This window comes from Aotus nancymaae, unplaced genomic scaffold (genome assembly GCF_030222135.1).
Source record: "Aotus nancymaae isolate 86718 unplaced genomic scaffold, 86718_ANA_hifiasm-v0.15.2.pri h1tg000018l, whole genome shotgun sequence".
Lineage (NCBI taxonomy): Eukaryota > Metazoa > Chordata > Mammalia > Primates > Aotidae > Aotus > Aotus nancymaae.
Window position 1 is genome coordinate 9,444,214 of NW_026988430.1, and position 121,896 is coordinate 9,566,109.

At 42.0% G+C, this 121,896-nt stretch overlaps 2 protein-coding genes across 3 annotated transcripts; both read right to left on the reverse strand.

The window, feature by feature from the left end:
- Nucleotides 1–10,868: 10,868 nt before the first annotated feature.
- On the reverse strand, nucleotides 10,869–120,350 carry ULK2 (unc-51 like autophagy activating kinase 2). Of its 2 annotated transcripts, XM_064378260.1 has the most exons (28): nucleotides 119,749–120,350; nucleotides 117,870–117,962; nucleotides 116,512–116,553; nucleotides 103,612–103,644; nucleotides 103,237–103,273; nucleotides 97,369–97,542; nucleotides 95,957–96,030; nucleotides 94,286–94,387; nucleotides 92,855–92,913; nucleotides 90,091–90,173; nucleotides 74,516–74,563; nucleotides 73,788–73,876; nucleotides 61,468–61,639; nucleotides 54,417–54,477; nucleotides 45,275–45,412; nucleotides 41,456–41,601; nucleotides 39,033–39,113; nucleotides 37,285–37,571; nucleotides 36,413–36,600; nucleotides 35,928–36,031; nucleotides 26,644–26,793; nucleotides 24,278–24,486; nucleotides 22,140–22,318; nucleotides 21,251–21,369; nucleotides 20,794–20,951; nucleotides 17,704–17,839; nucleotides 16,435–16,533; nucleotides 10,869–11,110 (listed from the first exon to the last, which is right to left on the reverse strand). In XM_064378260.1, the coding sequence occupies exons 1-27, from the start codon at nucleotides 119,836–119,838 to the stop codon at nucleotides 16,475–16,477; spliced, it is 3,111 nt and encodes a 1,036-aa protein (XP_064234330.1). In that variant the 5' UTR covers nucleotides 119,839–120,350; the 3' UTR covers nucleotides 10,869–11,110; nucleotides 16,435–16,474. The 2 variants fall into 2 exon arrangements, with proteins under 2 accessions (XP_064234330.1, XP_064234329.1); XM_064378259.1 differs by lacking the exon at nucleotides 10,869–11,110 and having other exon boundaries at nucleotides 14,868–16,533; nucleotides 119,749–119,857.
- LOC135275689 (prothymosin alpha-like) lies at nucleotides 68,439–69,521 on the reverse strand. The gene has a single exon (XM_064378027.1). It carries the CDS (start codon nucleotides 68,777–68,779, stop codon nucleotides 68,468–68,470), a length of 312 nt encoding a protein of 103 aa, XP_064234097.1. The 5' UTR covers nucleotides 68,780–69,521; the 3' UTR covers nucleotides 68,439–68,467.
- Nucleotides 120,351–121,896: the final 1,546 nt, after the last annotated feature.

The window sequence follows — 121,896 nt, forward strand, 5'->3', positions numbered from 1 at the left end:
AATAGTTCCCGGGCTCCTGTTCTGTGCCCAGCCCTAGGAGAGAAAACCCAGAGTCAGTTCTCAGCGAGCTTCCAGTGGAGTGGCAGATGCCTAAAGGCGGGGAACTGGGCAAGGGGCCCCCAAGCTCCACAGAGGGCTGGAGAAGGCAGAAGGCAAGCCCAGAGCTGTGGGGGGCCAGGAAGCTTTGAGGGGTGGGGAGGTGGAGGGGGCTCTGGGTGCTGGGCAGCCAGGTGTCTCAAGGGAAGAGCAAGCACAAAGGCATGGCCTGACCAGGTCTGTTCACGGAGCCCCGAGAGAGTGTGGCAGGTGGGGCGGAGCTGGGTCGCCCTGAGTGCAGGGTGGAGGTGCTTGGACTCTGTTCCGGGGCGGCAGCAAGGAGCACAGAGTAAAGTTCAGGTGGATGGTGTTAATTGACCTCTCCTGCAAATGACAAGCACGAAGAGAAGGCGCTGTTTCCGCCCGTGGGGAGGAGCCATGCCCCCTGCTTCTATGCAGGTGTAGGAGTGAGCTCGTGGCCTGGGGCCCAAGAAGTGAGGGTGTGTCTGTCTCCCTTCCTCTCCCTCTGCCCTCCCCACCCTCTGCTTGTCTCTGCACATCTGCCTCATTCCTCTTGCCTGCTGGAGGAGAATCAGGAAGGAGACAGGGAGTGTCCATGGGCTCCCATGCCTGGGCTCAGTGAGCGCAGGCCACGCACTCATAGCCACACACCCACAGCCCTGGCCCCGAGGCCCGCTTGCCACCAAAAACGAGCATCTCGACATGTGGCCTGATGCCTTCCTCCTGCGCAGATCCGTGGGCCTCACTCCCTGCTCCCTGTCATTGCCAGATTTCCCTGCACCCCGCTCCTTGGCTGCCCTGCCCCCCACCCCACCCCTCAGTCCTGCTGGGCCCTCTGGAAAGCACAGTCCTCCTCCTCCCTGCCTGAATCCCAAATCTGTTTGCCCAAAGGACCAGGACAGCTTCCCTGTGGCCCTCCTTCCCATGGGTGCTGCCTTCCTCCAGGCCCCTCATGCCTCAAGACCTGGGGTAGAGTGGGCCCCTGCAGCACCCCCCACCCACCCCTGCACCCAGGCCACAGGTCAATGCTTTTCTCCTTCACAGATCCCAGCTCCTCGGAAGCTCACACGGTGGCCCGAGGCCCCTCCTCTCTCCCTCTCCCTCCAGGAGGCCTGCTGTGCCCTGCTCACTGAAATGCTCAGCCCCAGGCCGTCAGCTTCTGATCTCATCTGCACAGACCTTTTCTTCCACGCGCCTTCGACTCGCACTGTCAAGGACCCACTGTGAGTGACGAGCTTGACATTGACAGCCATGGTCATGAGAAAGGTGCTCTCTCATAACTGACGGTGCCTATCTGCGACCAGCAGCATCAGAGTTAGAACTAAGAGACAAACGCTGGCAAACAAGTGCCTTCTTTTTCCATGTAGATCTATTTTTTTTTTCATTTCGTTTGTAGTAAAAATACATAAAATAAATTCACCATTTTCAAGCGGAGAGCTCAGTGGTGTTAGGCACATTTCCATGGTGTGCAGCCACCACCTCCATCTTCCCCAAACTGAAACTCTGTGTCCATTAAACAAACCCCCCATAGCCTCCAGAAACCACCCTTCTCCTCTGTGTCTATGAATCCGACTCAGTGCCTCATGTAAGTGGAATCGTACAAAGTGTGTCCTTCTGCGTCTGGCTTATTTCACTCAGTGCAACATCCTCAAGGCACATCCCACTTTGCAGCACATCAGGATTTCCTTCCTTTTTTTTTTTTTTTGAGACGGAGTTTCGCTCTTGTTACCCAGGCTGGAGTGCAATGGCGCGATCTCGGCTCACCGCAACCTCCGCCTCCTGGGTTCAGGCAATTCTCCTGCCTCAGCCTCCTGAGTAGCTGGGATTACAGGCACGCGCCACCGTGCCCAGCTAATCTTTTGTATTTTTAGTAGAGACGGGGTTTCACCATGTTGGCCAGGCTAGTCTCAAACTCCTGACCTCGGGTGATCCACCTGCCTCAGCCTCCCAAAGTGCTGGGATTACAGGCGTGAGCCACCTTTTCCGGGTGCTTCGCCCAGCGGGCTGCTGCAGCTGCAGGTGCTGTGGGTGGGCAGGAGGCCCTGTAGGCTTCTCAGCTCCCCACCTTGCTCCTCTTCCTCTTCCCCCTCCTCCTCCTCGGCCTCAGTGAGCCCTGGCTCCACGAAGATCACAGAGGGAAGGCAGGCAAAGGGACCAGGACCAAAAGCTTTCCTGCCTGCACAAGTCTCAGATGGTTTCCTCTGAGGTCAGAGGCTTGCTTGCTCACACATCAGCTTTTGACAGCCTCCTACACCCTCTGTCCCGAAGGACCACTGCCCTGGTCTCCCTTTGATGGAGGAGACACCATCTCTGCAGATGGCTCATGTTCCTCTGCTGCCCTTAGCCTCTCACAGACACCCCCCAGTTTCCTACCAAGGACGCCTTACCCCAAGCCCTGGAGCAGCCATGTTGGGCGGGACCCCCAGCTCTCCCTGCCAGGTCCCCAGCCCACACCGTCCCCTCGGCACTGCCGCACATCCTTTGAGCTACAAAGTGGGAGCAGCTGGCCAGAAGTAAACTGTTGACCATTTGATTTTTCAGGCAGCAGACACCCACTTAGCACGTCCCCCAAGCTTCAGAAGATACATAGAAAAGCTCTCCCAAAGGTGCCAGCAAAGAGGGGTGCTAGTAGCCTCGGCCCTCCGTCGGAGGGAGACACTCAAAGCAGTCTCACGTAGCACTCCTCGAAAGCAGGGCCAGGGAAGGAGAGCCAGCGCAAGGGCAGCACTGAGTCGGGTCCTGGCTGTTTCCCGGGGGTGCCTGAGCAGCGGTCTGGCTGGTTTCCCTGGCAGCAGTGCACACGGAGGACTCAGCACTACTCTGCTGCTGGCAGGTTGGGCTTTAGCAAAATCAGCCTGCTGGGCCCACAGGGAGCCTGCAGCCCCATCACCACAGCAGGCTTATCATGAGTTCACGGTGCAAGCGCCAGGGTGGCCAAGGACAGAGGCTGGCTGATCTTCACTGGACAAATCATCCTGTCCACCTGGTTTGTCCTGTGCGCCCTCTGGTGGGGGGTGACACAGAATACAGTACTGTTTGCTCACTGCCTGGGTTATCACCAGTCTCTTCTTCAGATCTCCTCTGCTCCAGTTTTCCGGTCTTACTTCTCCTAAGCCCCAGATCAATCAGCAAACCATGCACCACCGCCCACGTGCCTGTGTCTATCCTTCCCCCAACCTCTCCTCTCTATACAAAGGCTATGCCAGGCACACTGCTGGAAGCACTGCCCCCCTTGCAGAGAGGGTCTCTTAGCATGTGACCCAGCTTCACCAATCCAACAGGCTGACACTGGACCTTAAAAGAGCCAAGACGTGGGGACCACAGGGGTTTTCTCTCTGACACCAGTTGCGGTTGTCACAAGATCAAATTCCAGTCGGGCGCGGTGGCTCACGCCTGTAATCCCAGCACTTTGGGAGGCTGAGGTGGGCAGATCACCTGAGGTCAGGAGTTTGAGACCAGCCTGACCAATATGGTGAAACTCCATCTTTAAAAAAATAATAATTAATTTAAAAAAAAGATCAAATTCCCCAAGAGGCAGCGGCCACAGCGTCAGCGATGCAATGACGTCCTCTGCCCACTCCACTTGTGCAGCTTCGTGTCTGGTCTCTTTCCCCGAGTTCTCCAGGCCTCCCCCAAAATTTTACAAATAGCCTATAAAAATATAATGAGTTATTTTCTGCTTAAATCAGAGTTGTTCCTATGTTCCCGTTTGTGGTAAGCCACACAAATGGCCATAGGAATTCCTCCCATGCTGGCGTGCACACAGCTTTACAACGTGCCTCTGCCATAAACCCTACCAACGGGGTATTTCTCCACCTCCTGATTCTAGACTTGGCCATGCGGTTTGCTTCTGGCCAGGGGACATTAGCAACTGTTAGGCACGCAGAGACATGTAGGGTGCTGGTCCTTTGTCCTGGGACCTGCTCTCTCACTGCCATGGGATATCACCATTTAAACAAGGCTGAGCTGGCTGCCAGAGGGTGGCAGCCAGGAGGCCAAGTCATCTTCGATGCCCCAGCTAAACATCGTGCAAGTCTACAAACCCAAGTGAAGCTGTCTTAGACCCCTGAGCACCAGCCATGTTGACTCAGACCAGAACTGCATAAGTGGCCCAAAAGCATGATGAGAAGTAATACATGCTTAGTATTTTAAGCCACGAAGTTTTGGAGTGGTTTGTTATACAGCAAAAATTAACTCATACACTTTCTAGCAACTGAGAAAGCTGATAGATAGATACTCACATCCTATTAATCTCCAAGGCATTTTAGCTCCTACTCATCTGTTGAAACCATCCGTCATTCTCACGTGAGTAAGTTTCATCCGGTCTCCCTGCATCCATTTTGTGCCCCTCTAATCTTTTCCGCAACCTGCCAATCTGATTAGTCCACATCCCCTGCTTAAAAATGGCTGCAAGGCCAGGTACAGTGGTTCACGCCTGTAATTCCAGCACTTTGGGAGGCCGAGGCAGGTGGGTCACTTGAGGTCAGGAGTTCAAGATCAGCCTGGCCAACATGGTAAAACCCCATCTCTACTAAAAATGCAAAAAAATTAGCTGGGCATGGTGGTGCATGCCCGTAATCCCAGCTACTGGTGAAGCTGAGGCAGGAGAATTGCCTGAACTCAGGAGGCAGAGGTTGCAGTGAGCTGAGATCCTGCCATTGCACTCCAGCCTGGGCCACTGAGCCAGACTCTGTCTCAAAAAAAAAAAAAGGCTGCAAGCTCCTCAACATACCTCTCCCTCTCCCTCTTCCCACCCAGACTCTCTGACCTGCAGCCACACAGTGACTGTGCTGACAGCCTGTGTTCTCACATAGACACAGACATGCTTACAGCTGTACCTATGCAGATCCATCTGCTTCATTTACACCTGGAGATGGGCTGTAAGAACATGAGCTCTGCAGGAAGCCTGCCTGAGTTAGAATCCTGGCTCAGGCACTCACCACCTATGAGAAATTAAGCAAGTAGCTTCAGTTTCCTCATGGGCAGAATGTGGGTTCACATAAAATGCTTAGAACTGTGAGTGGCACAGGGCAGACATGCAGTGTCTGTCAGCCATGATGATTATTTTCCACAAACATCAAATAGATGTTGAGGACCTACTACCCCCAGGTACTGTCCTAGAAGCTAGGGACACAATGAGACAGTACAGTTCCTGGCTGTAGAGAGCTGACGTTTTAGTGAGCTGATAAGAATAATAAACAAATAAAAATACACACAAGATAATTTCTGAAAGTGATGACTGCTCTGCAGAAAGCAAACCTGCTGGCCTTGCACGTGCGGGCCCCTCCCTCACAACCCGCCCCTCTCCGCCAGCTTCATGCTCCCTTCTGTCCTGACCTCCTAGGCTGGTCCGGTTCTCCTACCACAAGTCCGCATAACAATATCACCCACCTCTCTTCTGTGGCATTACTCACAACTGTCATGTGGTTTTTGTTTTTTTTAATGGAACGAGAGCAGTCCTCTTGCAGGAGTCACGTGTCTACAGAGTGTTCCCCATGAGGGCAGGCCACACCCTCGCGTTCTCTGCTGTGTCCTAGCGCGGCACCAACTTACAGCAGGTGCTGCACAAACAGCTTCGAGGGCATGAATGACACAGGGAAAAAGACCCGACTTAAAGCCAAACATCACAATTTCTCGTAATGTGTCCATTTATTTGTCTGGCATAGGAAACAACCAGGGGAGGGAACTCCTACCCTAGACCCTGCACCACACCACAGCCCTGTAGCCTTCTCCTGGCAGCAGGCCTCATTTTTTTTTTTTTTGAGACGGAGTTTCGCTCTTGTTACCCAGGCTGGAGTGCAGTGGCCCAATCTCAGCTTAATGCAACCTCTGCCTCCTAGGTTCAAGCGATTCTCCTGCCTCAGCCTCCCAAGTAGCTGGGGTTACAGGCACATGCCACCACGCCCAGCTAATTTTTGTATTTTTAGTACAGATGAGGTTTCACCATGTTGGCCAGGCTAGTCTCAAACTCCTGTCCTCGGGTGATCCACCTGCCTCAGCCTCCCAAAGTGCTGGGATTACAGGCATGAGCCACCATGCCCAGCCAGACTTCTAAGTTGCAGGCCTTCACCTCTAAATCCAGCACTGAGCAAACTTGGAATTTTTTTATTCTATGTGTTCATCGGCCTGAGGCTTTACCTTTCTTACCCACTAAAGCCCATCTAGAGCAGTCCTCCACACGGGGGCACCCCTGCCCTGCCAAGAAGAGGCAGGCCCCAGGAGGGACATGCGACGAGGGCGGCCCTTCCCTTCCGGGGATGGCCCTGAGTTCTGCGGGTCCAAGTTTCCTGCGGGGCAAGCTCGCTCCCCATCCTCCTCTCAAGGCAAGGGCTGATCTGACCAGCCCCAAGAGGGGATGAAGGAATCTTTGGGGCAAGACAGCAGAGTTTCCTTGGGGAAAGGGGACTTGAGGACTCACCTCACTACTTCCCTTAAGAAGGGAGATGGGCTTCCAGAGAGCTGGGGGTCCCCATCCTCCAGTGACAACGGGGCACCAAGGGAGCAGCTCCCACATTGTCTCTGTTTGTGTCTTTTCTGAGGTTTTCCTCGGACTCTCAAAGGGGTCCCTGATGGCGACTTCTTGGGAAGAAGTTACCCCACTGTCCCTTCTCCCCTTCCCATGCAAGACACTGTCTTTTCTCAGGGAGCAGCATGAGAAGCCTCACTGCCTGGGGGCAGGCGCCCTCTGCTGGTTGAGGGCAGGACCCTGGTCTGGCTCAGCCCATGGGGCGCTGCCGGCAATGGGGCTGGTTGTGGAGACAGATGGGGCTGGACAGGTGTGGGGGGCCTGACCTAAGCCCCTTCTCCATGGGCAGAGAAGGCACTGAGGTGAGGACATGAGTCCCAGGGGTGGGGCCCGACAGTGCGTGGCTGTGGGGGTCCAGAGGCACATGACCTCAAAAGAGATTGTTTCAATGCAGACAAGCAAGGGCTAGAATATACATTTCGTATTTTAAAAACATAGAGGACAGAACTAAAATACTTATAGAGGATCGGCCCCATGTTTCTTTGTCAGCTCCACAGCAAGGAACCAGAACTTGGTTGCAAAAATCAATATGCCCATGTAGCCCTGCTGAGAGTCAGGGCAACGGCTCGAGGTCCGGCTCCCTGGCACTGTCAAGGAATGGACACTAATGTTACCACTTAAGAACTCCAGGCAGCTGTTTCTAGGCACAGGGGAGTCAAACTCCAGCACGGCAGGGTGAGCCTTGCTTTGCTTACAGCCACCATTTATTGAGCACGTGCTAAATGCCAGGCACTGTGCAAAGAGGATTTTCCCCACACAAACAGAATTAGAAGGTAGTAGTCCTTTTATCTTCTCTAAAGGATGGGAAGGTGACTTGTCCAAATAACACACAGCAAGATTAAAAGTAAAACACCTCGGCCAGGCATGGTGGCTCACGCCTATAATCCAAGCACTTTGGAAGCCAAGGCGGGTGGATCACCTGAGGTCAGGAGTTCAAGACCAGCCTGACCAACGCGGTGAAACCCCATTTAAAAATAAAAATAAAAATAAACATAAATAAAAATAAAAACACCTCATTTCTCAAAGAAGCAGAAAAACAAAATTGTTCTCCAAAAATATTCCAAAGCTGCCAATGGAGACAAATTTGCATGCCCTAAACTAACAGTAACAGTTTATTAAAAGCCGGACGCAGTTGGTCACGATTGTAATCCCAGCACTTGGGGAGGCCAAGGTGGGCAGATCCCCTGAGGTCAGGAGTTCAAGATCAGCCTGGCCAATATTTGCAGCAAAACCTCGTCTCTACCAAAAATACAAAAATTAGCTGGGCTTGGTGGTACAAGGCCTGTAATCCCAACTACTGGTGAAGCTGAGGCCGGAGAATTGCTTGAACCCAGGAGGCGGAGGTTGCAGTGAGTCAAGATTGAGCCACTGCACTTCAGCCTGGGCAACAGAGACTCTGTCTCAAAAAAAAAAAAAGAGAAAAGAAAATTCCAGAAATAGAGAATTCCTAAGTTTTAGTTGCACACCATTCTGAGCAGTATGATGTAGTCTCCTGCGATCCTACCTGGGACACAAATCATTCCCTTTGTCTGGCATGTCCATGTCACATATGTGATCCACCCCATATTATGTGACTGTCTAGGGGGAAAACAGCATGCATATATGCTTTGGCACTTTCCAAGATTTCAGACATCCACTGGGAAGTCTTGGAGTATAACTGCATGAAAATAAAAGAAACAAATGAAAAATTCCAGAAAAAACAATCCTAAGTTTTAAGTTGCACTTAAGTTTAAGGTGGGACTCCTGCAGTTGTGACAGAGACCATATGGTCTTCGAAACCTAAAACATTTGTATTTTTCTGTACAGAAAAAGCTTGCCAACCCCTGGTCTACACAACTGGTATCTTGGACTATCCTGCCCCAGACTCTCTCTGTAACAATCCATACAATGTTTCTGTGACCATGTAAAAGGAAACTGTGACCTTTACCAATAAGCTACTTATTTTGCACAAGTTACTTTTGTAATAAACATCCTGTTTCTGAAACAGAGCTGTTTTCATGTCTGTTTTGAATACGACACACTGCTGGCTCCTTTGTTATTAACGATATATTCTTGAGATCAGCTTTTCTATGAAATGTTATTTTAGCACATCTTCCGTGGAAAGGAGGGTTTATGTCTCCAAAATACAGACGTGGCAGAGGAAGCAGCATGTGACTGCCAACGAGGAGAAACAACAGAGCAGGTCCAGAGGCCTCCCGCAGCCTTTCAGCCTCACTCTGCTCGTCCTGCTGCGGGACACACCAGCCTCAGGCAGGAACTGCCATGTACACTTTCCATGGCATTTAACTGTCACAGGAAACCTGAGAGGCATGTTCTGTTTCTACCTCTGCTTTACAGACAAGAACCGGGAAGCCCAGGGAGCTGGGCGTCTCACCCAGGCCAGTGTCGACGTACACGGGAGGCAAGCCAGGGCATGTGGCAAGGCCCCCACAGGACACCAGGGCCTCTCGAACTCACTACCTTTCAGGCCCCTCTGCTGCTCACCATTGGTGGGTGGGGCTGTCAGGAGCAAAAGGAATTTCTAAATTTTCTCCTAACATTTTCTGCCACTTTAACCTTGCTTCATCTGTTGAATTTACTGCAAATCTTTCCCAGTCTTTTAGTTTTCCTACACTTAAAAGACCTTGTTTGTTAAAAATTACATAATTAGGCTGGGCACAATGGCTTATTCCTGTAATTCCAGCACTTTAGGAGGCAAGAAGATTGAGATCAGCGTGGCCAACACGGTGAAACCCTGTCTCTACTAAAAATACAAATGAACTTAGCCAGGCGTGGTGGTGCACACCTGTAATCCCAGTTACTTGGGAGGTGTAGGTGGGAGAATACCTTGAACCCAGGAAGCAGAGGTTGCAGTGAGCCGAGATTGTGCCACTGCACTCCAGCCTGGGTAACAGAGCGAGACTCTGTCTCCAAAAAAAAAAAAAAAATTAGTTATATATGCTCATGGTGAAAAATATCAGCATTATGAAATACAAAATTAAATGTCTCCTGTAATCCCAGCACTTTGGGAGGCTGAGGCGCGTGGATCACCTAAGGCCAGGAGTTTGAGACCAGCCTGGCCAACATGTTGAAATCCTGTCCCTACTAAAAATATAAAAATTCGCCAGGCATGGTGGCTGATGCCTGTAGTCCCAGCTACTTGGGAGGCTGAGGCAAGAGAATCGCTTGAACCCAGGAGGTGGAGGGTGCAGTGAGCTGAGATTGCACCACTGCACTCCAGCCTGGGTGACTGAACAAGACTCCCTCTCAAACAAACAAAGTCTCACTCACCCTCTAAAATAATTCCCATTTCCCAGGTCTATCAGAAACTACCGATAGGGAAGGAAAACTTGTTTTTCCATTGGGCAGCCACAGATACAACTTCATCATCCTATAAACACTTAAACTGTATTCAAACCTTTTGTGCACATTTTCATCATATTGTAGAAAACTTCTCCCCGGGAGATAGGTGTCTGGGGGTGCTGTTTTCTTTCTCAGAATGTAAAAGGGATTTATGAAAACAAAACTGTTCATGCTCAAAATATTCTGGGTTTCCACTAGAAACTAAATCCATCTTCCAACCACAAGGCATTCTGAATCAAATCAGCAGCCTGTACTCTTTCTGCTCCTTAGGGAAATTCCTAAATCACCCATCTCTGGTTTAGCTCCAAAGTGTATCACCTCACCTTCATCTTTACTGAAATTCTCCAGAGGAAGCAGAGCAATAGCCTCTAGCCAGGGCCCCTCAGACGCCTTGGCTGTAGGTTTCCCAACACTTCTTCCTGAAAGGAATCCATGTGCCAGACAGGAAGTCACTTTTTTGCCCATGAGGCTTGGGAAAGGCCTTCCAGAGATCCGGCCAGGCTCAGCCACTATCTTCTTGCCCAGCCTCTCCTTGTAGTAGTTGGTGGGGGCGCCCATGTGAACAAGGGCCCTCATGTGGACTGAGATGGGAACAATAGGACAGGAAGGTAGGAGAAGGCAGCAACTGGGTGGCCTCGGTGGCTGGAAACGGGGTTCTACACAACGTTCTCCTCCTGCGTGAGCCAAAGGCGACCGGCACTGAACGCTATGCTGGGCCAGCCAAGGTGAGAACAGGAGTGCACGCGGCCTCGGCAGGGCGGCCTCTAAAGGGCATTCCTGGATAAAGGCGCTATGTCTATTGCCATCTATGAAGGAACTGTCCCAGGAGGCAGCAGGGCCTGTGAAGGGGGAGGGTCCTGCCCCTTCCCACTGAAACAATTCCCTGCTGCTCAATCTCACTGTCACATGCAAAAACAAGCAAGCAAACAGGAAAACTTCCAAGTGGGGTGACCAAATGCTTGAGTTTATTAACATGTCTCCGAAGTCCTTTTTACTGGGAGTTTCAGGGTGGCCTCTGAAATCCACTGCTCTTGAGCTCCAACTCCAGGCCCCATGGGGTTGCACCAAGTCACTTCACCTCACCTGTTTCTTGAAATTTTGCTGCCTTCCACTAGGCAGGATATGGGTCCAGCAGGAGACATTGGAGCACCAAATGGCAAAAGCTCTTCCTTCCTTCCCCTCTTCCTGTACATCAGAAAGAATGCATTAGAAAGACTAGGAGTGAGCCTCTGGGCTTTCTTTCTAAGGGTGAGACAGTGTGGGCCTCCTGAGGGGAGCTGGGTCCTCCTGCCCCCAGTGCTCCATGCCTGGCCTCCTGCTCCCACTGTGATCCAGCTGTGGGGCTTTTCCTTGGGGAAACCAAGTTTGCTTTTTCCATCTGTAAAAGGAGGCAAGTAAAGGTTGGTATGAAGATTAAATGAATTAACAATGATCAGACTGACACGAACATTCCACTTAAACAGCCGAATTGACTTAAAAGGGCAACATAGATGTCTGAGGCCGGAGTGGCTGGTGGGCAAGCTGGAGGAAGCAACTTCTATGCAAGAACTGCATCCTTTCAGAAGCTCCAGCCAGAGCGCATGTGGTTCAACTGAGCCCTGAAGGCAGGCCTTGCGCCGTCCCACCTCCCCCCGCCACCCGCCCATCTCCATGGAACAAATTGTTCTCCACCCCCTCCCAAAACAAAACTAGAGCAGTGAAGAGCCACAGTGATGACCACTACAACAGATACAGCATTGCTGAGCCCTTCCATGTGCCAGATGCTGGGCAAATACATTGATGTTCATTAACTTACTTCTCACCTCAACTCTGAGACATGCACTCTTCCCCCACTGACAGATATGGAGGAGGAGTACAACTTGCCAAAGAACACACAAGAAGTGCACGTGGTGGAGCTGGAGTTTGAAACCAGTGGACCACTAAGCTACTCTGCCAAATTTAGTTGCAGAAACCCCAGAAGAGGCATAGAACACAGTTTCCAATAAACAAGAGCTCAAGTGGGCACTTCCTAATGATAGAAGCTAACTGTTCAAGAGCACGACTATCTTGGGACAGGAGGTCCTGCTGCACAGAGCCCAGGGAGGCCTGCCCTGCACAGAGAGCATGTGCAGACCTAAGGAGAGCCTCTAGGCCTAAGGACAGCCACACTCTATGAAAAAAGGAGAAACCTACAGATTGATTCCACCTGTTCAGAGCACCAGGCACGCCTTCACTCAGGACCACATGTGCCCTGGCGCTCCACAGGGCTGGGCCCTGGCTCTGTGGCCATCTCTGCACAGCCTCTGCTGGGCCACTCTATGTGAGGTCACACTGGCACCAGGATCTCAGCCTCTGCTCCTTTCCCTAGTAGAGTCTGATCCCTGAATTCACTTTGATCTGTTACCAGTTCGCCTTCACCTCTTGCACAAAGGCTGTGATTTCTCGGGGCGAGTTGTCAGTTTTCCTGTTTGCAGTGTTTCTCTAGGTGGACTGTTTCTGATGTGGTTTCCTCTGATGCAGGTGAGGGATGCAGGTTTCCTCTGATGCATCATCTTGACTTCTCCCCCAATAAAAGAATTCTCACAGGGCTTTGCTAAATATAAGACTTCAGAGGGACCCAAGAGCTTGCTTGGCTCGGCTGCAGATTCTAGGTTCCAGGACCCAGAAGAAAGTGGTCCGAGGCCGTCTAGAAATAGGCACAGATGCTTTCAGGATGTACGTAACCATACCAAGTTCGCTGAGCAATAGCTACTCCCTGCCAAGTAATCCTCGAGAAATACTGATCAACCTTGCTTTATTCCAGAAAGAATTTAAGACTGCTTGTGGAAACTACAAGCAGGGAGCACAGTTAAAAGTGTGAAGTCCTCCTCCAAAGCCTGTGCTAACCACTAATATCAACAAAAGGATTTTGCCCGGGTGCAGTGGCTTACGCCTGTAATCCCAGCACTTTCGGAGGCTGAGGCTGGTGGATGATCTGAGGTCAGGAGTTCATGACCAACATGATGAAATCCCGTCTCTACTAAAAACACAAAAAATTAGCTAGGCATGGTGGTGCATGCCTGTAATCCCAGCTACTAAGGCGAGTGAGGCAGGAGAATCACTTCAACCAGGGAGGCGAAGGTTGCAGTGAGTCAAGATCCGCCATTGCACTCCAGCCTGGGCAAGAGAGTGAGACTCCGTCTCAAAAACAAACAAACAAAAAGTAATGATTTATTTTATTTTTATTTATTTATTTTTTGAGACAGAGTCTCACTTTCGTTGCCCAGGCTGGAGTGCAATGACACGATCTCAGCTCACAGCAACCTCCACCTCCCAGGTTCAAGTGATTCTCCTGCCTCAGCCTCATGACTAGCTGGGATTACAGGCATGCACCACCACACCAGGCTAATTTTTTGTATTTTTAGTAGAGATAGGGTTTCTCCATGTTGGTCAGGCTGGTCTTGAACTCCCAACCTCAGGTAATTTGCCCACCTTGGCCTTCCAAAGTGCTGGGATTACAGATGTGACCCACCGTGCCCAGCCAAATAATAAGGATTTTTCAGATATCTGAGTTCAGGCCCTCATGTCCACTGTGTCCAACTCAACTTCTCCTCATTACTGTGCAGACCAAGTCATCCGGGCCCTAAAAATCCCCTCAAGCTCCTAGATGGGACTCTAGTGAGGACAGAACTGCTGCTCTGGTAATTCCTCTTGGTGGAGACAAGGGAACATGGGACTTTGGGCAGTAAGTTACTTATCAGTCTTCACTAGAGGTTATTTCTCTCAACTAAAGTTATCAAAATTGGGTGTTATAATTTTTAAACTTGATATTCCCAGACAAGTGCCAGGAGAGAAGCTGTTGCAAATGGCTAGCTGAGTGGAGAGGAGAAAGTCTCAGCAGAGCAGAGAGCTGGAGGGAGGGATGGATGCCATCCTTCTTTGGACTGAAGCAATCACAGGATGGCTGCAGAGAGCACCCCTGGCATGCAGAAGGGACATGGGGACTCAGGCACTCTAAGATGCATGGGTTTGGGGTACCCACTCCAGGCCTCATGTCCACTGTGTCCAACTCAACTTCCTCCTTATTACTGTGAAGACTGAGGCAGCCCGACCCTAACAGTCCCCTCCACCCCGGCTTCTAGTCCCCACTCCAGCGAGGGAGAACAACTGTCGCTCTGCTTACTTCACTCAGTGGAAGGAGGGGACAGGGACTATAGGAAACTATCCAGGGCACAGGCCTCCAAGTCCAGTGGAGCATACAGTTAAAGCAAATCCTTACAGTAGGAATAGCCAGTCAGGAATTTTCCAGGTTATGGCTTGAATACAGGTGTCAACCCATCAATGTGTGAAGTGGTATATTTCCAGTCTAAGAAACACGATATGAAATTAAAAAATACTCAGGGAAACATAAAGCATTTGTTTATTATTGCTATACTCAAGGCAAAATCTCTTACAACTAGCCTTGATAATGGAAGTATAACCAGAACCATTACTTACGAATTTACAGTTTATGCTTTTCTGCTGTTGAGATTTCACTCTTTCACACACACCATCTACCCCAAGACCTTTATTATACAAGAACAAGAAGAATTAACTTGAAAGTCACAAAGCATGGCTTGACTGCATGCTTAGTTCCTGACTTTAGGCCAATCATTTCCCCTCTCTGAACCTGTTTCAACCTGTGTTAAAAAAGAAATGGAAGAGGGAGAGGAAAGGACAGAATAAACCTACAACTGAGATAACACAGGTGATAACTGAGAGAACATGAATGAAATTTCACTGTGAACAAAAAATATTATACACAAAAACGTATCACTAATAACAATTAGGGCTGGGGAGGTGGAACAGCTATGTTCCCAGAAGCCTGCATGACAGTCACCAAAATCTAAATCCTGGGGCAGGACAAAGGATATTCATGACCAAGTCTCTAAACTCACTAACCAAGTATCCAGCTCAACAAGCTACTTAATATGTACCAACTACAGCCTAGAAACACTTTGTCAGTTTTATTTGACCTGAATATACATTTGTACAGGCAATAATAAAAAGGCGATTACACAACAATTCAGTGAGTTTTACCTAGCTTCAAGAATAATGCATGCAGTTACAAATGAGAGGTAGAAACACTGTATTAAAGACCTAAAATACAAACGTCATATAAATAAATGTTCAAATTAACTACTGGAATTTCATACAGATAAATAAGGTAAAAATTACATTACTTTGTCAAAGTAAAGGAAAATCATGTTTGTTTTTATCAGTACATTAAAATTAGATTAATGCCAAAGAGCTCTGTGCAATTTGTCAAAGAGTTCAGATTATTTTACATAAAGGGACTAAAATAAAAGGATTAAAATTGATTAATGGTTTATTCAAGTATTCAAGCAGGTAAGTAAAAGAAACCAAATAATACACAAGGCAGGAACCATTCCTGGAGGGATATTAAGTTAACTGCCTCATTCTCCATGACTAACTATTTGGTCAACTGTCAGGATTAACATGAAAAATACACATTAGGCTGAAGAGAGCTGCCCATTTTCCTAGGAGAAAACGAACTTCATTTTCCACTCACTTCATGTAGGAACGCCACACCACTAACAACCCTTTAGGTCACCAACTTTGTTTTGGCCCTAGTCAAATTCTCAAGACTATCTCTTGATCCATGATTTTTTTTCTAATACTGCCCAAATAAACCTAGCTTTTAACAAACCTAAGGTCACAGGCATCAATGTACATTCTGCATGCACGATAAAAAAATGGAACCAAGAGCTAATAACCAGCAACTCAAAACATTACTGAGAAAATCTGTAGGTGTAGACGAGGAAGTAAAAAAAAAAAAATGGCAAAGGTTCACATGAGTACAAGTTTAACCACTTAAAAGTTCACTGGAGATTACATGTGAACTCTGGAAGGGGTGTATGTATACAATCAAGTAAAATATTTTAAACAAGTCCATTGTGCCTCAGTTAAATTACAAAATCCAATATACAGTTGTTTTAATAAATTAGTGCAATATGAAAGATTTTGGAAGATTAACACGTCCATATTAGATCCAATTGAAGATTTCAAAATTTCTTCCAAGATCCATGTTTCACTTCTTCTTAAGCTATTTCTTCCTGAGCTGTTTAAAGATGCATGCTCAGATTTAAACAAACTTACTCCACATAACAAACTGCCTGGATGAGGGGTGAATACTTTTACCTTTATACCTCAGCAAACACATGGAATTTCACACACTGCTCTGATGAACTGAGTGAGGAGCACTCACTTTGTTTCACTTTTAATTATCTTTAAGAATAACTGTACCAATTATCCTAGTTCTAAGGTACATTTATTCAACGAGTCCAAACTGGGAGCCCAACACTTGCTTTCACAGAAAAAAAGGGAAAGGGTGACTTCTCCGATAAGGCAGATTTCCTACAAATATGTAGTTTTTGGATTGTTTTTCCTTTTTGAAATCACTGCTTGTTCTTTGGTAGTCACCAGTTAAGAAGCTACAGTCTCCTGGGGATGGGGTGACAGAACCCAAGCTGTAATCCCAAAGGCATCACCTCATGTTCCCACCACCGGTCCACGGGATGAACCTGCTGCTCACACGGTTGCGGTGCTATGGCAGAGCGCCGACAGTCTTCTCTCAATACTACATTTATCTAGAAATAAAATAACAAAAATGAAGAACTAATGAAAAAAATCACTAACTATATTGTCATCTCTATTCTATCTTTGCCCCAAAGTTAACGGTTCTGAATGAGTTTTCCTCTTTCTGCTTGGTAATAGTTTAGATATAACTTCTGTCTTAGTGCTGCACAGTAGTAAAATTCAGGTAAGCACATCGGCTAGCTTGCTATGTAACTTGCTTGCTTATAATTGCAAATAATATTAGAATTGCCATCCTTCTGTGGCTACTCAAAATGTAGCATGACCACATACACTCCAAGAGGTCTACCACCTCCACCTAAAAAACCAGATTACTGGGCTTGTATGTGCTAAGTAATAACATCCTGGTATCCATCAATCTCCATTCTGCTATCTATGCCAAATCTGCAGTACACAGAAGTTTCACAGGACTCTTCAGTCACTAAGAGTCCTTAAAATAGTTGCATTTAATAATAAAGTCCTCCTACATATACAAACATACACTCACCAATAAAGTAATGCAGTGTAGAAATCTAAAGATGAATTATGCAGTCACCAGTACTTTTCAGGCATCACCGCTAATCCTCACAACAACCCTGCAAGGCAGGCACTGCTGTACCTATGTATGTATCCATCTACGTATGCATCTATCTAGCTATGTATCCATGTATCTACCTATCTACCTACCTACCTACCTACCTACCTACCTACCTACCTACCTACCTGGGACGGAGTCTTGCTATGTTGCCCAGGCTGGATGCAGAGGCACGATCTCAGCTCACTGCAATCTCCAACTCCTAAAAGCCAACAAACAATCCTACTGCCTCAGCCTCCCGAGTAGCAGGGCTTACAGGTATGTGCCATGACGCCCAGCTAATTTTTGTATTTTTATTAGAGACGGGGTTCCCCCATGTTGCCCAGGCTGGTCTCAAACTCTTGACCTCAAGTGATCTGCCCACCTTGGCCTCCCAAAGTGCTGTGATTACAGGCATGAGCCACTGCGCCTGGCCCTATTCCCATCTTATGAAAAAGAAGGTGAGGCCACACAAAAGCTCAGTGATTTGCTCAAGGCTGGAAAGCCAAAATTCAAACCCAGGCAGGATTCCAAACTCCAAGCTCTTTGTACTATGCCTGTGGTGGACAAACTGCAGTCAATAAATACACTACTTTGTAAGTCAACTTACATTTATGTACATTTTCAATATCTGCAGGGTCCTGTAGAATCTTAGTTAGGCCTTCCAAAAGAAGGGCTGCCTTATGATAGCGATACACAATATCTTCGGTCTGCTGAAACATCTCATCCAGGGCTGCAGACTGAACCTGGAACCAGTCAACAAAAAACACAATTCTCTCAATTTTTCCAAGAAAATACAAATCCATTTGGGCAACGCAGCTTTAAATGGAATCACCTAAAATTAACACATTTTGGTAAAGTGATATAGTCTACAAAACTACATAAAATTCAAAGATTCTTTGGGATGAGCAATACATAAAAGCAACTTGATGGCCGGGCGCGGTGGCTCAAGCCTGTAATCCCAGCACTTTGGGAGGCCGAGGCGGGTGGATCACGAGGTCGAGAGATCGAGACCATCCTGGTCAACATTGTGAAACCCCGTCTCTATTAATACAAAAAAATTAGCTGGGCACGGTGGCGCGTGCCTGTAATCCCAGCTACTCAGGAGGCTGAGGCAGGAGAATTGCCTGAACCCAGGAGGCGGAGGTTGCGGTGAGCCGAGATCGCGCCATTGCACTCCAGCCTGGGTAACAAGAGCGAGACTCCGTCTCAAAAAAAAAAAAAAAAAAAAGCAACTTGATAAAGTCATTCTGCTTTCAAACACAGCCTTCTGGTATTCAGAGGTATGCCTCATAAAATTTATACTAGAACCCTTTTAAACTGGCTCTTTTATGACTTCACTAAAAAGTTGATTTTAAGCATAAACTTTCACACAAGGGTAACACGAAATTTCATTAAAGCAGATTTTGTTACAATAATATAATTAAATGATGCTAATAGTCACTTACTGGCTTTACTGGCTTCTTTTTCTAGTCAAATAATTTTTTGGTATAGTCATTCATTCATTAAAATATACTTACTGAGCACCTACTAAGTGCCAGGCACTGTGCCTACAATGAATGAGAGCTCGCAGTCTGGAGGAGGGAGATACAGTCTTGCAAAAAATGCAATTCTAATTCCGAGGGACACATGGTATTACAGGAGGAAGCACTGGATGGTAATGATACATAGGGATGCCTCTCACCCACATTATGGAAGGACTAGATGATTATGGAAAGCTTCCAGGAGGTGCTGTTTCCGCTGAATCATAAAGCAACAACAGCAGAAATTAATTAGGTGAGGAAAAATGTGGGAAGGGGCTCTCCAGAAAGAGAGGATGGTAGCATATTCACAGGGGTCTCTCCATTGACATTCTGGTTTTCTCTTTAATCATTAAATATCAGAACTCTCAGTAATCAGTATCCTAATTTACTTGTTAATATGCTCTTTTTTTGTTTTTAATTTTTAAAACTTATTTATGCATTCTTACAGAGATGGGGTCTCACTCTGTTGCCTAAACTAATCTCGAACTCCTGGGCTTAAGCAATCCTATTGCCGTAGCTGCCCAAGTAGCTGGGACTACAGGCACATGCCACTGCACCGAGCTATACTCTGCCAATCAAAAAAATTATTTCAAGCAGCTAACAATAAAGCAAATAAAATGATACAGAAAATCGGAGTCAGGACAAGGAAAAAGAAATAACTAAACATGTGTTAATGCCGCTAAGCTCATTAAGCAGCCGTGACGAATGAAGAATTTATTAAGTTACCCGGCTCTTTATTCTGAGAAGGAAAAACAGCATTATAATTCCTTATGGAGGACATTTTTCTGGCACAAAATTCTAAAATTAATTTATTACATGAAGTCTCACCTCAGCATACAGTGATGCAGTGCATACTATTCATGTGAATAGTTTACAGATTATATTTTGTCAAGAATTTCTATTCCAAAGTTGTTTTCCTATGGTTATTTTAATAAATTTCAAAATAAGGCCACAAATGTAATATAACAGCACAGTTCAAAACAGACAAATGGAAAATAGAAAGAGGGATCTGTTATGTTCATGTGGTAGAAATACAATTGGCAGGCTGGGTGCAGTGGCACACGCCTGTAATCCCAGCACTTTGGGAGGCTGAAGCGGGTGGATCACCTGAGGTCAATAGTTCAAGACCAGCCTGGCCAATATGCTGAAATCCCATCTCTATGAAAAATACAAAACTTAGCCAGGTATGGTGGCAGGTGCCTGTAATCCCAGCTACTTAGGAGGCTGAGGCAGGAGAATCACTTGAACCTGGGAAGCAGAGCTTGCAGTGAGCTGAGATCACGCTGCTGCACTTCAGCCTGGACAACAGAACAAAACTCCATCTCAAAAAATAAAAAGAAAAAAAAAGAAAAGAAATATGATTGGCTAATACATTTTCCCCATTTTACTTTTTTAACAGCCTCTATTTTTATCTAAACTTCAGAGCAATTTTTCCCCAAGAGAAAAAAAATGATTTCCATTATAACCAGAAAATTGGAAAAGCAGGCTTTACTTTGTGTCTATTCTTCAGTAAAATCAGTAAGTGGGACCTGAGCACATGAATTTGTGTGGATTGATTAATAAAGCAGTTTTTTCTAAGATTGTTATCAAGCCAAAGTTTCTTCAACAATAGAAAATGCAGAAACAGATCCTACTAATGCTTTTAGATGCATACTACAAAAAGATTAGATCAGCTGTGCGAGATGGCTCACACCTATAATCCCAGCACTTTGGGAGCCCGAGATGGGTAGATCACCCGAGGCCAGGAGTTTGAGACCACTTGACCAACATGGCAAAATTCGATCTCTACTAAAAATGCAAAAATTAGCCAGGTGTGGTGGTGGGTGCCTGTAATCCCAGCTACTCAGGAGGCTGCGGCAGGAGAATCCTTTGAACCTGGAAGGCGAAGATTGCAGTGAGCAGAGATTGCACCAGTGCATTCCATCCTGGGCAACAGAGCAAGACTCCGTCTCAAAAAAAAAAAAAAAAAAAAATCCTGCTAAGCAGTCCAGGGGAAAAAAAGAAAAAAGATTAGATCATGCCTAATGCCAGTAGTGTTTAATAAGAGATGTGATAAATGGATTTGTAATTACATCAAATACATTCAATCTTTTAAAAGGACAGATGTCAGATATTAAATTAAAAAGATACTTAAAGATAAGTAGTACTATACAATATTAAACCTTAGAAAGGGTTACCATTTCTACAGCACAATTATAGATGAGTTTCTCTGCAGTTACACTGTTGATTTCATCAATAAATCTCTGTTTGTCAGAGAAGAATCGATTCAGCTTTTCTGTAAGTTTCTTGCACATGGTGATGCAGAATTTATATCGTTCGTTCAGATTTTTGACAACTGAAAAAAAGTTGAGATGGGAACTAATTTTAATTTTCCTCTAGAAATAAAGATGCAATGATATGTATCTTTCCTGCTGATATATAGGGAAGGTGGCCCTAAGTGATCATTCAAAAAAAAGGACCAGAAATTCTTTCATGTTATCTCTTTCAATGTGAAAAGTTTGAGAGTAATGCACTTCTCGCTTCTATCAATTAAATTGTGAAAAGCTAATAACCTAGCATCTTTTCTCTTTGAGAATATTGAAATATAACAATGAGTACTCATCAGAAACTCTCGCATGCTGTCTTCTCCCATACCTTGTTTCACAGCTGTGGATGGGCTCAGTTTCCCGGACTTGATCTGGGCTTTGGCAAGATGCAGAGAAGCTGCAAGCAGCTGTGCTGCTTTCATGTACAACACCAGCTGCTCCACTCTCCTGCACCCAGAAGACAGTAGCAGAGGGTTATCTTGTGAACTAACATAAGATGTGGCACTCTACACATCAGGTCACCATTAAAACTGCCTATCTATAAAGGAAAAGCACCTTCCTTGATTTCTTTCTTTTCTTTTTTTTTTTTTTTTATGAGACAGAGTCTCGCTCTGTCCCCCAGGCTGAAGTGCAATGGCTTCATCTTGGCTTACTGCAGCCTCTACTTCCTGGGCTCAAGGGATCCTGCCGCCTCAGCCTCCCGGATATTAATAGCTGGGACCACAAGGGTACACCACCCTGTCGGCTAATTTTTGTATTTTTTGTAGAGACAGGGAGGGATTCATCATATTTCCCAGGCTGGTCCCAAACCCACAGGCTCAAGCAATCCTGCACCCCGCCGCCATCAAAGTGCTGGAATTACATATAGGCATGAGCCACTGTGACCAGCCCTCCTTAATTTCTTAATGCACAAGTAAACTCTCCAGGGAGAAGGCATTGTGAAAGATGTGTATACTTTGAAAACAAGGAATACACTCAGATAAAAATCAATACAATCTCTTTACATAAAAGATTTTCAACAGTATAATTTACAAGGAAAGGCTTCATAATCTCCAGGTCTTGGCTCACATAGTGAAATCTAGCACAATGAAATAACTGAGATTCCTAGCTTTTAATAACGAGATATGATCTTCAGTGGAGGACAATATTGACAACTTAGATACAAGTTTAGAGAAAGCATGAAAACTCTGGAAATGAATGACAGAGGTGGCACTCACCCCCAGTCTTTGCTCAGCTGACTGATCTGGTCCACCACCACACTCTCTTGGATCTGGTACAAGGACACAGCAGATGTGCACAGCTCAGGGTTTCCTCCCCTCATGGCTGTCAGGTCCAGCACACACTCAGTGAACATCAGCATCACATTCAGATGGCGTAAGGTATCTGTGTGTTCCCGCTGAAGCAAAGTTAATTTGTCTTAGAAAATTTCAGATTAAAAATAGGTACATATTCATTTCTGTACATAAACCATGGCCACTGATAATGTTTTCTATACTTATGAGTATCAAAATGACCAAAGGAGATTGAAATTTTTTAATTTCAGAAAGCTGGTAAGAAAATGAACACTGAAACCACATGTGTTTGTGTATATGTATCAGAGTACCCACATAAGTAAACTCTAAAAATGGGTCACTGTGGTTGCACCAGAAAAAGAAAAGCTGAATGATTAAATCAATATACATGAGACAAAAACGTGACAAGTTAGACACCAAGATTATAAAGATACTACATGTGCTAAATCATACCTCTTGATACTGTGAATTCTACTGACTTCTTATAATTTCAGAGTAGCTTTATTTAATTTCTGGTGTTTTTTCAGTTAACGGTGATTACTAATACCAAAGCTCTAAATTTCTATAACCTTTTCAGTTAGTTAAAGAGGAGAGTGTGGGTAGACATAACAGCACTCAGAGAGCTTTCATTTAAAAACGGGTATTCTGGATTGGGCACAGTGGCTCATGCCTGTAATTCCAGCACTTTGGAAGGCTGAGGCAGGTGGATCACCCGAGGTCAGGAGTTCAAGACTAGCCTGGCCCACATGGCGAAACCCCATCTCTACTAAAAATACAAAACTTAGCTGGGTGTGCTGGCACGCGCCAATAGTCCCAGCTATTTGGGAAGCTGAGGCAGGAGAATCACTTGAACCCTGGAGGCATGGGTTGCAGTGAGCCGAGGTTGTGCCACTGCATTCCAGCCTGGGTGACAGAGCAAGACGCCATCTCAAAAAAAAAAAGGGTATTCTAGACTTAATGTTATTTTGAGATCTGTTTTTAGTTATAAATGTATCCTGAAATCCAAATAAGCCTAAACGTTTCCTACTCTTTTATAGTTAAAGAAAGAAGAGAATCATTTTCCTAGCGACAGGAGAATAAGCCAATCGACTTCTAAAAGTCTCTCTGCTCTGTGACAGCATATTGGACTATTGTTTCAGTACTGGAACATGTACTAGAATGTAATACATGTCTAACTTGACAGAGACTGAAAAAACTCAGAATTGTTTTTTCCGATTTTAAATTGGATTAGATATATTTTCAAAATTACTACTAAAACTACAAAATGACTACTAAAGTTTTGCGGCCAATATTTTATAACTTTTATGTGAAATGTTTAATTATCATTCACACAGAATAGAAATATGAGAGGTCCTTCAAGGAGATAGAATCTGCTCTGTATTCAGTGTAGAGAGCTGACCATTTTAATTTAAACCTCAGGCTGTCGTCACTGTATCCAGACAGTGGACACACTGCTCCAGTGAGAGCTGTACTAGAGTCGCATCTGCAGAACTGAATGGGCACAGCTTTCAAACCATAAAACTAACTTTTCTTGTTCTGTCTAGATGGTGCTCGGCATGCTGCAGATTACGTACATGTTTTTCCCTGTAGAAGGGGCACCATCGAGGCAAAGTACTGATCTACAAACATGAGCATCTAGTCTGTTTGGCAGATGCCATGTATATTTCTGCATTAATGACTCATCTAGCATTATGAATTATTATTTTTTAAACCTGAGTTTAAATGTGTTATTTTTATCTTGTGAAGAAAAGCAAAGTTTGAGAATTAAGTTACATTTTTAAGACAGATCATGCTTTAAAATCATGTAACTAGTAAATAAAACTTGAATTAAAAACGAAAAACATAAAATCTATGTGTTTCTTCCTATAAACCAAAGCTTACTATGGATGACTGTCACTGTCAACACTAATCTAAAAAGACATCAGCAATACTTTTCAAATAGAAAAGGCACGTTAAAGAGAACATAACTTCATAACTACTTAATGTATTTTGTTCTTGTCATCACTAGAATGTTCTCATATTGAATTAACATTACATTCACACCACTACAGTCTCTTCTATACCTCCATCAGGGTCTCCTCCGGCAGTTCAGGAGCTTCAAAGGTGATGAGCCCCTCTAGGCTGGGAGGTGAAGCACCGTAAGGCACATATCTCAGGCTGGGAGCTGCCTCTGCTCCTGGAGGGGAAGTGCCGAAGCCCAGGCCAGGCGGGGACCCCACGCACACACAGCCACTCGCAGAACACAGAGAGCCCCCCGAGTTGCTGGAGCCCACTACAAGGAAACAGAGGATACACGGAAGTGTCCAGAGTTAAGGCTTTCATACACACTCCTACTCTTATTTACTGAACAAACCTGCTGAGGTGATAAAGGAAATGTTAAAAGAAACTCACTGAACCCCTATGTACTATTTGAGGATATTAATAGTTTCTACTTATCCATGTTCAATGTTATTCCTTATCTATATATTTTATATTAGGCATCATCACAGCTAGCTTTTTATACTGTTTTAAACAAATTTAGACTATATTCATTTCTCCTTGCTGCTCCACAGGGCCTCATAATTATAAAACTCAATGGATGCATAGTGGTTCATTAAGTTAATATATATTATATAATGTTTATCTGGAGTCATTTATACTATTTCTGATTTTATTCAGATTACAAAAAGCACTATAATGAAATGCAGACAGTTGTTCCTTCTTTTAAATAATTTCTTTGTGATAAATAGTCCAAAGTGGTATAAGAAGGAATGGAATTAGCATAGAAATTAATACACATTTTTACAGCTCTTCCTAAGAACTGCCGTATTACTCTCTCTCTCTTTTTTTTTTTTTTTTTTTTAAAGACGGGGTTTCACCATGTTGGTCAGGCTGGTCTTGAACTCCCGATCTGTGATCCGCCTGCCTTGGCCTCCAAAGTGCTTGGATTACAGGCGTGAGCCACCACGCCCGAGAACTGCCATATTACTTTCTAACACAGCCCTGAGTAAGCACATAGATCCTATTAAACCTCAATAACACTGGACATTATACTTTTTTTTTTTTTTTTTGAGACAGGGTGTTGCTGTTGCCCGAGCTGAATTACAGTGGCATGATCACAGCTCACTGCAGCCTTGATTTCCTGGGCTCAAATAATTCTTTCACCTAAGCCTCACAAGTAGCTGGGACTATAGGCATATGCCACCATGTCTGGCTAATTTCTGTATTTTTTTGGTAGAGACAGGGTTTCACCATGTTGCCCAGGCTGGTTTCGAACTCCTGACCTCAAGCGATCCTCTCACCTTGGCCTCCCAAAGTGCTGGGATGACAGGAGTGAACCACCATGCCCAGTCGTGGGCATTATACTTTTTAAAATGTTGGTATAGTTAACAGATATAAAATGTTACTTTCTTAAAATGGTATTTTCTTATTTAAGATTTTTAATCATCTTAAAAATAAGATTTTAGCTCTATTTTCTCTCTTGTTACCTATTTCTATCCTTTGCTTATTCATCTGACATCTTGATTAGCAACTTATTTAGAATAAGATGACCAATGGTACAACAGATAAGATGACATCAAATTATTTATTTCAAATCCAATCTAAATACTTTATTAATTTTTGGTATTAACCTATTTACAGAGTATAAATGATAAAACAAATCTATTAGCCTTCTAATTGTATTTAGGATTAAGTGCAAAGATTGGGGCCCAAAGTACAAAAAATTTAAAAAATAAATAAGTTTCTTTCTTTTTTTTTTTTGAGACGGAGTTTCACTCTAGTTACCCAGGCTGGAGTGCAATGGTGTGATATCAACTCACTGTAACCTTCACCTCCCGGGTTCAAGTGATTCTCCTGACTGAGCCTCCTGAGTAGCTGGGATTACAGGCGCCCGCCACTACACCTGTCTAAATTTTTGTATTTTTAGTAGAGACAGGGTTTCACCATGTTGGCCAGACTAATCTAGAACCCCTGGCCTCAAGTGATCTGCCCGCCTTGGCCTCCCAAAGTTCTGGGATTATAGGCATGAGCCACCACACCCATTCAAAACAAGTTTCTTTAAAAAAAAACAAAAAACAAAAAAACTATCATTTTCGAATGATTTATTGGGTCTACTGGAACTATGTAATATATAAGATAAGAAACACCATATATGATTTGCCTCTTCATGAAGAAGTCATAAGTCATTTTGAAATATATTATATACAACATATATTTATAATATTTTAATATATAATATAGCATTTTACAAAGTTTTTTTCCCCACAAATGTTGCCTCATTTACTTCTTATAACCCATTAAGATAATGAAAATAGTAATCTCCACTTCACTGATAAAGAAACTGAAGCCCAGAGAATTAAGTGACTTGTCCAAGTTACAACACTGAGTCATCTGTCAAAACACTACATTCCAAATACTAGCCAAAGACTGTAATATAAATACTCCTTACCTGAGGTTGTTCTCGTTCGAAGGAGCATGTGGGTGCAAGTGGGGGCTGCCGCACTGTGTGGAGGAGACCCTACAGTGAAAAGGACAGCCTTGGAACTTGCTGCTGTTCCTATAGGAGGTGCCAGAAGAACACCACAGGCTCCTGCTGGAGCTACAACAAAAAGTTGATAGAAGGTCATATTACCTTGATAGTGTGTATATCCGGGGGATGGGATTGCAGGGGGATACTGACTTTTACATCAGGAGTCTAGTGGTTTTTTTTTCTTCTTATGTAGGTACTTATTGCTCTTAAAATCAGAAAATGTAATACAATATTTTCATTAAAATAATCTATAGTAATCTCAAGTGTGAATCTTCTTCACACCAAAATCTAGCATTTGGAATTACTTTTGTATACTTCTAAAATACATGAACTGCAAGTCATACATGTTGAAGACAAAGTGAAGGCCAAGAACTGGGAATAAAAATAGGTTAAGCTAGGGCGGGTGTGGTGGCTCACACTTGTAATCCCAGCACTTTGGGAGGCTGAGGCAGGTGGATCACCTGGCCAACATGGTGAAACCCCATTTCTACTAAAAATACAAAAACTAGCCAGGTGTGGTGGCATGTGTCTATAAACCCAGCTACTCAGGAGCCTGAGTCAGGAGAATCTCTTGAACCCAGGAGGCGGAGGTTGGAGTGAGCCAAGATCGTGCCATTGTACTCCAGCCTGGGTAAAGGAGCAAGACTCTGTCTCAAAAAAAAAAAAAGGGAAAAGAAAATAAAGAAATGAAAACAAAAACATTCCCAAATAAACAAAAGCTTAAATAAACAAAAGCTTAAGAATTTACTGCTAGCAGACCTGCCTTACAAGAAATACAAAGGATAGTTCTTCGAGCCAAAAGTCACTAACTCCAAATAGTAATCCCAATCTAAGTGGCAGGAGGACAAAAGAACATAGGTAAAGATAATTATAAAACACAAACTGCATATTTCTTCTGTTAACTGATTTAACAAGCAACGGTATAAAACATGTATACAGTTGCATTGTTGGGTCTATAGCATATAGAAATGTAATATTCATTTATTTACTTTTTAATTTTTTTTAGAGACAGGGTCTCCCTCTGTCATCCAGGCTGAAGGGCAGTGGTGTGACCATAGCTAACTGCAGCCTCAAACTCCTGGGCTCAAGTGATCCTCCTGCCTCGGCCTTCCAAAGCGTTGGGATTACAGACATGAGCCACTGCACCCAGCCAGAAATATATTTGATAATAACAACATAAAAGGAGTCAGATGGGAGTAAAACTGTATTAGAGTAAGGAAGTGACACCAGATGGTAACTCAAATCCACAAAAACAAAGAGAACCAAAAATGGTAAATAAGAAGGTTAATATAACAAACTATAAATATATACTTGCTTTCTTATCTCAGCTTCTTTTAAAAGATATAAAATTACAAAGCAGAGTAAGATGACAAAATAGAAGGCTCCACCAATTGTACAGCCCACCCCCAAAAAATCTGCACACAATAAAGCACCTTTATAAGAACCAAAAATCAGGTGAGTAATCACAGTGCCTGGTTTTAATTTCATATCACTGAAAGAGGCAATGAAGAGGGTAGGAAAGGCAGTCTTGAATCGCCAGCACCATCCCCTGCCCCTCCCCTGGCAGCAGCTGTGTGAGGTGAGAAAATAATCTGTGTGCACTCGGGGAAAGCAGAGTGCAGCAATTTGAAGACTGCACATTAAACTCAGTGCTGCCCTGTCACAGTGCAAAGCAAAACCATGCTGAACTCAGCTGGTGTCTGCTCACAGAGGGAGCATTTGGACCAGCTGTCACCAGAGGAAAAGTGTCCATATGAGTAGCCAGAAAGTGAGTTTCCACAAGCCTCACCACTACAGGATAAAGCACTCTGGGTTCAAAGTGAACTTGAAAGGCAGTCTAGGACACAAGGACTGCAATTCCTAACCAAATCCTGGTGCTATGCTGGGCTTAGAGCCAGTGGACTGGGGCAGTGCATGACCTAGGAAGACATCAGACAGGGCTTCTAAGGGAGTGTTTGTGCCTTCCCTCCCCTCAAACCCAGGCAGTGCAGCTCACAGCAACGAAAGTGACTTCTTTCTTCTGCTTGAGGATGAGAGAGAAGGGTAAAGAGGGCTTTGTTACCTGGCACAGAGGCTCATGCCTGTAATCCCAGCACTTTGGGAGGTCGAGGTGGGCAGATCACCTGAGGTCAAGAGTTCAAGACCAGCCTGACCAACATGGAGAAACTCCATCTCTACTAAAAATACAAAATCAGCCGGGCATGGTGGCACATGCCTGATCCTAGCTACTCAGGAGGCTGAGGCAGGAGAATCGCTTGAACCTGGGAGGTGGAGGTTGTGATTGAGCCGAGATCACGCCATTGCCCTCCAGCCTGGGCAACAAGAGTGAAACTCCATCTCAAAAATAAAAAAGAAAAGAAAAGAGGGCTTTGTCTTAGACACTAGGCTCAGCCACAGTAGGATGAGCCCCAGACCTTCATCCCAGGCCCTAGTTCCTGTTGACGTTTCTAGGCATACCCTGGGCCAGAATGGAACACACTGGCCTTGAGAAAAAGGACTCAATTCTGGCAGGATTCATCACTTGCTGAATGAAGAGTCCTAGGGCCCTGAATAACCAACAACACTACCCAGAGAGCATGCCTTGGGCCTTGAGTGAGAGTCTGAGACATGCTGGCTTCAGGTAGCAGTTTGGTCACGGTGGGATAGAGCACCAAGTAGGCTCTTGGGGGGTTCCCAAATCTAGGCCTAGGCTCTTGGACAACATTTCTGAACCTGTCCTGAAGGGTGGGTCCTAGGTCTACTAGCACTCAGCACATGCTGACTGAAGAGCCCTTGGGCCTTAAATTAACATCAGTGGTGGCCTGGCAGAACTCCTTGTGGGCCAGTGCTGGTTATAGCCACAGAAACAGGTTCCTCTGCCTGTGGAAAGGGCGGGAAAGAGGGGGAAGGACTTTGTCTTGTAGTTTGTTGTCATGTAGATTTCTAAGGTTTTTGATTCCAATCCCTGACTCCCAGATAGCATCTGTGGACATGCCTGGAGTGTGGGGAACTTGTTGCCCTGAAGGAAGGACAGAGTTGGTTTCACCAGGTGCTGATTGTAAGCCCTAGTGCCTTGAGCAAACATAGGTGGTAGCCAGGCAGTGGTTAAAGAGGGCCTTAGGCAAGACCCAGGGCTGTGCTGGATTCATCTGACCCAGGCGGTTCCAGTGGTAGTGGCCACAGGAGTGTTTGCATCACCCCACCCCCACCTCCAAGCAGCTCAGCATAGAGAGACATGCCATTAGTTGTTCACTTTTTTTTTTTTTTTAAATAAAAAGTTAGGGAAGAGAACAAGAATCTCTACCTGGTAATCCACAGAATTCTTCTGGATCTTATCCAAGTCTACAAGTCTGCAAGAACTACAGCATTATTGGGCTTGGAGCCCAAGTCCTGTCAAATACCTGAAAGTCTTCCCAAGAAGGATGGGTACAGATTGCAAAGCCCAGATTGTGAAAACAACAATAAATGCCTAACATGACAATGACCAGACACCGATAAAAATCTACATCAAGACCAGCCAGGAAAACATGAGCTTACCAAGTGGACTAAATAAGGCACCAAGGACCAATCATGGAGAAACAGAGACATATATAACCTTTCAGACAGAGAATTCAAAATAGCTGTTTTGAGGAAACTCAAGGAAATTCAAGATAACATACAGAAGAAATTCAGAGTTCTATCAGATAAATTTAACAAGAATTAAATTCTAGAGGTGAAAATTGCAATTGACATACTGAAGAATGCATTGGAGTCTATTAATGGCAGAATGGATCAAGCAGAAGAAAGAATTAGTGAGCTTTGAAAACGGGCTATTTGAAAATGCAGAAGAAACAAAAGAAAAAAATTTAAAAAATGAAGCAAGCCTACAACATCTAAAAAATAGCCACAAAATGGCAAATCTAAGGGTTATTGGCCTTTAGCAGAAAGATTAATGACCTGATCAAAAATAATAACTACATCAACTTTTCAAGACACAGACAGTACAAAAACACATAAAGGAAACAACAGAAAGTTAAGAAGCAAGGAGATAAAGTTAGAGTATTTTTAGTTTTCTTATTGCTTGTTTATGTAATCAGTGTTGTCATCACTTTACAACAATGGACAGGACGGGGCGTGGTGGCTCACGCCTGTAATCCCAGCACTTTGGGAGGCCAAGACAACCTTATCTCCTGAGGTCAGGAGGAGTTCAAGACTAGCCTGGCCAACGTGGTAAAACCCCATCTCTACTAAAAATACAAAAATTTGCAGGGTGTGGTGGCAGGCTCCTGTAATACCAGCTACTCAGGAGGGTAAGGCAGGAGAATAGCTTGAACTCAGGAGGCAGAGGTTGTAGTGAGCCAAGATCACACCATTGTACTCTAGCCTGGGTGACAAGAGCAAAACTCCATCTCAAAAATGAAAAAGTAAAATAAAATAATGGATATTTTCAAGCCTCATGGTAACCTCAAATAAAAAAACACACACGAGATACACAAAAAATAGAAAGCAAGAAAATCAATTATGCCGCCAGAGAAAATCACCTTCACTAAAAGCAAGGAGGAGGGAGGGAGGGAGGGAGGGAGGAAAGAAGGAAAAGAAGACCAGAAAACAAATAGCAAAATGGCAGGATTAAGTACTTACTTACCAATAAAAACACTGATAAGCAAACTAAACTCTTCAATAGAGAGTTAAAAGACATTGAGCAGTTGAATGGAGTAAAAAAACAAGCCCCACCTATCTGATGCCTGTAAGAAACACGCTTCACCTATAGAGAAACACACAGACTGATAATAAAGTGATGGAAAAGATATTCCATGCAATGGAAACTACAAAAGAGCAGGAATGGCTATGCTTACATCAGATAAAATAGATTTCAAGACAAAAATCATAAAAAGAGACAGAAGTCATTATATAATGATAAAGGGGTCAATTCAGCAGGAGGATATGACAACTGTAGATATATATATACCCAACACTGGAGCACACAGATATAAAAAGCAAATATTATTAGAGCTAAAGACAGAGATAGACCTCAATACAATAACAGCAAGAAACTTCAGCAACCCACTTTTACCCTTGGACAGATCATCCAGACAGAAAATCAACAAAGAAACATTAGGCTTAATCTGCACTATAAAACCTAATTTATATTTACAGAAAATTTCACCCAATGGCTGCAGAATACACATTCTTCTCAGCACACAGATCATTCTCAAGGATAGACCATATGTTAGGTCACAAAACAAGTCATAAAACATTAAAAACAACAACAATGGCTGGGTATAGTGGCTCATGCCTGTAGTCGCAGCACTTTGGGAGGCCGAGGCAGGCAGATCACTTGAGGCCAGGAGTTTGACACCAGCCTGGCCAACGTGGCAAAACCCTGTCTCTACTAAAATTACAAAAATTAGGTGGGTGCAGTGGCTCACGCCTGTAATCCCAGCACTTTGGGAGTCCAAGGTGGGCGAATCACATGAGGTCAGGAGTTCCAGACCAGCCTGGTCAACATGGTGAAACCCCGTCTCTACTAAAAATACAAAAACTAGCCAGGTGTGGTGATGCATGCCTGTGGTCCTAGCTACTTGAGAGGCTGAGGAAGGAGAATCACTTGAACCCAGGAGGAGGAGGTTGCAGTGAGCCAAAGATTGCACAACTGTACTCCAACCTAGGAACAGAGATAAACTCCATCTAAAAAGAAAAAAAAAATTACAAAAATTAGCCAAGGCTGGTGGTACACACCTGTAATCCCAGCTACAAGGGAGGCTGAGTCACAAGAATCACTTGAACCTGGGAGGTGGAGATTGCAGTGCACTATGATCATGCCACTGCACTCCAGCAACACCCTGTTTCCAAAATAAAGAAATAAAAAAAATTGAAATAATATCAAGCCTTCTCTGACCACCATGAAATAAAACTAGAAATTAATAACAAGGTATTTTGGAAACTATACAAATATATGAAAATTAAACAATATGCTCCTGAATGACCAGTGAGTCAATGAAGAAATTAAGAAGGAAAAATTTCTTGAAGCAAATGATAACGGAAACACAACATACCAAAACCTATGGGATTACAATGAAAGCAGTACTAAGAGGGAAATTTATAGCTGTAAGTGCCTATACATCAAAAAAGAAGAAATCTTCAAGTAACCTAACAATGCATCTTAAAGAACTAGAAAAGCAAGAGCAAACCAGGCCTAAAATTACTGGAAAAAAAGAAATAATAAAAATCAGAGAACAAATAAACAAAACTGAAACCAAGAAAATAATACAAAAGATCAAGGAAATGAAAAGTTGGTTTATTGAAAAGATAAATAAAATTGACAAACCTTTGCCAGACAAACTAAGAAAAAAGGAAACAAGACCCAAAAGCCCTCATGAATGGATTAAATGCCATTATGAAAGGGCTCGAGGTTAAAGGGCAAGCCCTCTCCTGCCCTTCTGCCTTTCACTATGTGATGATGCAGCAAGAAGACCCTCATCAGATCAAGTGCCTTGATCTTGGACTTGCAGCCTCCAGAATGGTAAAAGAGTAAATTTCTGTTCATTATAAATTACACAGTCTCAGATGTTCTGTTATAGCAGCACAAAATGGACTAAGACAGATTTCAATACTCACTAAATTGACCTACAGATTTAATGCAATCTCCAAAAAAACCCAGCCAGTCTCTCTACAGAAACTGACAAGATAATGCTAAAATTCATATGGAAATTCAAGGCATCCATAATAACCAAAACAATCTTGAAAAGGAACAGAAAAGAAAAACTCCTATTTCCTGATTTCAAAACTTAAGACAAAGCTATAATAATCAAGGCATACCAGCATAAACTGACGTATAGACCAACGAAATAGTTAACAGTCCAGAAATAAACATATTTATGGTTGTATTAGTCCATTTTCATATTGCTATAAAGAACTGCCCAAGACTGAGAAATTTATAAAGGAAAGAGGTTTGACTCACAGTTAAGCATGGCTGGGGAGGCCTCAGGAAACTTACAATTATGGCAGAAGGCAAAGCAGAAGCAAAGCACTTTCTTGTCAAGGAAGCAGGAAGGAGAAGTGCTAAGCAAAGTGTGGAAGAGCCCCTTATAAAACCATCATCTCTCGTGAGAACTCCCTATTACGAGAACACCACAGGGGAAACTGCACCCATGATTCAACTCCCTCCACCTGGTCTCTCCCTTGACACATGGAAATTATGGAAATTACAATTCAAGATGAGATTTGGGTGGGGACACAAAGCCTAACCATATTGATGGTCGACCGATTCTTGACAAGGCTAGCAAAACAACACAACAGGGAAAGTATAGTCTTCAATGGTGCTGGGACCACTGAATAGTCCATCCAAAAGAATAAAGCTGGATCCCTTCACCACATCATCCATACGAATTAAATCAAACTGTACCACAGACATAAGTGTAAGAGCCATGTCTTACACTTATAAAATTAGAATTATGAAACTATTGGAAGAAAATACAGACTTAGGCAAGATCCAAATGCAATTTAAGGAGTGCACAGGGAAACCCAAAAACAACAGGAGAAACCAAAACAAGGATACCAGAGAAAATTTTAGCCTCTGATACCTACAGCTACAGCAAACACTAAATAAAGCTTAACTCACGGCCAGATTAAAACAACAACAACAACAAAGAAAAACCCTCATAATAAAGGCCTATTTAACTCAGTTTTTAAACAAAATACATTATATCCAGCCTCAATTAAAATGCATGCTAAAAGGCAAAAATACAGTTTGAAAAGAGAGAGCAAGTCAAACATCAGAACCAGACCTACATATGGCAGAGATACTGGAATCATTCAATATGACACTGGGAATTTAAAATAATGATGATTACTATACTAAGGGCTCAAATGGAAAAAGTGGACAACATGCAGGAACAAATAGGTAATACAGACAGAAAGATGAAAACTCAGAAAGAAAGAGCCAAAAACAAATGCTAAAACTCAAAATCACAGTAACAGAAATGAAGAATGCCTCTGATGGGCTCATCAGTAGACTGGACTTTGCCAAGAAAAGAATCAGTGAGACTGAAGATGCATCAGTATCTTCCTGAAACTTCCTGAACTAAAAAGCAAACAGAAAGAAGAATGAAAAGAAGAAAAAAAAAGAACAGACTATCTAAGAACAATGGAGCCAGTGCCTGGCTAGCTCAGTTGGTAGAATAGGAGACTCTTAAGAACAATGGGCCAACTACAAGAGTGGAACATATACTTAATGGGCATACCAGGAGAATGAGAGAAAGAAACAGAAGAAACATTTGAAGTAGTAATGGCTGAAAAACTTCCAAAATTAATGACAGAACCAAACCATGGACCTAGGAAACAGAAAACACCACGCAGAATGAATATGAAAAAATCTGTACCTAAGCATATCATATGCAAACTTTGGAGAATCAAAGACAAAGAGAAAATCTTGAAGGAAGCCAAATTAAAAAAACATAGCTCACCTATAGAGAACAAAGGTAAGAATTACATCAGACTTATCTTTAGAAACTATGCAGGGAAGAAGAAAGTACAGTGAAATATTAAATCCTATAGTATTCTCTTTGGATTAGAAACCATGATGCTGGCTCAGATATTTCCTCCTTTGGATGCTCATGGGGAGAATTAAAAAATCATAGAGGAAAAAAAAAAAAAGGAGATTACAACAGTGATTCTCAAATTTGAGTGTCCACAATAATCATCTGGGAGCATATTATACATATTGATTCCTAAAAACAACCCCAAGAAAATTTAAGCAAGCAAGTCTAGAATATGGAATTAGAGTCTAGAATCTGCATTTTGTTTTCTGACACACAGTTCAAGAAATCTAGCTATGGGTGGTTATGAACATATAGCCTCTGGAACAACTCTGAAAGGTTCAGGGGTCTCAGTGACCTATGGGTCTTTATAAAATCCAGTTACTATAAAGTAAATGTACAGGAGTACATGTAGGTTTAGGCTAATTTCAACCAGTATTATCCTACTGATAACAAAAAAAAATCTTGGTCGGAAGTCCTTCTATTAACAACTCATAGGCTGCTGCTCATCAAGATAATGAATAAGCCCCTGCTTTGAACGGGCTACTGAAAAGGAAGTTGAGAGGATAGAAATGACGTCCAGAACTGTAAAATAATACATTTGTGTTGTTTTATGCCACCAAGCATGTGGTGATTTGTTACAACAGCAGTAAGAAACTAATGCATATGCTAGCAAATTACCTGCCTAAAAAGAAACATTTTTCTTACCTATATCCATTGGTCGTTCTGTATTTAAACTGTCCGTGCTGCCCTGGTGTCCACCTATAGGAGTCTTTCCTTGTTGATCTGATAACTTTCCAGTACTGACAGATCTAAAAAGAATGGTTATGTTTTTAATAAAGGAAAAGTACACTTTTTTTTTCGTTCCTCAGCTGGAATACTTTTTAAAACTAGAAGGGTTACTAGGAAGTCAGAGAATGAGGAAACAATAAATAGATAGCAAACAATTCAGAATAGAGATTAAACTTCAATAATAAAAATAAAGGACAGAAACAGAATATTCAAGAAGTTCAGGAAGAACCAAGTATTACACAGTTACAGGAAGCATCTGTGGTTGTCCGAGATTCTAAATGTACGCAATATATATTAATAATGATATGGCATGCCTCAACCACTACTCTAATGTAGTCTTATATATTTGTTTTACTATTACAGTTTTCATGTTTAAGGCTAGAATGGAAACAGTATTTTACCTGCCAAACACTGCCTTGCTCTGCTGCTCGGCCCGCTGCCTCTCACTTCCTTGCACTAAGAGGCAATGGGCACATTCCCGTGGCTCATTCCCATCTTTGGATTGTTCTTCTGCAGGCCCATGATGAGTAACCAGGGCTAACAGGTTGGAAGATGCTTGTGTTTTAGGGATTTTGAAAGGAGCTGTGGTCTAAAGAGACATATATATGTAAGCTAGTTAATATGATGCATGAGCTATTCAGTATTGGCAGGCTTGTGTGACCCAATAGTCAGGAGTATAGCCTCTGGAGCCAGTCAAACCTGGATTCAAACACTGGCAGCCCTACTTACAGCTTGTATGACCTTGTACAGTTCATTTAAACTTTCTAAGCCTCAATTTCCTTTTTCCAGGATCTAATGGGATCATACACAAAAAGCATTCTGCAAGTATGCTTTGGCACACATAAGTGTGCCAGGGAAGTGCTCATTAAATTACAGCTATTCTTGGGCAGGCACGGTGGCTGACGCCTGCAATCCAAGCATTTTGGGAGGCTGAGGCAGGTGGATCACTCAAGGCCAGGAGTTCAAGACCAGCCTGGCCAACATGGTAAAATCCTGTCTCTACTAAAAATACAAAAAAAATTAGCAGGGCATGGTGGCACATGCCTGTAATCCCAGCTATTAAGGAGGCTGAGGTACCAGAATCATTTGAACCTGGGAGGTGGAAGTTGTAGTGAGCTGAGATTGTTCCACTGCTCTCCAGCCTGGAGGACAGAGCAAGACTCTGTCTCAAAAAATAAAATAAAATAAAATAAATTATAGCTATTCTTATCATGAATCCTTACCATAAATACTATACCAGTTCCTGACCTACAAAAGTGTTTAATAAACATACCTTAGTAGGAGAACCAATGATTGTTGGCAAAGGAGTTTTAAAGAACCAGTCAGAACTCCGTGGAGAGGACCCCATGTGCTTGGTGGGAGAAGTTCCAAGGCTGCCAGGCCGACTGGGCTGAGGTGAGTAGCTGTATCCAGCCCCAGCATGGGATGGACACACGGGGTCAGAGTGCTGTTTTCTGAGCTTCTGCTTGTTCTGATAGATGTCAGTGAGGGTGGGGGCGCTCTGCAGTCTAGCACCCAATAAGAGAGACTGTGGTGATTGAGCTTGTGGCACTGGAGAACCTAACAAGAAAACAAATGTAACATTAACCCGAAGTGAAGAAGTGCAGTGCAAAAACTTAAAAATTAAGAAGACAATTTATAAAATGAGAGTTCTGATAAATATCTTATTTTTCATAAGATATTCTAAAAGTTATTTACTTGGCAAGAGACTATTTTTCTGTCATCCTTTGCAAAACATAATTCATATTCTCAGGAGACAGAATTTAATGATTATGGGTTATTAGCTGTTTTTAATCAGTAGCTATCAAATAACTCAGATTAACACAAGGTCTGGTTAGCGCCAAAGAGAACAATATCATTAATGAAATTAATGAATACAACAAAAACCTCCATTGAACAGAATGATTTTTACTCTATATGAATAATACATACTTTGGTAAATCAATGTAATTATTCTCTTTTCTCACATAGCAACTAAAATAACCCCTTATACAAAAAACAAACAAACAAATATATATAACGTGTAGGAAAGAAGATCATAAGATAATACACCTTTCCTAGATTTTACTTTGTGTAAAAATAACAAGCATGTGGATTCTCTGTACTTTGTCTGTTAAATTACACACTTAAAACCTAAAGCATCCATATTCTCACAAAGATAACACGTGCTCACAGATATCCTTGCCTCTTCAGGGGACACCAAATCAAGAGCCTAGGAGATAAGGTCCCCTTTTCCCCACTACAAACATTGTTGTTGCCAACCCAAGGTCCACTAATCCTTGACTCCAATTACACACTCTTTGGAGTTTCTTAGAAGCCAAACTATCAAGAAAAACATTAAAGACATGTAAATATTCTTAGTGACCTAACCATCATTCTTCTAAAAACAGAAACCAGTAGAAGCTTTGCTATTGACCACTACTGGCTTCATCTCATTCCAAACCTGATATTTAATTTTTCTGCCCTTTGTAAAAATAAATTTGTGTTAAAATCTTATGGTCTGAAGAAAATTATTTAAGCTTCATTAAAGAGTGCTCTTCTATCCAACACAGGAGTCCTTTAACTCACCAACTCCTTAAATATCCATACAATAGAATTTGACATATAAAATCATGACTTACACATATCTTTTCAGGCATATATATATATTATATAATTTTTTTTAATTTATATTATTTTATCCAATGCTGACTCATGGCTCTTACCAAAAATGGTATTAATAAACAGTATTAAAGTAATGAAATTTCATTTCATAGATAAATAATTTTCATTATCTATGTGAAAACTTAGCTAAGTTACTTAATTCCTAAGACTTACTTTCATTAAGGAATCTCATATCCAAAAGGAGGTATTAGATTAGCTATATGACATGTTAACCACAATAGACCAAGATTCTAAAAATCAGGATAGCAGAGGAGATATTTCATATCAATTCTGTTCTTTGAAAAGGCTAGAAAAACACAACTCAAATCCATTTATAATACAATTTGAATTATTAATATACCAAATACATTCTCCTACCTGAGGAGTTTCTACTCCTGGAGTCATGGCCCTGAGGATGCCCACAGCAGCACTGACTGAATTGCTCAGGAATGGTACCAACTAAAAAAAAAAAAAAAAAGATAGAGAAAGGAAGAAAAAATGATTCAAAACCAATAAAAGATAGCAACAGGTAACACATGCACAAATCGCACAAATTACTGGTTAGAAAATTTTAAGTAGCAAAGGTTTAGTTCAACTAACATTTACTGGACGACCAATCTGCTGGGTGCTGCACACTAATATAAAAAGTATCATATAATCTGCCTTGAAACAAGAACAATGGGGCGGGGGGTGGGAAGTCACATAAACAAATAAATGCTCCTAAGAGGTATGGCCACAAGACAGACAAATACAAAGAGTTTGTACAAAGTGTCCAGGTTTGTGGAGCTGCAGGGCATAGCTAACTGACAACCCCAGCTGCTGTCCCTCTGGATCTACCACACTGGTGCCAAGACTAGGCTTCCCCCAGGGCTGCAACCAGCCAATGACTGCATAGGTAAGGCACTCATTCAGGCTTGTTGAAGCGGGTCAGGGAATTCCTCTAGGACAACCCAGTGCTTAGCACTACTCCTTCAGTCTTGCTGAAACCTTCTTAGAACGACACCACAGTCTGAGACTCTTCCTGGCCAGTTCTTCCTCTTTCCTGCCCTCCTTTTCCAGGCCCCTCCCCACTTCCTCCTGCTCCTCCCCTTCATCCTTCACAGGAGTTTCCCCAAGTTACTCTCTTGCATATCTAATATGTTCTATGGATCCATTTCTCTGAGAACAAAAACTAACAGAGAGAGAGTTGAGGAAGGTTTCAGGGAGTTTAATTTTTTTTTTTTTTTAATTTTTAATTTTTATTTTTAAAAAGAGACAGAGTTTCACCATCTTGGTCAGGTTGGTCTTGAACTCCTGACCTCGTGATCCACCCGCCTCGGCCTCCCAAAGTGCTGGGATTACAGACATGAGCCACCACGCCCGGCCTTCAAGGAGTTTAAGCAGATGAGAAACATAAGTATGTCTGTATCAAGAGGACTCATTCCAAGAGATCAGGCAGCAGGCAGAGATCAGATCCTTAGGAAAGGCTTTATCCTTGTGTGCAAGGATGAGATTTGGACTTTGTCTTTGGAGACCTTGAAGTACCTCAGGGGCTGCTGCAGGGGTGAGAAAGGGCCAAAATTTTATTCAAAGATTTTTCATCTAAAAACAGCTCTGAAACTGTAACAACGGGTAATGTGGCAATTTAAATGTTTTTCTTTTTTTAACACTATCATTGTGTGTTTTGTCTTGTTTTAAATAGGGCTCCTGAGGAAAGCCCTTCTCTTTCTGTCTCTGGAGATTACTTCCTGTTCCATCTTAGTCTTACTTCAGCTGCTCCGACTGAAGGTGGGGCCCTCTCCTGTAAGTTATTTTTTTGCAGTTTTGAGATCTGCCACCCCCAGGCCCTGTCTGCACCACCTGTTCTTTCCTACCACCTCAATGCTGCCTCTCACACAGCTGCTGCAGTCTCAGTGGCTTTGGCTCTCTTACATGTATTTCTGGAGTTTGAGCTTTTATTTTTGTCTCTTGGTTTCACTGAAGATATGGTACATGGTTTGTTTTTCCTTTAGGTAGCGTTTTTGTTGTTGCTGGTGTTTTGTTTGTATCGGCATTCTCCTTATTACAGTACCGGGGAAGTGAGAAGATCTGTAATGAAGCTGCCACCACATGCCTCCTGGGACTAGAAGGTTTCTGGTAATTGTGACCCAGAGCTGCTATACTGTAATCCTTACAAGTATGAGTATTAAGTAGAAAAGGCATGTTACACTTTAGCCAAGGATTTCTGACTTTGCATTTAGAGCCCAATTCCAAAGGAGATGCTTTTTACACATAAGGTACATCTATATTATTGTATTTCCAGTAGAGATCCTAACATTTATACAGAGACTCTCAAAAAGAAGTTGGGGCTGGGCGCAGTGGCTCATGCCTATAATCCCAGCACTTTGGTAGGCCAAGGCAAGTGGATTGCTTGAGCCCAGGAGCTCAAGCCCAGCCTAAGCAACATAGTGAAACTTTGTCTCCATAAAAATTTAAAAAATTAGCTGGGTGTGGTGGCATGCACCTGTAGTTCCAGCTACTTGGGAGGCTGAGATGGAAAGATCCCTTGAACCTGGGAGGCAGAGGCTGCAGCAAGCCGAGATCATGGCCCTGCACTCCAGTCTAGGCAACAGAATGAGACTTTGTCTCAAAGAAAGAAAGAAAAAGACAAAAAGAAAAGAAAAGAGGGCGCTGAGATTGGGGTAAAAATGGAGGGACAGGGTACAGCCTTTAACCAGCTGAGAACCACTGCCATCATGAGCCAAAGTTCCTAAAGAGAATGTCTCATGTCAGATTTATTACAGTGAAAGAAAGGTTGAAAACTGTTTCTAAACTCTCCTTACCCAAAGGGGAAGGTGAGTAAGGCCTAGAAGATCCAGTGGAGAGTCTTCGTCCAACTGTCTGTGCTGTGTCTGCTGGCACCGGGGAGCATGATCCCAGCCTGAGGAAGCCCATGGGGCTGGTGTTGGACCTTCGTACCACTGCAGATCTGAAAAGTAAATTATTCCTTTTATGAAAGGATCTAGAACTCTCTCTTTAGTCATGCATTTTCTGAAACTTCCTAACAATATACCATGGAGTAGTTTTCAAAACATATGTAATACAGTCACATGAAACAATTATAAGATGCATAAAATTAGACAGAGTGAGGTATCCCTCTCATTTTTCTATTCTATCTGCCTAATTCCCAACACTTCCCCAATTCTATTCAAAAGGTTACTACGATTCTTAGTTTCTAGTGTATCCTCCCAGAGTTCCTTAATGCATAAACAAAACAAACTAAATATATACTCTTATTCTCACCACGTTTTAACACCAAAGGTGATATATTACATACCAATCATTTTGGATCTTTTTGGTCTTAGGTCTCCTTTATACTCTTAAAAATTACTGAAAACCCCAGAGAGCTCGGTTTATGTAACTTATATCTATTGATATTTACTGTATTCGAAATTAAGCTGAGAAATTTTAAGAATTATTAACTCATTAATAAGCTTATTCCACATAATATAAGATTATGAAAAATAAGCATGTTTTCCAAAACAAAATAAATTAGTGAGAAGCAAGGCATTATTTTACATATTTATAAATCTCTAATGGCTCACAGAAGACATTTGGGTTCTCATAATTGCTTCTGCATTCAATTTGTTGTAAGATACATTATTTTGAGTGAAGTATATGAAGAGGATCAAGCCTTCCACAGATGTGTAACTGTGAAAGGAAGGAATATTTTGGTAGCCTTTTCAGGTTAACTGTGACACACTTCTTTGATACTACACCAAAACGCAGCAAGGGGTCATTTCTAAAAGGTTGGTTGCAATGTGGATCTGAAACCAGATCAATGAACTCATGCTCCATTATGTCAGACTCCATTCTTTTGCAAAGAATCTTGCGCTTTGAATGAATGAAACTTTTACCTGTACATGATTTTTTTAAACTACTTAGTAATTTGGAAAACATTGGTTCACTGAGTTATGCAGATATTCCAATGCTGATACATTAAACAATATCAAAAAGTCACAATCATATCAAAACATCACCCTCAATTTTTTTTTCTCCTGTCAGACATACCCTACCTGAGGATCACCCTCAATTTTAAAAGAAGCACCTGTCAAGGTATAATAGAAGCTGTCAAACTTGTATTCACCACTGAATTTTTCCAACATTATAATTTTTGCTTAAAAGCTCAAGTTATATCATTGACATTTATCATCACTTGTTTTCTTCAAAGTGGAAAGACATGATTTTTGACAAAATGGCTGCTTGATACCCAATAACCAGTCTGTCAGCCATTTTTTAAAGTAAAAAGGGTAGTCTATGACAAAGCAGCTAGTTCAACTTGCAACTAGTAACAGTCATACAAGCACTTTTCCTAAAATAACTACTCTAATACGCAGCAAAAGTGGTTTATGTTTATATCCCATTCAAGGATTGAGATTTTCAAGGAAAAATAATAATTTTTACTGTCTCATTAAGGACATTCCTTTGTACCGCAAGTGTGTGGTGGAGAAGAACACAAAGACTAATAGCACAATTTGGGTACCACCACCCTGAGTCAAGCAAAGGTACCAATAGCTTTGTCCATCTTTGCGTTTTGTACTACCAGTTATATATCAATGCAATGAAAAAAGCAAATAATGTCCTAATTTTTATTATGAAAATAGTTTTGACCTCATGATGGACCCTCTGAAATGATCCACAGACTGTATTTTGAGAACCACTACATAATATACTGTTAATCACTTTACTTTTTTCATTTTTTTTTTTTTAGATGGAGTTTCACTCTTGTTACCCAGGCTGGAGTGCAATGGCGCGATCTCGGCTCACCACAACCTCCGCCTCCTGGGTTCAGGCAATTCTCCTGCCTCAGCCTCCTGAATAGCTGGGATTACAGGCACGCATCACCATGCCCAGCTAATTTTTTGTATTTTTAGTAGAGATGGGGTTTCACCATGTTGACCAGGATGGTCTTGATTTCTTGACCTCGTGATCCACCCGCCTCGGCCTCCCAAAGTGCTGGGATTACAGGCGTGAGCCACCACGCCCGGCTTTTTTTCATTTTATAATATAACTTGGAAATCTTTCCACCTTGGTACAGAGTGAGCTCCTTCACTCTTTGTGGAATGGAAGATGTGTAGTATTCCATTATCAGAGACAGACCATAATAAATTAGTTCATTACTGGTGGGCACTTGGCTTATTTTTCATCCTTTGGTATTCTAACAGTTAACAACTCTTATGTAAATGCAATTTCATTCATTCATTCATAGGAAAGGCCTGTATATGTGGAGTATGTCTATGACTATACATATATGTAGAATTAGTTACCAGAAGTCAAAGTGCTATTTTCTCCCTCTATTCTAGTGAGTTCTCTGAGATTTAGGTCTCTCTGAGGGTACTGTGGGGCTCAGTGATTCTCGTTTTGTCAGAATCCCTGATTATATGCATACTACTTCTGCCATCCTAAATCAAGTACCATTCTTCTATCCCCTTCTGTTTTTCAGAAATTAACTGAACTCTCTCTCTCTCACTGAATAGAATAAGAATAAGCTATGCTTGGCCGGGTGTGGTGGCTCACGTCTGTAATCCCAGTACTTTGGAAGGCTGAGATGGATCACTTGAGGCCAGGAGTTCAAGACCTGCTTGGTCAATGTAGCAAGACCCCATCTCTAAAGCACAGAAAAAAGGGAAAAAAAAAAAAAAGAATAATCTAGTCTTATTTCACTTGTCTTTGTGGACTTGTACTTTTTTTTCTTTTTGAGATCTCAGCTCACTGCAACCTCTGCCTCCCGGAAACAAGGAATTCTCCTGCCTCAGCCTCCCGAATAGCTGGGACTACAGGCCTGCGCCACCACATCCAGCTAATTTTCAGATTTTTAGTAGAGACAGGGTTTCATCAGGTTGGCCAGGATGGTCTCAATCTCTTGACCTTGTGATCCACCTGCCCTGGCCTCCCAAAGTGCTGGGATTACAGGCGTGAACTACCGCACCCAGCCAGGACGTGTACCTTTGTTATTCCTTTAATACGATCTTAGTAAGGTCTCAGGATGAGGAAAAAGTAAACAATATGTTAATAATCTGCTACAACTGGTGAGATTTCATTTAAGTGCTTCTTCAGTTCTTAAAAGTAATTACTTAAGTGTACATATATCCATACACATATATACTTAATATATAAGATATATACATATATATTACCAAGCTAAGCTTAAATATCACTTAAATTGACCAACTATAAAACTTTTTTATTATTCAATTTTGTGCATTTCTGTTATACACACATGTAAGAGGCTAAGTATGCCATGGAAAGTAACAGATTTTCCAGTAAGAATATTTTTTTATTATAATAATTTTTTCTTGCTCTGTCACCCAGGCTGGAGTGCAATGGCACAATCTCAGCACACTGCAACCTCTACCTCCCGGGTTCAAGCAATCCTCCTGCCTCAGCCTCCTGAGTAGCTGGGACTACAGGCACATGCCACCACAATCGGCTAATTTTTTTGTATTTTCAGTAGAGACGGGATTTCACTGTGTTAGCCGGGATGGTCTCGAACTCCTGACCTCACGATCTACCCACTTTAGCCTCCCGAAATGCTGGGGTTACTTTTTTTTTTTTTTAAAGAGAAGAAAAAGAATTAAGAAATAAAGGAGCTACTAACTTACCTTGGAGAACCATGTACATTTGTGCCTGAGCTGGCAGTAGATGTAAGATTCTGCTCTATGCGTTGATAATTCCTTATTTGAGTAGGAACTGGAATTGGTGCTGTTTCGCTGTGAGGTGACACAGTAGGCTGACACTGCCTGCAATCATAATTTATTGAAAAAGGAAAGAAACAGTGGTAGGACTGTTTTTGTTTCATTTGACCCATTAGTTATATTTAGAGAAAATTCTACGAAGAGCCAACTGATCACTCCACCACCTTAATAAGAAATGATCTTGTTAAAAATATATATAAAGCCAAAAAATCACATTTATTATCTAAAAAACTCCTGGCATTCATATGCATATTGAGGACTAAGAATTACAATAACCTGGAAAAAAGTTCTTTACAACAACAGGAAAAGTCCACAGGTCAGCAAAACTGTTTCATCTACTCACATTCTGCTATTCATTACTATGTGAAAGAAAAAATATTCAGGAAAATATGCTGGGTAAAAGAACAGGAAGTTCAACAGCAAAGATGACTGGAATGTTTACAAAAGTCATGAATGCTGTAAGCAATCCCAAAGTGCTCTGACTTTATGAAGAGGGACAACACATTGTGCAAACTCTCAAAGCATGTGACTGATCTGATGTCCACATTTTGTAGTATTTGGTTTCTTTAATAGCCTCTTTCCTCACTTTTCATAAATTCAGAAATAGAATATCCTTAAATCACTTTCAATTCAATTTACAACATATCCTAAAACCCATCAGAGGTAACACTGGGCCCTAAGAGAGATGACTTATTTCAAAGTAAAAAGAAATATAAACACTTCTGTCGTGGAGATGTTAGCTGCTTTCCAAATATCCATTCAGTCTTTATGTCTTACTAAAAAAGAACTTAAATTTTATTTAGTGGTAATAATATGCCCAGTTAATTGTGGCATATCCCAGACTCCCTTACGGCCAAGGATAGCCATATATCTTTCTTGGTCAGTGAAATATAAGCAGAAAGAAGTCTTCTATTCATTCTTCCTGCTCAAAATGTGAGTATGCTTGCTGGAGCTTCAGAAAATACCTTTGAACCACAAAGAAATGGCCAAAAGAACTGAAGACACATAACTTCCTTGAGCCACAGAAACCAAGGAAACACTGTTTATCATGACTTTTCTTCATGCCAGAAAACCCTTTCAACCACACTACAGTTAGGACCCTGTGGTTTATAGCCAAGTGTAATTCCTCATGATGCACCATTTAGTGTGCTGCTGTAAGCTCTCTCTATACATTTTTATGTAGGTATTTCCATTTAGTATCTTTAAATACAATAACTTATGTTTTTAGTATCTATACATCTGATTCTTCATCTACATCCTAAAAACAAACAAACAAACAAAACCCCAAAAAACAAAAACAAACCCTCCACCACTCAAAATGCTACAATAGCTTAACAGTAATTCACTAATCAGCGCTGGTGTCTGGAAGCAGGTGCACTCACAGGTCTGACAACCCAAATTCCTTAACAACAGAATAACCAACACAGCCATCAAATATCAGAATGTGAACGAATAAATACCATTTTTCTTTTGTTTCAATTCAGCAAGTAAACAGAGTTGCTGAAGCATTCATTCCCTGCTGAAGTACATCAGGGAATTTTTTTTTAAACATACACATTGCCAAGTTCTAAAATTTTTCCTGTACTGGTTAATCTCCAAAGGGAAGAAGCTAAATAAAGGTATCCAAAGAAGTAAACTTAGCAACCTCATAATTCTAAACACCTCTCTCAGATTACGTAATCTCCGCTGGCTTCCTTAACACCTCTGGTTCCTCCCTCTACCAGCATGAGGACATGAACAGCCATGGACTGTGTTCTGTAAATGTTATCTCAGTCTCTGGATAGGACCTGCAAGCAGACTTGCTCAGAGTCTAGAAAGTCTTCCCTGGACAAATTCCAGATCTCCAGCTAGCTAAGACGTCATCTTCCTGTACAATTTAATATTATTAACATCAATATTTAACCATCACTCAACTCCCTGAGCCCAAGGTAAAACGAGGGAAAGTCTATGTATGTCCTGAGTCTCCAGCACATCTTTCCTCACCTCCACTAGGACCTACAATTCACAACGTTCTGTGTGGACCATCATCCTTGACCCAAACGAAATATGTGGAAGATGAGGCAGCCTAGCCACACAGTCAATCACAATGTTTTTCTATCTACTCCTGTAAATGCTGAGAGGAAGGCACAAATGCAAAAGGACAAATGAAGACTAGGTGATTGCATGACAACGTCTTCAAATTCACAATCTTTACACCAGGAGATCCCCAGTTGCCTCTTTATTTTAGAAGACTCCATGAGTAAATCCTGAAAGGTTTAAAAGTAATCAGGAAAGCAAGGGTTCAGCTGGAAGCAATGCCAAGGGACAGACGGAGAGAAGAAGGAAGGATCTATGCTTATAAGAGCTCCTGTGAAACTCAATCTGGCAGACTAATGCTAAGCCATAGCTGTGAGCTCATGCTCATGGGGCTGTGTAAGCGATAGGGAGCCAGGTGGAGATAACCTGCTAATTACCCAGAGGCCAAAGCAGCAAGAGAGAAAGGCCTAGTCTGGCACACAGGCACACAGCTTGCAAGGTTTCAGTAAGAAGGCCGGGCGCGGTGGCTCAAGCCTGTAATCCCAGCACTTTGGGAGGCCGAGGCGGGTGGATCACGAGGTCGAGAGATCGAGACCATCCTGGTCAACATTGTGAAACCCCGTCTCTACTAATACAAAAAAATTAGCTGGGCACGGTGGCGCGTGCCTGTAATCCCAGCTACTCAGGAGGCTGAGGCAGGAGAATTGCCTGAACCCAGGAGGCGGAGGTTGCGGTGAGCCGAGATCGCGCCATTGCACTCCAGCCTGGGTAACAAGAGCGAGACTCCGTCTCAAAAAAAAAAAAAAAAAAAGGTTTCAGTAAGAAAGGGGTTACTGCATGTAAAGGGAAGCAATGAGAAAGGTAGAAATCTACTCAGATGGCTGACTCTGATGCACCTGGCTGTGTATGCAGCTGGCCTCCACCAATGCCTGGCAACAACCTGTCTTCAGAATTCTGATATCATAACTCCCATCCCTGTGCCTACTTTTTGCCTGGGTGCACAAGTAACAGATATTTGAATTCCCTTATCCTCAAAGAAAAAAAATGACCAAGTTTGAACAAGATTTGCTTATCCCCATGGTTCCCAAACTGTGCACTGACAGACCCCAAGGTACCACTGCTACTCAAGGGGTGCCTTAGAGTACATCAAATTGTTTAAGGTTTGGGAGGCTGAGGCAGGCAGATCACGAGGTCAGGAGTTTGAGACCAGCCTGGCCAACATGGTGAAACCCCGTCTATACTAAAAATACAAAAATCAGTCAGGTGTGGTGGTGTGCGTCTATGATCCCAGCTACTCAGGAGGCTGAGGCAGGAGAATCGCATGAACCTGGGAGGCAGAGGCTGTATTAAGCTGAGATTGGGCCACTGCACTCCAGCCTGGACAACAGAGCAAGATTCTATCTCAAAAAAAAATTGTTTAAAGAAACGCACAGACACTTGGAAAACTATTACTACTATAATACACTAAACTAATATTAAGATGTAGGCCAGGCTGGGTGCAGTGGCTCACACCTGTAATACCAGCTACTTGGGAAGCTGAGGCAGAAGAATCACTTGCACCCGGGAGGCAGAGGTTGCAGTACACACACATACACACACACACACACACACGATGTGCCAAAAGTGGATTCCTGATCTTAGAGGAAAGGCTTTCAGTCATTTACCATTGAATATGATGACAGCTGTGGCCTTTTCATATATGACTTTATTATGTTGAGGTAGTTTTCTTCTATCTTTAGTTTGTTATTTCTATCATAAAGGGTGTTGCATTTTAGCAAATGCCTTTTCTGCAGTAAGTTAGATGATTGTATGAGTTTTGTTAATGTGGTGTATCATATCACACTGAGTGATTTTCATTTGTTGAACCATTCTTGTATACCAGGGATAAATCCTTGGTCATGAAGTATGACCCATTTAATGTAGTGTTGAATTTTATTTGCCAGTATTTTGTTGAGGATTTTTGCCTCTCTGTTTATCAGGGATATTAGCCTGTAGTTTTCTTTGTCTTTGTCTGGCTTTGGTATCATATAATGCTGGCTTCATAAAATAAGTTTGGAAATGTTTTCTTCTCTTCAGTTTTTTGGAAGAGCTTGAGAAGGATTGGTGTTGATTCTTTAAATGTTTGATAGAATCCACCAACCATACAGTCGTCCTGGGCTCTGCTTTGTTGAGAGGTTTGGATTATTATTGATGCAGTCTCCTTTCTAGTTACAGGTCTCTTCAGATTTTCTGTTTATGATTCAATCTAGATAGTTGTGTGTTTCTAGGGATTTATTTATTTCTTCTGAATAAATTGGCCAATTTAGTTGGCCAGTTTGCTGGTACACCATTGTTCAGAGGATTCTCTTATAAATCTTTTCACTTATTTATGAATGAATGCATGCATGAAAGACAGTCTTGCCGTGTTGCCTAAGCTGAAGTGCATTGGCTATTCACAGACACAGTAATAGCATACTGCAACACTGAACTCCTGGGCTTAAGCAATCCTCCTGCCCTAGCCTCCCGAGTAGCTGGGACTACAGGCTCGTGCCACTATACCTAGCTTTAACATGAGATATTTTAAACAAAGTATGAAGCAAAGTAAAATATGAAGAATGATATGATTGCCTGTGTACTTATCTCTCAACTCTGTTAAATCTTAATACTTTGTCTTTTAAGAGTTTTTAAGAGAAACTATCATAAGATCAATTGAAACCAAATATATACACACATGTATATATGTGTGTGTATACAGTCCACAAGCAGCATAGTATTTTTGATATAAGTGGCATTAATGACATATGTTTTAGTTTTCAAAAAAATTTTTTTTCACTCAATTAGGAAAAGTTAGAAAGGTAAGCTGAGGTTTTGAATGTCCCAGGCTTCAGTGGTGAAGGAAGGAAGGAAAACTTAGGAGAGATATGGGCACAGACTTTCTCTAGCATTTTTATTTTTGCTTTTTGGTCTTGGTACCAAAGATATCTACAAAGAGATAGTATTATTCAGCTTTTGCTAAGTTAATGCTGTGGTAACAACCCCAAAACTTCAGTAGCTTACATAAAGGGTATTGTTCTTACTCCTGTTACTACTGGCTGTGGATCACCTGTGACTGTGCTTCATATGTTTTCATCTTTCTGGTTTTTGGGTTGAAAGAGCAGCTCCATTTGGGACGTGCCATTCTCAAAGGAGAGGAAATAAGAGTGAAAGCAGAACTACATAAGGCCCTGAAAGCTTCTTTTCTGACATCACTCTCTTACCTACTGCTTTGAGAACAGCATGTCCCACGTGGGAGCTGCTCTTCCAACTTGCTTCCCAGGGGTTTGTGGCAGAGAGGAGAGTACACCACATAGAGTGTAGAAATGGGTCCAGGGAGAGGTAGTGAGTATTTTGAAAAAAATAATGCATTCTACCACAAGATATTAAGTGCAATGAAAACAAGAATATAAAAAGAATATTAAAAGTTATGCTTTTAACACTGTGTGGCCGGGCACGGTGGCTCATGCCTGTAATCCCAGCACTTTGGGAGGCCGAGGCGGGCAGATCACGAGGTCAAGAGATCGAGACCATCCTGGCCAACATGGTGAAACCCCGTCTCTACTAAAAAATACAAAATTAGCTGAACATGGTGGTGCGCGCCTGTAGTCCTAGCTACTTGGGAGGCTGAGACAGGAGAATTGCTTGAACCCAGGAGGCAGAGGCTGCAGTGAGCCGAGATCTCGCCACCGCACTCCAGCCTGGCACCTGGCGTCAGAGTAAGACTCTTATCTCCAAAAAAAAAAAGTTATGCTGGGTGCAAGATTAAAATGGTTGATGCAACTGAAAGACTTACTTCTCATGAAATCATGAAGATTTTGTATCTCCATATCACAATGGCTATATCTCATATGAGAATCTCTGTAATTTTAATAGTGATATATTTACTTCTTTCCTTAGAACCTCACTTTTATTGAAATAACTTTGAAATATTTTGTTGAATTGAAATGAATGAATTATATTTAGAGTTCAGAAATTTTCTTAAAAGACCTAGTTCCAATTTTACAATATTAGGAAAATATAATTCAAGATATGGAATTTTTTTTTTTTTAAGACAGAGTCTCGGTCTGTCACTCAGGGTGGAGTGCAGTGGCACAAACTCGGATCACTGCAACCTCTGCCTCCTGGGTTCAAGCAATTCTCCTGCCTTGGCCTCCTGAGTTGCTGGGATTATAGGTGTGCACCACCATGTCCAGCTAATTTTTATATTTCTTTTAGTAGAGACAGGGTTTCACCATGTTGGCCAGGCTGGTCTCAAACTCCTGGCCTCAAGTGATCTGCCCGCCACAGCCTTCCAAAGTGCTGAGATTACAGACATGAGCCACTTCTCCCAGCCTAAGAATTTTACTTGTAGCATTCATTGGGGAACCTATATTGAAGGAAATATATATTTGTGTGCTATATAATTTTAACTAAAACCTTTGGAAGTCTTAAGACCTGAAGTTTTTGGCCACAGTGCTCTGGCAGTACTGGACACAAATGTAGTCTACTATTTCAGAAAAGCACTGCTTAGTAGTGTAAAAGACAATTAAACACTTGTCTATAGGAAAAACAAAATGCCATTTACAAAATCCAAATTTGGACTAGGAATTTTGGAACTGTGTTGTGTTAGTTTACCAGTAAAACAGATTAAGCTAGAAGTTCTTTGAATGTTCAGTAATTTTTTTTTTCTTTGAGACAGGGTCTCACTCTATCACCCAGGCTGGAGTGAAATGGCATGGTCTTGGCTCACTGCCACCTCTGCCTCCCAGGCTCAAGCGATTTTAGTGCCTCCGCCTCCTGAGCAGCTAAGGTTATAGATGCGCGTCACTATGCCTGCCTAATTTTTTGTTTATTTAGTAGAGACAGGGTTTTGCTGTGTTGCCCAGGCTGGTCTTGAACTCCTCCACTCAGGCACTCTGCGTGTCTCAACCTCCCAAAGTGCTGGGATTACAGGTGTGAGCCACTACTCCTGGCTGTGTTCAGCAATTTCTTTAGTGCCTATAGGCTTAATAGAAAGAAATAACTAGCAGTTCTGTGTGTTAATTAGTTCAGGCCAAACAACTTAATAGTAGTTGTGATGTATCTGTCTGTCTGTCTGTCTGCCTGCCTGCCTGCCTGCCTGTCTGCCTGCCTGCCTGCCTGCCTGCCTGTGTATTTGAGACAGGGTCTTGCCCAGGCTGGAAGTGCAGTGGTGCAGTCTTGGCTCACTGCAACCTCTGCCTCCCTGGTTCAAGCAATTCTCCCACCTCAGCCTCCTGAGTAGCTGGGACTACAGGCATGCACCACCATGCCCGGCTAATTTTTTGTATTTTCAGTAGAGATAGGGTTTTGCCATGTTTGCCAGGTTGGTCTCAAACTCCTGGCCTCAAATGATCTGCCCACCTCAGCCTCCCAAAGTGCTGGGATTACAGGCATGAGTCACCACAACTGGCACTTTTGTTCAACACAGTACTGGAATTCCTTGCCAGAGCAATTAAACAAGAAAAAGAAAGAAAAGGCATCCAATTCGGGGAGGAAGAAGTAAAATTATCTCTGTTCACAGATGACATGGTCTTATAAGTAGAAAACTCTAAAGATTCCACACATGCATACAAAAACTAAAACTACTTGACAAATTCAGCAAAGCTGCAGGATACAAAATTGACACATAGGAAATCAGCTGTGTTTCTATACCCTAACAATGAACAACTGTTTATCTCCTATAAGGAAATTAAGAAAACAATCACATTTACAATAGCATCAAAAAGAATAAAGTATCAGGGCCAGATGCAGGGGCTCATGACTGTAATCTCAGCAATTTGGGAGGCCAAAATCAAGAGGAGGGCTTGAGCCCAGGAATTCAAGACCAGCCTAGGCAACATAGTGAGAACCCTATCTCTACTACAAAAAAAAAAAAAAAAAAGCTGGGCATGGTGCACTTGAGGCTAATTTACTGGCAAGGCTGGAGTGGGAGGACTGCTTGAGTCCAGGAGCTCAAGGCTGCAGTAAGCTATGATTATGCCAGCCTGAGCAGCAGAGCAAGACCCTATCTTAAAAAAAAAAAAAGAGAATAAAATATAAACTTCTCAAGGAGATGAAAGATCTGTATACTGAAAAAAATATAAAAAACTAATTAAAGATGAAGACACAAATAAATGTAAAGATATTCTATGTTCATGGATTGAAAAACTTTATGTTGTTAAGATGTCAATACTACCCAAAGCAATCTACAGGTTCAATGCAATCCCTATCAAAACCCGACAGCATGTTTTTGGAGAAAAAGAAAAACTCACCCTTAAATTTATATGGAATTTCAAGAGACCCTGAACAGTCTAAACAGTCTTGAAAAAGAAGGACAAAGTTGGAGGTCTCACATTTCCTGATTTAAAAACATATTTTGCTACAGCAATCAAAACAATATGTTATAGTACTGGCACAAGACAGACATACAGACCAATGGAATGTAATAGAGAACAAAGAAACAACTCTTGTGGCCGGGCACGATGGCTCATGCCTGTAATCTCAGTACTTTGGGAGGCCAAGGCAGGCAGACCACCTGAGCTATAAACATAAAAATGGCTGAAATAGTAGATTTTATGTGTTTTTTATCACAATTAAAATTTCAGGCTGGGTGTGGTGCCTCACACCTGTAATCCTAGCACTTTGGGAGGCCAAGGCAAGCAGATCATCTGAGGTCAAGAGTTCAAGACCAGCCTGGCCAACATGGTGAAACTTTGTCTCTACTAAAAATACAAAAATTAGCTGAGTGTCGTGGCACATGCCTATAATCCCAGCTCCTGAGAAGGCTGAGACAGGAGAATCACTGGAACCCAGGAGGTGGAGGTTGCAGAGAGCCAAGCGAGCACCAATGCACTCCAGCCTGGGCCACAGAGCAAGACTCTGTCTCAAAGAAAAAAATAACTAAATAAAATTTCAAGAAAAGAAATAATGGACTGTAAAATGAAATAAATCTTAAATCAAGAACACTAAGTTCTATAACCTTCCTCACAAAAATAAAATATAACAAATATTTCAGTAAGATATATGTAAATATACATACCCTCCACACACCAAAAACTCATTTGAAGCACGTCTACCAGCAGTTCCCGTTGGCATATCATCTAAAGGAGAGAAAAGTACAATCAGTTCCTGTTATACCATCTGCTTAAAAAAACACAAATTTGTTCCAACATGATTATTAGGAAATAATTTCAGCGCAATACAAAATTACCATCTGCTTATGTTACGATTTCATCTATAAGAAATAACAGATGACCACAGAAAGCTACACCTAGCTGAAGACATAGGCTGCAACTCTTTGGATGCCCACTTCTATAAGCAAATTTGAGGTCTTCTTCAAAATAAAATGCAATATTTAATGCACTGTTTACATATTTCTTCACCATTAAACATGCAAAAACTGAGCTGTTTTTATCATGTTCCTTTTTCTGTGTCAGTGACAAAGGTGAGAGTTGTACCCTTAATACCATTTTGCACATAACTTTATAGCAAAATTCTGCATAGAACATATATATAACATAATAGAAGAACTGACTATATAACAAAGTCTAGTTCAATAAAATGTCAGATTACCCCATCCTCCTGCATCACACTCTCTCAGGTCTTGCATGGGTTGTTGAACAAAATGTCATGGAAGGCCAGGTGTGGTGGCTCACACCTGGAATCTCATCATTTAGGGAGGCAGAGGCGGGAGAATAGCTTGAGCCCAGGAGTTTCAGACCTGTCTGGGCAACATAGCAAGACTCTGTTCTCAAAAAAAAAAAAGAAAAAAAAAGATGTCATTGAAGCTGGGGCCTCTTGAATTTAGTAACACATGACACAGGCCATCTTCATCAACCTCTACATCATCTGCATATAGGAGTAGAGTGCAGCTCAGAACTCAGGAGCACTCATTCACTATCAGTTACAACCATTATATCACATTGCCCTTTGTGATTTTAAATAGCTGTGAAGGTATAATATGTGTTGATGGCAAATAGCAGTGTTGAACAAAAAATATAAGCCTTTAAAAATAAAATAAACTATTCTGCTAACCTATACTCAAAAAGGGAAAAAGAGGCTGGGCGCAGTGGCTCACACCTATAATCCCAATACTTTGAGAGGCAGGGGTGGGCAGATCACTTGAGCTCAGGAGTTCGAAAACAGCCTGGCCAACATAAGTGAAACCCTGTCTCTACTAAAAATACAAAAATTACCTAGGCATGGTGGTACATGCTTGTAATCCCAGCTACTCAGGAGGCTGGGGTGGGAGTATCGCTTGAAGCTGGGAAGCAGAGATTGCAGTGAGCTGAGATCACGCCACTGCTCTCCACACTGGGCAACAGAGTGAGACTCGGTCTCAGAAAAAAAAAAGCGGGGTGTGGGGAGTCAGGAAAGAAATCACAAATATCCCTCTGGCCCTAAATAGGAATTAAGAAATGCATTGATTTGGCTGGGCACGGTGGCTCACGCCTATAATCCCAGCACTTTGGGAGGCCGAGATGGGTGGATCACGAGGTCAAGAGATCGAGACCATCCTGGTCAACATGGTGAAACCCCGTCTCTACTAAAAATACAAAAATTAGCTGGGCATGGTGGCGCATGCCTGTAGTCCCAGCTACTTGGGAGGCTGAGGCAGGAGAATTGCTTGAACCAGGAGAGATCTGCGGTGAGTCGAGATCGCGCCATTGCACTCCAGCCTGGGGAACAAGAGCGAAACTCCGTCTCAAAAAAAAAAAAAAAAGAAATTGATTTGGTACATCTCAGGCCCCTGGTCTCACAATTCAAGTAGTGAAAGAACACAATAATGTCAGGTAGCAACAAGCATTATAAAGGAAAACCAACCACGGTCAGGGAACAAAGAGTAGCAGAGCAAGGGATAAGTCCATTTCTATTTAAAGACAATGCATAGTTGCAAATAGGGGAATTGAGAAAACAGGGAGAGAAGGCAGAAATAGAAGCTAGATTTCACTAAGTGTACTTTCTTTCATAGCTTTGAGTTTAAAATCACACATAATTTTAAAGCAAAATTAAATCAAAAGAAAATAAAATCCCTAGAAATCAAAAGTAAAGGAATCTAACCAACCATGTATCAACTGGACAGCTTAATCACCAGAGGGAAATTATTTCAAGTAACTTTTTAAAAAAAAAATGTACGTACTTTTGACACAGAGTCTCACTCTGTTGCCCAGGCTGAAGTGCAGCAGCATGATCTCGGCTCACTGCAACCTCCACCTCCAAGGTTCAAGCAATTCTCCTGCCTCAGCCTCTGGAGTAGTTGGGATTACAGGCATGTGCCACCCCACCCAGCTAAATTTTGTATATTTAGTAGAGACGAGGTTTCCCCATGCTGGCAGCTGTTCTTGAACTCCTGACCTCAAGTGATCTGCCCACCTCGGCCTCCCAAAGTTCTGAGATTACAGGCATGACCAACTGAACCCGGCCTCAAGTAACTTTGAAACTCAATAATTTGATTGCATATACCCAATGGGATTATCCTAAGGACAAAAAAGATTCACAAAAAGATGTTAAATGGCTTTCGATGACCACATTTAAAAAAAATTTTAAGTCAGATTGGACCCATAAATAGTCATATTTTAAGTAATATTCATAGAGTTCTTTTGATACCATATTGTAATTTTGAAACTACAGAGGCAACGGGAAGGACAGTAAAGAGAAGAGCCTAAACTCACAAGGACAAGAACAGAAAAGTCAGGCTGGGTGCGGTGGCTCATACCTGTAATCCTAGCACTTTGGGAGCCGAGGTGGGCCGATCATGAGGTCAAGAGATCAAGACCATCCTGGCCAACATGGTGCAACCACGTCTCCACTAAAAATACAAAAATAATTAGCTGGGCATGGTGGCACATGCCTGTAGTCCAATCTATCTGGGAAGCTGAGGCAGGAGAATCGTTTGAACCTGGGAGGCAGAGGGTGCAGTGAGCCGAGACTGCACCACTGCACTCCAGCCTGGTGACAGAGCAAGACTCTGTTTAAAAAAAGAAAAAAACAGAAAAGTCCACAGCCACCAAAATTTGTTGGAAGGTATAAAGTTGATGGACGAATTGTATTTGACTTAGCTGACCCAAGAAGATAGAACCTTAGCCCAGAAATAAACCAATTTACATCACAGAACTCCAAAAGGCTGAGTAATCAGCAGTACCAGATACCTTTCAGAGTGGCACTGAAGGCAGGATTAAAAGCAGGATTCACTGAAAGTCTATTTAGAAGCAGTTAAAAGAGTTAATCATAGTGTACTGTATTCAATAAGTGAATAGATTATAGCTGCTCATGGAGGGAGAGGTGGGTAACTATGTGAGTTGATGAATATGTTAATTTATTTCACTACAGTAACCATTTTACTATGTACAGATGCCCCTCAACCTAAGATGGTGTCACTTCCAAATAAACCAATTGTAGGCTGACACTGTTTTAAGTAAAAATGCATTTAATACACCTTACCTACCAATCATGATGACTAAGCCCAGCTACCTTAAACGTGCTCAGAACACTTACACTGGCCTACAATTGGGCACACAAAGCCTATTGAATATCTCATGGAATTGACTATAGAGTCTAGCCTCGGCTGTTTACCCTGGTGATCATGGCTGCAGCTCGCTGCTGCCACCCAGCATCCCAAGAGAGTTCTGTACTGGATATTGCTAATACAGAAAAAGATCAAAATTCAAAATTTGAGAGATGGTTTCTACTGAATGCATATCATTTTCCCACCACCACAAAGTCAAAAAACTGTAAGCCAAGGACCATTTCTATATCTCATAATACAATGTATTTTTTACATAGAATTCTTTTTAAAAGAAGCAGTTAGAATTTTACATCCTTTCCCCAACCTTATACAGATAGGCAATGCCCATCTCCCACTATAGCAAAAAAACTGGATATTCATACTTGAGACAAAGTAAAACAGAGGGTCTCTGGACTGCAGACCAGGAAAAATTAAAAGCAAAGGCACTCTGATAAAAGATTAGTGGAAAAGAGTTATTAAATGAAATTTTACACTGACTATTGAGAACTCCAGAATTCTTCCCCCATTTTGCTACTCTAGATAGTATCAGGTTTATACTCTTTAGGCAAAAGATTGGATGAGTCTCTAGGGGATCTGAGTAGCCCTCCAAAAAGGAAATAGTCCAAAGAATTGCCCTCGCCATATCATTCATCAAAGAGGCTTGCTGTCAATGAGATGCTCCCATGTACAGAGCTCTCAAACGACTGTCAAATTCTCCATCCTCAGGAAGCATACAATATACTGCATGTTGAAATAAGAACAATATTCAAAGTGAAAAAGAACTTCTGAAAATTTAAAACATGAGAGCATAAAAGAAAAACTCAGTACAAGGGTGAGAAGAAACATTAATGAAATTAAATTAGAGCAAAAAGGCAAAAAGATGAAAAATCAGACCAAAAAGATAAAAATCAGGAAGGCACTCAGGTATTTGTTATGTATTACTCTTAAACTGATAGCTGTTTTAAACATCTTGTATGTATGACACAGTTCACAATAACACATTTTTAATCATTAAAAAAAGGGCATGATCAACTGTAACAAATATGGATATATCAGGACAATGAGGACTGAGAACTGGCCCCCAGGATTTGGCAGCACAAAGATCTTGACAGGAGCAGTTTTGAAACATTGACATCACGACATACAAGAAACAAGGTAACCAGAATAAGACAAAATATGTGAATGCTCTTTATGTAGAAAGTATAAAGAAACCTAAGTAGAGAAATACACATTCATGATTAAGTGACTTAATAGTGTAAAGAATCTGCCTGTCCCTAAATAAGTCATACTATACAATCAATGCATTTCCCATCAAAATCCCAAAATGATTTTTATAAACTTATCCAGCTGAAATTAAACAATATGTTGGGGGAAAGGGCCAAGAATACTGGAATGCTCTCCTGCCCTCTCTGACCACACACACATACTGACTCACACAAATTTGAAAATTATTATAATATAGACAAATAGACCAATGGACTAGAATAGCAAATCTTAAAAGAAACCCTATCTTGTATTTAAAGCTGACATGACAAATGTGACACCACATATCAGCAGAGAAAAGATAAATATTTAATAAATAGGACAAGTGATCGATATCTACCTTGCTCCATCTACAAAAATGAATTACAGGTAAAGTTATATGTGGAAAAAAAATCTTTAGAATATAGCAGAACACCATTATAACACTAGGACAGCATGACAGAGAATATTGGTACAAGTTGTTTGTACCAATATATTATAAAGTTGTAGATATCTAAGGTTTTTAGTTAGAAGAAATTCTGGAACACGTACACAAGAATGTCTGTTTTATATATATTTTTGAGACAGGATCTCGCTCTGTTGTCCAGGCTGGAGTGCAGTGGCACAATCATGGCTCACTACAGCCTGAAACTCCCAAGCTGAGACTACAGGCATGGGCCACCATACCCAGCTACTTCTATTTTTTGGTAAAGGTGGGGTCTCGCCATGATGCCCTGGCTGGTCTTGAACCTGGGGGCTCATGTGATCCTCCCACTTCAGCCCCAGAGAAGCTCTAACTACAGGTGTACACCACCATGTCTGGCTAACTTTTAAATTTCCATAGGGAAAGAATATCACTATGTTGCCCAGACTAGTTTGAAATTCCTGGGTTCAAGCAATTCTTCCTCCTCATCCTCCCAAACTACTGGGATTACAAGTTTGACCCACAATGCTTGGCTCATTACATTTTGGATCGAGAAAAGGTAGAAATAACCCAAGTATAAATCAGTAGGGAAATGGATAAACAGTGTTTTAGTTACATTGTAAAATTCAGGTATTAAAATGAATTTTGAATTTTAGAATATTCACATTATACTGAGCATTCCAAATGCAAAAATCTAAAATCTGAAACGCTTCAATGAGCATTTCCATTGAGCATCATGCTGGCACTCAACAAGTTTCAGATATGGAAGCATTTCAGATCTTCTAATTTGGCAGGCTCAACCTGTAACTGCAAAAACACAAAAATTCTACATTACATATGCATGCAATTATATGTAGAAATATAAAATCCACAGGAAGAATATACTCCTACCAAGAGCAGAAAGAGAAAAGGCACTTTAGCTGTACTTACAAATGTTGACCTATATAAAAGTAACACAGCCTAGTGGGTGCCTTGAGTATCTGCTATATTATTTTGTTTGAAATGTTTCATGATTTTAAAAGGTTTAATTACTTTTTGTAAAAAAATAAAACCACTGTACTAGATGACTTTTATAGGTAACTCTCAGTTCTCACAGTGCTGGTTATAAACTGCCACAGCACTGCTGCTGCAGTGCATGTTTTCCCTTCCCCAGTCAGCTAATACTTAATGACATTCGGCCTAGGCATTACGGTCTTCACAACAACTAGCACAACTAGCACAGTACCTAGAATGAGCATCTACTAAATAAGTACTAGACGAAACACTAAAAAGACCTGATACAAACTTCTGCACATAGTCAGCACTTGTTATTATTCAATTATTAAGGTAATCAAATCTCTAGTTTTTCTGATACTATTCCTTTATGACCAAACCATGGTTCTTTCTGTTTAACAGTTTTACCTAATCTCTCCTTTTTGTAGGTTTTCTGGTACCCTTCACTATTCCAAAGTACACTGGCTCTATTTAGTCACTTGAATTCTAGTTCCTTTATGAAAATTCTTCCCATATATTTATGAAGCTCATTCCTTAACTTAGAAAAGTATTTTCTGAAGGATGTTCAGATTGTTTAACACTCTTCTGACTCAGGTTTTTACCCAGATGAGTTGTTCCTTTAATTTATTTCCTTTGTTTCACTCGTTCGGCTGGTTTCTCTATTTCTTTCTATTTGAATACAAACAGAATTTGGTATGATTTCCTTTAAAGTTTTCATGTACCTTCAGAATCCAAAATTATTGTTTAATAGAGATGACTGAGCAAATTTTAGAAAGGTAGGAATATAACTCTGAGAATTCAAACAACTAAATAAAATGCTCATTTGAAAAGGTGCCCTACATAAGAAAGTGTAATATACACGTTTTAAAAAGATGCTAGTTTAGTAGATTAAGAAATATAATGTGTACAAGTAGAAAAGATTCTCACATGAGTGGTCTGACGAGATGTTGTGTGGCACCAAAACAAAGTCATCCGTGTCACAAGAAGAGTTCTTGCTACTAGTACTGGCAGAATCTTTGGAAACTTGTAGATAGTTGGGAGGACCCAATGGTGGGGAAGATAAGTTTTCTTCCTGAATATGCTGCATATCTGGAAGGGACTAAAATTAACAACATAAAATTAAAACTGGCCTAATAATCAAATGTAAGTCAGAATAGCGACTAGACTAAGGAAAATTTTTTCCCCACAAAAGTGGGCATAAAGTCCAATTCCATCTAAGGTTCAAAAAATCTGGAAAAGCTTTCCTTTAGAAAACCTTTCTTTTAAAAGTGTTTGCATAAAGACTTCTAAAATGTTTTCCAAAAATGATATTTAAAAATATATTATACCACTTATCACATGTACTTGCCTCCCTCTCTGGAAGTTTTTGAGAAAACTGAGTTTTTATTATCACAACATCACCAGTTCTAGCTCATGGCCTAACAAAGCAGATACTTAATAACTGTCCACTTAATGACTAAACACAAAATGTTCAGAGACTTTAAATTAATGACATCTTATACACACCAAAGTTTTAAATCTATTATGAAGAAAAATTACAAGCAGGAAAGCAAGAGACCACATTATGTAAAAAAGTAGACAAATCAGTAATGTTGCCCACACTTAAGACCAGAAATGTATTTATAGACTTGGAAAACCTTACAGGTATGCATGTGTTCCTTTTGTTTTTGTTTAAAAGGGGAGTAGTTGGTTTGTTAGTAGGAGATAGGACAGGAAGGGAAGAAAAGCATGTAAATATATTTAAACAAATACTTAGATATAACTAGCTACATATCTTTTTTTTTTTTTTGGAGACGGAGTTTCGCCCTTGTTACCCAGGCTGGAGTGCAGTGGCGCGATCTCGGCACACTGCAACCTCCGCCTCCTGGGTTCAGGCAATTCTCCTGCCTCAGCCTCCTGAGTAGCTGGGATTACAAGCACGCGCCACCATGCCCAGCTAATTTTTTGTATTTTTAGTAGAGACGGGGTTTCACCACGTTGACCAGGATGGTCTCGATCTCTTGACCTCGTGATCCACCCACCCGCCTCGGCCTCCCAAAGTGCTGGGATTACAGGCGTGAGCCACAGCGCCCGGCCTAGCTACATATCTTTTGTCGTTTATCTAGTTCAAGGACCCTAGTTGACAACTCATTGAATATTTTGATTATACAATGGTTTTCTACAACAATGAACTTCATAGCTTGTTGTGTTAAGCCCCTATTAACCTGTTTCATCTTTGCCTCTATTTAAGGAAAGGAAAAATACTATATTATGCTCTTCAAACCCAAGCTTTAACTACCTGGTTCACTTCTGCTGCTTCTTTGAATGTCACGGCGCCATGATATAGGTCATTTCTATCACTTATTTTCGTGTGTGTGACATGCACTTGACACATTTTTTGAAAAGACTTTATATCTCAAGGTAACGAAGGGAAGGGAAGATGGAAGAACTAGGACTACTGAGCCTCAACCATGGGCTAGGCACTGTTAAGAGCTTTCCATGTTACCTAACTTTAGCCCTATTCTGAACTCCATTTCACATATAAATAAAGTTCAGACAGGTAATTTGCCCTAGATCACACAATTAAAAAGTAGTAAAGCTGGGCTGGGTGAGGTGGCTCATGCCTGTAATCCTAGCACTTTGGGAGGCGGAGGTGGGTGGATCATGAGGTCAAGAGATTGAGACCATCCTGGCCAACATGGTAAAACCCCGTCTCTACTAAAAATACAAAAATCAGCTGGGTGTGGTGGCGCACACCCGTAGTCCCAGCTACTCAAGAGGTTGAGGCAGAAGATCACTTGAACCCAGGAAGCGGAGGTCACAGCGAGCCAAGATCATGCCACTGCACTCCAGCCCGGTGACAGAGCGAGACTGTCTCAAAAAAAAAAAAAAAAAAAAAAAGGAGTCAAGCTGAGATGTGATTCTAAGTATCTACCTCCACAATTTCTTTTCAGTGGTTTAGGCAGGAACTTTCCCAGTTTCTCAGTTTTTTCTCCTGCTATCTACAACCACCCTGGTCATTCTGTCTCCTAAAAGACGAGATGCTTCCCTTCCATGGGCGCTCCTCTCTCTACCTGTTGCTCTGCATCCCAAGCTCCTTTAGTAAAGTCCCCAATGACCTAGGAAAACTCCCCTCAGCTCCGGACATTTTCACCCTCTCCCTTTATTAAGGCATTTTTCCCCTCTGTAGATAACCATGTTTAACTTTCTCACATCTCAAATCCCTACAACCCTCTCAAACTACCATCTCTTCATTTCTTTTTTCTTTTTTTTTTTTTTTTGAGACAGGATATCACTCTGTCACCCAGGCTGGAGTGCAGTGGCACAATCTCGGCTCACTGCAACCTCTACCACCCAGATTGAGATTCTCCTGTCTCATCCTCCTGAGTAGCTGGGATTCCAGGCACCTGCCACGGGGCCTGGCTAATTTTTGTAGCTTTAGTAGAGATGGGGTTTCACCATCTTGGCCAGGCTGGTCTTGAACTCCTGACCTCATGATCCACCCACCTCGGCCTCCCAAAGTGCTGGGATTACAGGCACGAGCCACTGTGCCTGGCCTCTTCTTCATTTCTTAATGTTTCTTGAAATTATCATCTTCACTGACTCAAATTTATCACATCCTATATATCCCTTAATTCATCATAACCCACTCTGTCTTTAACCCTTGAATAAAGTTGTCTTTACTAAGTTTACCAATAATTTCTATTGCCAAGTCCAGCAGGTATTTCCCCTATTCCTTAAGGCACTTGAATTCTGCTCCATCTGCACTGTAGACCATTCTTCTAAACACTCTTCCCCTTCATTCAGTGATCCTATTATCTCGTCTTTCCTCCTACTTCTTGGGGACACCTTCTGAGTCTCTTTTGTGAGTACATACTTCTCATTTGCCCCTTAAAAAGGAGGAGGAGATGAGCATGGAGTTCCACAGAAGCCACTCTGGGCCCTTAACACTTTACTTGTATTTACCCTAGTGACCATGCTCACCGTCCCTCCTACCTTTACCACTCACAGAATGATGGTTCCCACTTCTTTTTTTGAGATGGAGTCTCCCTCTATTGCCCAGGCTGGAGTGCAGTGGTGCAATCTTGGCTCACTGCAACCTCTACCTCCTGGGTTCAAGCGATTCTCTAGCCTCAGACTCCCGAGTAGCTGGGACTACAGGCATATGCCACCACACCTGGCTAGTTTTTGTATTTTTAGTAGAGACAGGGTTTCACCATATTGGCCAGGCTGGTCTCAAACTCCTGACCTTGTGATCTTCCTGCCTCGGCCTCCCAAAGTGCTGGGATTAAAGGCGTGAGCCACCGTGCCCAACAGTTCCCACATTTTGATCTCCAGCCAAGATTCTGACGAGTTCACTTGCCTATACAACAAATCCACGTCTGTACATTAACTCATCATCTTTATACTCCAAAGCACTGCTCCCCAGGTTCCCTCAGAGTGACCCTGCCAGGCAGCCATGGTCACCAGCAAGGTCTCTCTCTTCCTCAGGTCCCAAGTTCAGGCAATCTTCAAGATCTGTGTGCTCTTTGCCCTTCTCTTACCTGGCTCTCCTCTTCTCCTTTCCTACTGCCACCTAGTTCAGGCTTCGTTCTCTTTTTTTTTTTTTTTTGAAAGAAAGAAAGAAAAAGAATAAAGAAGAGAAGGAAAAAGAAAAAGAAAGAGAGAGAGAGAATAGGAGTATTGCTTTCTTGCCCAGGCTAGAATGCAGTTTAGTAACGGGTATTGAAAACCTCTTTTATACCAATAATTATACTTGATGTAAACAGGAAGGAATAAGGGAAGAAAATAACAAACGAGCAGCCAACCAATATTTCATTTAAACCTATGAAATGCTATGCGATTACTGAGGAGTGATTTACTTCCAATTATGTAGTCACTTATGGAATAGGTATGAGGTGGTAATGTATGTTTTATGTATTTGAAGTGGAGAGTTCTATAAATGTTTATTAAGTTTACTTGTTCCGGGTCTGAGTTCAAGTCCTGGATGTCCTTGTTAATTTTCTATCTCGTTGATCTATAAAATCGTTAGCTCTTCTTGTTACATTGATCCTTTTGCCATTATGTAATATCCTTCTTTGCCTCTTTTGCTCTTTGTTGCTTTAAAGTCTACTTTATCAGAGGCGAGAATTGCATCTCCTGCTTTTTATTTATTTGTTTATTTTTACTCTCTGATTGGTTAATAAATCTTCCTCCTTCTCTTTGTTTTGAGTCTTTGTGTATCGTTGCATGTGAGATGGGTCTGGATGCAGCATACCTATGGGTTTTGGCTTTTTATCCGATTAGAATATATATAACTTTAATACTGGCATTTGATGCTAGCTGGCTGTTTTGCCCATTAGTCAGTGTAAATTTTTCGTTGTGTTAATGTTCTTTTCTTTTTGATATATTTTTGGAAAGGCTGATATTGGTTGTTCCTTTATATGTATAGTGCTTCTTTCAGAAGCTCTTGTAAAGCAGGCCTGGTGGTGGTGAACTCTCTAAGTACTTATTTGTTCGCAAAGGATTTAATTTTTCCTTCGATTATAAAGCTTAGTTTGGCTGGATATGAAATTCTGGGTTGAAAGTTCTTTTCTTTAAGGATGTTAAATATTGGTCCCCACTCTTTTCTGGCTTGTAGGGTTTCTGCTGAGAGATCTGCTGTAAGTCTGATAGGTTTCCCTTTATGGGTAACCTGACCTTTCTCTCTGGCTGCCCTTAGTATTTTCTCCTTCATTTCAACCCTAATAAATCTGGCAATTATGCGCCTTGGGGTTGGTCTTCTTGAAGAATATCTTTGTGGTGTTCTCTGTATTACCTGGAATTGAATATTACCCTGCCTTGCCAGGTTGGGAAAGTTTTCCTGAATGATATCCTGAAGAGTATTTTCCAACTTGGATTCATTCTCTTCATCACATTCAGGTACACCTATCAAACGTAAATTAGGTCTTTTCACATAGTCCCATATTTCCTGGAGACTTTGCTCATTCCTTTTCATCCTTTTTTCTCCAATCTTGTCTTCTCGTTTCATTTCACTGAGCTGGTTCTCGACTTCTGATATCCTTTCTTCTACTTGATCAATTCGACTGTTTAAACTTGTGCATGCTTCGCAAAGTTCTCGTGTTGTGTTTTTCAGCTCCATCAATTCACTTATATTCCTCTCTAAATTGTCCATTCTCATTAACATTTCGTCAAACCTTTTTTCAAGGTTCTTAGTTTCTTTGCATTGGGTTAGAACAAGTTCTTTTAATTCACAGAAGTTTCTTATCACCCACGTTTTGAAACCTGCTTCTGTTATTGGAACACACTCGTAATCTATTAAGCCTTGTTCCATTACTGATGAGGAATTGCGATCCCCTGTAGAGGAAGAGGCATTCTGATTTTGAGTATTCTCTGCCTTTTTACGCTGATTTCTTCCCTTCATTATATATTTATCTGTCTGTAGTCGTTGTAGTTACCGACTTTCTAACTAGGTCTCTGAGCATACGTCCAACTTGTTGATTCCCAGCGCCGAAATCTGAGCAAACCACTGCGCCGGTCAAAACAGCAGTGTTAAGATTGATGGTGCTTTTCTGCCCGGGAATCTCCGGACTCTGCACCAAAAACTGGCGTGCTAAGGCACCAGCAAAACCGCCGCGCCGGCCACAAGAGTCGCCCTGGCGACACGTGGAGCTCCTCTGCTGGGAATCTCCTGGTCCGTGAGCAACAAATATTCGTCTGAAAGTGTGGCGTCCTCTCGTTCTCTGCGCTTTCACTGGGAACTATGAGCCCGAGCTGCTAGTGATCAGCCATCTTGGATCTCAGGCTTCGTTCTCAAAACAGCAATGATGACAGCGACGATAATGATGATGATAATAACAAAAGGTGCAAGGGTCTCAAGGTGTTCTCTCTCCTCTAGTGGAGACCTCTCTCACTCTAACCTAGTCCTCCACCCTGCTTTTGGGAGAATCTAGCTAAAACACACAGTGGATCATATCACTCTTCACTTTAACATCATTCCAATGGCTCACTACAACTTTTAAGGATGCAACTGAAATTCCTTTGCTTGACATCCAAATTCTGTTGAGTTTCTGCCACCTCTCTAGCTTTCTTTTCCCTTCACCCATCACCAATGCTCTCTACATCACCAAACTGAACTGAGTGCAGCCTTCTCCTTTCTGCAATGATAGAAAAGGCCTGTATTCGAGCTATCCACCATGGGAGCCACCACCTAGCTAAGGCTACTAAGCACTTGAAATATGGCTGGTGTGAATAAGAAAGTGAATTTTAAAATTCACTTAATTTTTTTTTTGGCAAAATAAAATTCCTGTTTATTGCTGGACAGTATTGTTTCACACATACATCAAACAGGCCAAAAAAAGCAAATGGTGACTTCATAGACAAAAAAGGAAAAAAAAAGAAACCTTTTATATTTGACCTTATTAACCATCTCATACAAACCAACTACTTATAGTAGAGCTAAGTATATACACAAAAAAAGTTACTGGAATGCTTGGAATAAGATTGCTTTTCTGTTGTCGTTTTCGCTTATTTTACAAGGCTTTTTTTCTCCTTTGAGATTATAATGAACATGGTCACACAAGTCAGAAGTAGGACAGAGAATGCTCCAAAGGCTGGTTCGGTCATCTGAGATCATTAAAAAATGGCTGACCCTAACAATATGTACAAAAATATAAAATGTAAATAAAAAATACAAACAAATTTCCTTTTTAAAGTACTTTAAAAAAAAAAAAGCAGGGCTTTGGAAGTTTTGTTTTTTTTTTCCTCCCTTGTTACAAACTCTCATGGTTTGGGCTGGGTGGTGAAGAGCATGTGTCATCTGCAGGTGACACTGCCCATAGGGGGTGGGCTTCTCTACTCAAAGGTAACCACTTTTAGATTCTGAGATGGAGTAAAGGGTGAATAGGTCACGATAGGCTTTTTTTTTTTTTTTTTTTTTTTTTCAGTTTGACTTTTCCTTTTTTGCTGTCTAGTCATCCTCATTGGTCTTCTGCTTCTTGGTATCGACATCGTCAAGCTCATCATCTTCAGCTGCCTGCTTGCCTGTAGCAGACTCAGCTTCCTCTTCTTCCTCACTATCACCTTCTTCTTCATCCTCTTCCTCCCCACCTTCCTCTTTTTCATCTACCTCATTGTCAACCTCCTGCTCCCCATTTTCCTCATTATCATTTCCATTAACAGGGGCATCTCTTCCATTTGCCGCCTCTTCCATAACTTCCTCCTTCTCCTTAAGTCCTTGGATGGTGATTTCGAAGCTGGTGTCTACGGCTGCATCTGACATGGTAGAGCAAGCCAGTGATCCAATGCAGGGGATTAAAAAGAAAGCGAGAGTTCAGGGACTCTGGCGATAAAGCTGCTGGAGTCCGTGGTGGCTGAGGTGGCTGCTGCGAGCGCGGAGTCGGACAGAGGAGCAACAATGCAAAGATGACTTTTCAGAGCAGCCAGTGGGGCAATTCACTTAATCTTAACAAATTTCAATGTAAATGGCCACGGAGAGCTACAGAATTCCTTCAGTGGCTCATGCTTCTATGACTTCAAGTACAGAAATTCTTCTACTTACAGTATCATTCTTTCACTAATTCATCTTGCAAACTTTCTTCAAAACTCAGCTCAAACAATCCCCTCTTCTGAGTAGCCTTCCTAAGTCCTTAGTCTAATTTTGATGTTCCCCATTCACATTCCCATAAGCAACGAAGACACATATACATATGCTCCTAGGAATGATTAAGTTACCTACCTCTTCTCCATACAATTAAATCAAAACCGCTTAATGTTAGGGACTGGCCATCTCATTCATTAGTATAAACCAGAACATCACACAAAGTATTCAATAACTGTTATAAAATGAATACATAGGCCAGGTGCAGTGGCCTAGAATTACACCTGTAATCCTAGCACTTTGGGAGGCTGAGGCAGGCAGATCAGGTCAGGAGCTCGAGGCCAGCCTGGTCAACATGGCAAAACCCTGTCTCTACTAAAAATACAAAAATTAGCTAGGCGTGGTGGCTCACTCCAGCTACATGGGAGGCTGAGGCAGGAGAATCACTTGAACCCGGGAGATGGAGGTTGCAGTGAGCTGAGATCACACCACTACACTCCAGCCTGAGTGACAGAGCAAGACTCTGTTCAAAAATAATTAAATAAATAGGTAGGGCAAGGTGGCTCACGCCTGTAATCCCAGCACTTTGAGAGGCTGAGGCAGGCAGATCACCTGAAGTCAGGAGGTCAAGACCAGCCTGACCAACTTGCAGAAACCCCGTGTCTACTAAAAATGCAAAATTAGCCAGGTGTGGTGGTGCATGCCTACAATCCCAGCTACTTGGGAGGCTAAGGCAGGAGAATCGCTTGAATCCAGGAGACAGAGGTTGCAGTGAGCCGAGATCGTGACACTGCACTCCAGCCTGGGCAAGAAGAACAAAACTCTGTCTATAAATAAATAAATATTCAAGATTTACCATCTAAATTGCATTTAATCTCTAGTCAGTATCAATAATTAAAAGAGCAATTTGGAGTTTTTTTTATTGTTCATAATTTTTTGTTTTTGGGAGGGCCTACAATTCTTCTGGAATAAAGTAGCAGCTAAATATTTACATGAGAATGTAAAAAAGACAATGTTATACTGCATGCCTGTGTATATCAAGCCTCTGTATGATTCTACACCAGTCCTAGGAAGGGGACACAGGTATGAAATCATCTTATTTTTGGCAGTTTATGTTAAATATAAGGTCCCATCAAACCATCCCATTTTCTGATCCCACTAACTGAAAATTATATACAAATGTTCCTACTTTCCTTTTTTCCCCTGCTTTCTACTTCATTTCCATTTTTTTAAAAGCCTTCCTAAAATGGTGTTTATTGATTGGTTGGTTGGTTTGTTTTTGAGATAAGGTCTCTCTGTACCCAGGCTGAAGTACAGTGGAGCAATCACAGGTCACTGCAGTCTCGAACTCAGGGGCTCAAGCACCCAGCTAATTTCTTATTTTTTGTAGAGAGGGGATTTCACCATGTTGCCCAAGCCGGTCTCGAACTTCTGGGCTCAAGCAAACCTCCCACCTTGGCCTTCCAAAGTGCTTCCAGGTGTGAGCAAGCACACCCAGCCAACCTTACCTTTTTTTTTTTTGAGACAAAGTCTCACTCTGCAGTAGTACAATTTCAGCTCACTGAAACGTCCACCTCCCAGGTTCAAGTGATTCTCCTACCTCAGCCTCCCAAGTAGCTGGGATAACAGGCACACGCCACCACACCTGGCCAATTTTTTAATTTTTAGTAGAGACAGGTTTTCGCCATGTTGGCCAGGCTGGTCTCAAACTCCTGACCTCAAGCAATCCACCCACCTCAGCCTCCCAAACTGTGGGATTACAGGCGTGAGCCAGTGAGCCTGGCCCAACCTTACTTTTTAAAGAACTCTAATGAATAAGACATAAAAAGGATATGTTTATGCCAGTGACTTATTTTGAGATGGAGTCTCACTCTGTCACCCACCCTGGAGTGTAGTGGCGCGATCTCAGCTCACTACAACCTCTCCCTCTGGGGTTCAAGTGATACTCCCACCTCAGCCTCCTGAATATCTGGGATTATAGGCACACGCAGCCATGCTCAGCTAATTTTTGTATTTGAAAAAAACACCGAGACACAGGGTTTTGCCATGTTGGCCAGGCTGGTCTCAAATTCCTGACCTCAAGGAATCCACCTGCCTGGGACTTCCAAAGTGCTGGGATTATAGGCGTGAGCCACCACACCCAGCCATATTGTATTTTTTTTTAAAGAGTACATATAATTTCAGAATGGGAACTCTGATTTGCTGCAAATAAAGATACTTAATTAGGCTGGGCACAGTGGCCCACGCCTGTAATCCCAGCCACTCACGAGGCTGAGGCAGGAGAACTGCTTGAATCCAGGAGGTGAAGGTTGCAGTGAGCCCAGATCGTGCCATTGCACTCCAGCCTGGGCGACAAGAGTGAAACTCTGTCTGAAAAAAAAAAAAAAAAAAAAAAAAGATACTTAATTAGGATTTTTTTTTCTTAATAGAGGCAGGTTCTTACCATGTTGCCAAGGCTGGTCTTGAATTCCTAGGATCAAGCAATACTCCTGCCTCAGTAAAAATAGGTTTGGCCACCAGAGTTTTTAACATCTAAAAAGGCTTTCTCTCTGTCCTGCCTCTCTTCACTCCTCCAGTTAGTTCTACATTCACCTACTCCTTGGCAGCCCTAGCCTGGCTCCTATTTTGTTCTCCTCTTTCAACCAACAAAAACCTCAAAATGTTCTCTCCAGTCAAAGAAAATTTCCAGTTCAACATCCTCCCTGCTGGCCTCTCATCCCTCTGTCACACTACCATCCCACAGGCTCCTTTATGTTTGCTCTCCCAAAATTAGATTCTTCTCTGTTGTTCTTTTCTCTAGCACAAGCTTGCTTTTCATATCACATTGTGTCAAATATATGGTTTATAATAAAGGCCACAATTTACAGAGAATTTGCTATGGCTAGGCACTTCCCACATAGTACTACCAGGAGCCTGCAAGCAAAGGTTAATCAAGTCTATGGTCCAGATGAGGGCTCCGTGGCCCACCTCTCTAACTGACTGGCCCAAAGTCACTGAGCGGGCAAGCAGCAGGGCTAGGATTGGTGACAGTGTGCCTGGCTCTTAATTTTTTAGTTCACAAGAATATAACATAAGACTTATTAACATAATCTCCAGTCGGGCGCGGTGGCTCACACCTGTAATCCCAGCACTTTGGGAGGCCGAGGCGGGTGGATCACGAGGTCAAGAGATTGAGACCATCCTGGTCAACATGGTGAAACCCCATCTCTACTAAAAATACAAAAAATTAGCTGGGCATGGTGGCACGTGCCTGTAATCCCAGCTACTCAGGAGGCTGAGGCAGGAGAACTGCCTGAACCCAGGAGACGGAGGTTGAGGTGAGCCGAGATCGCTCCATTGCACTGCAGCCTGGGTAACAAAAGCGAAACTCCATCTCAAAAAAAAAAAACCATAATCTCCATTATCTATTTGGTATGAATTTGCAGGGCTGTATAAGAAAGGCTTGCTGCCAGTTTTGAGACTTGTCTGTTTGCAACAGGCTACATGTGCACGTGCTTTACCTAACAGTTGACACTTCCTGCATTATATACTATGTGCCAGACACTACATGCAGTAAGTGCTTGCACTCACTTATCTCTGAAGAACCTATGAGGTAGGTAAATTACACTCACTTGACATATTAAAAAAAAGGTATCCTAGTTAATATGACAGGTAAGGGACGTGGAGGCTCCAAGACCCATCCACATAAACCTCTGAGTTGCCTCACTTTTATGGCTCCCCTACCTTTCTGCCAGCGGAATTCAAGAAATTCAAGTCTGGGGCTGGGTGCCATGGCTCACACCTATAATCCCAACACTTTGGGAGGCCAAGGCAGGCAGATTACTTGAGGTCAGGAGTTTGAGACCAGCCTGGCCACCATAGTGAAACCCCATCTCTACTAAAGATACAAAAAATTAGCTGGGTGTGGTGGCATGCACCTGTAGTCCCAACTACTTGGGAGGCTGAGGCTGGAGAATTGCTTGAACCCAGGAGGCGGAGGTTGCCGAGATTATGCCACTGCACTCCAGACTGGGCAACAGAGCAAGACTCCATTTCAAAACAAACAAACAAAAACCTAAGAGGAGAGCTAGGTAAAACCCTGGGAGAGTAGAGTAGGAAGAAGACTACAGTGATCAGAAGGCCTCGGGATTAGGAAGAAGTACTGAGATGGGAGGGAACACAGCCATGAAGAAAATGGCTTGGGAAATTCAGGGAAAGGAAGAGGTTTGAGTAGAAGCCAACTTAGAGGGCCAGAAATCATTAAGAGAATCTAAGTCAGAGAAATCTGGCTCAGAGGTGACTCCTCCATCAGTAGAAATTCCACATGCAAAAAAATCCAAGCTCATGTCTACTGCATTCAGACAAAATAAATATCTACTGCCTATCCACCTGTAATGGGTACTCTTTGTTTACAAGTATCATCACCGAAACACCATATGGTATAAAAAGGTGATAGTACTATACTCACTGTTCAGAGGAAAATGGCCCAGAGAGGTGGCATTTCTTGCTGCAGCTTACACAGTAACATATGGGCAGAGGTCTGAATACAGGTCCCTTTGACCCAAGTATAATGCTTCTTTCTCCCAAACCTCAGCTGCATTAGTAAACATTATGTATAAAAAGAATATCCACAGCATATGTGCATGTTCCATTTGAGAACAGATGTAATAGCACTAACTCTGAAATTACTTTTAATAAAACCAGAACTTACTGGTGGAGAAGCAAAACGACAAGATGGAGAGCCGACACAGGAGCTTCCAGAGACAGAACCAGAATACACGGGCACTGGAACTGGGCAAGCTGGGGGAAGAAACACAAATGAACTACATCATTTTGTAGTGCAGTCACGTGACCTGTATAATAGAAAAACCTGCCAAAACTACCATACCTTTGTGTTCCCCCAAAATTTGCATTCACCTACTTATTATCATAGCTGATGAAACTAAAAATGCAGCAATTACTAAAACTATTCCAACTTCGTTTCAGAAGGAAAAATAGAACTGTTATTATAAACACAATCCTAGGTATCTTATCAGGCTGGGCACAGAGGCTCACTCCTATAATCTCAACACTTCGGGAGGCTGAGGAGGGAGGATCATTTGAGGTCAGGAGTTTGACACCAGCCTGGCGAACATGGTAAAACCTCATCTCTACTAAAAATACAAAAATTAGCCAAGCGTGGTGGTGACCACCTGTAATCCCAGCTACTTGGAAGGCTGAGGCAGGAGAATCACTTGTACCAGGAGGCAGAGGTTGCACCACTGCACTCCAGCCTGGGTGACAGAACAAGACTCGATTCAAACAAACAAACAAAAAAAGGTAAATTCAATGAAATTTTAAGAGGCATAGTAGAAGATTAATTTTGTAATAAAAAATCATTAATTTTTCCGAAAGCCTGCATTCATTCTTTAAATAAAAATACAAAAAATGGGTACTCACATTTCTTAATTGGAACTTGCTCAAGAAAAGGATGACTAAAAAATGCTTCTGTAATGAGAAATGAGAATGCAACCTTTAAAGAGACATTGACTAAAATATCAACCAGGCTATTTTCCTCAATGTATTCAACATAATGTCTAAGATCAGAAATCATTTAAATTCTTCATATAGCCTCCATTTCCTTTAAATGTAAAAGCATATTTTTATAAATCCTCTATAAAATAATTATTTTAATAATCATATAAAATGTATCAATAAAAATTAAGTAATTATGAATTCTCAAAACATCTATCACCAACACAACATACTCTGATGCTACTTACACAGACATGTTCTCTAAAGAATGCCACCCTCTAGTGGACAGCCCCACGGGAGAACCGTGACCACTAGGCCCATATTAAGCAACCATGTTAACTACACCCGTCAATTGTCCTAAGAGGAAATTGAGACAGCTGATTTATACAACAAACTATCCTTCGCCCCTAGAAGTTTTCCTGATTCTGTTTTCACATTTGAAAAAAAAAAAGCTGGGCACACACGGTGGCTCACACCTGTAATCCCAGCACTTTGGGAGGCCAAGACGGGCAGATCACAAGATCAAGAGATGGAGATCATCCTTGCCAACATGGTGAAACCCAGACTGTACTAAAAATACAAAAATTAGCCAGCTGTGATGGCACGCACCTATAGTCCCAGCTACTCAGGAAGCTAAGGCAGGAGAATCCCTTGAACCCAGGAGGCAGAGGTTGCAGTGAGCTGAGATTGCAGCCTGATGACAGTGCAAGATTTCGCCTAAAAAAAAAAAAAAAAAAAAAACTGGCCAGGCATGGTGGCTCGCGCCTGTAGTCCCAGCACTTGGGAGGCCGAGGAGGGCAGATCACCTGAGGTCAGGAATTTGGGACCAGCCTGGCCAACATAGTGAAACCTGGTCTCTACTAAAAATACAAAAATTAGCTGGGTGTGGTGGCGGGTACCTGTAATCCCAGCTACTCAGTAAGCTGAGGCAGGAAAATCACTTGAGCCTGAGAGGCAGTAATGAGCAGAGATTGCACCACTGCATTCCAGCCTGGGTGACAGAGCTAGAGTCTGTCTCAAGGAAAAAAAAAGAAAAAAGAAAAAAAACAAGAAAAACTGGCTGGGTGTAGTGGCTCACACCTGTAATCCCAGTACTTTGGGAGGCCAAGGTGGGTGGCTCATTTGAGGTCAGTAGTTGGAGACCAGGCTGGCCAACGTGTAAAACCCTGTCTCTACTAAAAATATAAAAATCAGCCAGGTGTGGTGGCAGTTGAGTGTAATCTCAGCTACTCGGGAAGCTGAGTTCCAGTGAGCCAAGATCACACCATTGCACTCCAGTTGGATGACAAGAGTGAAACTCCATCTCAAAACAAACAAAAAAACCCAAAAAGCTATTAATTTCAATTTCTTCAGCTAGCCACCAAGGTTAAAATCTACATAAGCCTGCTAATTAGACAAAGATAAGTTAAGTTGGTAAGTACATGGAAGTTCATTATTTTACTCTATTTCCTATGTTTATTAAAACCCACAAACATAATCTCATTTACCATTAGGGCTCAGACTTTTAAATTTACTGTGTATTAATATTTGAATATCACAAGTAGCTGGGCATGGTGGTGCATGCCTGTAATACCAGCTACTCGGGAGGCTGAGGCAGGAGAATCGCCTGAACCTGGGAGGCGGAGGTTGTGGTGAACTGAGATCATGCCATTAAACTCTAGCCTGGGCAACAAGAGCGAAACTCTGTCTCAAAAAAACAAAAAGATAATTAGGTTGAAAAGAACAATCTTTTACATAAGGATGGTAAGAAAAAGTCAAAGAACCAACCCCACAAAAAGGAACTAAGAGCCAAGCAATTTCAGGGATAAATGTTCTTTCAAAACCAGAACCGGGGGTGGGATAGAGGAAAAACAAAAAACAGAACTGGAAAATCCCTACAATACTAAATGTTCCAAATTCTTTTACTATACATGAAGTGGTTTAAAAAAATTAGTGAAGACAGACTGTGATATGTTAAAATGCTCAGAGGGAAATTATTAGCCTAACACCCATGTTATAAAAGAAGGCCCCAAATCAATATTCCTACTGTAAGAATCTAAAAATCTAAGAACAAGGCCTCTAAGACTACAAGCTGCTCTCCCAAGCCTCAGTGAGAGCGGAGCTGCCACAGGGCCTATAAAGAGCCACCACATGGAGCTGACCCTCTCTGAGCCCCATCTTTGAGACCATGGTGTTTTCCACCAGGGGTATCTCTCCTCCTTTCTTCCCTCCCAGGTCTAATGATCAAAGAAATGAAAAAGCCTGGAGAGTTTCAGGCTCTGGGCACTTTCTCTGCAAAGCCAATCCGGAATCTGGCCAACTACCTAGCATGTTCCATTCCTATGCATGCTACAAAAGTCAACCTCCACAGCACCAAGAGCCCTGGCCACAGCTTGCTGGCACTGGTATAGACGTGTGGACCTTTCTAACCATAGAATCCAAAAAGAGCAAATGCTTAACAGAAACTGATACAATCACCACTTGAGAATAGTGGTCTTCCCACCTCATAGTAGTTCAAGAAATATCTTCTGTTCTCATAAAGGTCCGCTTTCTTATTTCCCTCCATTTTTCTATGTAAAACAGCCTGAGGAAGGCAGCTTGTTCAAATGGCTAAGTTTTTTTCTTTTTTTCTTTTTCACCTCCCTCCTACTACTGCCTGGTTAAGCTAGTTATAAACAAGAATTTAAAATAAATGAGGAGTATTCTGGGAATATGAAAAAGTAGAACCATCAGAAATGTATGTAACATCAGTGAACTATACACTTAAAAACGATTATAATAGGCCAGGCGCGGTGGCTCACCTCTGTAATCCCAGCACTTTAGAAGGCCCGAGGCGGGTGGATCACCTGAGGTCAGGGGTTTGACACCAGCCTGGCCAACATGGTGAACCCCCCTCTCTACTACGAATACAAAAAATTAGCCGGGCATGATGGTAGACACCTATAATCCGAGCTACTTAAGAGGCTAAGGCAGGAGAATCGCTTGAACCTAGGAGGCAGAGGTTGCAGTAAGCCGAGATCACGCCATTGCACTCCAGCCTGGGCAACAAGAGTGAAACTCCGTCTCAAAACAAACAAACAAACGATTATGATAGTAAAATTTATGTAATGTATATTTTACCATGATACAAAATTGTTGAAAAGAGACCAGGAGCAGTAAAACACGCCTGTAATCCCAGCATAGAGAGGCCAAGGCAGGAGAATCACTTGAGGCCAGGAGTTTGAGATCAGCTTGGCCAACATGGTAAAACCCTGTCTCTACTAAAAATACAAAAATTAGCCAGGCATGGTGGTGGGCACCTGTAATCACAGCTACTTGGGAGGCTGAGGAAGGAGAATCGGTTGAACCCGAGAGGTGGAGGTTGCAGTGAGCCGAATCATGCCACAGCAATCCAACCTGGGCGACACAGCAAGACCCTGTCTCAAAAGAATAAAAAAAAGAGCTGGGCGCGGTGGCTCACACCTGTAATCCTAGCACTTTGGGAGGCTGAGGTGGGTGGATGACCTGAGGTCAGGAGTTCAAGACCAGCCTGGCCATCATGGTGAAACCCCATCTTTAAAAAAAAAAAAAAATTTATTTTTTAAAAATTAAAAAAAAAAATGAAAAGATCAGAGCAATTTTGAAGACACGACAGGAGACTAAATATGAATCTTGATATTAATAAATCATCTTAAGATGGCAGAACATGCTGAAGAACATATAGAAGTGTGTGACCCAAGGCTGGGCGAGGTGGTTCATGCCTGTAATCCCAGCATTTGGGAGGCCGGGGTGGGTGGATCACTTGAGGTCTTCGAGACCAGCCTGGCCAACAGGGTGAAACCCTGTCTCTACTAAAAATACAAAAATTAGCTGGGTGTGGTGGCACATGCTTGTAATCCCAGCTACTAGGGAGGCTGGGGCAGGAGAACTGCTTGAGCCCGGGAGACAGAAGTTGCAATTAGCCAAGATCATGCCACCTCACTCCAGCCTGGGCGACCGAGTGAGACTCCATCTCAAAATAAATAAATAAATAAATAAATAAAACAAAAACAGAAACGTGTGACCCAGTGGACCAAGGAAAACTAAATTTGTATTCTGATTTTGGCACATATCTTGGAAACATTAAGTTTTTATTTTTGTTTTTGTTTTTGAGACAGAGTCTCACTTTGTCACCCAGGCTGGAGTACAATGGTACCATCTCGGCTCACTGCAATCTCCCCTCCTGGGTTCAAGTGATTCTCGTGCCTCAGTCTCCAAAGTAGCTGGGATTACAGGCATGCACCATTACACCCTGCTATTTAGAAGTGTTAAGTTCTGCTACTTTTTTTTTTTTTTTTTCTGTCAAGACGGAGTTTCACTCTTGTTGTCCAGGTAGGACTATAATGGTGCAATCTCGGCTCACTGTAACCTCCACCTCCAGAGTTCAGGAGATTCTCCTGCCTCAGCCTCCCAAATAGCTGGGATTACAGGCAGGCACCACCACACCTAGCTAAGTTTTGCATTTTTAGTAGAGACGGGGTTTCACCATGTTGGTCAGACTGGTCTCAAACTCCTGACCTCAGGTAATCCACCCACGCTGGCCTCCCAAAGTGCCTGGATTACAGGCGTGAGCCACCGGGACCAGCCAAGTTCTGCTACTTATCTTAATGACAGCAACATACGCTATCAGGAGAAACTCACCGTAACTGCTTAACTCTGACTATTTAATAACAAGTAAATTTTAAAATATATTCCAGACAAATCCTTTTCTACTTACACCTGCAATTTTTTCTGCTTTACAACTTTAAATTCTTACCCTCTTCCCACTACAACTGTTTCTTCTTGGTAGACAAAATTAGTGAACATAGGAATCAATTTTATATACTTTGCCAAAAATATCTGCACTGAATGTACATATTTAACCTTTCATCTAATTATTTAAACTCAGGTCCTCTTCTTAGGCTATCATCATCATATGTATATGTCTATGTATATGCATGCATGTACAGCTGTCCCCTTTCTCTGTGGTTCAGTATCCACAGTCAAATATGGTCCAAAAAAGAAAATCCCAGAAATAAACAACTCAAGTTTTACATGGCACACTGTCCTGAGCAGTGTGATGAAATCTCACATTGTCCTAATCCATCCCACCTAGGACATAAATCGTCCTTTTATCAAGTATACTCAAGCTGTATACATTACCCACCCATTAGTTGCTTAGTAGCAGTCTCAGTTATCAGATCCATCACCTCAGTATCACAGTACTTGTGTTCATTTTACTTAATAATGATTCCAAAGCACAAAAGTAGTGATGCCGGCAATTCATTTATGCCAAAGAGAAACTACAAAATGTATCTTTTTTTTTTTGGAGACGGAGTTTCACTCTTATCCCCTAGGCTGAAGTGCGATGGTGCAACCTCAGCTCACTGCAACCTCCACCTCCCAGGTGTTCAAGCAATCCTCCTGCCTCAGCCTCCCAAGTAACTGGGATTACAGGCACGCACTGTAAACCAGCTAAGCAAAATGCATCTTTTAAATGAAAAGGTAAAAGTTCTAGCTTGAAGAAAAAAGTCATATGCTGAAGCTGCTAAGATTTATGGTAAGAATGAATCTTCTGTGAAACTGTGAAGCGGAAAAATGCATGCTAGTTGTGCATCTCAAACTGCAAAAGTTATGGCCACAATGCATGTTAATTGCTAAGACAGAAAAGGCAATAAATCTGTAGGTTGAAGATATGAACAGAGACATGCTGTACTGAGACAATCAGGTGCAGTACTAAACGCAGTTCCAGGCATCCACTGGGGTTCTTGGAATGTACCCCTATGGATAAAGGAGGATTACTTTATGTATGTACATACGTGTATATGGATGTCAAGTATGTGGAAGACAGCACAAAATGTCTTCACATTTTCTATATACAGTTGTCCTTAGGTATATGTGGGGGTGACTGGTTCCAGGACTGCCCACGTATACCCAAATCCACATATACTCAAGTCCTTCAGTCGGCTCTGTGGAATCCATGTATACAAAAAGTCAGCCCTCCACATATGCAGTTTTGTATCCCACAAATATTTTATTTTCAATGTGTATTTGGTTAAAAAAATCCATGTATAAGTGGACTCACACAGTTCAAATCTATATTGTTCAAGGATCAACCGCAACTGCAAAAGTTGTTAGCTGCCTGGAATCACATTAAATCAGTGAATGAATTTTGAGCACTATCTATTCACTACTGGATCTTTTTTTTTTTAAGAGATGGAGTTTCATTCTCGTCACCCAGGCTGGAGCGCAATGGCTCTATCTCAGCTCACTGCAACCTCTGCAGAACACAGACAGAAACTGTCTAAACCAACTTTGTTAATGCTCTGGAAAACAATCAAAGGTTTAGAGCAACCAAGCAAATAATCAAGAAAAAGCAATGCTCCTGGCATTCAAGGAAATACTGTGAAAACAGTAGCCAAACAAATTGAAAGAACAGAGACATCAGTGATCATATAAAACAAGAACAGTCTTTGCAAAACGTTTGGAAACTTTCAAAGCAAAGAGACTACCATGATATCAATAATTTAAAAAATAAACAACAGCAAAATAAAAATCTGCTTTTCACTACTCCTACACTGTAACAGGAAAATGCCAAGCTTTCAAGAAAAAGAAAAAAATCACAAAGCATACAAAGAAATAGGAAAATGTGGCCAGGCACTATGGCTCACACCTGTAATCCCAGCACTTTGGGAGTCCGAAGCAGGCAGATCACGAGGTCAGGGGTTCGAGACCACTCTGGCCAACATGATGAAACTCCATCTCTACTAAAAATACAAAAAGAAAAAAAAAATTAGCCAGGCGTGGTGGCGTATGCCTGTAATCCCAGCTACTTAGGAGGCTAAGACAGGAGGATTTTTTTTTTTTTAATTTTAAATTTCCTGGCAACTTTCATTTAAGAGACAGGAGAATTACTTGAACCCGGGAGGTGTGGGAGGTTGCAATGAGGCAAGATTGTGCCACTGCACTTCAGCCTGGGCAACAGAGCAAGACTCTGTCTTGGGGAAAAAAATAAGAACTAGGAAAATGTGGTACACTTAAAGGATCGAAGGAAACTGACAAAAAGTGTCCCCAAAGAAGTCCAGATGTTAGACGTACTACACAAAGACTTTAAAATAACTATCTTAAATATGCTCAAAGAACTAAAGGAGGCTAGGCGAAGTGGCTCAAGCCTGTAATCTCAGCACTCTGGATGCCCAAGTGGGGGCTGATCACTTCCAGCCTAGCCAACATGGTGAAACCCCGTCTCTACCAAAAATACAAAAATTTGCCAGGCATGGTGGCACACACTTATAGTCCCAACTACCCGGGAGATGGAGGCAGGAGAATCACTTGAACCTGGGAGGTCGTAGCAAGCCGAGATGTCAACACCGCATTTCAACCTGGGTGACAGAGCAAGACTCTGCCTCATTAAAAAAAAAAAGCAAGCAACTTCCAAGAACTCTAAGGTAAACTGATGAGACCTACACAGAGATACAGAATCAAACTTTCAAAAGACAAAGAGAGAATCTTTGAAGCAGCAAGATAGAAGCAACTTGTACAAGGGATTCATAATAAGATAATCAGCCAATTTCTCATCAGAAATCTTGGAGGCCAGAAGGCAGCAAGATATTACCTAAAGTGCTGAAAGAAAAAAAAAGTTAACTGAGAATTCTACATTCTACAAAACTGTCCTTCAAAACTCAGAAAGAAATTAAGATATTCCCAGAAAAACAAAAGTGGAGGGAATTCATTACCACTAGACCTCCCTATAAGAAACGCTAAAGAGAGTACTTCAGGTTGAAACGAAAAGATCTAGACAGTAAAGAAAAGCCAAATGAAGATATAAAGATAGCTAGAAAAGATAAATACACTGCCAATTTAAAATCCAAGAGTACTGTAATTTTGATTTGTAACTTCACTTTTCACTTTCTACAGACTTTAAAAGACAAATGCATTAAAATTATTATAAATATATAATTTGTGATATCGATAACATAAAGAGGGGACAGAGCAATATAGAAGTAGAGTTTTTGTATGCAACTAGAGTTAGGTTAATATGAATTCAGTAACTTCAGATGTTATATGTAATCCCCAGGTAACCACAAGGAAAAATATACACAAAAGGAAATGAGAAGGAATCAAAACACATCACTACAAAAAAAAAAAATCAAGTAACACAAAAGAGAGCAGTAATGGAGAAAATGTGGAACAAAAAAGCTATAAAACATAAAAATAGTGAAATGGTGAAAATCTTCCCTCATCAGTAATTACTTTAAATGTAAATAAATCTCCTTAGGCAGAGATTGGCAAAGTAGATTAAAAGGAAATAATCCAACTATAAATTGTCTGGAGGAGATTCCCTATAGGCCATGCAAGGTGGCTCACGCTTATAATCCCAGGCAGATCTCTTAAGCTCAGGAATTCAAGACCAGCCTGGGCAACATAGTGAAACCCTGTCTCTACCAAAACGACAAAAAATTAGCCAGGCATGGTGCTGCACGTCTGTGGTCCCAGCCACTCAGGAGGCTGAGGTGGTAGGATGCCTTGAACCCAGGACGTGGAGGTTGCAGTGAGCTGAGATTGCACCACTACATTCCGGCCTGGGTGAAAGTGTGAGACTCTGTCTCAAAAAAAAAAGACTCACTTTAGAGCTAAAGACACAAATATACTGAAAGCAAAATGATGGAAAAAGATATTCTATGCAAATACTAAGCAAAAGAGAAGAGTAAGGTTGGCTATCAGACAAAATAGAATTTGAACTGAAAACTGTTATAAAAATCAAAAAGTACATTAAATAAGGCCAGGTGGCTCAAGCCTGTAATCCTAGCACTTTGGGAGGCCCGAAGCGGGTGGATTGTTTGAGCTCAAGAGTTCAAGACCAGTCTGGGCAACGTGGTGAAACCCCGTCTCTGCAAAAAATGTAAGTATTAGCCAGGTTTGGTGGCTTGCACCTGTAGTCCCAGCTACTTGGGGGGCAGAGGCAAGAGGATTGCTTGAGCCTAGGAGGCAGAGGTTGCAGTGAGCCAAGATCAAGCAACTGCACTCAACCCTAGGTGAAAAAATGAAACCCTGTCTCAAGAAAAAAAAAAAAAGGCATTAAATGATGATAAAAGGGTCAATTATTATAAACACCAGAGCCCCAAAATACGTGAAGCAAACACTGATAACGGAAGTGAGAAAGAGATTTGTATGATAATAGTTGGAGACCTCAATATCCTACCTTCAGTAATGGATAGGACAACCAGATACAGCATCAATCAGGAAACTGAGGCATTGAACAGTGCTACAAACTAACTGGACCTAACAGACACACACAGAATATTCTAGTCTCTGACAGCAGAGCATACACTGCTCTCAAGTGCACATGGAACATTCTCCAAAACAGACCACACCTTAGGCCACAAAACAAGTCTTAATAATTTTTTTAAAATCAGAGACAACGTCTCTCTGTTTCCCAGGCTGGAGTACAGTGGTGCAATTAGCTCATTGCAGCATCCTCCTGGGCTGAAGTAATCCCTCTTACCTCAAACTCCCAAGAAGCTTGAACTAAAGGTGCATACCACCACACCCAGATAATTTTAAAAATTTTTTTGTAGAGACAAGGTCTCGCTATGTTGCCCTGGGTAATTTCAAACTCCTGGGCTCAGCAATCCTACTGCTTCAGCCTCTCAAAGCACTAAGGTTACAGATATAAGCCACCATGCCTGGCCCATAAATTTTAAAAGACTGCACGCATGGTGGCTGATTATCTTTACCAATCACAATGCAATAAAAGTAGAAATCATGGCCTGGGCACGGTGGCTCATGCCTGTCTTTTTAAGACTTTGTCTCAAAAAAATTAAGTAGAAATCAGTAACAGAGGAAATAACTGGAAAATCCAAAATATGTGGAAATTAAACAATAGACTCTTGTATTACTCCGTTTTCACTCGCTGTAAAGAACTATTTCAGGCCGAGCACCGTGGCTCACCCTGTAATTTCAGCACTTTGGGAGGCCCAGGTGGGCTGATTGCTTGAGGCCAGGCGTTTGAGACCAGCTGGCCAATGTTGTAAAACCCTGTCTCCACTAAAAATACAAAAATTAGCCAGGCATGGTGGTGCGTGCCTGTAATTATAGCTACTCAGGAGCCTGAGGCAGGAGAATCGCTTAAACCCAGGAGGTGGAGGTTGCAGTGAGCCAAGATCGCGCCACTGCACTCCAGCCTGGTGACAGAGCAAGACTCCATCTCAAAAAAAAAAAAAAAGAACTACCTAAGACTGGCTAGTTTATGAAGAAAAGAGGCTTAATTTACTTCTGCATGGCTGGGGAAGTTTCAAAAAACTTACAATCATGGCTGAAGGCAAAGGGGAAGAAAGCACGTCTTATCATTTTAGAGCAGGAAGGAGCAGGGAGAGGATGTGCCACACTTTCAAATCATCAGATCTTGTGAGAACTCACTATCATGAGAACAGCATGGAGGAAATCCGTCCCCATGGTTCACTCACCTCCCACCACGGCCCTCCCTGGACACATGGGGATTACAACTCGAGATGAAATCTGGGTGGGGACACAGAGCCAAACAATACCAACTCTTTTTTTTTTTTTTTTTTTGAGCTGGAGTCTTACTTGTTCGCCAGGCTGAACTGCAATGTCCTGATCTCAGCTCACTGCAACCTCCCCCTCCCAGGTTCAAGCAATTCTCCTGCCTCAGCCTCCCAAGTAGCTGGGATTACAGGCCCAGCTAATTTTTGTATTATTATTAGTTTCACCATGTTCACCAAGCTGGTCTTGAACTCCTGACCTCAGGTGATCCACTTACCTCAGCCTCCCAGTGCTGGGATTACAGGCGTGAGCCACCACGCCTGGTCAACGATACCAACTCTTAAGCAATTTATTGAGTCAAAGTCATAAACGGAAATTAGAAAATATCCTGAGACAAATGAAAATGAACACACAACATACTAAAGCTTATGTAGCAAAAGCAGTACTAGGGAAATATTTAGCTGTAAACACCAAACACCTCCATTAAAAAAGATAAAATAGGTCCAGGTGCAGTGGCTCACACCTGTAATCCCAGCACTTTGAGAGGCCAAGGCGGGTGGATTACTTGAAGTCAGGAGTACGAGACCAGCCTGGCCAACATGGTGAAAGCCCATCTCTTTAGACAATACAAAAATTAGCCGGGCACGTGTAATCCTAGCTGCTTGGGAGGCTGAGGGAGGAGGATCGCTTTAGCCCAGGAGGTGGAGGTTGTAGTGAGTCAAGACTGTGCCACTACACTGCAGCCTAGAAGACAGAGCAAAACTCTGTCTCAGAAGAAGAGGAGGAGGAAGGAGGAAAGAGGAAGAAGGAGGAAGAGGGGGAGGAAGAAAGAAGAAAGAAAAAGAAGAATAGGCCAGGCATGGTGGCTCACACTTGTAATCCCAGCAGTTTAGGAGGCCAAGGAGGGTGGATCACCTGAGGTCAGGAGTTCAAGACCAGCCTGGCCAACATGATGAAACCCTGTCTCTACTGAAAATACAAAATAGGCATGGTGACACGTGCACCTGCAGTCTCAGCTACTCTGAAGGCTGAGGCAGGAGAATCACTTGAACCCAGGAGCTGGATGGAAGTCGCAGTGAGCCAAGATTGCGCCACTCCACTCTAACCTGGGTGACAAAGTGAAACTCCGTCTCAAAAAAAAAAAGGAAAGAAACATCTAATGAATAAGCTAACCTCATGCTTATGGAACTAGAAAAACAGCAAGCTAAGCCCAAAACTAGTAGAAGAAGTAATAAAGATTGGAGTTGAGATAAATAAAACACAGAAGAGAAAAACAAAAGAAAGAAAAGGCCATGACAGATTTTTAAGTGCGTGAACTTTATTAATTTATTTATTTAGGGACAAGGTCTCACTCTGTCACCCAGGCTGGGTGCATTGGCATGATCACAGCTCAAGGTAGCCTTGACCTCCAGGGCTCAAGAAATCCTCCCAGCTCAGCCTCCCAAGTAGCTGGGACTATAAGCCCACATCACAACACCAGCTATTTTTTTTATTTTTAGTAGAGGGGTTTCACCATGTTGCCCAGGCTGGTCTCAAACACCTGAGTTCAAGTGATCTGCCCACCTAGGCCTCCCAAAGTGCTGGGATTACAGATGTGAGCCACCATGCCCAGTTGTGCTTGAACTCTTAGTGCATTCCCAAGCCACACACAGATCTATGGACAAAGGACGGTAACTTACTGTCTCAAAGTGTTTAAGCATCACCTTTGACCAATCACCAGCTGACTGCTAAAAAATTATTGACATGGGGTGACCCCTAGGAAACAGGGCTTTGAAATTCTTTTTAACTGAAAAAAATACAAAAAAAACTTTGGAGATAAATCTTTAATTTTCAAAAACTGCAAGGAAACCAATATTCCACAGATTTGATCCAGGCAAGTTACTAAACAAATAGAACAATCCAGCCAGGCGTGGTGGCTCATGCCTGTAATCCTAGCACTTTGGGAGGCCAAGGCAGTCAGATCACTTAAGGTCAAGAGTTCATGACTAGCCTGGCCAACATGGTGAAACTCTGTCTCTACTAAAAATACAAAAATTAGCCAGGCATTCTTGCAGCAATTATTCCCTATGGTACCAAAAAAAAAAAAAAATTAGCCAGGCGTAGTGGTGTGCCCCTGTAATCCCAGCTACTCGGGAGGTTGAGGCAGGAGAATCATTTTAACTCAGGAGGCAGAGGTTGCAGTTGCAGTGAGCTAAGATTGTGCCACTGCACTCCAGCCTAGGCAACATAGTGAGATTCTGTCTCACTGTAAACAAAAAAAAGAACAATCCCCAATTGGAAGAGGCAGAGGGTGCAAATCTAAAGTTGCTCTCTGTATTGTACAAAAAATCTGATTTTCGACAAAAAACTGCAAGACATGCAAAGCAACAAAGCAGCATGGCCAATACACAGGGGAACAAAACAGCCAATGGAAACTGTCTATGAAGGGGGCCAAATGTTGGACTTCGCAAAGACTTTGAAGCAGTTATCATAACACATTTTTAAAAGCAGAGAAAACCAGCCGGGCACAGTGGCTCAAGCCTGTAATCCCAGCACGTTAGGAGGCCAAGGTGGGTGGATCGATCATATGAGGCTAGGAGTTCTAGACCAGCCTGGACAACATGGTGAAACCTCGACTCTAAAATATTAGCTGGGCATGGTGGTGGGCACCTGTAGTTCCAACTATGCAGGAAGGTGAGGCAGGAGACAAAAAACTCCATCTCAAAAAAAAAAAAATTTAAAATTAGCTGGGCATGGTAGCTGGGCACAGTGATGTGCACTTATAGTCCCAGCTACACGGAGGTTTTAGGCAGGAGGATCACTTAAGCCCCGGAGGTCAAGGCTGCAGTGAGGCATGTCTGTACCACTGCTCTTCAGCCTGGGTGACAGACTGAGACTCTGTCTCCGAAAAAAAGAGAGAGAAATACACAAAAGGACTCTATACATGTTTTTCACTTTTCTTCTCCTAGCTTCTTTAAAAGAGGTAAGATTGTATAAAGCAATAGTTATAACACTGCACTGTTGAGATTACAACATAGACATAATGTGAGACAATAACAACATAAAGGGAAGAGGGAATGGAGCCATATTAACAGAACAAAGCTTCTACGTTTTAATGGAATTCAACTAGTATTCAAATAAATTGTGATAAATTAAGATGCATACTGTAATCCCTAGAGCAATTATTTTTTAAAAAAACTCAATAAATAGTACAAAAAAGCCAGAAAACTCAATGAAAGTATTTAAATGGTACACTAGAAAATACTCTATTTTGACTAGGCACAGTGGCTCACATCTGTAATCCCAGCACTTTGGGAGGCTGAGGCAGGAAGAGTGCTTGAAGCCAGGAGTTTGAGAACAGCCCTGGCAATATTGTGAGACCCTATCTCTACAAAAGGATAAAAAAAATTAGCCAACTAAATGTTGTTAATAAGATTAACAGGTGACTTCTCACCTGTTAAAGAATGTGAGTGCAGGTTTGTAGTCTCAGCTACCAGGGAAGCTGAGGCAGGAGAATCACTTGAACCCAGGAGTTCAAGGTTGCAGTGAGCTATGATCATACCACTGCATTCCAATCCAGCCTGAGTGACAGAGTGAGGCCTTTTCTCAAATAAAGTGGGGGGGGGAAAGAGAAAATAATCTATTTAATAAATATCACCAAGCACGGTGACCATGTGCATAATCTCAGCATTTTGGCAGGCCAAGGTAGGTGGATTGCTTGAGCCCGGGAGTTTGAGACAAGCCTGGGCAACATGATTAAACCCTGTCTCTACAAAAAAAAAAAAATACAAAAATTAGCCAGATGTGTTGTTGTATACTTGCAGTCCCAGGTACTGGGGAGGCTGAGGTGAGAGGATCACCAAGCCTGGGGAGGTCAAGGCTACAGTGAGCCATGATCACACCACTGCACTCCAGCCTGAGTGCAAGAGTAAAACCCTGTCTCAAAAATTTTTTTAAAAACCAACAAATAAACAAATATCAACCATAGGCTGATAACTCCCCAATCTGTCCCCAGCCTAGACCTCTCTGAAATTCAAGTGCACTTTTGACATCTACACTTAGATATTCAATGGTTATCTTAAATTTAACATGTCCATCAGAAACTCTTCAACTTGTTCCCACAGCCTGCTCTATTTATACAGTCTTTCCCAACACTGTAACTGACAACATCCTTTCAGCTGCTCAAGCCAAAAACGCTGGAGTCATCCTTGAGTCTTCTCTCTCACACCCCTACATTCAATCCCATCAGTGAATGCTGTTGCCTCTACCTCTATCTCCAGAAAGACTTCTTACCACCGCCACTACTATTCCCCTAGTCAATGCTACATACACTCATCTCTCACCGGGGTAATGACAAGAGTCTTCTGATTAGTCTCCCAGCTTCTGCTCAAGAAGCAGCCAGCTTGATCCTTTTTAAAAACATTAGTCACATCACTTTTCCTCTACTCAAAACCCTCTAATGGCTCCCATTACACTTTGTGAAAAAGCCCAAGTTTTCAACTGGCCTTCTAGTTATTCTTCAAGTTATTCCTTCTAGTTATTGCTCAGGCATGCTTCCAGCCCTAAGCATTCGTATTAGCTGTTCACTCTGCTTAAAAAGCTCTTCCCATGGATATCCACATGGCTCACTCTCATTTCAAGTAAAGTCTTTGTTCAAATGTCACTTTCTAAGGTCTTCACTGACTACCTTATTTAAAATTTCTTTCCCACCCCCACCCTCAATTCTTTTTTCCCACAATACTTAGCAACTTCTAATATAATATGCAATTATGGTTTTCAAGTTTCTTGTCTCTCTCTACCACGAAAATACATGCTACATGAGAAGAGGGATTTTGTTTATTACTCTTATCTCTCGGACCTAGGACACAGTAATAAGCACTCAATACATATTTATGAAACTAAAATAAACAAATACAAATAAACAAAAAGAAAAGCGAAACTGACTTTAATTTTCTTCTGAAATCTCTATGGTATTTTTTAAATCTTTCAGCACATATAAAAATAAAATTAGAAGACATGCAAAAGTTGAAACTATTTCTTACCAAAGTCCATTCTATCTTTTTGGTTTCTCTGAAGCAAACCCAAAAGGAGATTAGCCAAATAAGGTGATGTTTCTCTTGGAATACTGGGAGAAAGAAAAAAAAACAACCACCTGAGTGGTAAGTTCATATATATAAATGACGTTAACTTTTGCCTTCCACATAAAAACTAAAACATATATGTGGTTTCACAAATACCAACACATTTATACCAAGAAGACCATGTAAGACTCATCTAAAAAAAAAAAAAAGCACTAAACAACTATCTTTTAGAAACAGCATCAAATTGAGAAGATTCCTGTATTGTGTTTATTGTTGTTCAAGTATCCGCAGGAATAAAGCATCTCAAAAGCCCAATGTTGAGTTTTAGCATAACCTCAATCTTGCACTAATAGTTGCTATAGTGTTCTCTATTACAAAATAGCCACTTCGCTTTCTGTCTGGAAAAGGGCAGCACTTAAATACAAGTGAGAACTAATACAACTTTGTAACATCCAGTATGAAAACAAGCAATAGGAAAATGAGTTAAGTAATAGGAGTACACAATTCAAAGAGTAAGAATTACAAAAAAAATATTAAACAGGCTGAGCGCAGCATCTCACGTCTGTAATCCCAGAACTTTAGGAGGCTAAGGTGGGTGGATCACTTGAGGTCAGGAGTTTAAAACCAGCATGGACAACATGGTGAAACTCTGTCTCTACTAAAAATACAAAAATTAGCCAGGCGTGGTGATGTCTGCCTGTAATCCCAGCTACTTGGGAGGCTGAGGCAGGAGAATGGCTTGAACCCGGGAGGCAGAGGTTGCAGTGAGCAAAGATCGTGACACTGCACTCCAGCCTGGGTGACAGAACAAGACTCTGTCTCAAAAAAAAAAGCGGCCAGGCACAGTGGTTCACGCCTATAATCCCAACACTTTGGGAGGCTGAGGCAGGCAGATCACGCGATCAAGAGATCAAGACCATCCTGGCCAACATGGCGAAACCCCGTCTTTACTAAAAATACAAAAATTAGCTGGGCATGGTGGTATATGCCTGTAGTCCCAGCTACTTGGGAGGCTGAGGTAGGAGAATCACTTGAACCCGGGAGGTGGAGGTCGCTGTGAGCCAAGATCTCGCCACTGCACTCCAGCCTGGGCAACAAAGCATGAAACTCTGTCTCAAAAAAAAAAAAAAAAGATATTGAACAAATACAAAGGAGCCAAGCCAAACTCACTAATGAAGAGAAGAATGCAAATTAAATTAATAGCTAACTGGTCCTCATGCATTTGTAAGGCATCAAATCTTCTAACATTCCGTGTTGGTAAAAATGAGGGGAAAGGAACAGTCTTCTATCTTGCTGTATTCACTGGGATAGCCTATCTGGAAAGCATCTCTTTTGGTCTGACAATTCCATTTCTAGGAGTCCATCCTAATAAAATGCACACATACACAAAGGTATTCACACACACACACACACACACACACACACACACACACACATTCACTAGAGCCTGTTTATAGTAACCAAAAAATGAAAACAAGGACCTAATTAAATAAAATAACATACATCTATCGGACTCTCTGTGGCATTTAAAAGCATACAGTGGGTCAGGTATGGTGGCTCATGCTTGTAATCCCAACACTTTAGGAGACTGAGGCAGGAGGAGCACTTGAGGTCAGGAGTTCAAGACCAGCCCAGCCAACATGGTGAAACCCCATCTCTACTAAAAAAAAAAAAAAGAAATACAAACATTAGCTGGGCACGGTGGCAGGCACATGTAGTCCCAGCTATTAGGGAGGCTGAGGCAGGAGAATGGCTTAAATCCGGGAGGCAGGGGCTGCAGTGAGCCAAAATCTAGCCTGGGAGAAACAGGAAGACTCTGTCTCAAAAAAAAGCATATAGTGGCTCTCCACATCCTGTTGCGGAACATCATCTGTGGTATACTACAAAGTAAAAAACAATATGCTGCAAACAACTCAAAAAATATGATGTAATTTGTCTTAAATTATGCGTGTATATAAATACATACATAAACAAGCACTCATCTCAAGACACAAGTTCAAGAGAGAAAAAATAGAGAACAAGCACTCAAACAGGTATAAAGAACTCCCACAAAAACAATGTAGAAAGAGACACAGCAAACTCTTGTTACCCATAAAGAAGATAGCAAAGCTGGAGGGAATTCACTTTCTACTTTCCGCGCATCTATTCTGTCCACATAACACTCCTCACAAGGAACATATGTAACTTCTGTACTTTTTTATTTTTTCAAGATGGAATTCCGCTCTTGTCGGCCAGGCTGGAGCGCAGTGATGCAATCTCGGCTCACTGCAACTTCCACTTCCTGGGTTCAAGTGATTCTCCTGCCCCAGCCTCCCAAGTAGCTGGAATTATACGCATGCACCACCACACTCAGCTAATTTTGTATTTTTGGTAGAGATGGGGTTTCTCCATGTTGGTCAGGCGGGTCTCAAACTCCCAACCTCAGGTGATCCGTCCACTTCAGCCTCCCAAAGTGCTGGGATTACAGGTGTAAGCCACCACATCTGGCCACCTTTTTCTTTTAAATTTACTTTACATTTTAAAAAAGAAAGAAAAGAGTACAGCACTACACAGACACCTATAATATGCCAGCAATTTTCTAATTTCTTGTTGTAACAAATGCTTTCACATTACTATCAGCTGAAAAAGAATTCAATAATGAGAATACATAAAACACATAAAAACACATACAGTTCAAATAACACTGTTCACAAATAGTAAAACCCAGTGTAATCTAAACACATACCTAGGCATTAAGCTCCTGTTTTTTTCATAAAATATCCTTAAGTCTTGAGGACTATTGGCCTATTAAAAAAAAAAAAAAGGTTTAATTTCCTAAACAATGGGAGCGAAACTTCCAAATCATGATTGATGCTCATTTTTTTTTTAAGGGACTGAGGGAGTGGGAGTTTCAAGAAAAGGATTGACGGGAAAGTACAAGGGAGGAGGAAAGGAAAGACAGACAATGCTCATATTCTTGCTACAGAACATAAATTCTCAACTTGAAAGCCATGAATTGCTGAAGGAGCCATAACTGGTCATTAGAAACTCATAAAACTTGTGAAATTGTGTGAAAATTCTGTACATTTGAGTATAATGTATCTTTTCTGAGGTACCTTTTTCGAGGTCAGTCTCTCAGAGGAGTCTGAAACTTAGAATAGATTAAGGACCACTATTCTGAAGGTTACATGGCCTGCCCAATACGTAGATTATTGTGTAAAATTCAGGTGTACTTTACCTTAGGAGCCTGAAGAAATTCAAAGAAGATAACTATGTATACTGCTACTATTCATTCTCTCCACAGCAACAAGTAGCTGATAACAACAGTTACTAACTTAGTGAAGCCTCCTCTATATGCAAACTAGACTAAGAAATTAAAAGTGTTTAAATTGGATATGTCACTAATTTTCTTAATATTATCTTGGGCAAATATTTTCACTTTGTTCCAGTTTTCAAATTCAAAGATCTTCTTTGTAACATAAGAAATTATAAGATGGCAGCCGGGCATGGTGGCTGACGCCTGTAATCCAAGCACTTTGGAGGTCAAGGCGGGCAGATGACCTGAGGTCGGGAGTTCAAGACCAGCCTGACCAACATGGTGAAACTCCGTCTTTATTTTTAAAAAAAGAAATTATAACATGGCAATATTAACTCAAAAGAAATCATTGTGATTATACTCTACAGGGTCACTTTTTGACAGGATATTGGGGGAGAGGAGGAAAAGACAGACTCATAATAATTTCCATAAAGTGTGTATAATTACCTCCCGCTCACCTAGCAGTGTCAGGAACAGACAGCTAGAGATGGTTTCCAGTGATCTCCCCAGACCACCCCCAGCCCTCATGTGGATTCCAGGCTAAGCAGGAAGTTCTGGTGTCACCGTTCACACCCGTTTCCCAGCAGGCTGTTATCCCTGACCCCAGCTAGTTTTTTTTACTAGCCTGGAAAACATACAACAGGCTTCATGCCCAGTTCAACTACAAAGGGCAGGCAAATAAAAGGGGAAAAGCAAAGGATGTTCTGAGTCATTAACACAGTTTTTGCCTATAACAGAATCAAAGTAAGTCACAGAGAAGCCAAAAACACTGCTTTCAAAGTATTCTTCATTTTACAAATCAAAGGCAACTTAAAATGAGAAGATTCCAAAACTGAGGCCATAAGAAAAAAATCAGGCTACCTGAAAAGGTGGTTTTCCAACTAGGCATTGGTATATGACTGTTCCTATGCTCCACAAGTCAGCCTTAGCATCATAATGTTGAGACATAATAACTTCAGGAGCCTAGGTACAGAGAAATATAAGGGGTATGGAGTACATTATTCACATAATTAATAGGCACATATTAATTAACTGGTTAAAATGACACTCCTAACAAACTACCAGAGTAAAACAACACCCTGTGATAGTTCTCTAATCAAATAACTTAGAACTATATAATTATATATTGAGATTTACTAGTAAATCTCAAAAACAATGCTGCATGAAAAGACGCAGTTATAGAAACAAATGTTTCAACTGATTATAATGGACACATGAAGTCCAATGACAGGACTGAAATAATAATAAAGAAAAATACACACCAATTACAGGACAGAGGTTCCCTCAGGTGTGTGAGAGAAGCAGAGGAGGAAATGAAATCAGGGACAGGTGCAAAGGAACTTGGACTGTTTCCAAAATATTTTATTTCTTTTAAAGACAAGATCAAGATACCCAGATACCAGGTCAGAAAAAAAAAAAAAAAAAAAAAAAAAAAAAAGATCAAGACAAACATGGCAAAATGTTAACTTTGTGAAATATGGATGGTGGGTACACGGGTGCTTGCTATATTATTCCCTATGTTTTTTGTAATCTGAACACTTTCATAGTAATAGAAAAACTATGATGCAAAACCTCACACAATAATAAACATTGTCCTAAAAGCAAAACCATTTACCTGCTGCTTTGTTACAGGTATTTTCCCATCTCTCATCAAATTCTGCTTTTAAATATACCATTAATCAGCACTATTAAATAGAAATGGAAAAATATACTTAAAGATAGTAAGTTTTATTTCCCAGATGTAACATTTCTTTTCAATTTTAATTCCCTTTGGAAATGGGGGCTTCCTGTGTCCACAGCTGGTCATGAATTCCTGGGCTCCAGCAGCCCTCCTGCCTCAGCCTCCCGAGTAGCTGAGTTTAAAGGCATGTATCACTACACCCAGCTCAGGCATAACATTTTTATTTATTTTCCCTAGTAAATTTCTTATTAAGTCAATTTCTTTTAATAATCAGCCAAAGCACTCTAACCTCAAGGCTAAACTAATTTTGCACTCAAGAAGTACAAAGTATCTTGCATTGGAACTGAATCATTTTCTGAAAAAAAAAGAAAGAAAGAAAAAGAAAAAAAAGAAGTACAAAGTAATTTTAAAATTTACATAAAATTATAAAATTTATTATATACAAGCAGTAAAATTAGGATCAAGAAAGTAAAGCTGATAAATTTTTTTGAAATGTGATTACTAGTTCAAAGTTGATTTTAGTTTAGAGAAATTTCTAATTTAATATAAACCGATTTTAAACTTAGAACTAAAATAGGGACATTTATTTCACATAATTCTGAAGCTCTAGAATTAAGATATTTCCAGACTAAATACTGCACATTAGTTTACAAATGACTTACTTTTGCAGTCCACTATGATAAAGCAAAAGATGTCTGTATTACAGCATCATCAGTAGTATAATCAACATTAGGAATAACAACTTGGACTATATGTAAAATCACATCTTATTTGGAATCAAGCATTATATTTAAATTCCAATGCTTATGGAGCCACACTTTAAACATGCAAGGATGCAAACACTCACTCACCATGTACATGGGGGATCCACACAGTGTTGCAGCCATCATGTTACTATGTAGATAACGAGCAAAACCAAAATCCGCTATTTCACAAAATAAAAAGTAGAAAAGCAAATGATACCTTTGTTCATACCTAACATATATGATTCTTCAAGACACAAGAAGGCACAAAGGACTGTGAAAAATAAACAGCTTATTGATTAAGACTGTCCACCAAAGAAAAAAGTGGCTACCTTGATTTCAACAAGCTAAAAACAGTAGTGATCGTCAACTGTACAAGTCATTGCTCTGCCAGATTTGTAACCAAGGTGCACCAAACTTTGCAAGTGAAAATACTAATTATAGTAAGTTCATTAATAAAGATTTCATTAAATATCAATACCAGATGTAGAATGTGAATAATTATGTTTTTCTTTTCTTTTTTTTTTCTTTTTTGAGGTGGAGTCTCGCTCTGTTGCCCAGGCTGGAGTGCAGTGGTGCAATCTCAACTCACTGCAACCTTTGCCTCCTGGGTTCAAGCAATTCTTCTGCCTCAGCCTCCCTAGTAGCTTGGACAAGAGGCATGCACCACCACACCTGGCTAATTTTTGTATTTTTAGTAGACAGGGTGTCACCATATTGGCCTGGTCTTGAACTCCTGACCTCATGATCTGCCCATCTCAGCCTCCCAAAGTGCTGAGATTACAGACGTGAGCCACTGTGCCCAGCCAATTATGTTTTTCTTTATTGTTTCAAATCCTTTTGAGATACTGCTAAAAAAGAAAAAAGAAAAAACTGCCAAGGGCTAAACTAGATGGTCTCTGAGATCCCTATGTCAAAAGCCTAGGAACTGTAAAGAATCAGGGTTAATTTGCTGCCAGTAACCACACCACATCAATTTCCCACTCAAGAGAAGCAGGTATTCATAGTTAGAGTTCTCGATGTGGGCCTGTCAGCACCGCCTGAGATTTAGCAGACACTGTCAATAAAGTTAAGGATTCACCTATCTAAGCAACCTCCACAACCTCAATAAAAATATCAAACTGCATCAATAAAATCCATCATTTGGCTGGATGTGGTGGCTCACACCTGTAATCTCAGCACTTTGGGAGGCTGAGGCGGGCAGATCACCTGAGGTCAAGAGTTCAAGACCTGCCTGGCCAACATAGTGATACCCTTTCTCTACTAAAATACAAAATTTAGCTAGGCATGGTGGTGCATGCCTGTAATCCCAGCTACTCAGGAGGCTGAAGAAGAATCACTTGAACTCAGGAGGCCTAGGCTGCAGCGAGCTGCGATCATGCCACTGCACTCAAGCCTGGGCGACAAGAGCAAAACTCCCAATAAAAGAAAAAAAAATAATCCATCATTCAACAAAGCTAAAGTTGTCTAAAAATAGTTTCAAAAATGTTCTTTCCACAACACAATACATGGCTATTTACCTATTTTGATGCGAATACCACTGACACTTGACTTTCTGCGATTGGCATAGGATAACAAGATGTTCTGTGGTTTGAGATCTCTGTGGATGATTCCTTTGCTGTGCAGGATTCTCATGGCAGCTGCAATCTGATGCAGAAACACTCTGATAGTGTCTTCACTGAGAGTTCCTTTCACTGGTACAAAAGGAGTCACGTAAATATTTAAGTACACAAAATCAAATTCCATCTGCATATTCCATCAACATCGCCGGGTTGTGAAGGAAAGCATGAAGGGAATAAGGAACCTTTATTCACATTTATTCATTTTTAACTTTAATAATTGAAGTCTATGAAGAAATACAAGATTTCTCAAGACTTGAAATCAATCTGTTGTAAACAGAACTGACTGGTACTTTCATCTTCGGTTTCACCTGTGTCTTCTGCTTTTCCCTTCCTGTTTTTACTGCTGAAGGTGCCCACGTGACTCTGAACACCATAGGTACTCAATAAACATGAATCCCCTTTACCAGCCAAAAACTAAGTTCCCCTTCATATTAGCCAAATTGAGTGTCCATATTTAATTCTAATCATTATGTGAACACAAATGAAAAACAAGCAAAATCCTTGACCAGAGGGACCTGGATTCTACTCCTACCTGTAGCTGTGAGGCATCTACGTTCCTGCATCTTCTCTGTCCTTTTCTCTCCCACATACCTGTCCCACCATAATATCTTTCATAACTAAAGATACCCCAAGAATAAATGTTTTAACCTATTTCACCACTATAAAGAGGTGATATGAGCTGGGCGCGGTGGCTCATGCCTGTAATCCCAGCACTTTGAAAGGCCGAGGTGGGTGTATCACGAGGTCAAGAGATCGAGACCATCCTGGCCAACATGGCCAACTCCCCGTCTCTACTAAAAACACAAAAAATTAGCTGGGCGTGGTAGCACATGCCTGTAGTCCCAGCTACTTGGGAGGCTTGAGGCAGGAGAATCACTTGATTCTTGGGAGACAGAGGTTGCAGTGAGCCAAGATAGCGCTATTGCACTCCAGCCTGGTGACAGAGCAAGACTCCGTCTCAAAAAAAAAAAAAAAAGACAATCCCTCTGTGCCATATATAAAACTTGATGAGACTAACTACATGATGTTGACATGATGATTAAATAAAACCCATTTAATAATGAAAACTTGCAGCTGGGTGCAGTGGCTCAGGCCTGTAATCCCAGCACTATGGGAGGCTGAGGGCGGGCAGATCACAAGGTCAGTAGTTCAAGACCAGCCTGGCCAACATGGTGAAACCCCATCATCTAATAAAAATACAAAGAAAATTAGCTGGTGTGTGGCGCACACCGGTAGTCCCAGCTACTCAGGAGGCTGAGGCAGGAGAATCACTTGAACCTAAAAGGCGGAGGTTGCAGTGAGCTGAGATGGTGCCACTGCACTCCAGCCTGGTGTCAGAGTGAGATTCTGTCTCAAAAAATAAATAAATAGTGGCTGGGCGCGGTGGCTCACGCCTGTAATCCCAGCACTTTGGGAGGCCGAGGAGGGTGGATCATGAGGTCAAGAGATCGAGACCATCCTGGTCAACGTGGTGAAACCCCGTCTCTACTAAAAATACAAAAAATTAGCTGGGCATGGTGGCGCGTGCCTGTAATCCCAGCTACTCAGGAGGCTGAGGCAGGAGAATTGCCTGAACCCAGGAGGCGGAGGTTGCGGTGAGCCGAGATCGTGCCATTGCACTCCAGCCTGGGCAACAAGAGCAAAACTCCATCTCCAAAAAATAAATAAATAAATAAATAAATAAATAAATAAATAAATAAAATAAATAAATAATGAAAACTTGTGCTCATTTCAGCAGCACATATACTAAAATGAGAATACAGAGATTAGCAAAAAAATACTATATTAAAACATTTAAAAAATATGAAAACTTCAGAAAAAGGTTTGCACATAATAAATATTTCAATGTAGTAAGTATGCAAAGAAGTTTATTATAATTAGTCTAAAAGTCACAAGTGTAATTCCTTACCTACACTAAGGATTTAATATCCATGAACCTATTTAAATTATTTGTGAATGCATGTCTGTTCATGTAGTTCTTAGAATATGTTCTACATAACATATTCCATTTGCAAATAAGAGAAATAACATTAATACATGGAACAAGTGCAATATTATGGTTTTAAAATCATTTTAATGACCTGTCAAGTAATACATGTCCTTAACATCTTCAAATAAAATAAATTTTTATGGTTTAAAAATTATCAAGTATGCCAAGTGCTGTGGCTCATGCTTGTATTCCCAGATCTTAGGGAGGCAGAGGCGGGAGGATAGCTTGAGCCCAGGAGTTCGAGATCTGCCTGGGCAATATAGCAAGACCCCGTTCTCCACAAAAAGGAAAAAAACAAAACAAAACAAAAAGACAAAAAAAAAAAATATCAAATATGGCCCAATGCATGGTTCACGCCTGTAATCCCAGCATTTGGGAGGCCATGGCGGACTGATTGCTTGAGCCCAGGAGTTTGAGGCTACCCTGGGCAACATGGTAAGACTCCATCTCTACTAAAAAAAAAATGAAAAATTAAGGCCAGGCACAATGGCTCACACCTATAATCCCAGCACTTTTAGAGGCCAAGGTGGGCCAATCACCTGAGCTCAGGAGTCTGAGACCACCCTGGGTAACATGGTGAAACCCCACCTCTACTAAAATACAAAAAATTAGCCAGGTGTGGTGGCACATATCTGTAGTCCAGCTACTCAGGAGGCTGAGGCACGAGAACTGCTTGAGGCCAGGAGGCAGAGGTTGCAGTGAGCTGAGATTGCACCACTGCACTCCAGCTTGAACTATAGAGTAAGACTCCATCTCAAAAAAAAAAAATTAAAATTAAAAAAAATTTTTAAATCATCAGGTACTTTTTTTCTGTGTGGGCTGTTCTTAACCTGTTCTTTTTTTTTTTCTTTTAAAAAAGATGGGGTTTCACCATGTTGGCCAGGCTGGTCTTGAACTCCTGACCTCAGGTGATCCGCCCGCCTCAGCCTCCCAAAGTGTTGAGATTACAGGCGTGAGCCACCATGCCCAGCCCCTTAACCTGTTCTTAACCTATCTTCCCTTTTTTCCCATGTTTGGGGATTCTTTTCCTGATTTTCTCTGAAAAAAAAAAAAAAATTTCAAAATACACTAAAACATAGAAAAAGAGAAAACTTTCATAATATCATCTTGGCCCGACATGGTGGTTCACGCCTGTAATCCCTGCATTTTGGGAGGCTGAGGCGGACAGATCACGAGGTCAGGAGTTTGAGACCAGCTTGGACAGCATGGTGAAACTCTCTCTACTAAAAATACAAAAATTAGCCGGGCATGGTGGCACACACCTGTAGTCCCAGCTACTCGGGAGGCTGAGGCAGGAGAAATGCTCCAACCCATGAGGTAGAGGTTGCAGTGAGCCAAGATCGCACCTCCAGCCTGGGTGACAGAGTGGGACTCCATCTCAAAAAAAAAAAAAAAAAGTGAAAAGAAACATGTAATTAATATATTTAACCCAATATATCCAAAATATTACCATATCAACTTGTAATAAGTATTTTTAAATTAGCAAGATTTCATTATTCTTTCCTTCTGATGAAGTATTCAAAATCCATTGTGTATTTTACACTTACAGCACATCTTGATTCTGAGTAGCCACATTTCAAGAGCCCAATGTGGTCAGTGGCTACTGTATTGGGCAGTACAGCTTTCAGTCATTCCTCTAAGGATTAGAATTTCTTTCACACGTCTTTAAAGTGCTTTCAAACTACAAGGGATTCCTTTAAAGACTGTGGCAGAGAAAGACCAGGGAGAGGTTAAAAAACCAAAACCATACAGCAGTATAAGTAAACACTGGCGGCAGAACCATGCTTGCCTGGCTGACTCCAACATTCAAGCTCTTAACCATTCAAGCCTCCTAACAATACTGCTGTAGAATACCAAACAAAGAGTTCAACAAAACTGTCGTAATAGTGCTTCTATGAGTGATTAATAGTTCTGTTAACCAATGAGACCGATAACTCTTTTTTTAACAACATGCTCTCTAGAAAAGAAAAAACTGATATTCTAAAGAGGGCTGTAAGCTGCTGTCACTCAGTCTGACCCCACATGGAAAGGTGCTTCACCAGGAACACTAAGGACGTCAAGAAAGGCAGAGCATGGTGCTTTCCAGCTTTGACTCCTTTCCACCAGCAGTGAATGAAAGTGCCTGGCTCACTGGGTTTTATCGATGAATAATCAACATTTTGAAATTTTTTTTTTTTTGAGACAGAGTCTCACTCTGTTGCCCAGACTGGAATGCAGTGGTGTGGTCTCAGCTCACTGCAACCTCCGCCTCCCAGATTCAAGCAATTCTCCTGCTTCAGCCTCCTGAGTAGTGGCGCTCGCCACCACACCCAGCTAATTTTTTGTATTTTTAGTAGACACGGGGTTTCACCATGTTGTCCAGGTTGGTCTTGTACTCCTGACCTCGTGATTTGCCTGCCTGAGCCTCCCAAAGTGCTGGGATCACAGGCATGAGCCACCTTGCCCGGCCAAAATTTTTTTTTATTAAATTGCCAGGTTTTTTTTCTTCTAACTACCAAATTCAGGACAATGGCTGCCTCTAGGAAAAGCACAGGAACGGGACTGCAGAATGGCTTACAGGGAGCTTCAATTTTATTTATAATTTCTTTTCTTTCTTTCTTTTTTTTTTTGAGACAGAGTCTTGCTCTATCACCTAAGCTAGACTAATGAAATGGTGTGATCTCAGCTCACTGCAACCTCCACCACCCGGGTCCAAGCAATTCTCCTACCTCAGCCTCCCAAGTAGCTAGGACTACAGGCATGCACCACCATGCCCGGCTACTTTTTATATTTTTAGTAGAGCAGGGTTTCACCATGTTGAACAGGCTGGTCTCGAACTCCTGACCTCAAGTGATCTGCCCACCTTGGCTCCCAAAGTGCTGAAGTTACAGGCGTGAGCCACCACGCCCAGCCTATAATTCCCTTGTAAATAGTGGTGGGGGGTTCGATACCAGTATTCTTTACATTTTTCTCTACACAGTAAACTGTCCATACTCTTTGTGTATGCATCAATTGAGGTCTTAGTGCTTTTTTTTAATGTTTTTTATTTTTTTTCTTTTTTGTTTTTTTACTTTTTTTTTTACCTTTTGTTTTTTTAGTTTTTTTTTTCTTTTTGGTCTTAGTGCTTTTACCATCAACTGCCATAATCTACTTATAGGTTGAATGTGTTAACCTTTTGCTGTCTTTTTGAGTATTCCCCCTGCATCTTTTAAGGGGTGAACAAGTAGGTGTTGGCTTCATTAGTATCATTAAAAGAAAATATTCTGGAGGGACATAATTTGATCTGAATATCCTACATGTATGTATTTCGGGTTCAGAATTTCAAGCACCATCTAACACTAAAATCTGTACTTCTGTACCACAGAATACTGTAATGCCTTATAATGTTTTTTGTTGCCTTTTTTTTTAATTACAAGAAATGTTCACAAAAATATATTCTTGGATATATTTTTCACTATAATTTTTTTATTTTGAAAGAAATGAAAAGGACTAAAACTCAGTCAAGCCTTTTGAAGGAAAGGAATTCTATCTGGTTTCTTCCCTCCTGGGGATAGGCCCATATCTCAAACACTGTCAGAGGTAACAAAAAGGTAAACACTGATATAAAAGTAAAGCTTAGGAACAAAACTACAACCAACACCAACTGGGCTACAAAGTCACCACAAGTCAGACACAAATATTTATTGAAGGTTTCTATACAAGAGCAGAAAATGGGTAGTATAATTCAGAAGTACCTCTCAGGATTAAACAGACTGCAGCACTATCTTTGTTGAAAACTGACACATAGACAAAGTTACCTTGCAAATAATCTGCGAGGTCTCCACCATTGCAATACTGACATAGAAAAGAGAAAGTAATGAAAATAAGGATAGTGATTCAAGATTAATTCAATCCATTGTCAACTGTGATTAAAAAATCATTTGTATATAATGAAATGTAAATCTAGTCTAAAAACATTACAGATTCAAAATTTTTTAATTTTATATTCCTTGAGTAGAATTGAGATCACTGAATCAACTTTATTAATACAAAAATTAAAATAATTCATCTACTGCCAATTCTAAAGTACATATTAATCAAAAGGGATTTGAAATATGCAGATTTATGCTAGAATCTAAAAAAAAAAAAAAGATATTTGAAATAAATTCAACAGAAATTTGCATACTACCTACCTCCATCACCAAAAAGACAGAGTTGGGTAATTCCTGAAAAGTAAACATATTAAATATAATTTAGAGAAAAATTAAACACAAAATTTAAAGATAATGATAGTTAAAAATACCATACTTGTTCATTATTAAAACTGGCAAAATGAAATCACAAAATCTATTAGGAAGTGAAATAAAAATTCCCAACACAATGATGTAAGTATCTCCTCTAGAAAGCCAGATCAAGTTTTAGTAACACTAATGTAGTCATCAAGAAGTAAAATTTTGTTTACAGAAATAACTAGAGAAAAATTCATCTTTTGGTTATGATTGACCTAAAACAACAGATCTAAGACAAAAAGTATGGTAAATTTACAATGGGGAAAAAGGAAGGATTGTTTGCTCCTTGGGGAAACACTTCCCCTTTGAAAAGTTTATGATTTGCAGCAGCAAAACATCATCATCCTCCCTAGCAACACTAAATGCACAACTGATTTCTGGAATACATGACTCAGGATGCCTGGTTTTCTGTTTTTCTGTTTTTTATGTTTATTTGGGGAAATTGCATTATCAGGACTTGTTGGCAAAGGTAAATGTTTTATCACATTACCAACACATGTTCTAAAATGTTAAGGAAATGAATTGAGGGCTCTTAAAAAGTTTCTGCTGGTAAGTAAATCAAAGATTGATTAGCTGGCTCTTCAATGGCAATTTTTATAATGATGACTAAATTTTAGATTGGGCTTCCCTACGGCTTAATTTGAGCCAGTGTGCAAATGTGATTCAAAACACAACTTTTCGGCTGGGCGCAGTGGCTCACGCCTGTAATCCCAACACTTTGGGAGTCTGAGGTGGGCAGATCACCTGAGGTCAGGAGTTCAAGACCAGTCTGGATAATATAGTGAAAGTCCATCTCTACTAAAAACACAAAAAAATTAGCCGGGCGTGGTGGCGTGTGCCTGTAATCCCAGCTACTGCTGAGGCTAAGGCATGAGAATCACTTGAGGTGGGAGGTAGAGGTTGCAGTGAGCTGAAATTGCACCACTGCACTCCAGCCTGGGCAACAGAATGAGACCCTGTCACAAAATAAATAAATAAATAATAAAAATTAAAAAGTCTTGAAGGACACACAACAGTATTTTCTTCTGGAAAAAGGAAATACAGAGGCATAAGAAGAGGGCATCTCTTTTTTACTTCATATACTGCTAGACTATTTGAAATGTTTTTATACTGATGGTCATTTACTTTTGTAATTTAAAAAAACAATAAATTCTTTTTAAAAGTCAAATAGCATGAGTAGGTGGTTCTCTCCAGTAGAATTCAGATGCCTAGAAGCAGAAGTAGAGAAAAAAGCAGCATGATACAAAGCAATAGAAAAGAAGTAAATGATAAGCCAGGCAATTCAAAAGAAAAATTCCTGGTTTCTTTTTTATTTTAAAGTGATACTTTCAAAAAACTTTTGTTTTAATTTTTTTTTTTCTTCTTGAGACAGGGTCCTGCTCTGTCACCCAGGCTGAAATGCACTGATGTGATGATGGCTCACTGCAACCTCCACCTCTAGGGTTCAAACAAGTCTCCTGCCTCAGCCCCTCAAGTAGCTAGGACCACAGGTGCACACCACCAAGCCTGGCTAATTTTTATTATTTTTAATATTTTTAAATATTAAATTTGATATTAATAATATTAAAATTTAATATTTTTTCTAGAGACAGGGTTTTGCCATGTTGCCCAGGCTGGTCTTGAACTCCTGGACTCAAGCAATCTACCCACCTTGGCCTCCCAAAGTGCACCTGGGAGGCATTAGCCACTGCACTTGGCCTAATTCCTGGCTTCTAAAACCCAAATCCTCACATCTCTCTGCTTTATTTCTTAATTCATTCTCTACCCCTCAGGAAACTTCTATGGTTTATCTCACAGAAAAAGAGGAAGAAAACATTCCTACAATCCTTGGGTTTATTTCCCTTGGGGTTACCTGGAATTAGACTGCCTCACAGCATGACTAACTAGGATTGGAATTATCATCCACACTTTGGTGAGAGGGTGGTGTTAACGTGGAAAAAGTAGTTTGCTCAAGATCCTAAGTTAAGTTGAGTTTGCTAATAAAAACAGTACTCTTAAGCCCGTTTCCTATTCATATCCATGGCTCTTCCTCTCAGATCATTTCTTAGTCTATTTAGGCTGCTAAATTTTCATAACAAACTAGCATAGACTGGGTGGTTAAAAACAGAAATGTATTTCTCACAATTCTGGAGGCTGGGAAGTCCATCAAGGCACAGGCAAATTTGGTTTCTGGTGAAGGCCCACTTCTGGTTCAGACAGCTGTCTTCTCACAATAAGCACACATAGTGGAAAGAGCAAGGGAGCTCCCTCTGGGGTCTCTTATAAAGGCACTAGTATCTCATTCATGAAGGCTCTACCCTCACGATCTAATTGAGGCCCCACCTCCTCATAGCATCACCTTGAGGGATAGGATTTCAACACAGGAATTTTGGAGGGACGTGAAAACTAACACTATAGCAGATCTTTAAGTTCTACAAAACTTAAAGATGCAAAATACAATATATAGAAGCCAGTTCTAGCTTCCTGACCTAACACAAACCCAACATAGGTTTATGAAAAAAGTCTCCCTCAACATTTATCTCAGTAATACTCATTACACCAAAGGTTGCAAAAATATTCAGAATATATAACACTGATTTATACACAAATTTATAAATTGATACTCACCTAATCTGACCCTGATTTGCTATAATTCTTCAAATTCCCTAAGTCCTAACTCTTTTTAACAGTCTTACAAAAGATACCTTCTTCTGTAGTTATCCTCAAAAACAGGTAGGTATCTGGGATAATTGGTTGGGCTTTCTGGAAAATAAGTTAAGTCCCTATATTATCCTTTGTATATAACTGAATTCCAGAGATCAAAAATATAAATATGAAAAATTGAAACCCTATTTACTAGATGAAAACATGAGAGATTACTTTCATAAGCTCAGGGTAAAAAAATTCTTCTAAAATATGAAACTTAGGGGTCATTAAAGAACAGGTTGGATAAGTCCTAACATGTAGAAACTTTTATATATTAAAAAGAGGCGGCCAGGCACAGTGACTCACACCTGCAATCCTATCACTTTAGGAGGCCGAGGTGGGCAGATCACCTGAGGTCGGGAGTTCAAGACCAGTCTGATCAACATGAAGAAATCTCCTTTCTAAAAATACAAAATTAGCTGGGTGTGGTATATCTAAAAATACAAAATTAGTCAGGTGTGTTGCCACATTCCTGTAATCCCAGCTACTCGAGAGGCTGAGGCAGGAGAATCGCTTGAACCCAGGAGGTGGAGGTTACAGTGACCCGAGATTGTGCTATTGCACTCCAGTCTGGGTAACAAGAGCGAAACTCTGTCTCAAAAAAAAAAAAAAAAAAGAGGCTACAGTAAGACACCCCCGCAAAATACCAGACAAAATGGGGAAAATATCTCAAAACATGACAAAGAGCTAGCAACTCTGATTCCCTCTCATTTACCTCCTACAGTCCAAGTGCCCTCCTATCAATTCTATCTCCTAAACATCTCACCAATCTGTCCAGGCCTCTGTCGCCACTGATGCCATCATTCTCTCTTACCCAGTTATATATATAACTCTTTCTTTTTAATAACAATATGCACTGAGCACGGTGGTTCAGGCCTGTAATCATAGCTACTCAGGAGGCAAAGGCAGAAAGATCGCTTGAGCCCAGGAGTTAGAGGCTGCAATGAGATATGATGGTGCCACAGAAGAAATGCACTCCAGCCTGAGTAACAGAGTAAGACCCCAATTCTAAATAAGTATTTAAAAATAAAAATAAATGTACAGTTCAATGTGTTGTGACAAATGTTTACACCTATGTATCTACCATGCCAATCAAAATATATAACAATTCCATCACCCCAAAAAGTTCTCTTATGCCCCTTTGCCATCAGTCCCTGAGACCAAGGGGCAACCTCTGTTCTGATTTCTATCACCCTAGCTTACTTCTGACTCCTCGCAAAATTCACAAAAACAGAATAATACTTGTGGTAGTATATGCCAGGCTTCTTTTTCTCAAAAGAATGTTTGAGATTCACGTTATAACAAGGATCGTTTGTTCCTTTTTATATATGTCAATTTGTTCACTGCATTATTTACTATAAAATGAGTTTCAAAATTTTTTATATGTCCCTACTACAGCTTCTGAGTTTCTTATCTTGATTTAAAATGTCTTTCTGGCTGGGCGTGGTGGCTCATGCCTGTAATCCCAGCAGTTTGGGAGGCCGAGGCAGGCAGATCACCTGAGGTCAGAAGTTCAAGACCAGCCTGGTCAACATGGAGAAACCCCATCTCTACTAAAAGTACAAAATTAGCCAGGAGTGGTGGTGCATGTCTACAATCCCAGCTACTCGGGAGGCTGTGGCAGGAGAATCGCTTGAACCCAGGAGGCGGAGGGTGCAGTAAGCCAAGATCGCACCACTGCACTCCAGCCTGGGCAACAAGAGCAAAACTCCATCTCAAAAAAAAAAAAGTCCAGGCGCAGTGGCTCACGCCTGCAATCCCAGCATTCTGGGAGGCAGAGGTGGGCAGATCACCAGAGTTCAGGGGCCTGACCAACATGGAGAAACCCCATCTCTACTAAAAATACAAAATTAGCTGGGCGTGGTGGCACACACTTGTAATCCCAGCTACTCCAGAGGCTGAGGCAGGAGAATCGCTTGAACCTCAGAGGTGGAGGTTGTGGTGAGCAAAGATTGTGCCACTGCGCTCCAGCCTGGGCAACAAGAGCAAAACTCCATCTCAAAAAAAAAAAAAAAAAAGTCTTTCTATCCCTTGGATTATATAATCATCTAAATATTATTCTGAGACTGTTATTGTTTACTTTATATACTTAACGCTTTAATTCATTTGGAAATTATTTTGGAAAATAATGATAACGCAGTTCCAATTCTATTTTTTCTAAGATGTCTCAGTTTTAAGAGCACCATCTATTAAATGAATCATCTTTTTCTTGCTATACTAAAAATTACCAAGAGGTAGATATTTAACCAGAGCACCGACAATCATGCAGGTAAGTATTCCTAAGTGAAAGTACTTATGCTCAGAGTGCTCTAGGAGATTTATCTTTTGAAAAACAAAAATAGTATCACTCTCCTGCTTTAACACTCTTCAATAGCTTTGCATTGCCCTTAGGATAAAGTTCAGATCTGACTCTTGTTAACCTCTCCAGTATCATCTAACACTTCTCTTGCTCTCATTATTTTTATTTTTTATTTTTTTAAAGATGGGGTTTCACCATGTTGGTCAGGCTGGTCTTGAACTCCCGACCTCAGGTGATCCGCCCACCTTGGCCTCCAAAGTGCTTGGATTACAGGCGTGAGCCACCACGCCCGGCCCTGCTCTCATTATTGTACTCCGGACACACTAGCCTTCTTCCAGTTCCTCAAACTCCATGATCTCTCCTGTCAGCGGTCTTTACAGAAGGCTTCATCTCCTAGGGAAACTTACTTTATCTTCTCCCACTAACCCCCACCTAAACCTTCTCCCACTCATCCCTCACATCTCTATAGACATCATTTCCCCAGGAAGCCTTCCCTTGTCCCACTTCCCTAGCCCCCATATTGTTTCCTCCAAACCTCTTCAACAGTTCTCCCTTACAGCACTTGGCACACTTTTAAATAGTAACTACTGGCCCAGGTGTGGTGGCTCACACCTATAATCCCAGCACTTCGGGAAGCCCAGGTGGGCAGATCACTTAAATTCAGAAGTTTGAGACCAGCCTGGGCAACATGGTGAAACCCTGTCTCTACAAAAAATAGAAAAATTAGCCAGGCATGGTGGTGCCTGCCTGTAGTCCCAGATACTTTGGAGGCTGAGTTGGGAGGATGGCTCAAGCCCAGGAGGTGGAGGCTGCAGTGAAGCATGATCATGCCACTGCACTCCAGCCTGGGCAACAGAGTCAGACCCTCTCTCAAAAAAGAAAAAAAGAAACAGTAACTATTTGCTTAATGTCATCTTCCCAATTTACTGTACATTCCATAATGACAAGGACCATTTCTACTTTGTTCACCACTATACTCCTGTACATCTCATTACCTAGCTCAGTAAAAAAAAAAGGAACACAACCAATGCATCAAAGTACAGCAATGGGAACGTCACAGAAGAAATGTAAAAAGACAAATACAGCAAAAAGCTGATCAATATCCTAACGATTTAAGGGAAAAAGAAATCAGCCAGGCCTGGTGGCTCACGCCTGTAATCCCAGAACTTTGGAAGGCCAAGGTACGCGGATTACTCAAGGTCAGGAGTTCAAGGCCAGCCTGCCCAACATGGTGAAACCCTACCTGTACTAAAAACACAAAAATTAGCCAGGCGTGGTGGTGGGCATCTATAACACCAGTACTCAGGAGGCTGAGGCAGGAGAACTGCTTGAGCCCAGGAGGCAAAGGTTGCAGTGAGCCAAGATCATGCCACTGTACTCCAGCCTGGGCAACAGAGTGAGACTCCGTCTCAAAAATAAATTTTTAAAAAAAGAAATAAAAAAAAATTAGGCTGGGCATGGTAGCTCACATCTGTAATCGCAGCACTTTAGGAAGCTGAAGCAGGAGGATCACTTAAGTCCAGGCGTTTGAGACCAACCTGGGCAACATAGTGACTGTTGTCTCTACAAAAATAAGTAAATAAATACAATTTAAAAATTTTATAAAAAGATATTTTCCTAGTCTGAGATTGTAAAACTTTTTTTTAAAAAGGTCACTACTGGTTAAAAAGAACTGATATAGGCTGGGCACAGTGGCTCATGTCTGTAATCCCAGCACTTTGGGAGACTGAGGCAGGTGGACTGCTTGAGGTCAGAAGTTCAAGATTAGCCTGGGCAACAAGGTGAAGCCCCATCTCTATTAAAAATACAGAAACAAAATTAGTTAGGAGTAGTGGTGGGCACCTGTAATCCCAGATACTCAGGAGGCTGAGGCAAGAGAATTCCTTGAACCTGGGAGGTGGAGGTTGCAGTAAGCCCAGACTGTGTCACTGCATTCCAGCCTGGGCAACAGAAAGAATTGGTATCATCTTCTAAAAGACAGCTAGTATCTTTGACCAAGCAATTCTACTTCGAGGAATTTATTCTATAGGAATGCTATAAAAACACATAAAGATATATGCACAGAGCTTTCTCTGCAGTACTGCTTCTAATATGGAAAAAATAGAAAACACTCCAAATAACCATAATTAGGTGGTTTTTTTGTTTTTTTTGAGACGGAGTTTCGCTCTTGTTACCCAGGCTGGAATGCAATGGCGCGATCTCGGCTCACCGCAACCTCCACCTCCTGGGTTCAAGCAATTCTTCTGCCTCAGCCTCCTGAGTAGCTGGAACTACAGGCATGCGCCACCATGCCCAGCTAATTTTTGTATTTTTAGTAGAGACGGGGTTTCACCTTGTTGACCAGGATGGTCTCGATCTCTTGACCTCGTGATCCACCCACCTCGGCCTCCTAAAGTGCTGGGATGATAGGCGTGAGCCACCGCGCCCGGCCAATTGGGTGGTTTTTTAAGAGACAGGACTCACTCTGTCACCCAAGCTGGAGTACAGTGGCCAGTGGCACAATCACAGCTCACTGTAACTTCAATTTCCTGGGCTCAAGTGATCCTTCGGCTTTAGCTTCCCAAGAAGCTGGAATTACAGGCATGCGCCATCACATCTGGCTAACTTTATTTTTTGTAGAGATAGGGTCTCACTATGTTTCATAGGCTGGTCTCGAACTTCTGGTCTCAAGCAATTCTACTGCTTCACCCAAAGCACTGAGATTATGGTGTGAGCCACCACACCTGGCTCATAATTGGGTTTTAAGTAAATTATTATTTAGCCCTACAATATTATACTGATTATGAAAAGGTATCTAAGATACATTAAGCTTAATGAAACAAGCTGTATTTCTGTACAAACACTACTAATTCTCTCACAATGAAAAGCTTTAAAAACTAAGTATAAATGGCCGGGTACAGTGGCTCACGCCTGCAATCCCAGCACTCTGGGAGGGTGGATCACAAGGTCAGGTGTCTGAGAAGAGCCTGACCAACATGGTGAAACCCCATCTCTACTAAAAATACAAACATTAGCCAGGCGTGGTATAATCCCAGCTACTCAGGAGGCTGAGGCAGGAGAATCACTTGAACCCGGGAGGCAGACGTTGCACTGAGCCAAGATCAGGCCACTGCACTCCAGCCTGGGTGACAGAGTAAGACTCTGTCTCCAAAAAAAAAAATAATAATAATAACTAAGTATAAATGGTTATAGATTAATGTATGTATTTAGAAAATTCTAAAACAAATACATAAAACAGCGGTTATCTCTGGGAATTGCCATCTCTTCTCTAATTTACCATTTTCATAGTATTTGATTACTTTAACTGTGGACATACATTACTTCTGGAATTAAAGGAAAAATGAATTTCATTTTAAGTGTCATTTAAAACTGAAAGCTGATTTTTACAATATCAAAAGTTTTCAATTTGGCCAGGCATGGTGGCTCACGCCTGTAATCCCAGCACTTTGGGAGACCGAGACAGGTGATCACCTGAGGTCGGGAGTTCAAGACCAGCCTGACCAACATGGAGAAACCCCACCTCTACTAAAAATACAAAATTATCCAGGCATGGTGGTGCATGCCTGTAATTCCAGTTACTGAGGAGGCTGAGGAGGGAGAATCGCTTGAACCCAGGAGGCAGAGGTTTTGGTGAGCCAAGATCGCGCCATTGCACTCTAGCCTGGGCAACAAGAACAAAACTCCATCTCAAAAAAAAAAAAGTTCTCAATTTATAAACGTCAGACAGATAACCAAAACTAATGGTCAGTAAAAATGACATTTGCTTCAAGTTGGTTGATGAACAATTTAAATCAAGAAAACAAATCTAGGCCGGGCGCAATGGCCCATGCCTGTAATCCCAACACTTTGGGAGGCCGAGGTGGGTAGATCACAAGGTCAGGTGATCAAGATTATCCTGGCCAACATGGTAAAAGCCCATCTCCACTAAAAATACAAAAATTAGCTGGGCACGGTGGTATGTGCCTGTAATCCCAGCTACTCTGGAAGCTGAGGCAGGAGAATCACTTGAACCAGGAAGTCAGAGGTTGCACTGAGCTGAGATTGTGCCACTGCACTCCAGCCTGGCGACAAAGCAAGACTCCATCTCAAAAACAAACAAACAAATCTGAAGTATTAGGTCAAGACTCTGCTTCTTTAATAGCCAAATGCTCAAGACGTTTGACTGATACTTCCTAAGTTTATTTCCATTAAATTAGTTCCAAAGCATTGGTGGTTCAGTGGTAGAACTCTCAAATCCCACCCAGGAGACTCAGGTTTGATTCCTGGCCAATGCAGCTCCTCCTGGTTGCTGGGCATTGTAGCTCACACCTGTAATCCCAGCATTTTGGGAGGCCAAGGCAGGTGGACTGCCTGAGATCAGGAGTTTGAGACCAGCCTGGCAACATGGTAAAAACCCATCTCTACTAAAAATACAAAAATGAGTCGGGCATGGTGGCAGGTAATCCCAGCTACTCGGGAGGCTGAGGCAGGAGAACCGCTTGAATCAAGGAGATGGAGGTTGCACTGAGCCTAGATCTCGCCACTGCACTCCAGCCTGGGCAACAAGAGTGAGACTTTGTTTCAAAAAAAAAAAAATTTCCAATAGTATACAATGTATGAATACAACATTTCAATGCAGTCACCTTGAAATTCCTGACTGTTTAACAATTCACATTTTTTAGTATGTTCTCTCTAATGATACCCCATTCTATAATCAAAGCTGGTACTAGAAAATGTTTTTCATTCTGATAGAAAAAAATCTAAGTATACTTTCAAAACAAAACCTACTCTGCAATTGCCATGGTTTTCTGTATCTCTCCAAGATTGGAAAACTAAAGAGTTAACATTATTTAACAGTTTTTGTACTAGGCACTGAGTTGTACCACTTGGTGCCCTCTATCTACAGAGACTAAGACCAACCACACAAACAGCAGTGAGGAGAATCAACATTTCAACTAGGGACTGAGAGACGAGTTTAGTTTTGACATAAAAGGTTTCTCCCCTTTTTATACTGCTTTGAATTTCTCAAATGAAGGAATGAATTACAGCTATATGAAAAGATAATAAAATATACCCACTGCAATCACATATTTCATGGATGAAAATTTAAATTGCAATTTTTTTGGAAGGCAATCATACTCTACAATCAAAAACTTTAACACTGTGCATGCTATTTGACTTGGTCTTTCCAATTCTAGAAATTGAAGTTTAATAATCAAAAATATGTTCAGAAGGCATACATAATTCTTATAGCATTTTTCTGTTTAGGAAAAACTTAAACATCCTTTCCCCCCAACCCCCAGATGGAGTCTCACTCTGTTGCCCAGGCTGGAGCACAGTGGCACCATCCCAGCTCACTGAAACCTCCGCCTCCCAGGTTCAAGTGATTCTCCTGCCTCAGCCTCCAAGTAGCTGGGATTACAGGTATGCGCCACCATGCCTGGCTAATTTTGTATTCTTAGTAGAGACGAGGTTTCTTCACGTTGGTCAGGCTGGTCTGGAACTTCTGATCTCAGGTGATCCGCCCGACTCAGCCTCCCAAAGTGCTGAGATTACAGGCGTGAGCCACCGCACCCGGCCGCAAAATGACAATATTTTTTTTAAAATATACAACAGTCCATTTGTCTCATCCCACTAAAATCTCAACATATTCAAAGCAAAGACTTTGTTTTATTCACTGATTGATTCCTAGCACTCAGAACAATGCCTGGCACATAACAGTCACTCAAAAACTTACAAAATAGGCTGGGAGTGGTGGCTCACACCTGTAATCCCAGCACTTTGGAGGCCAAGGTGGGCAGATCGCGTGGTGGCAGGCGCCTAGAATCCTAACTACTTGGGAGACTGAGGCGCAAACACTTGAACCCAGGAGGCCTAGGTTGCAGTGGGCCATCATGCCACTCCACTCTAGCCTGGGCAATAGAGCGAGACTGTCTCAAAAAAAAAAAAAAAAAAAAAAAAACACAACTGCCAAATGAATTAATTTGAGTAATGCAAGTGAATACAGAAGAGGTTTTAACTGGAAATATATATGTAATAGAATCACATAACATATCCATTTAGCTTACCCGAATTCAACTATTCAGATGGAGCAAAACGAAAGAAATTATATAAATCATGTATGCTGACCTGCCCTCGAGTGACAGTGGAGAGGAAACCTGAATTTGTTGTTCCCTCTGAGAGTCTCAGGTCCCCAGGCTCTCACATGGTGAGTATCACACTAGCTACGTGTGATTCTAGTTTTTGTTTTTGTTTTTTTAAGAGATGATCTTGCTCTGCTGCCCAGCAGGACTACAGTGGCATGATCACAGCTCACTACAGCCTTGAACTCCTGTGCTCAAGTGATCCTCCTGCCTCAGCCTCCTGAGTAGCAAGAATTACAGGCTCAGGCCACCACACCAGCCTGATTCTAGCATTTAAAGGATTTTTTAACATAATATGGCCTTAAATATAAGACAACTACTTCATCTGGTACTACACCCAGAAAATAGCAAGTTTCTCCATTGCTGAGTTCTGAAAAGGATTTCCAAGGGTAATTTAGACTATACGGAAATTTTGCCTTAGAGGATGACTTTAGAACGTATTTCCCTTTCCAAATAAAATGCAACTCTACGATACACCATAGCATGCACAAATATATCTATAACCTATAATCAAAGATATAACTGAGTGATGAATATGTATAGTGTCCTTGTTTTTATTTATTTTATTTTCTAATATTTCTTCAATTTACAAATATTGCTTTCATAATAAGAAAAAGCTCGCCGGGTGTGACGGCTCATGCCTGTAATCTCAACACTTTGGGAGGCTGAGGTGAGCAGATCACCTGAGGTCAGGAGTTCATCTCTACTAAAAATACAAAAAATTAGCCAGACATGGTGGCAAATGCCTCTAATCCCAGCTATTTGGGAGGCTGAGGCAAGAGAATCATTTGAACCCAGGAGGCAGAGGTTGCAGTGACTCAAGATTGCGCCACTGCACTCCAGCCTGGAAAACAAGAGCAAAACTCCGTCTCAAAAAAAAAAAAAAAAGAGAGAAAAGGAAAAAGCTCTATTTAGGCTGCATGTGGTGGCTCACATCTGTAATCCCAGCACTTTGAGAGGTTGAGGGAGAAGAATCCCTAGAGCCCAGCAGTTCAAGACCAGCCTGGACAACATAGAGACCCTGTCTCTACAAAATAAAAAAAGTTTTTGTAAAAAAAAAAAAAAAAAAAAAAAAAAAAGCCTCCATTTAGGCAGGGAGCAGTGGCCCAAGCCTGTAATTCCAGCACTTTGGGAGGCCAAGGTGGGAGGATCACTTGGGGTCAGGAGTTCGAGACAAGCTTGGCTAACATGGTGAAACTCCATCTCTAATAAAAATACAAAAAAAATTTAAAAATTAGCTGGGCATGGTGGTACGCACCTACAGTCCTAGCTACTCCGGGGGCTGAGGCAGGAGAATCACTTGAACCAGGGAGGTGGAGGTTGCAGTGGGCCGAGATCAAGCCACTGCACTGCAGCCCAAGCAACAGAGTGAAACTCCACCTAAAATTTTTTTTTAAAAGCTCTATTTTTAATAGTCCTTACAACATTTATCAGAGAATGCTATATCTGGTATCAATATTCCTCTACTTTACCGAAAATAATACTACCCCTATATTATCAATTGTTAATAAACTTACTCATGCAGCATATTCTTTCAGCCTGTTACTCTGTGCTGTTTTAAACAATTTCTTAATTCGGAAACATATAACTCAAGCTATGAGAATTAAGGTCATTTTTATTTCTATTAAGAGTCACTTAAATCTGTATGAAATAGAAAAAAATTAACTTTAAGTTTAAAAAATTTTCTAAATAAGGTACCTGAACATCATAGAGTGCTACAATATTTTCATGCTGAAGCTCCTATTAAGAAAATTGAGAATAAAAAATATGTAAGTATTGTAATAATTGTATTATATTTTAATATGTAAATAAAATTAAAGTATACACTTCTACACTACTAGTATTATACTTCTATTAATAGACCAGAAAAATTCAATCTCTTAAAGAGTAAGAAATATACCTAATCAAATAGAAAGCACATTATCTCACTGTAAGAAAATATAATTGTTAGCTCAGAGCTATAATTCTTAGCAAAGAGCTCTCCACAGGAAGTAGTTTTGAGGAAGCTGAGTGTTAAATGAGGGCTCTGGCCAGACAAGGTGGTTCACACCTATAATCCCAGCACTTTGGGAGGCTGAGGCAGGTGGATCACCTGAGGTCACGAGTTGGAGACCAGCTGACCAACATGGTGAAACCCCGTCTCTACTAAAAATACAAAATTAGCCAGGTGTGGTGGCACATGCCTGTAATCCCAGCTACTCAGGAGGCTGAGGCAGGAGAATCACTTAAACACAGGAGGTGGAGGTTGTGGTGAGCTGAGATCACACCATTGCACTCCAGCCTGGACAACAAGAGAGAAACTCTGTCTCATAAAAAAAAAAAAAAAAAAAAAAAAAAAAAAAAGGGCTCCACGCTTGTATTAGTTTGGAAAACACCAGGTCAAGTACTTCCAAACTAGTTTCTTCATTGGCTTTGTGACTCTCCAAGAAGTATTTAGCAAATGGGATTTTCCAAACTTACTTAACTATCTTCCCAAACCATCTCACTTAGATAACAGCGGTTGTGAATGATCTAAAAAGACCACCTCTAAGGAATACAACTTTCTTCAATTTAAAGAAAGATCCCAAGTGCCTCCACACTAGTAACATGAAAGGGGACAACAGGAGAGGTAAAAACAATGTACAAGATGGGTCTGCCTGGCCCTCCTCTCAAACAACACAGTAACTAGGAAAAAGGAGAAATGATGAGAAGCTAAACTCAGTCTTCACAGAATCCCTCTGAGCTTTGGTTCTTAAAAATAGCTTCTGAGGGCCAGGCGTGGTGGCTCATGCCTGGAATCCAAGCACTTTGGAGGCCAAGGCGGGTGGATCACCTGAGGTTGGGAGTCCAAGACCAGCCTGGCCAACATGGTGAAACCTCGTCTTTATTAAAAAAAAAAATTAAAAAAAAAATAAAAGCTTGCGTACTCAATGTTTTAAAAAAGTGAGCATGTAAAAAGGAAAGCAACAATGGAAAATACTCAAACTTGGACCCAACTACCAAAATTACAAAGGATGGCAGCATGTATTCATTTAAGTTTTAACCTTCTATGAATACTACTACATAAAGTAACATACCTTTAAGATTTTAATTTCCTTTCCAAGCAGTATTTGTGATTTTGACAAGTTCTTTTTATTGATACTTTTAATAGCTACCTCCCAATCAGTTTTCTGAAAAGGAAAAACAGTGTTATTCCTAGATATCATTCCACAGAAATAACAGAAAAAAATTTATAAGCACGAAGATGTTTTCATTAAAAATATGTACAGCATTGGGGAAAAATGGAAAAGAACCTAAATTTCCAATAATGGAAAAGTGATTTCATAAACTATAGTGTAATATTCCAAGGTCCTACAACACAACTACTAAAATAACAAATATGAAGGCCACATAGTAACTAACATTAAATGAAAAAAGTATAGTTCACAACCACCTCAAAGTTATGGAGAAATGTAGAAATCAACTTGAAAGGTGATATGGTTAATTGAAAAGTTATTTGTGCCAGGTGCGGTGGCTCACGCCTGTAATCCCAGCACTTTGGGAGGCCGAGGCGGGTGGATCACGAGGTCAAGAGATCGAGACCATCCTGGTCAACATGGTGAAACCCCGTCTCTACTAAAAATACAAAAAATTAGCTGGGCATGGTGGCGGGCGTGTGCCTGTAATCCCAGCTACTCAGAAGGCTGAGGCAGGAGAATTGCCTGAACCCAGGAGGCGGAGTTTGCAGTGAGCCGAGATCGCGCCATTGCACTTCAGCCTGGGTAACAAGAGCAAAACTCTGTCTCAAAAAAAAAAGAAAAGTTATATGTTAGCTTGGCAAGATTACACCGTGCTTTTCTTGAGTTCTAAATTATTTTCATAATAAATGAAAAGTTAGGTCGGGCACCGTGACTAAAGCCTGTAATCCCAGCTCTTTGGGAGGCCCAAGTGGCCCAGGTGGGCAGATCACCTGAGGTCAGAAGACCACCCTGGCCAATGTGGTGAAGCCCTGTCTCTACTAAACATACCAAAAAAAAAAAAAATTAGCTGGGCGTGGTGGCCGGCGCCTGTAATCCCAGCTACTCGGGAGGCTGAGGCAGGAGAATCTCTTGAGCCTGGGAGGCCGAGGTTGCAGTGAGCGAAGATCGCGCCATTGCACTCCAACCTGGGCGACAGAGCGAGACTGTCTTTAAAATAAATAAATACATGAAAAGTAGCATTACTTTATCCGATAAGCAACAAAGTCAGCCCACTTATAACTCGCCCCTTGGCAACAATCAGAACTGTCACACCCTTTAAGACTATTTCCACTCCCCATACGCCTTTCCAAATTCTTTACATTCTAAATAGTAAAGGCTTAAAGAAAATTTTTTTAAGGCTTAAACAGGCTTTCATGTTCCTGTGGATTGAAAAGGAAGCGTCCAAGCATCTTTTTCACCCGGAGCTCGCCTATCTGACCCCGGAGGAGAAAAGGGTGGGGGCTCTGCGGGGTGCAAGGGACCAGTGCTGGGAAAGGTGACACCTCCCAGGCAGAGAAAGCCTGAGGCTAACGGGACATCCGCCCATTTTCTGCTGGGTATGTAATTACCAACCTCAAAGGTGACCAGCCCTGGGTGGGGGCTAAAAAACCAAAGATCCATTCACACCGGAGCCTTGAGAGCGCACGGAGCCGTGCCGTCTATTTTGGGTCCAGGGTAACCTAGGGGCAAAGGCTCCTTGCAGGCGGCAAAGGGGTGGGTCCCATGCATACAGGAGGGTCAGCAGCAACCGGTCCGTAGGCGGAGGGCCGCCAGAGGCTTGGGCCTCACAACAACCTCGCAGGACCAAAACAAACCGCGAGAGACTGACAGCCCGCACAATAGCAGCCCCGACAAAGCGCCAAGGCGGGGGGCTCGGTCCGCGGCTGTGCCAAGTTTCAGGACCTCCTAGCCCCGTGCCGGCCGCCCGGGGCCCGGCCTCGTCCCGGCCGGCGCTCACCTGACGGTGCCGCCCCCGGAAGACCACGGCGAAGGCCCCGTGTCCCACGAGGTCCCTCTTGCTGTACTCGAAGTCGCCCACCACCTCCATTGCCGCGCCCCCGGGGAACACAGCAGGCGGGCGGGCGGCGCAGGTATCAGCACCGCAGGTCCGCGAGCCCAGAGCGCGCCAGGGGGCGGCGGGTCTGGGGCAGCCGCAGCCCCGGCCCCGGGCGGACTCTCATGCCGAGAGGCCGGAGCAGAAACGGGGAAGGCCGCTGCGCGGAGCCGGGATCAGCGAGGCCCGGCCAGGCCCCGGCCGCTCCTCACGGCCCAGCCCGCGGGCTTCTGGCGAAGCAGCCTCTGCGCTGTAGGGCCGGGGCGCGGGCGCCGGCGCCGGCGCCGTCACTGTGCGCGCCCGCAGCCGCACCCGCGCTGTGAGGCGGTGAGGGACCTGGTACTCTCCATCCCCAGCTCGTCCGGCCTCCTCTGCCCTTCCCGCCCTGGGCGCTGCTGCTGTGGAGGCGGCCACCGCCCTATAACCCGCACCGCCGGCGCCCCGCGCTTCCCCGCCTCGCGGTAGCGCCCAACACTCTCGCGCGCGCCAGCCGCTCCAGCGCCACTGGCTGCCCTCCGCGACGTCCGCGCGCCTTGTAGGCCGCAGCGCCAGCTCGCTCCCTCCGCCGGGGAAAGGAGTGCGGCCCGGGCGTCGCGCCCGGAACTGGGTTGGTCCTCTGCCGCTCCTGAAGCGGGGACAGTGGGAGCGACCCGCTGCGGCCACAGCAGGTTACAGGATGGGGGCTCCGTGCTGGGCCTGGGGAGCAGATTCGAGCCGACCACGCCCCGGGCTCCGGGTTGCTGGGAGGCGGACTTCAGAGAAGCGGGTCTTGACCCCAACTGCAGGCGGGACGGGAGTATCTGTGCAGGGTAGATCCCCAGATTACTGCCAGAGCAAATAAGCAACTGCTACTCCTGCGCCCTCGAAAACCAGAGTTCACGCTGCCGAACTGCCGGCCTTCGGACGTCTCTTGGGGTTTACTCGCTCAGGGACGGCTAGAGGGACTGTGTCAAGCCGGATTCTGCACCTTTTGGGGATCCTTTGACTCTGAGAGAAGCTGATGACAGCTCAGGGCCCTCTTCGCAGAGAACTGCCTCTGCACACTGACTCAGGATCGCACACGTTTTCAATGCTTTCCTGGGGGCTTGTGGTGTCAGGCCAGTTTGACCTCAGGCTTACCTCAAATGGCCGAAGGGAACTTTCTTTTCTACCTGATTGTTAAAGTTGTTCAAGTGACAAGGAACAGATTTTCAGCTTTCCCTCAAGGAAGTGTCTTATGAAACCATATAGTAAACAATATGCTTGAAACTATCATAGAAAACTCAGGCCCCATACTTGAGTGTGCGTTGCGTTTTTAAGGGTATGTGTTTTCAGGGTCTCCCTCACCACCTCCACTGTCACTCCCTGCCCCTGCAAGCTGATCTCTGAACCGTGACAGAGTCAGCTCCAGGATTCTGAGAGAACCCTCCTTCGCACTCTCAAAACGTAGGGCCTTGGTTTCTGCTTCTGCTACTGTGCACCCTTTCGTCATCCTGTCCTTATATCTGGCCCAGGTGGTTGCCTTAGACACTGAAAATCGGGAGCCTTCGAAAGTTGACAGCAAGTTAAGCAAGTTTGCACATACACACAAAAATGGGTGGAGATGATTAATTACCTCACTGAAACATTCTCTAGTCTATTCTTTTCTTTCCTTTCTTTCTTTCTTTTTTTTTTTTAAGACAGAATCTCACTCCGTCACCCGGGCTGGAGTGCAGTAGTAGCACAGTCTCGGCTCACTGCAACCTCTGCCTCCCAAGTGCAAGCGACTCTCCTGCCTCAGCCTCCCAAGCAGCTAGAATTACAGGCATACCCCACGCCCAGGTAATTTTTGTATTTTAGTGCAGATGGGGTTTCTCCATGTTGGCCAGGCTGGCTCAAACTCATAAACTCAGGTGATCCGCCCATCTCGGCCTCCCAAAGTGCTGAGATTACAGGCGTGAGCCACCATGCCCAGCCAATTTTTGTTTTTTAAAGGATAGACTGGGCCAGGTGCGGTGGCTCACGCCTGTAATCCCAGCACTTTGGGAGGCAGAGGTGAGCGGATACGAGGTCTGGAGTTCCAAGGTGGGTGAA

Coding starts and splice junctions, on each gene's coding strand:
- LOC135275689 (XM_064378027.1), bottom strand. CDS start 68,779: ATGTCAGATGCAGCCGTAGACACCAGCTTCGAAATCACCATCCAAGGA.
- ULK2 (XM_064378260.1), bottom strand. CDS start 119,838: ATGGAGGTGGTGGGCGACTTCGAGTACAGCAAGAGGGACCTCGTGGGA. Junction 96,031..97,368: donor TGGTATTCGCATCAAAATAG/GTAAATAGCCAT, acceptor TTTGTGAAATAG/CGGATTTTGGTTTTGCTCGT. Junction 92,914..94,285: donor TTGGAAAACCACCTTTTCAG/GTAGCCTGATTT, acceptor TTTTTTTAATAG/GCCAATAGTCCTCAAGACTT.